Raw genomic sequence first — 144179 nt, forward strand, 5'->3', positions numbered from 1 at the left:
TACGTGTGGAAATTTGGTTATAGGACATTTGATTTGAGCGCAATCCTCAAACTTAGGTCAAAAAAGCCATTTAAGCCTTTTCACAGTGAGATCTATGCGATATGGCCGAGAAATGTAATTTTGATGTTAACTCCCAAACCGCTGCGCAGAAGTCAACCAAACTTCACCCAATAGTGTATTGTATCACAATCTAGTAGTTACATTTGAAAATTTTGTTCTAGGAAATTTTGTTTGAGCGCAATCATCAAACTTAATTAAAAAAAGTCATTTAAGCCTTTTCACAGTGAGATCTATGCGATATGGCCGAGAAATGTAATTTTGATGTTAACTCCCAAACCGCTGCGCAGAAGTCAACCAAACTTCACCCATTAGTGTATTTTATCACAATCTAGTAGTTACATGTGGAAATTTGGTTCTAGGACATTTGATTTGAGCGCAATCCTCAAACTTAGGTCAAAAAAGCCATTTAAGCCTTTTCACAGTGAGATCTATGCGATATGGCCGAGAAATGTAATTTTGATGTTAACTCCCAAACCGCTGCGCAGAAGTCAACCAAACTTCACCCATTAGTGTATTTTATCACAATCTAGTAGTTACATGTGGAAATTTGGTTCTAGGACATTTGATTTGAGCGCAATCCTCAAACTTAGGTCAAAAAAGCCATTTAAGCCTTTTCACAGTGAGATCTATGCGATATGGCCGAGAAATGTAATTTTGATGTTAACTCCCAAACCGCTGCGCAGAAGTCAACCAAACTTCACCCAATAGTGTATTGTATCACAATCTAGTAGTTACATTTGAAAATTTTGTTCTAGGACATTTTGTTTGAACGCAATCATCAAACTTAATTAAAAAAGTCATTTAAGCCTTTTCACAGTGAGATCTATGCGATATGGCCGAGAAATGTAATTTTGATGTAACTCCCAAACCGCTGCGCAGAAGTCAACCAAACTTCACCCAATAGTGTATTGTATCACAATCTAGTAGTTACATTTGAAAATTTTGTTCTAGGAAATTTTGTTTGAGCGCAATCATCAAACTTAATTAAAAAAGTCATTTAAGCCTTTTCACAGTGAGATCTATGCGATATGGCCGAGAAATGTAATTTTGATGTTAACTCCCAAACCGCTGCGCAGAAGTCAACCAAACTTCACCCATTAGTGTATTTTATCACAATCTAGTAGTTACATGTGGAAATTTGGTTCTAGGACATTTGATTTGAGCGCAATCCTCAAACTTAGGTCAAAAAAGCCATTTAAGCCTTTTCACAGTGAGATCTATGCGATATGGCCGAGAAATGTAATTTTGACGTTAACTCCCAAACCGCTGCGCAGAAGTCAACCAAACTTCACCCAATAGTGTATTGTATCACAATCTAGTAGTTACATTTAAAAATTTTGTTCTAGGACATTTTGTTTGAACGCAATCATCAAACTTAATTAAAAAAGTCATTTAAGCCTTTTCACAGTGAGATCTATGCGATATGGCCGAGAAATGTAATTTTGATGTTAACTCCCAAACCGCTGCGCAGAAGTCAACCAAACTTCACCCATTAGTGTATTGTATCACAATCTAGTAGTTACATGTGGAAATTTGGTTATAGGACATTTGATTTGAGCGCAATCCTCAAACTTAGGTCAAAAAAGCCATTTAAGCCTTTTCACAGTGAGATCTATGCGATATGGCCGAGAAATGTAATTTTGATGTTAACTCCCAAACCGCTGCGCAGAAGTCAACCAAACTTCACCCAATAGTGTATTGTATCACAATCTAGTAGTTACATTTGAAAATTTTGTTCTAGGAAATTTTGTTTGAGCGCAATCATCAAACTTAATTAAAAAAGTCATTTAAGCCTTTTCACAGTGAGATCTATGCGATATGGCCGAGAAATGTAATTTTGATGTTAACTCCCAAACCGCTGCGCAGAAGTCAACCAAACTTCACCCATTAGTGTATTTTATCACAATCTAGTAGTTACATGTGGAAATTTGGATCTAGGACATTTGATTTGAGCGCAATCCTCAAACTTAGGTCAAAAAAGCCATTTAAGCCTTTTCACAGTGAGATCTATGCGATATGGCCGAGAAATGTAATTTTGATGTTAACTCCCAAACCGCTGCGCAGAAGTCAACCAAACTTCACCCAATAGTGTATTGTATCACATTCTAGTAGTTACATTTGAAAATTTTGTTCTAGGACATTTTGTATGAACGCAATCATCAAACTTAATTAAAAAAGTCATTTAAGCCTTTTCACAGTGAGATCTATGCGATATGGCCGAGAAATGTAATTTTGATGTTAACTCCCAAACCGCTGCGCAGAAGTCAACCAAACTTCACCCAATAGTGTATTGTATCACAATCTAGTAGTTACATTTGAAAATTTTGTTCTAGGAAAATTTGTTTGAGCGCAATCATCAAACTTAATTAAAAAAGTCATTTAAGCCTTTTCACAGTGAGATCTATGCGATATGGCCGAGAAATGTAATTTTGATGTTAACTCCCAAACCGCTGCGCAGAAGTCAACCAAACTTCACCCATTAGTGTATTTTATCACAATCTAGTAGTTACATGTGGAAATTTGGTTCTAGGACATTTGATTTGAGCGCAATCCTCAAACTTAGGTCAAAAAAGCCATTTAAGCCTTTTCACAGTGAGATCTATGCGATATGGCCGAGAAATGTAATTTTGATGTTAACTCCCAAACCGCTGCGCAGAAGTCAACCAAACTTCACCCAATAGTGTATTGTATCACAATCTAGTAGTTACATTTAAAAATTTTGTTCTAGGACATTTTGTTTGAACGCAATCATCAAACTTAATTAAAAAAGTCATTTAAGCCTTTTCACAGTGAGATCTATGCGATATGGCCGAGAAATGTAATTTTGATGTTAACTCCCAAACCGCTGCGCAGAAGTCAACCAAACTTCACCCATTAGTGTATTGTATCACAATCTAGTAGTTACGTGTGGAAATTTGGTTATAGGACATTTGATTTGAGCGCAATCCTCAAACTTAGGTCAAAAAAGCCATTTAAGCCTTTTCACAGTGAGATCTATGCGATATGGCCGAGAAATGTAATTTTGATGTTAACTCCCAAACCGCTGCGCAGAAGTCAACCAAACTTCACCCAATAGTGTATTGTATCACAATCTAGTAGTTACATTTGAAAATTTTGTTCTAGGAAATTTTGTTTGAGCGCAATCATCAAACTTAATTAAAAAAGTCATTTAAGCCTTTTCACAGTGAGATCTATGCGATATGGCCGAGAAATGTAATTTTGATGTTAACTCCCAAACCGCTGCGCAGAAGTCAACCAAACTTCACCCATTAGTGTATTTTATCACAATCTAGTAGTTACATGTGGAAATTTGGTTCTAGGACATTTGATTTGAGCGCAATCCTCAAACTTAGGTCAAAAAAGCCATTTAAGCCTTTTCACAGTGAGATCTATGCGATATGGCCGAGAAATGTAATTTTGATGTTAACTCCCAAACCGCTGCGCAGAAGTCAACCAAACTTCACCCAATAGTGTATTGTATCACAATCTAGTAGTTACATTTGAAAATTTTGTTCTAGGACATTTTGTTTGAACGCAATCATCAAACTTAATTAAAAAAGTCATTTAAGCCTTTTCACAGTGAGATCTATGCGATATGGCCGAGAAATGTAATTTTGATGTTAACTCCCAAACCGCTGCGCAGAAGTCAACCAAACTTCACCCATTAGTGTATTGTATCACAATCTAGTAGTTACATGTGGAAATTTGGTTATAGGACATTTGATTTGAGCGCAATCCTCAAACTTAGGTCAAAAAAGCCATTTAAGCCTTTTCACAGTGAGATCTATGCGATATGGCCGAGAAATGTAATTTTGATGTTAACTCCCAAACCGCTGCGCAGAAGTCAACCAAACTTCACCCAATAGTGTATTGTATCACAATCTAGTAGTTACATTTGAAAATTTTGTTCTAGGAAATTTTGTTTGAGCGCAATCATCAAACTTAATTAAAAAAGTCATTTAAGCCTTTTCACAGTGAGATCTATGCGATATGGCCGAGAAATGTAATTTTGATGTTAACTCCCAAACCGCTGCGCAGAAGTCAACCAAACTTCACCCATTAGTGTATTTTATCACAATCTAGTAGTTACATGTGGAAATTTGGTTCTAGGACATTTGATTTGAGCGCAATCCTCAAACTTAGGTCAAAAAAGCCATTTAAGCCTTTTCACAGTGAGATCTATGCGATATGGCCGAGAAATGTAATTTTGATGTTAACTCCCAAACCGCTGCGCAGAAGTCAACCAAACTTCACCCAATAGTGTATTGTATCACATTCTAGTAGTTACATTTGAAAATTTTGTTCTAGGACATTTTGTATGAACGCAATCATCAAACTTAATTAAAAAAGTCATTTAAGCCTTTTCACAGTGAGATCTATGCGATATGGCCGAGAAATGTAATTTTGATGTTAACTCCCAAACCGCTGCGCAGAAGTCAACCAAACTTCACCCAATAGTGTATTGTATCACAATCTAGTAGTTACATTTGAAAATTTTGTTCTAGGAAAATTTGTTTGAGCGCAATCATCAAACTTAATTAAAAAAGTCATTTAAGCCTTTTCACAGTGAGATCTATGCGATATGGCCGAGAAATGTAATTTTGATGTTAACTCCCAAACCGCTGCGCAGAAGTCAACCAAACTTCACCCATTAGTGTATTTTATCACAATCTAGTAGTTACATGTGGAAATTTGGTTCTAGGACATTTGATTTGAGCGCAATCCTCAAACTTAGGTCAAAAAAGCCATTTAAGCCTTTTCACAGTGAGATCTATGCGATATGGCCGAGAAATGTAATTTTGATGTTAACTCCCAAACCGCTGCGCAGAAGTCAACCAAACTTCACCCAATAGTGTATTGTATCACAATCTAGTAGTTACATTTGAAAATTTTGTTCTAGGACATTTTGTTTGAACGCAATCATCAAACTTAATTAAAAAAGTCATTTAAGCCTTTTCACAGTGAGATCTATGCGATATGGCCGAGAAATGTAATTTTGATGTAACTCCCAAACCGCTGCGCAGAAGTCAACCAAACTTCACCCAATAGTGTATTGTATCACAATCTAGTAGTTACATTTGAAAATTTTGTTCTAGGAAATTTTGTTTGAGCGCAATCATCAAACTTAATTAAAAAAGTCATTTAAGCCTTTTCACAGTGAGATCTATGCGATATGGCCGAGAAATGTAATTTTGATGTTAACTCCCAAACCGCTGCGCAGAAGTCAACCAAACTTCACCCATTAGTGTATTTTATCACAATCTAGTAGTTACATGTGGAAATTTGGTTCTAGGACATTTGATTTGAGCGCAATCCTCAAACTTAGGTCAAAAAAGCCATTTAAGCCTTTTCACAGTGAGATCTATGCGATATGGCCGAGAAATGTAATTTTGACGTTAACTCCCAAACCGCTGCGCAGAAGTCAACCAAACTTCACCCAATAGTGTATTGTATCACAATCTAGTAGTTACATTTAAAAATTTTGTTCTAGGACATTTTGTTTGAACGCAATCATCAAACTTAATTAAAAAAGTCATTTAAGCCTTTTCACAGTGAGATCTATGCGATATGGCCGAGAAATGTAATTTTGATGTTAACTCCCAAACCGCTGCGCAGAAGTCAACCAAACTTCACCCATTAGTGTATTGTATCACAATCTAGTAGTTACATGTGGAAATTTGGTTATAGGACATTTGATTTGAGCGCAATCCTCAAACTTAGGTCAAAAAAGCCATTTAAGCCTTTTCACAGTGAGATCTATGCGATATGGCCGAGAAATGTAATTTTGATGTTAACTCCCAAACCGCTGCGCAGAAGTCAACCAAACTTCACCCAATAGTGTATTGTATCACAATCTAGTAGTTACATTTGAAAATTTTGTTCTAGGAAATTTTGTTTGAGCGCAATCATCAAACTTAATTAAAAAAGTCATTTAAGCCTTTTCACAGTGAGATCTATGCGATATGGCCGAGAAATGTAATTTTGATGTTAACTCCCAAACCGCTGCGCAGAAGTCAACCAAACTTCACCCATTAGTGTATTTTATCACAATCTAGTAGTTACATGTGGAAATTTGGATCTAGGACATTTGATTTGAGCGCAATCCTCAAACTTAGGTCAAAAAAGCCATTTAAGCCTTTTCACAGTGAGATCTATGCGATATGGCCGAGAAATGTAATTTTGATGTTAACTCCCAAACCGCTGCGCAGAAGTCAACCAAACTTCACCCAATAGTGTATTGTATCACATTCTAGTAGTTACATTTGAAAATTTTGTTCTAGGACATTTTGTATGAACGCAATCATCAAACTTAATTAAAAAAGTCATTTAAGCCTTTTCACAGTGAGATCTATGCGATATGGCCGAGAAATGTAATTTTGATGTTAACTCCCAAACCGCTGCGCAGAAGTCAACCAAACTTCACCCAATAGTGTATTGTATCACAATCTAGTAGTTACATTTGAAAATTTTGTTCTAGGAAAATTTGTTTGAGCGCAATCATCAAACTTAATTAAAAAAGTCATTTAAGCCTTTTCACAGTGAGATCTATGCGATATGGCCGAGAAATGTAATTTTGATGTTAACTCCCAAACCGCTGCGCAGAAGTCAACCAAACTTCACCCATTAGTGTATTTTATCACAATCTAGTAGTTACATTTGAAAATTTTGTTCTAGGACATTTTGTTTGAACGCAATCATCAAACTTAATTAAAAAAGTCATTTAAGCCTTTTCACAGTGAGATCTATGCGATATGGCCGAGAAATGTAATTTTGATGTTAACTCCCAAACCGCTGCGCAGAAGTCAACCAAACTTCACCCATTAGTGTATTGTATCACAATCTAGTAGTTACGTGTGGAAATTTGGTTATAGGACATTTGATTTGAGCGCAATCCTCAAACTTAGGTCAAAAAAGCCATTTAAGCCTTTTCACAGTGAGATCTATGCGATATGGCCGAGAAATGTAATTTTGATGTTAACTCCCAAACCGCTGCGCAGAAGTCAACCAAACTTCACCCAATAGTGTATTGTATCACAATCTAGTAGTTACATTTGAAAATTTTGTTCTAGGAAATTTTGTTTGAGCGCAATCATCAAACTTAATTAAAAAAGTCATTTAAGCCTTTTCACAGTGAGATCTATGCGATATGGCCGAGAAATGTAATTTTGATGTTAACTCCCAAACCGCTGCGCAGAAGTCAACCAAACTTCACCCATTAGTGTATTTTATCACAATCTAGTAGTTACATGTGGAAATTTGGTTCTAGGACATTTGATTTGAGCGCAATCCTCAAACTTAGGTCAAAAAAGCCATTTAAGCCTTTTCACAGTGAGATCTATGCGATATGGCCGAGAAATGTAATTTTGATGTTAACTCCCAAACCGCTGCGCAGAAGTCAACCAAACTTCACCCAATAGTGTATTGTATCACAATCTAGTAGTTACATTTGAAAATTTTGTTCTAGGACATTTTGTTTGAACGCAATCATCAAACTTAATTAAAAAAGTCATTTAAGCCTTTTCACAGTGAGATCTATGCGATATGGCCGAGAAATGTAATTTTGATGTTAACTCCCAAACCGCTGCGCAGAAGTCAACCAAACTTCACCCATTAGTGTATTGTATCACAATCTAGTAGTTACATGTGGAAATTTGGTTATAGGACATTTGATTTGAGCGCAATCCTCAAACTTAGGTCAAAAAAGCCATTTAAGCCTTTTCACAGTGAGATCTATGCGATATGGCCGAGAAATGTAATTTTGATGTTAACTCCCAAACCGCTGCGCAGAAGTCAACCAAACTTCACCCAATAGTGTATTGTATCACAATCTAGTAGTTACATTTGAAAATTTTGTTCTAGGAAATTTTGTTTGAGCGCAATCATCAAACTTAATTAAAAAAGTCATTTAAGCCTTTTCACAGTGAGATCTATGCGATATGGCCGAGAAATGTAATTTTGATGTTAACTCCCAAACCGCTGCGCAGAAGTCAACCAAACTTCACCCATTAGTGTATTTTATCACAATCTAGTAGTTACATGTGGAAATTTGGTTCTAGGACATTTGATTTGAGCGCAATCCTCAAACTTAGGTCAAAAAAGCCATTTAAGCCTTTTCACAGTGAGATCTATGCGATATGGCCGAGAAATGTAATTTTGATGTTAACTCCCAAACCGCTGCGCAGAAGTCAACCAAACTTCACCCAATAGTGTATTGTATCACATTCTAGTAGTTACATTTGAAAATTTTGTTCTAGGACATTTTGTATGAACGCAATCATCAAACTTAATTAAAAAAGTCATTTAAGCCTTTTCACAGTGAGATCTATGCGATATGGCCGAGAAATGTAATTTTGATGTTAACTCCCAAACCGCTGCGCAGAAGTCAACCAAACTTCACCCAATAGTGTATTGTATCACAATCTAGTAGTTACATTTGAAAATTTTGTTCTAGGAAAATTTGTTTGAGCGCAATCATCAAACTTAATTAAAAAAGTCATTTAAGCCTTTTCACAGTGAGATCTATGCGATATGGCCGAGAAATGTAATTTTGATGTTAACTCCCAAACCGCTGCGCAGAAGTCAACCAAACTTCACCCATTAGTGTATTTTATCACAATCTAGTAGTTACATGTGGAAATTTGGTTCTAGGACATTTGATTTGAGCGCAATCCTCAAACTTAGGTCAAAAAAGCCATTTAAGCCTTTTCACAGTGAGATCTATGCGATATGGCCGAGAAATGTAATTTTGATGTTAACTCCCAAACCGCTGCGCAGAAGTCAACCAAACTTCACCCAATAGTGTATTGTATCACAATCTAGTAGTTACATTTAAAAATTTTGTTCTAGGACATTTTGTTTGAACGCAATCATCAAACTTAATTAAAAAAGTCATTTAAGCCTTTTCACAGTGAGATCTATGCGATATGGCCGAGAAATGTAATTTTGATGTTAACTCCCAAACCGCTGCGCAGAAGTCAACCAAACTTCACCCATTAGTGTATTGTATCACAATCTAGTAGTTACGTGTGGAAATTTGGTTATAGGACATTTGATTTGAGCGCAATCCTCAAACTTAGGTCAAAAAAGCCATTTAAGCCTTTTCACAGTGAGATCTATGCGATATGGCCGAGAAATGTAATTTTGATGTTAACTCCCAAACCGCTGCGCAGAAGTCAACCAAACTTCACCCAATAGTGTATTGTATCACAATCTAGTAGTTACATTTGAAAATTTTGTTCTAGGAAATTTTGTTTGAGCGCAATCATCAAACTTAATTAAAAAAGTCATTTAAGCCTTTTCACAGTGAGATCTATGCGATATGGCCGAGAAATGTAATTTTGATGTTAACTCCCAAACCGCTGCGCAGAAGTCAACCAAACTTCACCCATTAGTGTATTTTATCACAATCTAGTAGTTACATGTGGAAATTTGGTTCTAGGACATTTGATTTGAGCGCAATCCTCAAACTTAGGTCAAAAAAGCCATTTAAGCCTTTTCACAGTGAGATCTATGCGATATGGCCGAGAAATGTAATTTTGATGTTAACTCCCAAACCGCTGCGCAGAAGTCAACCAAACTTCACCCAATAGTGTATTGTATCACAATCTAGTAGTTACATTTGAAAATTTTGTTCTAGGACATTTTGTTTGAACGCAATCATCAAACTTAATTAAAAAAGTCATTTAAGCCTTTTCACAGTGAGATCTATGCGATATGGCCGAGAAATGTAATTTTGATGTAACTCCCAAACCGCTGCGCAGAAGTCAACCAAACTTCACCCAATAGTGTATTGTATCACAATCTAGTAGTTACATTTGAAAATTTGTTCTAGGAAATTTTGTTTGAGCGCAATCATCAAACTTAATTAAAAAAGTCATTTAAGCCTTTTCACAGTGAGATCTATGCGATATGGCCGAGAAATGTAATTTTGATGTTAACTCCCAAACCGCTGCGCAGAAGTCAACCAAACTTCACCCATTAGTGTATTTTATCACAATCTAGTAGTTACATGTGGAAATTTGGTTCTAGGACATTTGATTTGAGCGCAATCCTCAAACTTAGGTCAAAAAAGCCATTTAAGCCTTTTCACAGTGAGATCTATGCGATATGGCCGAGAAATGTAATTTTGATGTTAACTCCCAAACCGCTGCGCAGAAGTCAACCAAACTTCACCCAATAGTGTATTGTATCACAATCTAGTAGTTACATTTAAAAATTTTGTTCTAGGACATTTTGTTTGAACGCAATCATCAAACTTAATTAAAAAAGTCATTTAAGCCTTTTCACAGTGAGATCTATGCGATATGGCCGAGAAATGTAATTTTGATGTTAACTCCCAAACCGCTGCGCAGAAGTCAACCAAACTTCACCCATTAGTGTATTGTATCACAATCTAGTAGTTACATGTGGAAATTTGGTTATAGGACATTTGATTTGAGCGCAATCCTCAAACTTAGGTCAAAAAAGCCATTTAAGCCTTTTCACAGTGAGATCTATGCGATATGGCCGAGAAATGTAATTTTGATGTTAACTCCCAAACCGCTGCGCAGAAGTCAACCAAACTTCACCCAATAGTGTATTGTATCACAATCTAGTAGTTACATTTGAAAATTTTGTTCTAGGAAATTTTGTTTGAGCGCAATCATCAAACTTAATTAAAAAAGTCATTTAAGCCTTTTCACAGTGAGATCTATGCGATATGGCCGAGAAATGTAATTTTGATGTTAACTCCCAAACCGCTGCGCAGAAGTCAACCAAACTTAACCCATTAGTGTATTTTATCACAATCTAGTAGTTACATGTGGAAATTTGGTTCTAGGACATTTGATTTGAGCGCAATCCTCAAACTTAGGTCAAAAAAGCCATTTAAGCCTTTTCACAGTGAGATCTATGCGATATGGCCGAGAAATGTAATTTTGATGTTAACTCCCAAACCGCTGCGCAGAAGTCAACCAAACTTCACCCAATAGTGTATTGTATCACATTCTAGTAGTTACATTTGAAAATTTTGTTCTAGGACATTTTGTATGAACGCAATCATCAAACTTAATTAAAAAAGTCATTTAAGCCTTTTCACAGTGAGATCTATGCGATATGGCCGAGAAATGTAATTTTGATGTTAACTCCCAAACCGCTGCGCAGAAGTCAACCAAACTTCACCCAATAGTGTATTGTATCACAATCTAGTAGTTACATTTGAAAATTTTGTTCTAGGAAATTTTGTTTGAGCGCAATCATCAAACTTAATTAAAAAAGTCATTTAAGCCTTTTCACAGTGAGATCTATGCGATATGGCCGAGAAATGTAATTTTGATGTTAACTCCCAAACCGCTGCGCAGAAGTCAACCAAACTTCACCCATTAGTGTATTTTATCACAATCTAGTAGTTACATGTGGAAATTTGGTTCTAGGACATTTGATTTGAGCGCAATCCTCAAACTTAGGTCAAAAAAGCCATTTAAGCCTTTTCACAGTGAGATCTATGCGATATGGCCGAGAAATGTAATTTTGATGTTAACTCCCAAACCGCTGCGCAGAAGTCAACCAAACTTCACCCAATAGTGTATTGTATCACAATCTAGTAGTTACATTTAAAAATTTTGTTCTAGGACATTTTGTTTGAACGCAATCATCAAACTTAATTAAAAAAGTCATTTAAGCCTTTTCACAGTGAGATCTATGCGATATGGCCGAGAAATGTAATTTTGATGTTAACTCCCAAACCGCTGCGCAGAAGTCAACCAAACTTCACCCATTAGTGTATTGTATCACAATCTAGTAGTTACGTGTGGAAATTTGGTTATAGGACATTTGATTTGAGCGCAATCCTCAAACTTAGGTCAAAAAAGCCATTTAAGCCTTTTCACAGTGAGATCTATGCGATATGGCCGAGAAATGTAATTTTGATGTTAACTCCCAAACCGCTGCGCAGAAGTCAACCAAACTTCACCCAATAGTGTATTGTATCACAATCTAGTAGTTACATTTGAAAATTTTGTTCTAGGAAATTTTGTTTGAGCGCAATCATCAAACTTAATTAAAAAAGTCATTTAAGCCTTTTCACAGTGAGATCTATGCGATATGGCCGAGAAATGTAATTTTGATGTTAACTCCCAAACCGCTGCGCAGAAGTCAACCAAACTTCACCCATTAGTGTATTTTATCACAATCTAGTAGTTACATGTGGAAATTTGGTTCTAGGACATTTGATTTGAGCGCAATCCTCAAACTTAGGTCAAAAAAGCCATTTAAGCCTTTTCACAGTGAGATCTATGCGATATGGCCGAGAAATGTAATTTTGATGTTAACTCCCAAACCGCTGCGCAGAAGTCAACCAAACTTCACCCAATAGTGTATTGTATCACAATCTAGTAGTTACATTTGAAAATTTTGTTCTAGGACATTTTGTTTGAACGCAATCATCAAACTTAATTAAAAAAGTCATTTAAGCCTTTTCACAGTGAGATCTATGCGATATGGCCGAGAAATGTAATTTTGATGTTAACTCCCAAACCGCTGCGCAGAAGTCAACCAAACTTCACCCATTAGTGTATTGTATCACAATCTAGTAGTTACATGTGGAAATTTGGTTATAGGACATTTGATTTGAGCGCAATCCTCAAACTTAGGTCAAAAAAGCCATTTAAGCCTTTTCACAGTGAGATCTATGCGATATGGCCGAGAAATGTAATTTTGATGTTAACTCCCAAACCGCTGCGCAGAAGTCAACCAAACTTCACCCAATAGTGTATTGTATCACAATCTAGTAGTTACATTTGAAAATTTTGTTCTAGGAAATTTTGTTTGAGCGCAATCATCAAACTTAATTAAAAAAGTCATTTAAGCCTTTTCACAGTGAGATCTATGCGATATGGCCGAGAAATGTAATTTTGATGTTAACTCCCAAACCGCTGCGCAGAAGTCAACCAAACTTCACCCATTAGTGTATTTTATCACAATCTAGTAGTTACATGTGGAAATTTGGTTCTAGGACATTTGATTTGAGCGCAATCCTCAAACTTAGGTCAAAAAAGCCATTTAAGCCTTTTCACAGTGAGATCTATGCGATATGGCCGAGAAATGTAATTTTGATGTTAACTCCCAAACCGCTGCGCAGAAGTCAACCAAACTTCACCCAATAGTGTATTGTATCACATTCTAGTAGTTACATTTGAAAATTTTGTTCTAGGACATTTTGTATGAACGCAATCATCAAACTTAATTAAAAAAGTCATTTAAGCCTTTTCACAGTGAGATCTATGCGATATGGCCGAGAAATGTAATTTTGATGTTAACTCCCAAACCGCTGCGCAGAAGTCAACCAAACTTCACCCAATAGTGTATTGTATCACAATCTAGTAGTTACATTTGAAAATTTTGTTCTAGGAAAATTTGTTTGAGCGCAATCATCAAACTTAATTAAAAAAGTCATTTAAGCCTTTTCACAGTGAGATCTATGCGATATGGCCGAGAAATGTAATTTTGATGTTAACTCCCAAACCGCTGCGCAGAAGTCAACCAAACTTCACCCATTAGTGTATTTTATCACAATCTAGTAGTTACATGTGGAAATTTGGTTCTAGGACATTTGATTTGAGCGCAATCCTCAAACTTAGGTCAAAAAAGCCATTTAAGCCTTTTCACAGTGAGATCTATGCGATATGGCCGAGAAATGTAATTTTGATGTTAACTCCCAAACCGCTGCGCAGAAGTCAACCAAACTTCACCCAATAGTGTATTGTATCACAATCTAGTAGTTACATTTGAAAATTTTGTTCTAGGACATTTTGTTTGAACGCAATCATCAAACTTAATTAAAAAAGTCATTTAAGCCTTTTCACAGTGAGATCTATGCGATATGGCCGAGAAATGTAATTTTGATGTAACTCCCAAACCGCTGCGCAGAAGTCAACCAAACTTCACCCAATAGTGTATTGTATCACAATCTAGTAGTTACATTTGAAAATTTTGTTCTAGGAAATTTTGTTTGAGCGCAATCATCAAACTTAATTAAAAAAGTCATTTAAGCCTTTTCACAGTGAGATCTATGCGATATGGCCGAGAAATGTAATTTTGATGTTAACTCCCAAACCGCTGCGCAGAAGTCAACCAAACTTCACCCATTAGTGTATTTTATCACAATCTAGTAGTTACATGTGGAAATTTGGTTCTAGGACATTTGATTTGAGCGCAATCCTCAAACTTAGGTCAAAAAAGCCATTTAAGCCTTTTCACAGTGAGATCTATGCGATATGGCCGAGAAATGTAATTTTGACGTTAACTCCCAAACCGCTGCGCAGAAGTCAACCAAACTTCACCCAATAGTGTATTGTATCACAATCTAGTAGTTACATTTAAAAATTTTGTTCTAGGACATTTTGTTTGAACGCAATCATCAAACTTAATTAAAAAAGTCATTTAAGCCTTTTCACAGTGAGATCTATGCGATATGGCCGAGAAATGTAATTTTGATGTTAACTCCCAAACCGCTGCGCAGAAGTCAACCAAACTTCACCCATTAGTGTATTGTATCACAATCTAGTAGTTACATGTGGAAATTTGGTTATAGGACATTTGATTTGAGCGCAATCCTCAAACTTAGGTCAAAAAAGCCATTTAAGCCTTTTCACAGTGAGATCTATGCGATATGGCCGAGAAATGTAATTTTGATGTTAACTCCCAAACCGCTGCGCAGAAGTCAACCAAACTTCACCCAATAGTGTATTGTATCACAATCTAGTAGTTACATTTGAAAATTTTGTTCTAGGAAATTTTGTTTGAGCGCAATCATCAAACTTAATTAAAAAAGTCATTTAAGCCTTTTCACAGTGAGATCTATGCGATATGGCCGAGAAATGTAATTTTGATGTTAACTCCCAAACCGCTGCGCAGAAGTCAACCAAACTTCACCCATTAGTGTATTTTATCACAATCTAGTAGTTACATGTGGAAATTTGGATCTAGGACATTTGATTTGAGCGCAATCCTCAAACTTAGGTCAAAAAAGCCATTTAAGCCTTTTCACAGTGAGATCTATGCGATATGGCCGAGAAATGTAATTTTGATGTTAACTCCCAAACCGCTGCGCAGAAGTCAACCAAACTTCACCCAATAGTGTATTGTATCACATTCTAGTAGTTACATTTGAAAATTTTGTTCTAGGACATTTTGTATGAACGCAATCATCAAACTTAATTAAAAAAGTCATTTAAGCCTTTTCACAGTGAGATCTATGCGATATGGCCGAGAAATGTAATTTTGATGTTAACTCCCAAACCGCTGCGCAGAAGTCAACCAAACTTCACCCAATAGTGTATTGTATCACAATCTAGTAGTTACATTTGAAAATTTTGTTCTAGGAAAATTTGTTTGAGCGCAATCATCAAACTTAATTAAAAAAGTCATTTAAGCCTTTTCACAGTGAGATCTATGCGATATGGCCGAGAAATGTAATTTTGATGTTAACTCCCAAACCGCTGCGCAGAAGTCAACCAAACTTCACCCATTAGTGTATTTTATCACAATCTAGTAGTTACATTTGAAAATTTTGTTCTAGGACATTTTGTTTGAACGCAATCATCAAACTTAATTAAAAAAGTCATTTAAGCCTTTTCACAGTGAGATCTATGCGATATGGCCGAGAAATGTAATTTTGATGTTAACTCCCAAACCGCTGCGCAGAAGTCAACCAAACTTCACCCATTAGTGTATTGTATCACAATCTAGTAGTTACGTGTGGAAATTTGGTTATAGGACATTTGATTTGAGCGCAATCCTCAAACTTAGGTCAAAAAAGCCATTTAAGCCTTTTCACAGTGAGATCTATGCGATATGGCCGAGAAATGTAATTTTGATGTTAACTCCCAAACCGCTGCGCAGAAGTCAACCAAACTTCACCCAATAGTGTATTGTATCACAATCTAGTAGTTACATTTGAAAATTTTGTTCTAGGAAATTTTGTTTGAGCGCAATCATCAAACTTAATTAAAAAAGTCATTTAAGCCTTTTCACAGTGAGATCTATGCGATATGGCCGAGAAATGTAATTTTGATGTTAACTCCCAAACCGCTGCGCAGAAGTCAACCAAACTTCACCCATTAGTGTATTTTATCACAATCTAGTAGTTACATGTGGAAATTTGGTTCTAGGACATTTGATTTGAGCGCAATCCTCAAACTTAGGTCAAAAAAGCCATTTAAGCCTTTTCACAGTGAGATCTATGCGATATGGCCGAGAAATGTAATTTTGATGTTAACTCCCAAACCGCTGCGCAGAAGTCAACCAAACTTCACCCAATAGTGTATTGTATCACAATCTAGTAGTTACATTTGAAAATTTTGTTCTAGGACATTTTGTTTGAACGCAATCATCAAACTTAATTAAAAAAGTCATTTAAGCCTTTTCACAGTGAGATCTATGCGATATGGCCGAGAAATGTAATTTTGATGTTAACTCCCAAACCGCTGCGCAGAAGTCAACCAAACTTCACCCATTAGTGTATTGTATCACAATCTAGTAGTTACATGTGGAAATTTGGTTATAGGACATTTGATTTGAGCGCAATCCTCAAACTTAGGTCAAAAAAGCCATTTAAGCCTTTTCACAGTGAGATCTATGCGATATGGCCGAGAAATGTAATTTTGATGTTAACTCCCAAACCGCTGCGCAGAAGTCAACCAAACTTCACCCAATAGTGTATTGTATCACAATCTAGTAGTTACATTTGAAAATTTTGTTCTAGGAAATTTTGTTTGAGCGCAATCATCAAACTTAATTAAAAAAGTCATTTAAGCCTTTTCACAGTGAGATCTATGCGATATGGCCGAGAAATGTAATTTTGATGTTAACTCCCAAACCGCTGCGCAGAAGTCAACCAAACTTCACCCATTAGTGTATTTTATCACAATCTAGTAGTTACATGTGGAAATTTGGTTCTAGGACATTTGATTTGAGCGCAATCCTCAAACTTAGGTCAAAAAAGCCATTTAAGCCTTTTCACAGTGAGATCTATGCGATATGGCCGAGAAATGTAATTTTGATGTTAACTCCCAAACCGCTGCGCAGAAGTCAACCAAACTTCACCCATTAGTGTATTGTATCACAATCTAGTAGTTACATTTGAAAATTTTGTTCTAGGACATTTTGTTTGAACGCAATCATCAAACTTAATTAAAAAAGTCATTTAAGCCTTTTCACAGTGAGATCTATGCGATATGGCCGAGAAATGTAATTTTGATGTAACTCCCAAACCGCTGCGCAGAAGTCAACCAAACTTCACCCAATAGTGTATTGTATCACAATCTAGTAGTTACATTTGAAAATTTGTTCTAGGAAATTTTGTTTGAGCGCAATCATCAAACTTAATTAAAAAAGTCATTTAAGCCTTTTCACAGTGAGATCTATGCGATATGGCCGAGAAATGTAATTTTGATGTTAACTCCCAAACCGCTGCGCAGAAGTCAACCAAACTTCACCCATTAGTGTATTTTATCACAATCTAGTAGTTACATGTGGAAATTTGGTTCTAGGACATTTGATTTGAGCGCAATCCTCAAACTTAGGTCAAAAAAGCCATTTAAGCCTTTTCACAGTGAGATCTATGCGATATGGCCGAGAAATGTAATTTTGATGTTAACTCCCAAACCGCTGCGCAGAAGTCAACCAAACTTCACCCAATAGTGTATTGTATCACAATCTAGTAGTTACATTTAAAAATTTTGTTCTAGGACATTTTGTTTGAACGCAATCATCAAACTTAATTAAAAAAGTCATTTAAGCCTTTTCACAGTGAGATCTATGCGATATGGCCGAGAAATGTAATTTTGATGTTAACTCCCAAACCGCTGCGCAGAAGTCAACCAAACTTCACCCATTAGTGTATTGTATCACAATCTAGTAGTTACATGTGGAAATTTGGTTATAGGACATTTGATTTGAGCGCAATCCTCAAACTTAGGTCAAAAAAGCCATTTAAGCCTTTTCACAGTGAGATCTATGCGATATGGCCGAGAAATGTAATTTTGATGTTAACTCCCAAACCGCTGCGCAGAAGTCAACCAAACTTCACCCAATAGTGTATTGTATCACAATCTAGTAGTTACATTTGAAAATTTTGTTCTAGGAAATTTTGTTTGAGCGCAATCATCAAACTTAATTAAAAAAGTCATTTAAGCCTTTTCACAGTGAGATCTATGCGATATGGCCGAGAAATGTAATTTTGATGTTAACTCCCAAACCGCTGCGCAGAAGTCAACCAAACTTAACCCATTAGTGTATTTTATCACAATCTAGTAGTTACATGTGGAAATTTGGTTCTAGGACATTTGATTTGAGCGCAATCCTCAAACTTAGGTCAAAAAAGCCATTTAAGCCTTTTCACAGTGAGATCTATGCGATATGGCCGAGAAATGTAATTTTGATGTTAACTCCCAAACCGCTGCGCAGAAGTCAACCAAACTTCACCCAATAGTGTATTGTATCACATTCTAGTAGTTACATTTGAAAATTTTGTTCTAGGACATTTTGTATGAACGCAATCATCAAACTTAATTAAAAAAGTCATTTAAGCCTTTTCACAGTGAGATCTATGCGATATGGCCGAGAAATGTAATTTTGATGTTAACTCCCAAACCGCTGCGCAGAAGTCAACCAAACTTCACCCAATAGTGTATTGTATCACAATCTAGTAGTTACATTTGAAAATTTTGTTCTAGGAAATTTTGTTTGAGCGCAATCATCAAACTTAATTAAAAAAGTCATTTAAGCCTTTTCACAGTGAGATCTATGCGATATGGCCGAGAAATGTAATTTTGATGTTAACTCCCAAACCGCTGCGCAGAAGTCAACCAAACTTCACCCATTAGTGTATTTTATCACAATCTAGTAGTTACATGTGGAAATTTGGTTCTAGGACATTTGATTTGAGCGCAATCCTCAAACTTAGGTCAAAAAAGCCATTTAAGCCTTTTCACAGTGAGATCTATGCGATATGGCCGAGAAATGTAATTTTGATGTTAACTCCCAAACCGCTGCGCAGAAGTCAACCAAACTTCACCCAATAGTGTATTGTATCACAATCTAGTAGTTAAATTTAAAAATTTTGTTCTAGGACATTTTGTTTGAACGCAATCATCAAACTTAATTAAAAAAGTCATTTAAGCCTTTTCACAGTGAGATCTATGCGATATGGCCGAGAAATGTAATTTTGATGTTAACTCACAAACCGCTGCGCAGAAGTCAACCAAACTTCACCCATTAGTGTATTGTATCACAATCTAGTAGTTACGTGTGGAAATTTGGTTATAGGACATTTGATTTGAGCGCAATCCTCAAACTTAGGTCAAAAAAGCCATTTAAGCCTTTTCACAGTGAGATCTATGCGATATGGCCGAGAAATGTAATTTTGATGTTAACTCCCAAACCGCTGCGCAGAAGTCAACCAAACTTCACCCAATAGTGTATTGTATCACAATCTAGTAGTTACATTTGAAAATTTTGTTCTAGGAAATTTTGTTTGAGCGCAATCATCAAACTTAATTAAAAAAGTCATTTAAGCCTTTTCACAGTGAGATCTATGCGATATGGCCGAGAAATGTAATTTTGATGTTAACTCCCAAACCGCTGCGCAGAAGTCAACCAAACTTCACCCATTAGTGTATTTTATCACAATCTAGTAGTTACATGTGGAAATTTGGTTCTAGGACATTTGATTTGAGCGCAATCCTCAAACTTAGGTCAAAAAAGCCATTTAAGCCTTTTCACAGTGAGATCTATGCGATATGGCCGAGAAATGTAATTTTGATGTTAACTCCCAAACCGCTGCGCAGAAGTCAACCAAACTTCACCCATTAGTGTATTTTATCACAATCTAGTAGTTACATGTGGAAATTTGGTTCTAGGACATTTGATTTGAGCGCAATCCTCAAACTTAGGTCAAAAAAGCCATTTAAGCCTTTTCACAGTGAGATCTATGCGATATGGCCGAGAAATGTAATTTTGATGTTAACTCCCAAACCGCTGCGCAGAAGTCAACCAAACTTCACCCAATAGTGTATTGTATCACATTCTAGTAGTTACATTTGAAAATTTTGTTCTAGGACATTTTGTTTGAACGCAATCATCAAACTTAATTAAAAAAGTCATTTAAGCCTTTTCACAGTGAGATCTATGCGATATGGCCGAGAAATGTAATTTTGATGTTAACTCCCAAACCGCTGCGCAGAAGTCAACCAAACTTCACCCAATAGTGTATTGTATCACAATCTAGTAGTTACATTTGAAAATTTTGTTCTAGGAAATTTTGTTTGAGCGCAATCATCAAACTTAATTAAAAAAGTCATTTAAGCCTTTTCACAGTGAGATCTATGCGATATGGCCGAGAAATGTAATTTTGATGTTAACTCCCAAACCGCTGCGCAGAAGTCAACCAAACTTCACCCATTAGTGTATTTTATCACAATCTAGTAGTTACATGTGGAAATTTGGTTCTAGGACATTTGATTTGAGCGCAATCCTCAAACTTAGGTCAAAAAAGCCATTTAAGCCTTTTCATAGTGAGATCTATGCGATATGGCCGAGAAATGTAATTTTGATGTTAACTCCCAAACCGCTGCGCAGAAGTCAACCAAACTTCACCCAATAGTGTATTGTATCACAATCTAGTAGTTACATTGAAAAATTTTGTTCTAGGACATTTTGTTTGAACGCAATCATCAAACTTAATTAAAAAAGTCATTTAAGCCTTTTCACAGTGAGATCTATGCGATATGGCCGAGAAATGTAATTTTGATGTTAACTCCCAAACCGCTGCGCAGAAGTCAACCAAACTTCACCCATTAGTGTATTTTATCACAATCTAGTAGTTACATGTGGAAATTTGGTTCTAGGACATTTGATTTGAGCGCAATCCTCAAACTTAGGTCAAAAAAGCCATTTAAGCCTTTTCACAGTGAGATCTATGCGATATGGCCGAGAAATGTAATTTTGATGTTAACTCCCAAACCGCTGCGCAGAAGTCAACCAAACTTCACCCATTAGTGTATTTTATCACAATCTAGTAGTTACATGTGGAAATTTGGTTCTAGGACATTTGATTTGAGCGCAATCCTCAAACTTAGGTCAAAAAAGCCATTTAAGCCTTTTCACAGTGAGATCTATGCGATATGGCCGAGAAATGTAATTTTGATGTTAACTCCCAAACCGCTGCGCAGAAGTCAACCAAACTTCACCCAATAGTGTATTGTATCACATTCTAGTAGTTACATTTGAAAATTTTGTTCTAGGACATTTTGTTTGAACGCAATCATCAAACTTAATTAAAAAAGTCATTTAAGCCTTTTCACAGTGAGATCTATGCGATATGGCCGAGAAATGTAATTTTGATGTTAACTCCCAAACCGCTGCGCAGAAGTCAACCAAACTTCACCCAATAGTGTATTGTATCACAATCTAGTAGTTACATTTGAAAATTTTGTTCTAGGAAATTTTGTTTGAGCGCAATCATCAAACTTAATTAAAAAAGTCATTTAAGCCTTTTCACAGTGAGATCTATGCGATATGGCCGAGAAATGTAATTTTGATGTTAACTCCCAAACCGCTGCGCAGAAGTCAACCAAACTTCACCCATTAGTGTATTTTATCACAATCTAGTAGTTACATGTGGAAATTTGGTTCTAGGACATTTGATTTGAGCGCAATCCTCAAACTTAGGTCAAAAAAGCCATTTAAGCCTTTTCACAGTGAGATCTATGCGATATGGCCGAGAAATGTAATTTTGATGTTAACTCCCAAACCGCTGCGCAGAAGTCAACCAAACTTCACCCAATAGTGTATTGTATCACAATCTAGTAGTTACATTGAAAAATTTTGTTCTAGGACATTTTGTTTGAACGCAATCATCAAACTTAATTAAAAAAGTCATTTAAGCCTTTTCACAGTGAGATCTATGCGATATGGCCGAGAAATGTAATTTTGATGTTAACTCCCAAACCGCTGCGCAGAAGTCAACCAAACTTCACCCATTAGTGTATTGTATCACAATCTAGTAGTTACGTGTGGAAATTTGGTTATAGGACATTTGATTTGAGCGCAATCCTCAAACTTAGGTCAAAAAAGCCATTTAAGCCTTTTCACAGTGAGATCTATGCGATATGGCCGAGAAATGTAATTTTGATGTTAACTCCCAAACCGCTGCGCAGAAGTAAACCAAACTTCACCCATTAGTGTATTGTATCACAATCTAGTAGTTACATGTGGAAATTTGGTTCTAGGACATTTGATTTGAGCGCAATCCTCAAACTTAGGTCAAAAAAGCCATTTAAGCCTTTTCACAGTGAGATCTATGCGATATGGCCGAGAAATGTAATTTTGATGTTAACTCCCAAACCGCTGCGCAGAAGTCAACCAAACTTCACCCAATAGTGTATTGTATCACATTCTAGTAGTTACATTTTAAAATTTCGTTCTAGGACATTTGGTTTGAACGCAATTATTAAACTTAGGTCAAAAAAGCCATTTAAGCCTTTTCACAGTGAGATCTATGCGATATGGCCGAGAAATGTAATTTTGATGTTAACTCCCAAACCGCTGCGCAGAAGTAAACCAAACTTCACCCATTAGTGTATTGTATCACAATCTAGTAGTTACATGTGGAAATTTGGTTCTAGGACATTTGATTTGAGCGCAATCCTCAAACTTAGGTCAAAAAAGCCATTTAAGCCTTTTCACAGTGAGATCTATGCGATATGGCCGAGAAATGTAATTTTGATGTTAACTCCCAAACCGCTGCGCAGAAGTCAACCAAACTTCACCCATTAGTGTATTGTATCACAATCTAGTAGTTACATGTGGAAATTTGGTTATAGGACATTTGATTTGAGCGCAATCCTCAAACTTAGGTCAAAAAAGCCATTTAAGCCTTTTCACAGTGAGATCTATGCGATATGGCCGAGAAATGTAATTTTGATGTTAACTCCCAAACCGCTGCGCAGAAGTCAACCAAACTTCACCCAATAGTGTATTGTATCACAATCTAGTAGTTACATTTGAAAATTTTGTTCTAGGAAATTTTGTTTGAGCGCAATCATCAAACTTAATTAAAAAAGTCATTTAAGCCTTTTCACAGTGAGATCTATGCGATATGGCCGAGAAATGTAATTTTGATGTTAACTCCCAAACCGCTGCGCAGAAGTCAACCAAACTTCACCCATTAGTGTATTTTATCACAATCTAGTAGTTACATGTGGAAATTCGGTTCTAGGACATTTGATTTGAGCGCAATCCTCAAACTTAGGTCAAAAAAGCCATTTAAGCCTTTTCACAGTGAGATCTATGCGATATGGCCGAGAAATGTAATTTTGATGTTAACTCCCAAACCGCTGCGCAGAAGTCAACCAAACTTCACCCAATAGTGTATTGTATCACATTCTAGTAGTTACATTTGAAAATTTTGTTCTAGGACATTTTGTATGAACGCAATCATCAAACTTAATTAAAAAAGTCATTTAAGCCTTTTCACAGTGAGATCTATGCGATATGGCCGAGAAATGTAATTTTGATGTTAACTCCCAAACCGCTGCGCAGAAGTCAACCAAACTTCACCCAATAGTGTATTGTATCACAATCTAGTAGTTACATTTGAAAATTTTGTTCTAGGAAAATTTGTTTGAGCGCAATCATCAAACTTAATTAAAAAAGTCATTTAAGCCTTTTCACAGTGAGATCTATGCGATATGGCCGAGAAATGTAATTTTGATGTTAACTCCCAAACCGCTGCGCAGAAGTCAACCAAACTTCACCCATTAGTGTATTTTATCACAATCTAGTAGTTACATGTGGAAATTTGGTTCTAGGACATTTGATTTGAGCGCAATCCTCAAACTTAGGTCAAAAAAGCCATTTAAGCCTTTTCACAGTGAGATCTATGCGATATGGCCGAGAAATGTAATTTTGATGTTAACTCCCAAACCGCTGCGCAGAAGTCAACCAAACTTCACCCAATAGTGTATTGTATCACAATCTAGTAGTTACATTTAAAAATTTTGTTCTAGGACATTTTGTTTGAACGCAATCATCAAACTTAATTAAAAAAGTCATTTAAGCCTTTTCACAGTGAGATCTATGCGATATGGCCGAGAAATGTAATTTTGATGTTAACTCCCAAACCGCTGCGCAGAAGTCAACCAAACTTCACCCATTAGTGTATTGTATCACAATCTAGTAGTTACGTGTGGAAATTTGGTTATAGGACATTTGATTTGAGCGCAATCCTCAAACTTAGGTCAAAAAAGCCATTTAAGCCTTTTCACAGTGAGATCTATGCGATATGGCCGAGAAATGTAATTTTGATGTTAACTCCCAAACCGCTGCGCAGAAGTCAACCAAACTTCACCCAATAGTGTATTGTATCACAATCTAGTAGTTACATTTGAAAATTTTGTTCTAGGAAATTTTGTTTGAGCGCAATCATCAAACTTAATTAAAAAAGTCATTTAAGCCTTTTCACAGTGAGATCTATGCGATATGGCCGAGAAATGTAATTTTGATGTTAACTCCCAAACCGCTGCGCAGAAGTCAACCAAACTTCACCCATTAGTGTATTTTATCACAATCTAGTAGTTACATGTGGAAATTTGGTTCTAGGACATTTGATTTGAGCGCAATCCTCAAACTTAGGTCAAAAAAGCCATTTAAGCCTTTTCACAGTGAGATCTATGGATATGGCCGAGAAATGTAATTTTGATGTTAACTCCCAAACCGCTGCGCAGAAGTCAACCAAACTTCACCCAATAGTGTATTGTATCACAATCTAGTAGTTACATTTGAAAATTTTGTTCTAGGACATTTTGTTTGAACGCAATCATCAAACTTAATTAAAAAAGTCATTTAAGCCTTTTCACAGTGAGATCTATGCGATATGGCCGAGAAATGTAATTTTGATGTAACTCCCAAACCGCTGCGCAGAAGTCAACCAAACTTCACCCAATAGTGTATTGTATCACAATCTAGTAGTTACATTTGAAAATTTTGTTCTAGGAAATTTTGTTTGAGCGCAATCATCAAACTTAATTAAAAAAGTCATTTAAGCCTTTTCACAGTGAGATCTATGCGATATGGCCGAGAAATGTAATTTTGATGTTAACTCCCAAACCGCTGCGCAGAAGTCAACCAAACTTCACCCATTAGTGTATTTTATCACAATCTAGTAGTTACATGTGGAAATTTGGTTCTAGGACATTTGATTTGAGCGCAATCCTCAAACTTAGGTCAAAAAAGCCATTTAAGCCTTTTCACAGTGAGATCTATGCGATATGGCCGAGAAATGTAATTTTGATGTTAACTCCCAAACCGCTGCGCAGAAGTCAACCAAACTTCACCCAATAGTGTATTGTATCACAATCTAGTAGTTACATTTAAAAATTTTGTTCTAGGAAATTTTGTTTGAACGCAATCATCAAACTTAATTAAAAAAGTCATTTAAGCCTTTTCACAGTGAGATCTATGCGATATGGCCGAGAAATGTAATTTTGATGTTAACTCCCAAACCGCTGCGCAGAAGTCAACCAAACTTCACCCATTAGTGTATTGTATCACAATCTAGTAGTTACATGTGGAAATTTGGTTATAGGACATTTGATTTGAGCGCAATCCTCAAACTTAGGTCAAAAAAGCCATTTAAGCCTTTTCACAGTGAGATCTATGCGATATGGCCGAGAAATGTAATTTTGATGTTAACTCCCAAACCGCTGCGCAGAAGTCAACCAAACTTCACCCAATAGTGTATTGTATCACAATCTAGTAGTTACATTTGAAAATTTTGTTCTAGGAAATTTTGTTTGAGCGCAATCATCAAACTTAATTAAAAAAGTCATTTAAGCCTTTTCACAGTGAGATCTATGCGATATGGCCGAGAAATGTAATTTTGATGTTAACTCCCAAACCGCTGCGCAGAAGTCAACCAAACTTCACCCATTAGTGTATTTTATCACAATCTAGTAGTTACATGTGGAAATTTGGTTCTAGGACATTTGATTTGAGCGCAATCCTCAAACTTAGGTCAAAAAAGCCATTTAAGCCTTTTCACAGTGAGATCTATGCGATATGGCCGAGAAATGTAATTTTGATGTTAACTCCCAAACCGCTGCGCAGAAGTCAACCAAACTTCACCCAATAGTGTATTGTATCACATTCTAGTAGTTACATTTGAAAATTTTGTTCTAGGACATTTTGTATGAACGCAATCATCAAACTTAATTAAAAAAGTCATTTAAGCCTTTTCACAGTGAGATCTATGCGATATGGCCGAGAAATGTAATTTTGATGTTAACTCCCAAACCGCTGCGCAGAAGTCAACCAAACTTCACCCAATAGTGTATTGTATCACAATCTAGTAGTTACATTTGAAAATTTTGTTCTAGGAAATTTTGTTTGAGCGCAATCATCAAACTTAATTAAAAAAGTCATTTAAGCCTTTTCACAGTGAGATCTATGCGATATGGCCGAGAAATGTAATTTTGATGTTAACTCCCAAACCGCTGCGCAGAAGTCAACCAAACTTCACCCATTAGTGTATTTTATCACAATCTAGTAGTTACATGTGGAAATTTGGTTCTAGGACATTTGATTTGAGCGCAATCCTCAAACTTAGGTCAAAAAAGCCATTTAAGCCTTTTCACAGTGAGATCTATGCGATATGGCCGAGAAATGTAATTTTGATGTTAACTCCCAAACCGCTGCGCAGAAGTCAACCAAACTTCACCCAATAGTGTATTGTATCACAATCTAGTAGTTAAATTTAAAAATTTTGTTCTAGGACATTTTGTTTGAACGCAATCATCAAACTTAATTAAAAAAGTCATTTAAGCCTTTTCACAGTGAGATCTATGCGATATGGCCGAGAAATGTAATTTTGATGTTAACTCCCAAACCGCTGCGCAGAAGTCAACCAAACTTCACCCATTAGTGTATTGTATCACAATCTAGTAGTTACGTGTGGAAATTTGGTTATAGGACATTTGATTTGAGCGCAATCCTCAAACTTAGGTCAAAAAAGCCATTTAAGCCTTTTCACAGTGAGATCTATGCGATATGGCCGAGAAATGTAATTTTGATGTTAACTCCCAAACCGCTGCGCAGAAGTCAACCAAACTTCACCCAATAGTGTATTGTATCACAATCTAGTAGTTACATTTGAAAATTTTGTTCTAGGAAATTTTGTTTGAGCGCAATCATCAAACTTAATTAAAAAAGTCATTTAAGCCTTTTCACAGTGAGATCTATGCGATATGGCCGAGAAATGTAATTTTGATGTTAACTCCCAAACCGCTGCGCAGAAGTCAACCAAACTTCACCCATTAGTGTATTTTATCACAATCTAGTAGTTACATGTGGAAATTTGGTTCTAGGACATTTGATTTGAGCGCAATCCTCAAACTTAGGTCAAAAAAGCCATTTAAGCCTTTTCACAGTGAGATCTATGCGATATGGCCGAGAAATGTAATTTTGATGTTAACTCCCAAACCGCTGCGCAGAAGTCAACCAAACTTCACCCATTAGTGTATTTTATCACAATCTAGTAGTTACATGTGGAAATTTGGTTCTAGGACATTTGATTTGAGCGCAATCCTCAAACTTAGGTCAAAAAAGCCATTTAAGCCTTTTCACAGTGAGATCTATGCGATATGGCCGAGAAATGTAATTTTGATGTTAACTCCCAAACCGCTGCGCAGAAGTCAACCAAACTTCACCCAATAGTGTATTGTATCACAATCTAGTAGTTACATTTGAAAATTTTGTTCTAGGACATTTTGTTTGAACGCAATCATCAAACTTAATTAAAAAAGTCATTTAAGCCTTTTCACAGTGAGATCTATGCGATATGGCCGAGAAATGTAATTTTGATGTAACTCCCAAACCGCTGCGCAGAAGTCAACCAAACTTCACCCAATAGTGTATTGTATCACAATCTAGTAGTTACATTTGAAAATTTTGTTCTAGGAAATTTTGTTTGAGCGCAATCATCAAACTTAATTAAAAAAGTCATTTAAGCCTTTTCACAGTGAGATCTATGCGATATGGCCGAGAAATGTAATTTTGATGTTAACTCCCAAACCGCTGCGCAGAAGTCAACCAAACTTCACCCATTAGTGTATTTTATCACAATCTAGTAGTTACATGTGGAAATTTGGTTCTAGGACATTTGATTTGAGCGCAATCCTCAAACTTAGGTCAAAAAAGCCATTTAAGCCTTTTCACAGTGAGATCTATGCGATATGGCCGAGAAATGTAATTTTGACGTTAACTCCCAAACCGCTGCGCAGAAGTCAACCAAACTTCACCCAATAGTGTATTGTATCACAATCTAGTAGTTACATTTAAAAATTTTGTTCTAGGACATTTTGTTTGAACGCAATCATCAAACTTAATTAAAAAAGTCATTTAAGCCTTTTCACAGTGAGATCTATGCGATATGGCCGAGAAATGTAATTTTGATGTTAACTCCCAAACCGCTGCGCAGAAGTCAACCAAACTTCACCCATTAGTGTATTGTATCACAATCTAGTAGTTACATGTGGAAATTTGGTTATAGGACATTTGATTTGAGCGCAATCCTCAAACTTAGGTCAAAAAAGCCATTTAAGCCTTTTCACAGTGAGATCTATGCGATATGGCCGAGAAATGTAATTTTGATGTTAACTCCCAAACCGCTGCGCAGAAGTCAACCAAACTTCACCCAATAGTGTATTGTATCACAATCTAGTAGTTACATTTGAAAATTTTGTTCTAGGAAATTTTGTTTGAGCGCAATCATCAAACTTAATTAAAAAAGTCATTTAAGCCTTTTCACAGTGAGATCTATGCGATATGGCCGAGAAATGTAATTTTGATGTTAACTCCCAAACCGCTGCGCAGAAGTCAACCAAACTTCACCCATTAGTGTATTTTATCACAATCTAGTAGTTACATGTGGAAATTTGGTTCTAGGACATTTGATTTGAGCGCAATCCTCAAACTTAGGTCAAAAAAGCCATTTAAGCCTTTTCACAGTGAGATCTATGCGATATGGCCGAGAAATGTAATTTTGATGTTAACTCCCAAACCGCTGCGCAGAAGTCAACCAAACTTCACCCAATAGTGTATTGTATCACATTCTAGTAGTTACATTTGAAAATTTTGTTCTAGGACATTTTGTATGAACGCAATCATCAAACTTAATTAAAAAAGTCATTTAAGCCTTTTCACAGTGAGATCTATGCGATATGGCCGAGAAATGTAATTTTGATGTTAACTCCCAAACCGCTGCGCAGAAGTCAACCAAACTTCACCCATTAGTGTATTGTATCACAATCTAGTAGTTACATGTGGAAATTTGGTTATTGGACATTTGATTTGAGCGCAATCCTCAAACTTAGGTCAAAAAAGCCATTTAAGCCTTTTCACAGTGAGATCTATGCGATATGGCCGAGAAATGTAATTTTGATGTTAACTCCCAAACCGCTGCGCAGAAGTCAACCAAACTTCACCCAATAGTGTATTGTATCACAATCTAGTAGTTACATTTAAAAATTTTGTTCTAGGACATTTTGTTTGAACGCAATCATCAAACTTAATTAAAAAAGTCATTTAAGCCTTTTCACAGTGAGATCTATGCGATATGGCCGAGAAATGTAATTTTGATGTTAACTCCCAAACCGCTGCGCAGAAGTCAACCAAACTTCACCCATTAGTGTATTGTATCACAATCTAGTAGTTACGTGTGGAAATTTGGTTATAGGACATTTGATTTGAGCGCAATCCTCAAACTTAGGTCAAAAAAGCCATTTAAGCCTTTTCACAGTGAGATCTATGCGATATGGCCGAGAAATGTAATTTTGATGTTAACTCCCAAACCGCTGCGCAGAAGTCAACCAAACTTCACCCAATAGTGTATTGTATCACAATCTAGTAGTTACATTTGAAAATTTTGTTCTAGGAAATTTTGTTTGAGCGCAATCATCAAACTTAATTAAAAAAGTCATTTAAGCCTTTTCACAGTGAGATCTATGCGATATGGCCGAGAAATGTAATTTTGATGTTAACTCCCAAACCGCTGCGCAGAAGTCAACCAAACTTCACCCATTAGTGTATTTTATCACAATCTAGTAGTTACATGTGGAAATTTGGTTCTAGGACATTTGATTTGAGCGCAATCCTCAAACTTAGGTCAAAAAAGCCATTTAAGCCTTTTCACAGTGAGATCTATGCGATATGGCCGAGAAATGTAATTTTGATGTTAACTCCCAAACCGCTGCGCAGAAGTCAACCAAACTTCACCCAATAGTGTATTGTATCACAATCTAGTAGTTACATTTGAAAATTTTGTTCTAGGACATTTTGTTTGAACGCAATCATCAAACTTAATTAAAAAAGTCATTTAAGCCTTTTCACAGTGAGATCTATGCGATATGGCCGAGAAATGTAATTTTGATGTAACTCCCAAACCGCTGCGCAGAAGTCAACCAAACTTCACCCAATAGTGTATTGTATCACAATCTAGTAGTTACATTTGAAAATTTGTTCTAGGAAATTTTGTTTGAGCGCAATCATCAAACTTAATTAAAAAAGTCATTTAAGCCTTTTCACAGTGAGATCTATGCGATATGGCCGAGAAATGTAATTTTGATGTTAACTCCCAAACCGCTGCGCAGAAGTCAACCAAACTTCACCCATTAGTGTATTTTATCACAATCTAGTAGTTACATGTGGAAATTTGGTTCTAGGACATTTGATTTGAGCGCAATCCTCAAACTTAGGTCAAAAAAGCCATTTAAGCCTTTTCACAGTGAGATCTATGCGATATGGCCGAGAAATGTAATTTTGATGTTAACTCCCAAACCGCTGCGCAGAAGTCAACCAAACTTCACCCAATAGTGTATTGTATCACAATCTAGTAGTTACATTTAAAAATTTTGTTCTAGGACATTTTGTTTGAACGCAATCATCAAACTTAATTAAAAAAGTCATTTAAGCCTTTTCACAGTGAGATCTATGCGATATGGCCGAGAAATGTAATTTTGATGTTAACTCCCAAACCGCTGCGCAGAAGTCAACCAAACTTCACCCATTAGTGTATTGTATCACAATCTAGTAGTTACATGTGGAAATTTGGTTATAGGACATTTGATTTGAGCGCAATCCTCAAACTTAGGTCAAAAAAGCCATTTAAGCCTTTTCACAGTGAGATCTATGCGATATGGCCGAGAAATGTAATTTTGATGTTAACTCCCAAACCGCTGCGCAGAAGTCAACCAAACTTCACCCAATAGTGTATTGTATCACAATCTAGTAGTTACATTTGAAAATTTTGTTCTAGGAAATTTTGTTTGAGCGCAATCATCAAACTTAATTAAAAAAGTCATTTAAGCCTTTTCACAGTGAGATCTATGCGATATGGCCGAGAAATGTAATTTTGATGTTAACTCCCAAACCGCTGCGCAGAAGTCAACCAAACTTAACCCATTAGTGTATTTTATCACAATCTAGTAGTTACATGTGGAAATTTGGTTCTAGGACATTTGATTTGAGCGCAATCCTCAAACTTAGGTCAAAAAAGCCATTTAAGCCTTTTCACAGTGAGATCTATGCGATATGGCCGAGAAATGTAATTTTGATGTTAACTCCCAAACCGCTGCGCAGAAGTCAACCAAACTTCACCCAATAGTGTATTGTATCACATTCTAGTAGTTACATTTGAAAATTTTGTTCTAGGACATTTTGTATGAACGCAATCATCAAACTTAATTAAAAAAGTCATTTAAGCCTTTTCACAGTGAGATCTATGCGATATGGCCGAGAAATGTAATTTTGATGTTAACTCCCAAACCGCTGCGCAGAAGTCAACCAAACTTCACCCAATAGTGTATTGTATCACAATCTAGTAGTTACATTTGAAAATTTTGTTCTAGGAAATTTTGTTTGAGCGCAATCATCAAACTTAATTAAAAAAGTCATTTAAGCCTTTTCACAGTGAGATCTATGCGATATGGCCGAGAAATGTAATTTGGATGTTAACTCCCAAACCGCTGCGCAGAAGTCAACCAAACTTCACCCATTAGTGTATTTTATCACAATCTAGTAGTTACATGTGGAAATTTGGTTCTAGGACATTTGATTTGAGCGCAATCCTCAAACTTAGGTCAAAAAAGCCATTTAAGCCTTTTCACAGTGAGATCTATGCGATATGGCCGAGAAATGTAATTTTGATGTTAACTCCCAAACCGCTGCGCAGAAGTCAACCAAACTTCACCCAATAGTGTATTGTATCACAATCTAGTAGTTAAATTTAAAAATTTTGTTCTAGGACATTTTGTTTGAACGCAATCATCAAACTTAATTAAAAAAGTCATTTAAGCCTTTTCACAGTGAGATCTATGCGATATGGCCGAGAAATGTAATTTTGATGTTAACTCCCAAACCGCTGCGCAGAAGTCAACCAAACTTCACCCATTAGTGTATTGTATCACAATCTAGTAGTTACGTGTGGAAATTTGGTTATAGGACATTTGATTTGAGCGCAATCCTCAAACTTAGGTCAAAAAAGCCATTTAAGCCTTTTCACAGTGAGATCTATGCGATATGGCCGAGAAATGTAATTTTGATGTTAACTCCCAAACCGCTGCGCAGAAGTCAACCAAACTTCACCCAATAGTGTATTGTATCACAATCTAGTAGTTACATTTGAAAATTTTGTTCTAGGAAATTTTGTTTGAGCGCAATCATCAAACTTAATTAAAAAAGTCATTTAAGCCTTTTCACAGTGAGATCTATGCGATATGGCCGAGAAATGTAATTTTGATGTTAACTCCCAAACCGCTGCGCAGAAGTCAACCAAACTTCACCCATTAGTGTATTTTATCACAATCTAGTAGTTACATGTGGAAATTTGGTTCTAGGACATTTGATTTGAGCGCAATCCTCAAACTTAGGTCAAAAAAGCCATTTAAGCCTTTTCACAGTGAGATCTATGCGATATGGCCGAGAAATGTAATTTTGATGTTAACTCCCAAACCGCTGCGCAGAAGTCAACCAAACTTCACCCATTAGTGTATTTTATCACAATCTAGTAGTTACATGTGGAAATTTGGTTCTAGGACATTTGATTTGAGCGCAATCCTCAAACTTAGGTCAAAAAAGCCATTTAAGCCTTTTCACAGTGAGATCTATGCGATATGGCCGAGAAATGTAATTTTGATGTTAACTCCCAAACCGCTGCGCAGAAGTCAACCAAACTTCACCCAATAGTGTATTGTATCACAATCTAGTAGTTACATTTGAAAATTTTGTTCTAGGACATTTTGTTTGAACGCAATCATCAAACTTAATTAAAAAAGTCATTTAAGCCTTTTCACAGTGAGATCTATGCGATATGGCCGAGAAATGTAATTTTGATGTAACTCCCAAACCGCTGCGCAGAAGTCAACCAAACTTCACCCAATAGTGTATTGTATCACAATCTAGTAGTTACATTTGAAAATTTGTTCTAGGAAATTTTGTTTGAGCGCAATCATCAAACTTAATTAAAAAAGTCATTTAAGCCTTTTCACAGTGAGATCTATGCGATATGGCCGAGAAATGTAATTTTGATGTTAACTCCCAAACCGCTGCGCAGAAGTCAACCAAACTTCACCCATTAGTGTATTTTATCACAATCTAGTAGTTACATGTGGAAATTTGGTTCTAGGACATTTGATTTGAGCGCAATCCTCAAACTTAGGTCAAAAAAGCCATTTAAGCCTTTTCACAGTGAGATCTATGCGATATGGCCGAGAAATGTAATTTTGATGTTAACTCCCAAACCGCTGCGCAGAAGTCAACCAAACTTCACCCAATAGTGTATTGTATCACAATCTAGTAGTTACATTTAAAAATTTTGTTCTAGGACATTTTGTTTGAACGCAATCATCAAACTTAATTAAAAAAGTCATTTAAGCCTTTTCACAGTGAGATCTATGCGATATGGCCGAGAAATGTAATTTTGATGTTAACTCCCAAACCGCTGCGCAGAAGTCAACCAAACTTCACCCATTAGTGTATTGTATCACAATCTAGTAGTTACATGTGGAAATTTGGTTATAGGACATTTGATTTGAGCGCAATCCTCAAACTTAGGTCAAAAAAGCCATTTAAGCCTTTTCACAGTGAGATCTATGCGATATGGCCGAGAAATGTAATTTTGATGTTAACTCCCAAACCGCTGCGCAGAAGTCAACCAAACTTCACCCAATAGTGTATTGTATCACAATCTAGTAGTTACATTTGAAAATTTTGTTCTAGGAAATTTTGTTTGAGCGCAATCATCAAACTTAATTAAAAAAGTCATTTAAGCCTTTTCACAGTGAGATCTATGCGATATGGCCGAGAAATGTAATTTTGATGTTAACTCCCAAACCGCTGCGCAGAAGTCAACCAAACTTAACCCATTAGTGTATTTTATCACAATCTAGTAGTTACATGTGGAAATTTGGTTCTAGGACATTTGATTTGAGCGCAATCCTCAAACTTAGGTCAAAAAAGCCATTTAAGCCTTTTCACAGTGAGATCTATGCGATATGGCCGAGAAATGTAATTTTGATGTTAACTCCCAAACCGCTGCGCAGAAGTCAACCAAACTTCACCCAATAGTGTATTGTATCACATTCTAGTAGTTACATTTGAAAATTTTGTTCTAGGACATTTTGTATGAACGCAATCATCAAACTTAATTAAAAAAGTCATTTAAGCCTTTTCACAGTGAGATCTATGCGATATGGCCGAGAAATGTAATTTTGATGTTAACTCCCAAACCGCTGCGCAGAAGTCAACCAAACTTCACCCAATAGTGTATTGTATCACAATCTAGTAGTTACATTTGAAAATTTTGTTCTAGGAAATTTTGTTTGAGCGCAATCATCAAACTTAATTAAAAAAGTCATTTAAGCCTTTTCACAGTGAGATCTATGCGATATGGCCGAGAAATGTAATTTTGATGTTAACTCCCAAACCGCTGCGCAGAAGTCAACCAAACTTCACCCATTAGTGTATTTTATCACAATCTAGTAGTTACATGTGGAAATTTGGTTCTAGGACATTTGATTTGAGCGCAATCCTCAAACTTAGGTCAAAAAAGCCATTTAAGCCTTTTCACAGTGAGATCTATGCGATATGGCCGAGAAATGTAATTTTGATGTTAACTCCCAAACCGCTGCGCAGAAGTCAACCAAACTTCACCCAATAGTGTATTGTATCACAATCTAGTAGTTAAATTTAAAAATTTTGTTCTAGGACATTTTGTTTGAACGCAATCATCAAACTTAATTAAAAAAGTCATTTAAGCCTTTTCACAGTGAGATCTATGCGATATGGCCGAGAAATGTAATTTTGATGTTAACTCCCAAACCGCTGCGCAGAAGTCAACCAAACTTCACCCATTAGTGTATTGTATCACAATCTAGTAGTTACGTGTGGAAATTTGGTTATAGGACATTTGATTTGAGCGCAATCCTCAAACTTAGGTCAAAAAAGCCATTTAAGCCTTTTCACAGTGAGATCTATGCGATATGGCCGAGAAATGTAATTTTGATGTTAACTCCCAAACCGCTGCGCAGAAGTCAACCAAACTTCACCCAATAGTGTATTGTATCACAATCTAGTAGTTACATTTGAAAATTTTGTTCTAGGAAATTTTGTTTGAGCGCAATCATCAAACTTAATTAAAAAAGTCATTTAAGCCTTTTCACAGTGAGATCTATGCGATATGGCCGAGAAATGTAATTTTGATGTTAACTCCCAAACCGCTGCGCAGAAGTCAACCAAACTTCACCCATTAGTGTATTTTATCACAATCTAGTAGTTACATGTGGAAATTTGGTTCTAGGACATTTGATTTGAGCGCAATCCTCAAACTTAGGTCAAAAAAGCCATTTAAGCCTTTTCACAGTGAGATCTATGCGATATGGCCGAGAAATGTAATTTTGATGTTAACTCCCAAACCGCTGCGCAGAAGTCAACCAAACTTCACCCATTAGTGTATTTTATCACAATCTAGTAGTTACATGTGGAAATTTGGTTCTAGGACATTTGATTTGAGCGCAATCCTCAAACTTAGGTCAAAAAAGCCATTTAAGCCTTTTCACAGTGAGATCTATGCGATATGGCCGAGAAATGTAATTTTGATGTTAACTCCCAAACCGCTGCGCAGAAGTCAACCAAACTTCACCCAATAGTGTATTGTATCACATTCTAGTAGTTACATTTGAAAATTTTGTTCTAGGACATTTTGTTTGAACGCAATCATCAAACTTAATTAAAAAAGTCATTTAAGCCTTTTCACAGTGAGATCTATGCGATATGGCCGAGAAATGTAATTTTGATGTTAACTCCCAAACCGCTGCGCAGAAGTCAACCAAACTTCACCCAATAGTGTATTGTATCACAATCTAGTAGTTACATTTGAAAATTTTGTTCTAGGAAATTTTGTTTGAGCGCAATCATCAAACTTAATTAAAAAAGTCATTTAAGCCTTTTCACAGTGAGATCTATGCGATATGGCCGAGAAATGTAATTTTGATGTTAACTCCCAAACCGCTGCGCAGAAGTCAACCAAACTTCACCCATTAGTGTATTTTATCACAATCTAGTAGTTACATGTGGAAATTTGGTTCTAGGACATTTGATTTGAGCGCAATCCTCAAACTTAGGTCAAAAAAGCCATTTAAGCCTTTTCACAGTGAGATCTATGCGATATGGCCGAGAAATGTAATTTTGATGTTAACTCCCAAACCGCTGCGCAGAAGTCAACCAAACTTCACCCAATAGTGTATTGTATCACAATCTAGTAGTTACATTGAAAAATTTTGTTCTAGGACATTTTGTTTGAACGCAATCATCAAACTTAATTAAAAAAGTCATTTAAGCCTTTTCACAGTGAGATCTATGCGATATGGCCGAGAAATGTAATTTTGATGTTAACTCCCAAACCGCTGCGCAGAAGTCAACCAAACTTCACCCATTAGTGTATTGTATCACAATCTAGTAGTTACGTGTGGAAATTTGGTTATAGGACATTTGATTTGAGCGCAATCCTCAAACTTAGGTCAAAAAAGCCATTTAAGCCTTTTCACAGTGAGATCTATGCGATATGGCCGAGAAATGTAATTTTGATGTTAACTCCCAAACCGCTGCGCAGAAGTAAACCAAACTTCACCCATTAGTGTATTGTATCACAATCTAGTAGTTACATGTGGAAATTTGGTTCTAGGACATTTGATTTGAGCGCAATCCTCAAACTTAGGTCAAAAAAGCCATTTAAGCCTTTTCACAGTGAGATCTATGCGATATGGCCGAGAAATGTAATTTTGATGTTAACTCCCAAACCGCTGCGCAGAAGTCAACCAAACTTCACCCAATAGTGTATTGTATCACATTCTAGTAGTTACATTTTAAAATTTCGTTCTAGGACATTTGGTTTGAACGCAATTATTAAACTTAATTAAAAAAGTCATTTAAGCCTTTTCACAGTGAGATCTATGCGATATGGCCGAGAAATGTAATTTTGATGTTAACTCCCAAACCGCTGCGCAGAAGTCAACCAAACTTCACCCATTAGTGTATTTTATCACAATCTAGTAGTTACATGTGGAAATTTGGTTCTAGGACATTTGATTTGAGCGCAATCCTCAAACTTAGGTCAAAAAAGCCATTTAAGCCTTTTCACAGTGAGATCTATGCGATATGGCCGAGAAATGTAATTTTGATGTTAACTCCCAAACCGCTGCGCAGAAGTCAACCAAACTTCACCCAATAGTGTATTGTATCACATTCTAGTAGTTACATTTGAAAATTTTGTTCTAGGACATTTTGTTTGAACGCAATCATCAAACTTAATTAAAAAAGTCATTTAAGCCTTTTCACAGTGAGATCTATGCGATATGGCCGAGAAATGTAATTTTGATGTTAACTCCCAAACCGCTGCGCAGAAGTCAACCAAACTTCACCCAATAGTGTATTGTATCACAATCTAGTAGTTACATTTGAAAATTTTGTTCTAGGAAATTTTGTTTGAGCGCAATCATCAAACTTAATTAAAAAAGTCATTTAAGCCTTTTCACAGTGAGATCTATGCGATATGGCTGAGAAATGTAATTTTGATGTTAACTCCCAAACCGCTGCGCAGAAGTCAACCAAACTTCACCCATTAGTGTATTTTATCACAATCTAGTAGTTACATGTGGAAATTTGGTTCTAGGACATTTGATTTGAGCGCAATCCTCAAACTTAGGTCAAAAAAGCCATTTAAGCCTTTTCACAGTGAGATCTATGCGATATGGCCGAGAAATGTAATTTTGATGTTAACTCCCAAACCGCTGCGCAGAAGTCAACCAAACTTCACCCAATAGTGTATTGTATCACAATCTAGTAGTTACATTGAAAAATTTTGTTCTAGGACATTTTGTTTGAACGCAATCATCAAACTTAATTAAAAAAGTCATTTAAGCCTTTTCACAGTGAGATCTATGCGATATGGCCGAGAAATGTAATTTTGATGTTAACTCCCAAACCGCTGCGCAGAAGTCAACCAAACTTCACCCATTAGTGTATTGTATCACAATCTAGTAGTGACGTGTGGAAATTTGGTTCTAGGACATTTGATTTGAGCGCAATCCTCAAACTTAGGTCAAAAAAGCCATTTAAGCCTTTTCACAGTGAGATCTATGCGATATGGCCGAGAAATGTAATTTTGATGTTAACTCCCAAACCGCTGCGCAGAAGTAAACCAAACTTCAGCCATTAGTGTATTGTATCACAATCTAGTAGTTACATGTGGAAATTTGGTTCTAGGACATTTGATTTGAGCGCAATCCTCAAACTTAGGTCAAAAAAGCCATTTAAGCCTTTTCACAGTGAGATCTATGCGATATGGCCGAGAAATGTAATTTTGATGTTAACTCCCAAACCGCTGCGCAGAAGTCAACCAAACTTCACCCAATAGTGTATTGTATCACATTCTAGTAGTTACATTTTAAAATTTCGTTCTAGGACATTTGGTTTGAACGCAATTATTAAACTTAGGTCAAAAAAGCCATTTAAGCCTTTTCACAGTGAGATCTATGCGATATGGCCGAGAAATGTAATTTTGATGTTAACTCCCAAACCGCTGCGCAGAAGTAAACCAAACTTCACCCATTAGTGTATTGTATCACAATCTAGTAGTTACATGTGGAAATTTGGTTCTAGGACATTTGATTTGAGCGCAATCCTCAAACTTAGGTCAAAAAAGCCATTTAAGCCTTTTCACAGTGAGATCTATGCGATATGGCCGAGAAATGTAATTTTGATGTTAACTCCCAAACCGCTGCGCAGAAGTCAACCAAACTTCACCCAATAGTGTATTGTATCACAATCTAGTAGTTACATTTGAAAATTTTGTTCTAGGACATTTTGTTTGAACGCAATCATCAAACTTAATTAAAAAAGTCATTTAAGCCTTTTCACAGTGAGATCTATGCGATATGGCCGAGAAATGTAATTTTGATGTTAACTCCCAAACCGCTGCGCAGAAGTCAACCAAACTTCACCCATTAGTGTATTGTATCACAATCTAGTAGTTACGTGTGGAAATTTGGTTATAGGACATTTGATTTGAGCGCAATCCTCAAACTTAGGTCAAAAAAGCCATTTAAGCCTTTTCACAGTGAGATCTATGCGATATGGCCGAGAAATGTAATTTTGATGTTAACTCCCAAACCGCTGCGCAGAAGTCAACCAAACTTCACCCAATAGTGTATTGTATCACAATCTAGTAGTTACATTTGAAAATTTTGTTCTAGGAAATTTTGTTTGAGCGCAATCATCAAACTTAATTAAAAAAGTCATTTAAGCCTTTTCACAGTGAGATCTATGCGATATGGCCGAGAAATGTAATTTTGATGTTAACTCCCAAACCGCTGCGCAGAAGTCAACCAAACTTAACCCATTAGTGTATTTTATCACAATCTAGTAGTTACATGTGGAAATTTGGTTCTAGGACATTTGATTTGAGCGCAATCCTCAAACTTAGGTCAAAAAAGCCATTTAAGCCTTTTCACAGTGAGATCTATGCGATATGGCCGAGAAATGTAATTTTGATGTTAACTCCCAAACCGCTGCGCAGAAGTCAACCAAACTTCACCCAATAGTGTATTGTATCACATTCTAGTAGTTACATTTGAAAATTTTGTTCTAGGACATTTTGTATGAACGCAATCATCAAACTTAATTAAAAAAGTCATTTAAGCCTTTTCACAGTGAGATCTATGCGATATGGCCGAGAAATGTAATTTTGATGTTAACTCCCAAACCGCTGCGCAGAAGTCAACCAAACTTCACCCAATAGTGTATTGTATCACAATCTAGTAGTTACATTTGAAAATTTTGTTCTAGGAAATTTTGTTTGAGCGCAATCATCAAACTTAATTAAAAAAGTCATTTAAGCCTTTTCACAGTGAGATCTATGCGATATGGCCGAGAAATGTAATTTTGATGTTAACTCCCAAACCGCTGCGCAGAAGTCAACCAAACTTCACCCATTAGTGTATTTTATCACAATCTAGTAGTTACATGTGGAAATTTGGTTCTAGGACATTTGATTTGAGCGCAATCCTCAAACTTAGGTCAAAAAAGCCATTTAAGCCTTTTCACAGTGAGATCTATGCGATATGGCCGAGAAATGTAATTTTGATGTTAACTCCCAAACCGCTGCGCAGAAGTCAACCAAACTTCACCCAATAGTGTATTGTATCACAATCTAGTAGTTAAATTTAAAAATTTTGTTCTAGGACATTTTGTTTGAACGCAATCATCAAACTTAATTAAAAAAGTCATTTAAGCCTTTTCACAGTGAGATCTATGCGATATGGCCGAGAAATGTAATTTTGATGTTAACTCCCAAACCGCTGCGCAGAAGTCAACCAAACTTCACCCATTAGTGTATTGTATCACAATCTAGTAGTTACGTGTGGAAATTTGGTTATAGGACATTTGATTTGAGCGCAATCCTCAAACTTAGGTCAAAAAAGCCATTTAAGCCTTTTCACAGTGAGATCTATGCGATATGGCCGAGAAATGTAATTTTGATGTTAACTCCCAAACCGCTGCGCAGAAGTCAACCAAACTTCACCCAATAGTGTATTGTATCACAATCTAGTAGTTACATTTGAAAATTTTGTTCTAGGAAATTTTGTTTGAGCGCAATCATCAAACTTAATTAAAAAAGTCATTTAAGCCTTTTCACAGTGAGATCTATGCGATATGGCCGAGAAATGTAATTTTGATGTTAACTCCCAAACCGCTGCGCAGAAGTCAACCAAACTTCACCCATTAGTGTATTTTATCACAATCTAGTAGTTACATGTGGAAATTTGGTTCTAGGACATTTGATTTGAGCGCAATCCTCAAACTTAGGTCAAAAAAGCCATTTAAGCCTTTTCACAGTGAGATCTATGCGATATGGCCGAGAAATGTAATTTTGATGTTAACTCCCAAACCGCTGCGCAGAAGTCAACCAAACTTCACCCATTAGTGTATTTTATCACAATCTAGTAGTTACATGTGGAAATTTGGTTCTAGGACATTTGATTTGAGCGCAATCCTCAAACTTAGGTCAAAAAAGCCATTTAAGCCTTTTCACAGTGAGATCTATGCGATATGGCCGAGAAATGTAATTTTGATGTTAACTCCCAAACCGCTGCGCAGAAGTCAACCAAACTTCACCCAATAGTGTATTGTATCACATTCTAGTAGTTACATTTGAAAATTTTGTTCTAGGACATTTTGTTTGAACGCAATCATCAAACTTAATTAAAAAAGTCATTTAAGCCTTTTCACAGTGAGATCTATGCGATATGGCCGAGAAATGTAATTTTGATGTTAACTCCCAAACCGCTGCGCAGAAGTCAACCAAACTTCACCCAATAGTGTATTGTATCACAATCTAGTAGTTACATTTGAAAATTTTGTTCTAGGAAATTTTGTTTGAGCGCAATCATCAAACTTAATTAAAAAAGTCATTTAAGCCTTTTCACAGTGAGATCTATGCGATATGGCCGAGAAATGTAATTTTGATGTTAACTCCCAAACCGCTGCGCAGAAGTCAACCAAACTTCACCCATTAGTGTATTTTATCACAATCTAGTAGTTACATGTGGAAATTTGGTTCTAGGACATTTGATTTGAGCGCAATCCTCAAACTTAGGTCAAAAAAGCCATTTAAGCCTTTTCACAGTGAGATCTATGCGATATGGCCGAGAAATGTAATTTTGATGTTAACTCCCAAACCGCTGCGCAGAAGTCAACCAAACTTCACCCAATAGTGTATTGTATCACAATCTAGTAGTTACATTGAAAAATTTTGTTCTAGGACATTTTGTTTGAACGCAATCATCAAACTTAATTAAAAAAGTCATTTAAGCCTTTTCACAGTGAGATCTATGCGATATGGCCGAGAAATGTAATTTTGATGTTAACTCCCAAACCGCTGCGCAGAAGTCAACCAAACTTCACCCATTAGTGTATTTTATCACAATCTAGTAGTTACATGTGGAAATTTGGTTCTAGGACATTTGATTTGAGCGCAATCCTCAAACTTAGGTCAAAAAAGCCATTTAAGCCTTTTCACAGTGAGATCTATGCGATATGGCCGAGAAATGTAATTTTGATGTTAACTCCCAAACCGCTGCGCAGAAGTCAACCAAACTTCACCCATTAGTGTATTTTATCACAATCTAGTAGTTACATGTGGAAATTTGGTTCTAGGACATTTGATTTGAGCGCAATCCTCAAACTTAGGTCAAAAAAGCCATTTAAGCCTTTTCACAGTGAGATCTATGCGATATGGCCGAGAAATGTAATTTTGATGTTAACTCCCAAACCGCTGCGCAGAAGTCAACCAAACTTCACCCAATAGTGTATTGTATCACATTCTAGTAGTTACATTTGAAAATTTTGTTCTAGGACATTTTGTTTGAACGCAATCATCAAACTTAATTAAAAAAGTCATTTAAGCCTTTTCACAGTGAGATCTATGCGATATGGCCGAGAAATGTAATTTTGATGTTAACTCCCAAACCGCTGCGCAGAAGTCAACCAAACTTCACCCAATAGTGTATTGTATCACAATCTAGTAGTTACATTTGAAAATTTTGTTCTAGGAAATTTTGTTTGAGCGCAATCATCAAACTTAATTAAAAAAGTCATTTAAGCCTTTTCACAGTGAGATCTATGCGATATGGCCGAGAAATGTAATTTTGATGTTAACTCCCAAACCGCTGCGCAGAAGTCAACCAAACTTCACCCATTAGTGTATTTTATCACAATCTAGTAGTTACATGTGGAAATTTGGTTCTAGGACATTTGATTTGAGCGCAATCCTCAAACTTAGGTCAAAAAAGCCATTTAAGCCTTTTCACAGTGAGATCTATGCGATATGGCCGAGAAATGTAATTTTGATGTTAACTCCCAAACCGCTGCGCAGAAGTCAACCAAACTTCACCCAATAGTGTATTGTATCACAATCTAGTAGTTACATTGAAAAATTTTGTTCTAGGACATTTTGTTTGAACGCAATCATCAAACTTAATTAAAAAAGTCATTTAAGCCTTTTCACAGTGAGATCTATGCGATATGGCCGAGAAATGTAATTTTGATGTTAACTCCCAAACCGCTGCGCAGAAGTCAACCAAACTTCACCCATTAGTGTATTGTATCACAATCTAGTAGTTACGTGTGGAAATTTGGTTATAGGACATTTGATTTGAGCGCAATCCTCAAACTTAGGTCAAAAAAGCCATTTAAGCCTTTTCACAGTGAGATCTATGCGATATGGCCGAGAAATGTAATTTTGATGTTAACTCCCAAACCGCTGCGCAGAAGTAAACCAAACTTCACCCATTAGTGTATTGTATCACAATCTAGTAGTTACATGTGGAAATTTGGTTCTAGGACATTTGATTTGAGCGCAATCCTCAAACTTAGGTCAAAAAAGCCATTTAAGCCTTTTCACAGTGAGATCTATGCGATATGGCCGAGAAATGTAATTTTGATGTTAACTCCCAAACCGCTGCGCAGAAGTCAACCAAACTTCACCCAATAGTGTATTGTATCACATTCTAGTAGTTACATTTTAAAATTTCGTTCTAGGACATTTGGTTTGAACGCAATTATTAAACTTAATTAAAAAAGTCATTTAAGCCTTTTCACAGTGAGATCTATGCGATATGGCCGAGAAATGTAATTTTGATGTTAACTCCCAAACCGCTGCGCAGAAGTCAACCAAACTTCACCCATTAGTGTATTTTATCACAATCTAGTAGTTACATGTGGAAATTTGGTTCTAGGACATTTGATTTGAGCGCAATCCTCAAACTTAGGTCAAAAAAGCCATTTAAGCCTTTTCACAGTGAGATCTATGCGATATGGCCGAGAAATGTAATTTTGATGTTAACTCCCAAACCGCTGCGCAGAAGTCAACCAAACTTCACCCAATAGTGTATTGTATCACATTCTAGTAGTTACATTTGAAAATTTTGTTCTAGGACATTTTGTTTGAACGCAATCATCAAACTTAATTAAAAAAGTCATTTAAGCCTTTTCACAGTGAGATCTATGCGATATGGCCGAGAAATGTAATTTTGATGTTAACTCCCAAACCGCTGCGCAGAAGTCAACCAAACTTCACCCAATAGTGTATTGTATCACAATCTAGTAGTTACATTTGAAAATTTTGTTCTAGGAAATTTTGTTTGAGCGCAATCATCAAACTTAATTAAAAAAGTCATTTAAGCCTTTTCACAGTGAGATCTATGCGATATGGCTGAGAAATGTAATTTTGATGTTAACTCCCAAACCGCTGCGCAGAAGTCAACCAAACTTCACCCATTAGTGTATTTTATCACAATCTAGTAGTTACATGTGGAAATTTGGTTCTAGGACATTTGATTTGAGCGCAATCCTCAAACTTAGGTCAAAAAAGCCATTTAAGCCTTTTCACAGTGAGATCTATGCGATATGGCCGAGAAATGTAATTTTGATGTTAACTCCCAAACCGCTGCGCAGAAGTCAACCAAACTTCACCCAATAGTGTATTGTATCACAATCTAGTAGTTACATTGAAAAATTTTGTTCTAGGACATTTTGTTTGAACGCAATCATCAAACTTAATTAAAAAAGTCATTTAAGCCTTTTCACAGTGAGATCTATGCGATATGGCCGAGAAATGTAATTTTGATGTTAACTCCCAAACCGCTGCGCAGAAGTCAACCAAACTTCACCCATTAGTGTATTGTATCACAATCTAGTAGTGACGTGTGGAAATTTGGTTCTAGGACATTTGATTTGAGCGCAATCCTCAAACTTAGGTCAAAAAAGCCATTTAAGCCTTTTCACAGTGAGATCTATGCGATATGGCCGAGAAATGTAATTTTGATGTTAACTCCCAAACCGCTGCGCAGAAGTAAACCAAACTTCAGCCATTAGTGTATTGTATCACAATCTAGTAGTTACATGTGGAAATTTGGTTCTAGGACATTTGATTTGAGCGCAATCCTCAAACTTAGGTCAAAAAAGCCATTTAAGCCTTTTCACAGTGAGATCTATGCGATATGGCCGAGAAATGTAATTTTGATGTTAACTCCCAAACCGCTGCGCAGAAGTCAACCAAACTTCACCCAATAGTGTATTGTATCACATTCTAGTAGTTACATTTTAAAATTTCGTTCTAGGACATTTGGTTTGAACGCAATTATTAAACTTAGGTCAAAAAAGCCATTTAAGCCTTTTCACAGTGAGATCTATGCGATATGGCCGAGAAATGTAATTTTGATGTTAACTCCCAAACCGCTGCGCAGAAGTAAACCAAACTTCACCCATTAGTGTATTGTATCACAATCTAGTAGTTACATGTGGAAATTTGGTTCTAGGACATTTGATTTGAGCGCAATCCTCAAACTTAGGTCAAAAAAGCCATTTAAGCCTTTTCACAGTGAGATCTATGCGATATGGCCGAGAAATGTAATTTTGATGTTAACTCCCAAACCGCTGCGCAGAAGTCAACCAAACTTCACCCAATAGTGTATTGTATCACAATCTAGTAGTTACATTTGAAAATTTTGTTCTAGGACATTTTGTTTGAACGCAATCATCAAACTTAATTAAAAAAGTCATTTAAGCCTTTTCACAGTGAGATCTATGCGATATGGCCGAGAAATGTAATTTTGATGTTAACTCCCAAACCGCTGCGCAGAAGTCAACCAAACTTCACCCATTAGTGTATTGTATCACAATCTAGTAGTTACGTGTGGAAATTTGGTTATAGGACATTTGATTTGAGCGCAATCCTCAAACTTAGGTCAAAAAAGCCATTTAAGCCTTTTCACAGTGAGATCTATGCGATATGGCCGAGAAATGTAATTTTGATGTTAACTCCCAAACCGCTGCGCAGAAGTCAACCAAACTTCACCCAATAGTGTATTGTATCACAATCTAGTAGTTACATTTGAAAATTTTGTTCTAGGAAATTTTGTTTGAGCGCAATCATCAAACTTAATTAAAAAAGTCATTTAAGCCTTTTCACAGTGAGATCTATGCGATATGGCCGAGAAATGTAATTTTGATGTTAACTCCCAAACCGCTGCGCAGAAGTCAACAAAACTTCACCCATTAGTGTATTTTATCACAATCTAGTAGTTACATGTGGAAATTTGGTTCTAGGACATTTGATTTGAGCGCAATCCTCAAACTTAGGTCAAAAAAGCCATTTAAGCCTTTTCACAGTGAGATCTATGCGATATGGCCGAGAAATGTAATTTTGATGTTAACTCCCAAACCGCTGCGCAGAAGTCAACCAAACTTCACCCAATAGTGTATTTTATCACAATCTAGTAGTTACATGTGGAAATTTGGTTCTAGGACATTTGATTTGAGCGCAATCCTCAAACTTAGGTCAAAAAAGCCATTTAAGCCTTTTCACAGTGAGATCTATGCGATATGGCCGAGAAATGTAATTTTGATGTTAACTCCCAAACCGCTGCGCAGAAGTCAACCAAACTTCACCCAATAGTGTATTGTATCACAATCTAGTAGTTACATTTAAAAATTTTGTTCTAGGACATTTTGTTTGAACGCAATCATCAAACTTAATTAAAAAAGTCATTTAAGCCTTTTCACAGTGAGATCTATGCGATATGGCCGAGAAATGTAATTTTGATGTTAACTCCCAAACCGCTGCGCAGAAGTCAACCAAACTTCACCCATTAGTGTATTGTATCACAATCTAGTAGTTACGTGTGGAAATTTGGTTATAGGACATTTGATTTGAGCGCAATCCTCAAACTTAGGTCAAAAAAGCCATTTAAGCCTTTTCACAGTGAGATCTATGCGATATGGCCGAGAAATGTAATTTTGATGTTAACTCCCAAACCGCTGCGCAGAAGTCAACCAAACTTCACCCAATAGTGTATTGTATCACAATCTAGTAGTTACATTTGAAAATTTTGTTCTAGGAAATTTTGTTTGAGCGCAATCATCAAACTTAATTAAAAAAGTCATTTAAGCCTTTTCACAGTGAGATCTATGCGATATGGCCGAGAAATGTAATTTTGATGTTAACTCCCAAACCGCTGCGCAGAAGTCAACCAAACTTCACCCATTAGTGTATTTTATCACAATCTAGTAGTTACATGTGGAAATTTGGTTCTAGGACATTTGATTTGAGCGCAATCCTCAAACTTAGGTCAAAAAAGCCATTTAAGCCTTTTCACAGTGAGATCTATGCGATATGGCCGAGAAATGTAATTTTGATGTTAACTCCCAAACCGCTGCGCAGAAGTCAACCAAACTTCACCCAATAGTGTATTGTATCACATTCTAGTAGTTACATTTGAAAATTTTGTTCTAGGACATTTTGTTTGAACGCAATCATCAAACTTAATTAAAAAAGTCATTTAAGCCTTTTCACAGTGAGATCTATGCGATATGGCCGAGAAATGTAATTTTGATGTTAACTCCCAAACCGCTGCGCAGAAGTCAACCAAACTTCACCCAATAGTGTATTGTATCACAATCTAGTAGTTACATTTGAAAATTTTGTTCTAGGAAATTTTGTTTGAGCGCAATCATCAAACTTAATTAAAAAAGTCATTTAAGCCTTTTCACAGTGAGATCTATGCGATATGGCCGAGAAATGTAATTTTGATGTTAACTCCCAAACCGCTGCGCAGAAGTCAACCAAACTTCACCCAATAGTGTATTGTATCACATTCTAGTAGTTACATTTTAAAATTTCGTTCTAGGACATTTGGTTTGAACGCAATTATTAAACTTAGGTCAAAAAAGCCATTTAAGCCTTTTCACAGTGAGATCTATGCGATATGGCCGAGAAATGTAATTTTGATGTTAACTCCCAAACCGCTGCGCAGAAGTAAACCAAACTTCAGCCATTAGTGTATTGTATCACAATCTAGTAGTTACATGTGGAAATTTGGTTCTAGGACATTTGATTTGAGCGCAATCCTCAAACTTAGGTCAAAAAAGCCATTTAAGCCTTTTCACAGTGAGATCTATGCGATATGGCCGAGAAATGTAATTTTGATGTTAACTCCCAAACCGCTGCGCAGAAGTCAACCAAACTTCACCCAATAGTGTATTGTATCACAATCTAGTAGTTACATTTGAAAATTTTGTTCTAGGACATTTTGTTTGAACGCAATCATCAAACTTAATTAAAAAAGTCATTTAAGCCTTTTCACAGTGAGATCTATGCGATATGGCCGAGAAATGTAATTTTGATGTTAACTCCCAAACCGCTGCGCAGAAGTCAAGCAAACTTCACCCATTAGTGTATTGTATCACAAACTAGTAGTTACATGTGGAAATTTGGTTATAGGACATTTGATTTGAGCGCAATCCTCAAACTTAGGTCAAAAAAGCCATTTAAGCCTTTTCACAGTGAGATCTATGCGATATGGCCGAGAAATGTAATTTTGATGTTAACTCCCAAACCGCTGCGCAGAAGTCAACCAAACTTCACCCAATAGTGTATTGTATCACAATCTAGTAGTTACATTTGAAAATTTTGTTCTAGGAAATTTTGTTTGAGCGCAATCATCAAACTTAATTAAAAAAGTCATTTAAGCCTTTTCACAGTGAGATCTATGCGATATGGCCGAGAAATGTAATTTTGATGTTAACTCCCAAACCGCTGCGCAGAAGTCAACCAAACTTCACCCATTAGTGTATTTTATCACAATCTAGTAGTTACATGTGGAAATTTGGTTCTAGGACATTTGATTTGAGCGCAATCCTCAAACTTAGGTCAAAAAAGCCATTTAAGCCTTTTCACAGTGAGATCTATGCGATATGGCCGAGAAATGTAATTTTGATGTTCACTCCCAAACCGCTGCGCAGAAGTCAACCAAACTTCACCCATTAGTGTATTGTATCACAATCTAGTAGTTACATGTGGAAATTTGGTTATAGGACATTTGATTTGAGCGCAATCCTCAAACTTAGGTCAAAAAAGCCATTTAAGCCTTTTCACAGTGAGATCTATGCGATATGGCCGAGAAATGTAATTTTGATGTTAACTCCCAAACCGCTGCGCAGAAGTCAACCAAACTTCACCCAATAGTGTATTGTATCACAATATAGTAGTTACATTTGAAAATTTTGTTCTAGGAAATTTTGTTTGAGCGCAATCATCAAACTTAATTAAAAAAGTCATTTAAGCCTTTTCACAGTGAGATCTATGCGATATGGCCGAGAAATGTAATTTTGATGTTAACTCCCAAACCGCTGCGCAGAAGTCAACCAAACTTCACCCATTAGTGTATTTTATCACAATCTAGTAGTTACATGTGGAAATTTGGTTCTAGGACATTTGATTTGAGCGCAATCCTCAAACTTAGGTCAAAAAAGCCATTTAAGCCTTTTCACAGTGAGATCTATGCGATATGGCCGAGAAATGTAATTTTGATGTTCACTCCCAAACCGCTGCGCAGAAGTCAACCAAACTTCACCCATTAGTGTATTGTATCACAATCTAGTAGTTACATGTGGAAATTTGGTTATAGGACATTTGATTTGAGCGCAATCCTCAAACTTAGGTCAAAAAAGCCATTTAAGCCTTTTCACAGTGAGATCTATGCGATATGGCCGAGAAATGTAATTTTGATGTTAACTCCCAAACCGCTGCGCAGAAGTCAACCAAACTTCACCCATTAGTGTATTGTATCACAATCTAGTAGTTACGTGTGGAAATTTGGTTATAGGACATTTGATTTGAGCGCAATCCTCAAACTTAGGTCAAAAAAGCCATTTAAGCCTTTTCACAGTGAGATCTATGCGATATGGCCGAGAAATGTAATTTTGATGTTAACTCCCAAACCGCTGCGCAGAAGTAAACCAAACTTCACCCATTAGTGTATTGTATCACAATCTAGTAGTTACATGTGGAAATTTGGTTCTAGGACATTTGATTTGAGCGCAATCCTCAAACTTAGGTCAAAAAAGCCATTTAAGCCTTTTCACAGTGAGATCTATGCGATATGGCCGAGAAATGTAATTTTGATGTTAACTCCCAAACCGCTGCGCAGAAGTCAACCAAACTTCACCCAATAGTGTATTGTATCACATTCTAGTAGTTACATTTTAAAATTTCGTTCTAGGACATTTGGTTTGAACGCAATTATTAAACTTAATTAAAAAAGTCATTTAAGCCTTTTCACAGTGAGATCTATGCGATATGGCCGAGAAATGTAATTTTGATGTTAACTCCCAAACCGCTGCGCAGAAGTCAACCAAACTTCACCCATTAGTGTATTTTATCACAATCTAGTAGTTACATGTGGAAATTTGGTTCTAGGACATTTGATTTGAGCGCAATCCTCAAACTTAGGTCAAAAAAGCCATTTAAGCCTTTTCACAGTGAGATCTATGCGATATGGCCGAGAAATGTAATTTTGATGTTCACTCCCAAACCGCTGCGCAGAAGTCAACCAAACTTCACCCATTAGTGTATTGTATCACAATCTAGTAGTTACATGTGGAAATTTGGTTATAGGACATTTGATTTGAGCGCAATCCTCAAACTTAGGTCAAAAAAGCCATTTAAGCCTTTTCACAGTGAGATCTATGCGATATGGCCGAGAAATGTAATTTTGATGTTAACTCCCAAACCGCTGCGCAGAAGTCAACCAAACTTCACCCATTAGTGTATTGTATCACAATCTAGTAGTTACGTGTGGAAATTTGGTTATAGGACATTTGATTTGAGCGCAATCCTCAAACTTAGGTCAAAAAAGCCATTTAAGCCTTTTCACAGTGAGATCTATGCGATATGGCCGAGAAATGTAATTTTGATGTTAACTCCCAAACCGCTGCGCAGAAGTAAACCAAACTTCACCCATTAGTGTATTGTATCACAATCTAGTAGTTACATGTGGAAATTTGGTTCTAGGACATTTGATTTGAGCGCAATCCTCAAACTTAGGTCAAAAAAGCCATTTAAGCCTTTTCACAGTGAGATCTATGCGATATGGCCGAGAAATGTAATTTTGATGTTAACTCCCAAACCGCTGCGCAGAAGTCAACCAAACTTCACCCAATAGTGTATTGTATCACATTCTAGTAGTTACATTTTAAAATTTCGTTCTAGGACATTTGGTTTGAACGCAATTATTAAACTTAGGTCAAAAAAGCCATTTAAGCCTTTTCACAGTGAGATCTATGCGATATGGCCGAGAAATGTAATTTTGATGTTAACTCCCAAACCGCTGCGCAGAAGTAAACCAAACTTCACCCATTAGTGTATTGTATCACAATCTAGTAGTTACATGTGGAAATTTGGTTCTAGGACATTTGATTTGAGCGCAATCCTCAAACTTAGGTCAAAAAAGCCATTTAAGCCTTTTCACAGTGAGATCTATGCGATATGGCCGAGAAATGTAATTTTGATGTTAACTCCCAAACCGCTGCGCAGAAGTCAACCAAACTTCACCCAATAGTGTATTGTATCACAATCTAGTAGTTACATTTGAAAATGTTGTTCTAGGACATTTTGTTTGAACGCAATCATCAAACTTAATTAAAAAAGTCATTTAAGCCTTTTCACAGTGAGATCTATGCGATATGGCCGAGAAATGTAATTTTGATGTTAACTCCCAAACCGCTGCGCAGAAGTCAACCAAACTTCACCCATTAGTGTATTTTATCACAATCTAGTAGTTACATGTGGAAATTTGGTTCTAGGACATTTGATTTGAGCGCAATCCTCAAACTTAGGTCAAAAAAGCCATTTAAGCCTTTTCACAGTGAGATCTATGCGATATGGCCGAGAAATGTAATTTTGATGTTCACTCCCAAACCGCTGCGCAGAAGTCAACCAAACTTCACCCATTAGTGTATTGTATCACAATCTAGTAGTTACATGTGGAAATTTGGTTATAGGACATTTGATTTGAGCGCAATCCTCAAACTTAGGTCAAAAAAGCCATTTAAGCCTTTTCACAGTGAGATCTATGCGATATGGCCGAGAAATGTAATTTTGATGTTAACTCCCAAACCGCTGCGCAGAAGTCAACCAAACTTCACCCAATAGTGTATTGTATCACAATCTAGTAGTTACATTTGAAAATTTTGTTCTAGGAAATTTTGTTTGAGCGCAATCATCAAACTTAATTAAAAAAGTCATTTAAGCCTTTTCACAGTGAGATCTATGCGATATGGCCGAGAAATGTAATTTTGATATTAACTCCCAAACCGCTGCGCAGAAGTCAACCAAACTTCACCCATTAGTGTATTTTATCACAATCTAGTAGTTACATGTGGAAATTTGGTTCTAGGACATTTGATTTGAGCGCAATCCTCAAACTTAGGTCAAAAAAGCCATTTAAGCCTTTTCACAGTGAGATCTATGCGATATGGCCGAGAAATGTAATTTTGATGTTCACTCCCAAACCGCTGCGCAGAAGTCAACCAAACTTCACCCATTAGTGTATTGTATCACAATCTAGTAGTTACATGTGGAAATTTGGTTATAGGACATTTGATTTGAGCGCAATCCTCAAACTTAGGTCAAAAAAGCCATTTAAGCCTTTTCACAGTGAGATCTATGCGATATGGCCGAGAAATGTAATTTTGATGTTAACTCCCAAACCGCTGCGCAGAAGTCAACCAAACTTCACCCATTAGTGTATTGTATCACAATCTAGTAGTTACATTTGAAAATTTCGTTCTAGGACATTTGGTTTGAGCGCAATCTTTAAACTTAGGTCAAAAAAGCCATTTAAGCCTTTTCACAGTGAGATCTATGCGATATGGCCGAGAAATGTAATTTTGATGTTAACTCCCAAACCGCTGCGCAAAAGTCAACCAAACTTCACCCAATAGTGTATTGTATCACAATCTAGTAGTTACATGTGGAAATTTGGTTCTAGGACATTTGATTTGAGCGCAATCCTCAAACTTAGGTCAAAAAAGCCATTTAAGCCTTTTCACAGTGAGATCTATGCGATATGGCCGAGAAATGTAATTTTGATGTTAACTCCCAAACCGCTGCGCAGAAGTCAACCAAACTTCACCCAATAGTGTATTGTATCACATTCTAGTAGTTACATTTTAAAATTTCGTTCTAGGACATTTGGTTTGAGCGCAATTATTAAACTTAGGTCAAAAAAGCCATTTAAGCCTTTTCACAGTGAGATCTATGCGATATGGCCGAGAAATGTAATTTTGATGTTAACTCCCAAACCGCTGCGCAGAATTTAACCAAACTTCACCCATTAGTGTATTGTATCACAATCTAGTAGTTACATGTGGAAATTTGGTTCTAGGACATTTGATTTGAGCGCAATCCTCAAACTTAGGTCAAAAAAGCCATTTAAGCCTTTTCACAGTGAGATCTATGCGATATGGCCGAGAAATGTAATTTTGATGTTAACTCCCAAACCGCTGCGCAGAAGTCAACCAAACTTCACCCAATAGTGTATTGTATCACATTCTAGTAGTTACATTTGAAAATTTTGTTCTAGGACATTTTGTATGAACGCAATCATCAAACTTAATTAAAAAAGTCATTTAAGCCTTTTCACAGTGAGATCTATGCGATATGGCCGAGAAATGTAATTTTGATGTTAACTCCCAAACCGCTGCGCAGAAGTCAACCAAACTTCACCCAATAGTGTATTGTATCACAATCTAGTAGTTACATTTGAAAATTTTGTTCTAGGAAATTTTGTTTGAGCGCAATCATCAAACTTAATTAAAAAAGTCATTTAAGCCTTTTCACAGTGAGATCTATGCGATATGGCCGAGAAATGTAATTTTGATGTTAACTCCCAAACCGCTGCGCAGAAGTCAACCAAACTTCACCCATTAGTGTATTTTATCACAATCTAGTAGTTACATGTGGAAATTTGGTTCTAGGACATTTGATTTGAGCGCAATCCTCAAACTTAGGTCAAAAAAGCCATTTAAGCCTTTTCACAGTGAGATCTATGCGATATGGCCGAGAAATGTAATTTTGATGTTAACTCCCAAACCGCTGCGCAGAAGTCAACCAAACTTCACCCAATAGTGTATTGTATCACAATCTAGTAGTTACATTTAAAAATTTTGTTCTAGGACATTTTGTTTGAACGCAATCATCAAACTTAATTAAAAAAGTCATTTAAGCCTTTTCACAGTGAGATCTATGCGATATGGCCGAGAAATGTAATTTTGATGTTAACTCCCAAACCGCTGCGCAGAAGTCAACCAAACTTCACCCATTAGTGTATTGTATCACAATCTAGTAGTTACATGTGGAAATTTGGTTATAGGACATTTGATTTGAGCGCAATCCTCAAACTTAGGTCAAAAAAGCCATTTAAGCCTTTTCACAGTGAGATCTATGCGATATGGCCGAGAAATGTAATTTTGATGTTAACTCCCAAACCGCTGCGCAGAAGTCAACCAAACTTCACCCAATAGTGTATTGTATCACAATCTAGTAGTTACATTTGAAAATTTTGTTCTAGGAAATTTTGTTTGAGCGCAATCATCAAACTTAATTAAAAAAGTCATTTAAGCCTTTTCACAGTGAGATCTATGCGATATGGCCGAGAAATGTAATTTTGATGTTAACTCCCAAACCGCTGCGCAGAAGTCAACCAAACTTCACCCATTAGTGTATTTTATCACAATCTAGTAGTTACATGTGGAAATTTGGTTCTAGGACATTTGATTTGAGCGCAATCCTCAAACTTAGGTCAAAAAAGCCATTTAAGCCTTTTCACAGTGAGATCTATGCGATATGGCCGAGAAATGTAATTTTGATGTTAACTCCCAAACCGCTGCGCAGAAGTCAACCAAACTTCACCCAATAGTGTATTGTATCACAATCTAGTAGTTACATTTGAAAATTTTGTTCTAGGAAATTTTGTTTGAGCGCAATCATCAAACTTAATTAAAAAAGTCATTTAAGCCTTTTCACAGTGAAATCTATGCGATATGGCCGAGAAATGTAATTTTGATGTTAACTCCCAAACCGCTGCGCAGAAGTCAACCAAACTTCACCCATTAGTGTATTTTATCACAATCTAGTAGTTACATGTGGAAATTTGGTTATAGGACATTTGATTTGAGCGCAATCCTCAAACTTAGGTCAAAAAAGCCATTTAAGCCTTTTCACAGTGAGATCTATGCGATATGGCCGAGAAATGTAATTTTGATGTTAACTCCCAAACCGCTGCGCAGAAGTCAACCAAACTTCACCCATTAGTGTATTGTATCACAATCTAGTAGTTACATTTGAAAATTTCGTTCTAGGACATTTGGTTTGAGCGCAATCTTTAAACTTAGGTCAAAAAAGCCATTTAAGCCTTTTCACAGTGAGATCTATGCGATATGGCCGAGAAATGTAATTTTGATGTTAACTCCCAAACCGCTGCGCAGAAGTCAACCAAACTTCACCCAATAGTGTATTGTATCACAATCTAGTAGTTACATGTGGAAATTTGGTTCTAGGACATTTGATTTGAGCGCAATCCTCAAACTTAGGTCAAAAAAGCCATTTAAGCCTTTTCACAGTGAGATCTATGCGATATGGCCGAGAAATGTAATTTTGATGTTAACTCCCAAACCGCTGCGCAGAAGTCAACCAAACTTCACCCAATAGTGTATTGTATCACATTCTAGTAGTTACATTTTAAAATTTCGTTCTAGGACATTTGGTTTGAGCGCAATTATTAAACTTAGGTCAAAAAAGCCATTTAAGCCTTTTCACAGTGAGATCTATGCGATATGGCCGAGAAATGTAATTTTGATGTTAACTCCCAAACCGCTGCGCAGAAGTAAACCAAACTTCACCCATTAGTGTATTGTATCACAATCTAGTAAAATACATGTGGAAATTTGGTTCTAGGACATTTGATTTGAGCGCAATCCTCAAACTTAGGTCAAAAAAGCCATTTAAGCCTTTTCACAGTGAGATCTATGCGATATGGCCGAGAAATGTAATTTTGATGTTAACTCCCAAACCGCTGCGCAGAAGTCAACCAAACTTCACCCAATAGTGTATTGTATCACATTCTAGTAGTTACATTTTAAAATTTCGTTCTAGGACATTTGGTTTGAGCGCAATTATTAAACTTAGGTCAAAAAAGCCATTTAAGCCTTTTCACAGTGAGATCTATGCGATATGGCCGAGAAATGTAATTTTGATGTTAACTCCCAAACCGCTGCGCAGAAGTAAACCAAACTTCACCCATTAGTGTATTGTATCACAATCTAGTAAAATACATGTGGAAATTTGGTTCTAGGACATTTGATTTGAGCGCAATCCTCAAACTTAGGTCAAAAAAGCCATTTAAGCCTTTTCACAGTGAGATCTATGCGATATGGCCGAGAAATGTAATTTTGATGTTAACTCCCAAACCGCTGCGCAGAAGTCAACCAAACTTCACCCAATAGTGTATTGTATCACATTCTAGTAGTTACATTTGAAAATTTTGTTCTAGGACATTTTGTATGAACGCAATCATCAAACTTAATTAAAAAAGTCATTTAAGCCTTTTCACAGTGAGATCTATGCGATATGGCCGAGAAATGTAATTTTGATGTTAACTCCCAAACCGCTGCGCAGAAGTCAACCAAACTTCACCCAATAGTGTATTGTATCACAATCTAGTAGTTACATTTGAAAATTTGATCTAGGAAATTTTGTTTGAGCGCAATCATCAAACTTAATTAAAAAAGTCATTTAAGCCTTTTCACAGTGAGATCTATGCGATATGGCCGAGAAATGTAATTTTGATGTTAACTCCCAAACCGCTGCGCAGAAGTCAACCAAACTTCACCCATTAGTGTATTTTATCACAATCTAGTAGTTACATGTGGAAATTTGGTTCTAGGACATTTGATTTGAGCGCAATCCTCAAACTTAGGTCAAAAAAGCCATTTAAGCCTTTTCACAGTGAGATCTATGCGATATGGCCGAGAAATGTAATTTTGATGTTAACTCCCAAACCGCTGCGCAGAAGTCAACCAAACTTCACCCAATAGTGTATTGTATCACAATCTAGTAGTTACATTTAAAAATTTTGTTCTAGGACATTTTGTTTGAACGCAATCATCAAACTTAATTAAAAAAGTCATTTAAGCCTTTTCACAGTGAGATCTATGCGATATGGCCGAGAAATGTAATTTTGATGTTAACTCCCAAACCGCTGCGCAGAAGTCAACCAAACTTCACCCATTAGTGTATTGTATCACAATCTAGTAGTTACATGTGGAAATTTGGTTATAGGACATTTGATTTGAGCGCAATCCTCAAACTTAGGTCAAAAAAGCCATTTAAGCCTTTTCACAGTGAGATCTATGCGATATGGCCGAGAAATGTAATTTTGATGTTAACTCCCAAACCGCTGCGCATAAGTCAACCAAACTTCACCCAATAGTGTATTGTATCACAATCTAGTAGTTACATTTGAAAATTTTGTTCTAGGAAATTTTGTTTGAGCGCAATCATCAAACTTAATTAAAAAAGTCATTTAAGCCTTTTCACAGTGAGATCTATGCGATATGGCCGAGAAATGTAATTTTGATGTTAACTCCCAAACCGCTGCGCAGAAGTCAACCAAACTTCACCCATTAGTGTATTTTATCACAATCTAGTAGTTACATGTGGAAATTTGGTTCTAGGACATTTGATTTGAGCGCAATCCTCAAACTTAGGTCAAAAAAGCCATTTAAGCCTTTTCACAGTGAGATCTATGCGATATGGCCGAGAAATGTAATTTTGATGTTAACTCCCAAACCGCTGCGCAGAAGTCAACCAAACTTCACCCAATAGTGTATTGTATCACATTCTAGTAGTTACATTTGAAAATTTTGTTCTAGGACATTTTGTTTGAACGCAATCATCAAACTTAATTAAAAAAGTCATTTAAGCCTTTTCACAGTGAGATCTATGCGATATGGCCGAGAAATGTAATTTTGATGTTAACTCCCAAACCGCTGCGCAGAAGTCAACCAAACTTCACCCAATAGTGTATTGTATCACAATCTAGTAGTTACATTTGAAAATTTTGTTCTAGGAAATTTTGTTTGAGCGCAATCATCAAACTTAATTAAAAAAGTCATTTAAGCCTTTTCACAGTGAGATCTATGCGATATGGCCGAGAAATGTAATTTTGATGTTAACTCCCAAACCGCTGCGCAGAAGTCAACCAAACTTCACCCAATAGTGTATTGTATCACATTCTAGTAGTTACATTTTAAAATTTCGTTCTAGGACATTTGGTTTGAACGCAATTATTAAACTTAGGTCAAAAAAGCCATTTAAGCCTTTTCACAGTGAGATCTATGCGATATGGCCGAGAAATGTAATTTTGATGTTAACTCCCAAACCGCTGCGCAGAAGTAAACCAAACTTCACCCATTAGTGTATTGTATCACAATCTAGTAGTTACATGTGGAAATTTGGTTCTAGGACATTTGATTTGAGCGCAATCCTCAAACTTAGGTCAAAAAAGCCATTTAAGCCTTTTCACAGTGAGATCTATGCGATATGGCCGAGAAATGTAATTTTGATGTTAACTCCCAAACCGCTGCGCAGAAGTAAACCAAACTTCACCCAATAGTGTATTGTATCACAATCTAGTAGTTACATTTGAAAATTTTGTTCTAGGACATTTTGTTTGAACGCAATCATCAAACTTAATTAAAAAAGTCATTTAAGCCTTTTCACAGTGAGATCTATGCGATGTGGCCGAGAAATGTAATTTTGATGTTAACTCCCAAACCGCTGCGCAGAAGTCAACCAAACTTCACCCATTAGTGTATTGTATCACAAACTAGTAGTTACATGTGGAAATTTGGTTATAGGACATTTGATTTGAGCGCAATCCTCAAACTTAGGTCAAAAAAGCCATTTAAGCCTTTTCACAGTGAGATCTATGCGATATGGCCGAGAAATGTAATTTTGATGTTAACTCCCAAACCGCTGCGCAGAAGTCAACCAAACTTCACCCAATAGTGTATTGTATCACAATCTAGTAGTTACATTTGAAAATTTTGTTCTAGGAAATTTTGTTTGAGCGCAATCATCAAACTTAATTAAAAAAGTCATTTAAGCCTTTTCACAGTGAGATCTATGCGATATGGCCGAGAAATGTAATTTTGATGTTAACTCCCAAACCGCTGCGCAGAAGTCAACCAAACTTCACCCATTAGTGTATTTTATCACAATCTAGTAGTTACATGTGGAAATTTGGTTCTAGGACATTTGATTTGAGCGCAATCCTCAAACTTAGGTCAAAAAAGCCATTTAAGCCTTTTCACAGTGAGATCTATGCGATATGGCCGAGAAATGTAATTTTGATGTTCACTCCCAAACCGCTGCGCAGAAGTCAACCAAACTTCACCCATTAGTGTATTGTATCACAATCTAGTAGTTACATGTGGAAATTTGGTTATAGGACATTTGATTTGAGCGCAATCCTCAAACTTAGGTCAAAAAAGCCATTTAAGCCTTTTCACAGTGAGATCTATGCGATATGGCCGAGAAATGTAATTTTGATGTTAACTCCCAAACCGCTGCGCAGAAGTCAACCAAACTTCACCCAATAGTGTATTGTATCACAATCTAGTAGTTACATTTGAAAATTTTGTTCTAGGAAATTTTGTTTGAGCGCAATCATCAAACTTAATTAAAAAAGTCATTTAAGCCTTTTCACAGTGAGATCTATGCGATATGGCCGAGAAATGTAATTTTGATGTTAACTCCCAAACCGCTGCGCAGAAGTCAACCAAACTTCACCCATTAGTGTATTGTATCACAATCTAGTAGTTACATGTGGAAATTTGGTTATAGGACATTTGATTTGAGCGCAATCCTCAAACTTAGGTCAAAAAAGCCATTTAAGCCTTTTCACAGTGAGATCTATGCGATATGGCCGAGAAATGTAATTTTGATGTTAACTCCCAAACCGCTGCGCAGAAGTCAACCAAACTTCACCCATTAGTGTATTGTATCACAATCTAGTAGTTACGTGTGGAAATTTGGTTATAGGACATTTGATTTGAGCGCAATCCTCAAACTTAGGTCAAAAAAGCCATTTAAGCCTTTTCACAGTGAGATCTATGCGATATGGCCGAGAAATGTAATTTTGATGTTAACTCCCAAACCGCTGCGCAGAAGTAAACCAAACTTCACCCATTAGTGTATTGTATCACAATCTAGTAGTTACATGTGGAAATTTGGTTCTAGGACATTTGATTTGAGCGCAATCCTCAAACTTAGGTCAAAAAAGCCATTTAAGCCTTTTCACAGTGAGATCTATGCGATATGGCCGAGAAATGTAATTTTGATGTTAACTCCCAAACCGCTGCGCAGAAGTCAACCAAACTTCACCCAATAGTGTATTGTATCACATTCTAGTAGTTACATTTTAAAATTTCGTTCTAGGACATTTGGTTTGAACGCAATTATTAAACTTAGGTCAAAAAAGCCATTTAAGCCTTTTCACAGTGAGATCTATGCGATATGGCCGAGAAATGTAATTTTGATGTTAACTCCCAAACCGCTGCGCAGAAGTAAACCAAACTTCACCCATTAGTGTATTGTATCACAATCTAGTAGTTACATGTGGAAATTTGGTTCTAGGACATTTGATTTGAGCGCAATCCTCAAACTTAGGTCAAAAAAGCCATTTAAGCCTTTTCACAGTGAGATCTATGCGATATGGCCGAGAAATGTAATTTTGATGTTAACTCCCAAACCGCTGCGCAGAAGTCAACCAAACTTCACCCAATAGTGTATTGTATCACAATCTAGTAGTTACATTTGAAAATTTTGTTCTAGGACATTTTGTTTGAACGCAATCATCAAACTTAATTAAAAAAGTCATTTAAGCCTTTTCACAGTGAGATCTATGCGATATGGCCGAGAAATGTAATTTTGATGTTAACTCCCAAACCGCTGCGCAGAAGTCAACCAAACTTCACCCATTAGTGTATTGTATCACAAACTAGTAGTTACATGTGGAAATTTGGTTATAGGACATTTGATTTGAGCGCAATCCTCAAACTTAGGTCAAAAAAGCCATTTAAGCCTTTTCACAGTGAGATCTATGCGATATGGCCGAGAAATGTAATTTTGATGTTAACTCCCAAACCGCTGCGCAGAAGTCAACCAAACTTCACCCAATAGTGTATTGTATCACAATCTAGTAGTTACATTTGAAAATTTTGTTCTAGGAAATTTTGTTTGAGCGCAATCATCAAACTTAATTAAAAAAGTCATTTAAGCCTTTTCACAGTGAGATCTATGCGATATGGCCGAGAAATGTAATTTTGATGTTAACTCCCAAACCGCTGCGCAGAAGTCAACCAAACTTCACCCATTAGTGTATTTTATCACAATCTAGTAGTTACATGTGGAAATTTGGTTCTAGGACATTTGATTTGAGCGCAATCCTCAAACTTAGGTCAAAAAAGCCATTTAAGCCTTTTCACAGTGAGATCTATGCGATATGGCCGAGAAATGTAATTTTGATGTTCACTCCCAAACCGCTGCGCAGAAGTCAACCAAACTTCACCCATTAGTGTATTGTATCACAATCTAGTAGTTACATGTGGAAATTTGGTTATAGGACATTTGATTTGAGCGCAATCCTCAAACTTAGGTCAAAAAAGCCATTTAAGCCTTTTCACAGTGAGATCTATGCGATATGGCCGAGAAATGTAATTTTGATGTTAACTCCCAAACCGCTGCGCAGAAGTCAACCAAACTTCACCCAATAGTGTATTGTATCACAATCTAGTAGTTACATTTGAAAATTTTGTTCTAGGAAATTTTGTTTGAGCGCAATCATCAAACTTAATTAAAAGAGTCATTTAAGCCTTTTCACAGTGAGATCTATGCGATATGGCCGAGAAATGTAATTTTGATATTAACTCCCAAACCGCTGCGCAGAAGTCAACCAAACTTCACCCATTAGTGTATTTTATCACAATCTAGTAGTTACATGTGGAAATTTGGTTCTAGGACATTTGATTTGAGCGCAATCCTCAAACTTAGGTCAAAAAAGCCATTTAAGCCTTTTCACAGTGAGATCTATGCGATATGGCCGAGAAATGTAATTTTGATGTTCACTCCCAAACCGCTGCGCAGAAGTCAACCAAACTTCACCCATTAGTGTATTGTATCACAATCTAGTAGTTACATGTGGAAATTTGGTTATAGGACATTTGATTTGAGCGCAATCCTCAAACTTAGGTCAAAAAAGCCATTTAAGCCTTTTCACAGTGAGATCTATGCGATATGGCCGAGAAATGTAATTTTGATGTTAACTCCCAAACCGCTGCGCAGAAGTCAACCAAACTTCACCCAATAGTGTATTGTATCACATTCTAGTAGTTACATTTGAAAATTTTGTTCTAGGACATTTTGTATGAACGCAATCATCAAACTTAATTAAAAAAGTCATTTAAGCCTTTTCACAGTGAGATCTATGCGATATGGCCGAGAAATGTAATTTTGATGTTAACTCCCAAACCGCTGCGCAGAAGTCAACCAAACTTCACCCAATAGTGTATTGTATCACAATCTAGTAGTTACATTTGAAAATTTTGTTCTAGGAAATTTTGTTTGAGCGCAATCATCAAACTTAATTAAAAAAGTCATTTAAGCCTTTTCACAGTGAGATCTATGCGATATGGCCGAGAAATGTAATTTTGATGTTAACTCCCAAACCGCTGCGCAGAAGTCAACCAAACTTCACCCATTAGTGTATTTTATCACAATCTAGTAGTTACATGTGGAAATTTGGTTCTAGGACATTTGATTTGAGCGCAATCCTCAAACTTAGGTCAAAAAAGCCATTTAAGCCTTTTCACAGTGAGATCTATGCGATATGGCCGAGAAATGTAATTTTGATGTTAACTCCCAAACCGCTGCGCAGAAGTCAACCAAACTTCACCCAATAGTGTATTGTATCACAATCTAGTAGTTACATTTAAAAATTTTGTTCTAGGACATTTTGTTTGAACGCAATCATCAAACTTAATTAAAAAAGTCATTTAAGCCTTTTCACAGTGAGATCTATGCGATATGGCCGAGAAATGTAATTTTGATGTTAACTCCCAAACCGCTGCGCAGAAGTCAACCAAACTTCACCCATTAGTGTATTGTATCACAATCTAGTAGTTACATGTGGAAATTTGGTTATAGGACATTTGATTTGAGCGCAATCCTCAAACTTAGGTCAAAAAAGCCATTTAAGCCTTTTCACAGTGAGATCTATGCGATATGGCCGAGAAATGTAATTTTGATGTTAACTCCCAAACCGCTGCGCAGAAGTCAACCAAACTTCACCCAATAGTGTATTGTATCACAATCTAGTAGTTACATTTGAAAATTTTGTTCTAGGAAATTTTGTTTGAGCGCAATCATCAAACTTAATTAAAAAAGTCATTTAAGCCTTTTCACAGTGAGATCTATGCGATATGGCCGAGAAATGTAATTTTGATGTTAACTCCCAAACCGCTGCGCAGAAGTCAACCAAACTTCACCCATTAGTGTATTTTATCACAATCTAGTAGTTACATGTGGAAATTTGGTTCTAGGACATTTGATTTGAGCGCAATCCTCAAACTTAGGTCAAAAAAGCCATTTAAGCCTTTTCACAGTGAGATCTATGCGATATGGCCGAGAAATGTAATTTTGATGTTAACTCCCAAACCGCTGCGCAGAAGTCAACCAAACTTCACCCAATAGTGTATTGTATCACAATCTAGTAGTTACATTTGAAAATTTTGTTCTAGGAAATTTTGTTTGAGCGCAATCATCAAACTTAATTAAAAAAGTCATTTAAGCCTTTTCACAGTGAGATCTATGCGATATGGCCGAGAAATGTAATTTTGATGTTAACTCCCAAACCGCTGCGCAGAAGTCAACCAAACTTCACCCATTAGTGTATTTTATCACAATCTAGTAGTTACATGTGGAAATTTGGTTCTAGGACATTTGATTTGAGCGCAATCCTCAAACTTAGGTCAAAAAAGCCATTTAAGCCTTTTCACAGTGAGATCTATGCGATATGGCCGAGAAATGTAATTTTTATGTTAACTCCCAAACCGCTGCGCAGAAGTCAACCAAACTTCACCCAATAGTGTATTGTATCACAATCTAGTAGTTACATTTAAAAATTTTGTTCTAGGACATTTTGTTTGAACGCAATCATCAAACTTAATTAAAAAAGTCATTTAAGCCTTTTCACAGTGAGATCTATGCGATATGGCCGAGAAATGTAATTTTGATGTTAACTCCCAAACCGCTGCGCAGAAGTCAACCAAACTTCACCCATTAGTGTATTGTATCACAATCTAGTAGTTACATGTGGAAATTTGGTTATAGGACATTTGATTTGAGCGCAATCCTCAAACTTAGGTCAAAAAAGCCATTTAAGCCTTTTCACAGTGAGATCTATGCGATATGGCCGAGAAATGTAATTTTGATGTTAACTCCCAAACCGCTGCGCATAAGTCAACCAAACTTCACCCAATAGTGTATTGTATCACAATCTAGTAGTTACATTTGAAAATTTTGTTCTAGGAAATTTTGTTTGAGCGCAATCATCAAACTTAATTAAAAAAGTCATTTAAGCCTTTTCACAGTGAGATCTATGCGATATGGCCGAGAAATGTAATTTTGATGTTAACTCCCAAACCGCTGCGCAGAAGTCAACCAAACTTCACCCATTAGTGTATTTTATCACAATCTAGTAGTTACATGTGGAAATTTGGTTCTAGGACATTTGATTTGAGCGCAATCCTCAAACTTAGGTCAAAAAAGCCATTTAAGCCTTTTCACAGTGAGATCTATGCGATATGGCCGAGAAATGTAATTTTGATGTTAACTCCCAAACCGCTGCGCAGAAGTCAACCAAACTTCACCCAATAGTGTATTGTATCACATTCTAGTAGTTACATTTGAAAATTTTGTTCTAGGACATTTTGTATGAACGCAATCATCAAACTTAATTAAAAAAGTCATTTAAGCCTTTTCACAGTGAGATCTATGCGATATGGCCGAGAAATGTAATTTTGATGTTAACTCCCAAACCGCTGCGCAGAAGTCAACCAAACTTCACCCAATAGTGTATTGTATCACAATCTAGTAGTTACATTTGAAAATTTTGTTCTAGGAAATTTTGTTTGAGCGCAATCATCAAACTTAATTAAAAAAGTCATTTAAGCCTTTTCACAGTGAGATCTATGCGATATGGCCGAGAAATGTAATTTTGATGTTAACTCCCAAACCGCTGCGCAGAAGTCAACCAAACTTCACCCATTAGTGTATTTTATCACAATCTAGTAGTTACATGTGGAAATTTGGTTCTAGGACATTTGATTTGAGCGCAATCCTCAAACTTAGGTCAAAAAAGCCATTTAAGCCTTTTCACAGTGAGATCTATGCGATATGGCCGAGAAATGTAATTTTGATGTTAACTCCCAAACCGCTGCGCAGAAGTCAACCAAACTTCACCCAATAGTGTATTGTATCACAATCTAGTAGTTACATTTAAAAATTTTTTTCTAGGACATTTTGTTTGAACGCAATCATCAAACTTAATTAAAAAAGTCATTTAAGCCTTTTCACAGTGAGATCTATGCGATATGGCCGAGAAATGTAATTTTGATGTTAACTCCCAAACCGCTGCGCAGAAGTCAACCAAACTTCACCCATTAGTGTATTGTATCACAATCTAGTAGTTACGTGTGGAAATTTGGTTATAGGACATTTGATTTGAGCGCAATCCTCAAACTTAGGTCAAAAAAGCCATTTAAGCCTTTTCACAGTGAGATCTATGCGATATGGCCGAGAAATGTAATTTTGATGTTAACTCCCAAACCGCTGCGCAGAAGTCAACCAAACTTCACCCAATAGTGTATTGTATCACAATCTAGTAGTTACATTTGAAAATTTTGTTCTAGGAAATTTTGTTTGAGCGCAATCATCAAACTTAATTAAAAAAGTCATTTAAGCCTTTTCACAGTGAGATCTATGCGATATGGCCGAGAAATGTAATTTTGATGTTAACTCCCAAACCGCTGCGCAGAAGTCAACCAAACTTCACCCATTAGTGTATTGTATCACAATCTAGTAGTTACATTTGAAAATTTCGTTCTAGGACATTTGGTTTGAGCGCAATCTTTAAACTTAGGTCAAAAAAGCCATTTAAGCCTTTTCACAGTGAGATCTATGCGATATGGCCGAGAAATGTAATTTTGATGTTAACTCCCAAACCGCTGCGCAGAAGTCAACCAAACTTCACCCAATAGTGTATTGTATCACAATCTAGTAGTTACATGTGGAAATTTGGTTCTAGGACATTTGATTTGAGCGCAATCCTCAAACTTAGGTCAAAAAAGCCATTTAAGCCTTTTCACAGTGAGATCTATGCGATATGGCCGAGAAATGTAATTTTGATGTTAACTCCCAAACCGCTGCGCAGAAGTCAACCAAACTTCACCCAATAGTGTATTGTATCACATTCTAGTAGTTACATTTTAAAATTTCGTTCTAGGACATTTGGTTTGAGCGCAATTATTAAACTTAGGTCAAAAAAGCCATTTAAGCCTTTTCACAGTGAGATCTATGCGATATGGCCGAGAAATGTAATTTTGATGTTAACTCCCAAACCGCTGCGCAGAAGTAAACCAAACTTCACCCATTAGTGTATTGTATCACAATCTAGTAGTTACATGTGGAAATTTGGTTCTAGGACATTTGATTTGAGCGCAATCCTCAAACTTAGGTCAAAAAAGCCATTTAAGCCTTTTCACAGTGAGATCTATGCGATATGGCCGAGAAATGTAATTTTGATGTTAACTCCCAAACCGCTGCGCAGAAGTCAACCAAACTTCACCCAATAGTGTATTGTATCACATTCTAGTAGTTACATTTGAAAATTTTGTTCTAGGACATTTTGTATGAACGCAATCATCAAACTTAATTAAAAAAGTCATTTAAGCCTTTTCACAGTGAGATCTATGCGATATGGCCGAGAAATGTAATTTTGATGTTAACTCCCAAACCGCTGCGCAGAAGTCAACCAAACTTCACCCAATAGTGTATTGTATCACAATCTAGTAGTTACATTTGAAAATTTTGTTCTAGGAAATTTTGTTTGAGCGCAATCATCAAACTTAATTAAAAAAGTCATTTAAGCCTTTTCACAGTGAGATCTATGCGATATGGCCGAGAAATGTAATTTTGATGTTAACTCCCAAACCGCTGCGCAGAAGTCAACCAAACTTCACCCATTAGTGTATTTTATCACAATCTAGTAGTTACATGTGGAAATTTGGTTCTAGGACATTTGATTTGAGCGCAATCCTCAAACTTAGGTCAAAAAAGCCATTTAAGCCTTTTCACAGTGAGATCTATGCGATATGGCCGAGAAATGTAATTTTGATGTTAACTCCCAAACCGCTGCGCAGAAGTCAACCAAACTTCACCCAATAGTGTATTGTATCACAATCTAGTAGTTACATTTAAAAATTTTGTTCTAGGACATTTTGTTTGAACGCAATCATCAAACTTAATTAAAAAAGTCATTTAAGCCTTTTCACAGTGAGATCTATGCGATATGGCCGAGAAATGTAATTTTGATGTTAACTCCCAAACCGCTGCGCAGAAGTCAACCAAACTTCACCCATTAGTGTATTGTATCACAATCTAGTAGTTACATGTGGAAATTTGGTTATAGGACATTTGATTTGAGCGCAATCCTCAAACTTAGGTCAAAAAAGCCATTTAAGCCTTTTCACAGTGAGATCTATGCGATATGGCCGAGAAATGTAATTTTGATGTTAACTCCCAAACCGCTGCGCAGAAGTCAACCAAACTTCACCCAATAGTGTATTGTATCACAATCTAGTAGTTACATTTGAAAATTTTGTTCTAGGAAATTTTGTTTGAGCGCAATCATCAAACTTAATTAAAAAAGTCATTTAAGCCTTTTCACAGTGAGATCTATGCGATATGGCCGAGAAATGTAATTTTGATGTTAACTCCCAAACCGCTGCGCAGAAGTCAACCAAACTTCACCCATTAGTGTATTTTATCACAATCTAGTAGTTACATGTGGAAATTTGGTTCTAGGACATTTGATTTGAGCGCAATCCTCAAACTTAGGTCAAAAAAGCCATTTAAGCCTTTTCACAGTGAGATCTATGCGATATGGCCGAGAAATGTAATTTTGATGTTAACTCCCAAACCGCTGCGCAGAAGTCAACCAAACTTCACCCAATAGTGTATTGTATCACAATCTAGTAGTTACATTTGAAAATTTTGTTCTAGGAAATTTTGTTTGAGCGCAATCATCAAACTTAATTAAAAAAGTCATTTAAGCCTTTTCACAGTGAGATCTATGCGATATGGCCGAGAAATGTAATTTTGATGTTAACTCCCAAACCGCTGCGCAGAAGTCAACCAAACTTCACCCATTAGTGTATTTTATCACAATCTAGTAGTTACATGTGGAAATTTGGTTCTAGGACATTTGATTTGAGCGCAATCCTCAAACTTAGGTCAAAAAAGCCATTTAAGCCTTTTCACAGTGAGATCTATGCGATATGGCCGAGAAATGTAATTTTGATGTTAACTCCCAAACCGCTGCGCAGAAGTCAACCAAACTTCACCCAATAGTGTATTGTATCACAATCTAGTAGTTACATTTAAAAATTTTGTTCTAGGACATTTTGTTTGAACGCAATCATCAAACTTAATTAAAAAAGTCATTTAAGCCTTTTCACAGTGAGATCTATGCGATATGGCCGAGAAATGTAATTTTGATGTTAACTCCCAAACCGCTGCGCAGAAGTCAACCAAACTTCACCCATTAGTGTATTGTATCACAATCTAGTAGTTACATGTGGAAATTTGGTTATAGGACATTTGATTTGAGCGCAATCCTCAAACTTAGGTCAAAAAAGCCATTTAAGCCTTTTCACAGTGAGATCTATGCGATATGGCCGAGAAATGTAATTTTGATGTTAACTCCCAAACCGCTGCGCATAAGTCAACCAAACTTCACCCAATAGTGTATTGTATCACAATCTAGTAGTTACATTTGAAAATTTTGTTCTAGGAAATTTTGTTTGAGCGCAATCATCAAACTTAATTAAAAAAGTCATTTAAGCCTTTTCACAGTGAGATCTATGCGATATGGCCGAGAAATGTAATTTTGATGTTAACTCCCAAACCGCTGCGCAGAAGTCAACCAAACTTCACCCATTAGTGTATTTTATCACAATCTAGTAGTTACATGTGGAAATTTGGTTCTAGGACATTTGATTTGAGCGCAATCCTCAAACTTAGGTCAAAAAAGCCATTTAAGCCTTTTCACAGTGAGATCTATGCGATATGGCCGAGAAATGTAATTTTGATGTTAACTCCCAAACCGCTGCGCAGAAGTCAACCAAACTTCACCCAATAGTGTATTGTATCACATTCTAGTAGTTACATTTGAAAATTTTGTTCTAGGACATTTTGTATGAACGCAATCATCAAACTTAATTAAAAAAGTCATTTAAGCCTTTTCACAGTGAGATCTATGCGATATGGCCGAGAAATGTAATTTTGATGTTAACTCCCAAACCGCTGCGCAGAAGTCAACCAAACTTCACCCAATAGTGTATTGTATCACAATCTAGTAGTTACATTTGAAAATTTTGTTCTAGGAAATTTTGTTTGAGCGCAATCATCAAACTTAATTAAAAAAGTCATTTAAGCCTTTTCACAGTGAGATCTATGCGATATGGCCGAGAAATGTAATTTTGATGTTAACTCCCAAACCGCTGCGCAGAAGTCAACCAAACTTCACCCATTAGTGTATTTTATCACAATCTAGTAGTTACATGTGGAAATTTGGTTCTAGGACATTTGATTTGAGCGCAATCCTCAAACTTAGGTCAAAAAAGCCATTTAAGCCTTTTCACAGTGAGATCTATGCGATATGGCCGAGAAATGTAATTTTGATGTTAACTCCCAAACCGCTGCGCAGAAGTCAACCAAACTTCACCCAATAGTGTATTGTATCACAATCTAGTAGTTACATTTAAAAATTTTGTTCTAGGACATTTTGTTTGAACGCAATCATCAAACTTAATTAAAAAAGTCATTTAAGCCTTTTCACAGTGAGATCTATGCGATATGGCCGAGAAATGTAATTTTGATGTTAACTCCCAAACCGCTGCGCAGAAGTCAACCAAACTTCACCCATTAGTGTATTGTATCACAATCTAGTAGTTACGTGTGGAAATTTGGTTATAGGACATTTGATTTGAGCGCAATCCTCAAACTTAGGTCAAAAAAGCCATTTAAGCCTTTTCACAGTGAGATCTATGCGATATGGCCGAGAAATGTAATTTTGATGTTAACTCCCAAACCGCTGCGCAGAAGTCAACCAAACTTCACCCAATAGTGTATTGTATCACAATCTAGTAGTTACATTTGAAAATTTTGTTCTAGGAAATTTTGTTTGAGCGCAATCATCAAACTTAATTAAAAAAGTCATTTAAGCCTTTTCACAGTGAGATCTATGCGATATGGCCGAGAAATGTAATTTTTATGTTAACTCCCAAACCGCTGCGCAGAAGTCAACCAAACTTCACCCATTAGTGTATTTTATCACAATCTAGTAGTTACATGTGGAAATTTGGTTCTAGGACATTTGATTTGAGCGCAATCCTCAAACTTAGGTCAAAAAAGCCATTTAAGCCTTTTCACAGTGAGATCTATGCGATATGGCCGAGAAATGTAATTTTGATGTTAACTCCCAAACCGCTGCGCAGAAGTCAACCAAACTTCACCCAATAGTGTATTGTATCACAATCTAGTAGTTACATTTGAAAATTTTGTTCTAGGACATTTTGTTTGAACGCAATCATCAAACTTAATTAAAAAAGTCATTTAAGCCTTTTCACAGTGAGATCTATGCGATATGGCCGAGAAATGTAATTTTGATGTTAACTCCCAAACCGCTGCGCAGAAGTCAACCAAACTTCACCCAATAGTGTATTGTATCACAATCTAGTAGTTACATTTGAAAATTTTGTTCTAGGAAATTTTGTTTGAGCGCAATCATCAAACTTAATTAAAAAAGTCATTTAAGCCTTTTCACAGTGAGATCTATGCGATATGGCCGAGAAATGTAATTTTGATGTTAACTCCCAAACCGCTGCGCAGAAGTCAACCAAACTTCACCCATTAGTGTATTTTATCACAATCTAGTAGTTACATGTGGAAATTTGGTTCTAGGACATTTGATTTGAGCGCAATCCTCAAACTTAGGTCAAAAAAGCCATTTAAGCCTTTTCACAGTGAGATCTATGCGATATGGCCGAGAAATGTAATTTTGATGTTAACTCCAAAACCGCTGCGCAGAAGTCAACCAAACTTCACCCAATAGTGTATTGTATCACAATCTAGTAGTTACATTGAAAAATTTTGTTCTAGGACATTTTGTTTGAACGCAATCATCAAACTTAATTAAAAAAGTCATTTAAGCCTTTTCACAGTGAGATCTATGCGATATGGCCGAGAAATGTAATTTTGATGTTAACTCCCAAACCGCTGCGCAGAAGTCAACCAAACTTCACCCATTAGTGTATTGTATCACAATCTAGTAGTTACATGTGGAAATTTGGTTATAGGACATTTGATTTGAGCGCAATCCTCAAACTTAGGTCAAAAAAGCCATTTAAGCCTTTTCACAGTGAGATCTATGCGATATGGCCGAGAAATGTAATTTTGATGTTAACTCCCAAACCGCTGCGCAGAAGTCAACCAAACTTCACCCAATAGTGTATTGTATCACAATCTAGTAGTTACATTTGAAAATTTTGTTCTAGGAAATTTTGTTTGAGCGCAATCATCAAACTTAATTAAAAAAGTCATTTAAGCCTTTTCACAGTGAGATCTATGCGATATGGCCGAGAAATGTAATTTTGATGTTAACTCCCAAACCGCTGCGCAGAAGTCAACCAAACTTCACCCATTAGTGTATTTTATCACAATCTAGTAGTTACATGTGGAAATTTGGTTCTAGGACATTTGATTTGAGCGCAATCCTCAAACTTAGGTCAAAAAAGCCATTTAAGCCTTTTCACAGTGAGATCTATGCGATATGGCCGAGAAATGTAATTTTGATGTTAACTCCCAAACCGCTGCGCAGAAGTCAACCAAACTTCATCCAATAGTGTATTGTATCACATTCTAGTAGTTACATTTGAAAATTTTGTTCTAGGACATTTTGTTTGAACGCAATCATCAAACTTAATTAAAAAAGTCATTTAAGCCTTTTCACAGTGAGATCTATGCGATATGGCCGAGAAATGTAATTTTGATGTTAACTCCCAAACCGCTGCGCAGAAGTCAACCAAACTTCACCCAATAGTGTATTGTATCACAATCTAGTAGTTACATTTGAAAATTTTGTTCTAGGAAATTTTGTTTGAGCGCAATCATCAAACTTAATAAAAAAAGTCATTTAAGCCTTTTCACAGTGAGATCTATGCGATATGGCCGAGAAATGTAATTTTGATGTTAACTCCCAAACCGCTGCGCAGAAGTCAACCAAACTTCACCCATTAGTGTATTTTATCACAGTCTAGTAGTTACATGTGGAAATTTGGTTCTAGGACATTTGATTTGAGCGCAATCCTCAAACTTAGGTCAAAAAAGCCATTTAAGCCTTTTCACAGTGAGATCTATGCGATATGGCCGAGAAATGTAATTTTGATGTTAACTCCCAAACCGCTGCGCAGAAGTCAACCAAACTTCACCCAATAGTGTATTGTATCACAATCTAGTAGTTACATTTAAAAATTTTGTTCTAGGACATTTTGTTTGAACGCAATCATCAAACTTAATTAAAAAAGTCATTTAAGCCTTTTCACAGTGAGATCTATGCGATATGGCCGAGAAATGTAATTTTGATGTTAACTCCCAAACCGCTGCGCAGAAGTCAACCAAACTTCACCCATTAGTGTATTGTATCACAATCTAGTAGTTACGTGTTGAAATTTGGTTATAGGACATTTGATTTGAGCGCAATCCTCAAATTTAGGTCAAAAAAGCCATTTAAGCCTTTTCACAGTGAGATCTATGCGATATGGCCGAGAAATGTAATTTTGATGTTAACTCCCAAACCGCTGCGCAGAAGTAAACCAAACTTCACCCATTAGTGTATTGTATCACAATCTAGTAGTTACATGTGGAAATTTGGTTCTAGGACATTTGATTTGAGCGCAATCCTCAAACTTAGGTCAAAAAAGCCATTTAAGCCTTTTCACAGTGAGATCTATGCGATATGGCCGAGAAATGTAATTTTGATGTTAACTCCCAAACCGCTGCGCAGAAGTCAACCAAACTTCACCCAATAGTGTATTGTATCACATTCTAGTAGTTACATTTTAAAATTTCGTTCTAGGACATTTGGTTTGAGCGCAATTATTAAACTTAGGTCAAAAAAGCCATTTAAGCCTTTTCACAGTGAGATCTATGCGATATGGCCGAGAAATGTAATTTTGATGTTAACTCCCAAACCGCTGCGCAGAAGTAAACCAAACTTCACCCATTAGTGTATTGTATCACAATCTAGTAGTTACATGTGGAAATTTGGTTATAGGACATTTGATTTGAGCGCAATCCTCAAACTTAGGTCAAAAAAGCCATTTAAGCCTTTTCACAGTGAGATCTATGCGATATGGCCGAGAAATGTAATTTTGATGTTAACTCCCAAACCGCTGCGCAGAAGTCAACCAAACTTCACCCATTAGTGTATTGTATCACAATCTAGTAGTTACATTTGAAAATTTCGTTCTAGGACATTTGGTTTGAGCGCAATCTTTAAACTTAGGTCAAAAAAGCCATTTAAGCCTTTTCACAGTGAGATCTATGCGATATGGCCGAGAAATGTAATTTTGATGTTAACTCCCAAACCGCTGCGCAGAAGTCAACCAAACTTCACCCAATAGTGTATTGTATCACAATCTAGTAGTTACATGTGGAAATTTGGTTCTAGGACATTTGATTTGAGCGCAATCCTCAAACTTAGGTCAAAAAAGCCATTTAAGCCTTTTCACAGTGAGATCTATGCGATATGGCCGAGAAATGTAATTTTGATGTTAACTCCCAAACCGCTGCGCAGAAGTCAACCAAACTTCACCCAATAGTGTATTGTATCACATTCTAGTAGTTACATTTTAAAATTTCGTTCTAGGACATTTGGTTTGAGCGCAATTATTAAACTTAGGTCAAAAAAGCCATTTAAGCCTTTTCACAGTGAGATCTATGCGATATGGCCGAGAAATGTAATTTTGATGTTAACTCCCAAACCGCTGCGCAGAAGTAAACCAAACTTCACCCATTAGTGTATTGTATCACAATCTAGTAGTTACATGTGGAAATTTGTTTCTAGGACATTTGATTTGAGCGCAATCCTCAAACTTAGGTCAAAAAAGCCATTTAAGCCTTTTCACAGTGAGATCTATGCGATATGGCCGAGAAATGTAATTTTGATGTTAACTCTCAAACCGCTGCGCAGAAGTCAACCAAACTTCACCCAATAGTGTATTGTATCACATTCTAGTAGTTACATTTGAAAATTTTGTTCTAGGACATTTTGTATGAACGCAATCATCAAACTTAATTAAAAAAGTCATTTAAGCCTTTTCACAGTGAGATCTATGCGATATGGCCGAGAAATGTAATTTTGATGTTAACTCCCAAACCGCTGCGCAGAAGTCAACCAAACTTCACCCAATAGTGTATTGTATCACAATCTAGTAGTTACATTTGAAAATTTTGTTCTAGGAAATTTTGTTTGAGCGCAATCATCAAACTTAATTAAAAAAGTCATTTAAGCCTTTTCACAGTGAGATCTATGCGATATGGCCGAGAAATGTAATTTTGATGTTAACTCCCAAACCGCTGCGCAGAAGTCAACCAAACTTCACCCATTAGTGTATTTTATCACAATCTAGTAGTTACATGTGGAAATTTGGTTCTAGGACATATGATTTGAGCGCAATCCTCAAACTTAGGTCAAAAAAGCCATTTAAGCCTTTTCACAGTGAGATCTATGCGATATGGCCGAGAAATGTAATTTTGATGTTAACTCCCAAACCGCTGCGCAGAAGTCAACCAAACTTCACCCAATAGTGTATTGTATCACAATCTAGTAGTTACATTTAAAAATTTTGTTCTAGGACATTTTGTTTGAACGCAATCATCAAACTTAATTAAAAAAGTCATTTAAGCCTTTTCACAGTGAGATCTATGCGATATGGCCGAGAAATGTAATTTTGATGTTAACTCCCAAACCGCTGCGCAGAAGTCAACCAAACTTCACCCATTAGTGTATTGTATCACAATCTAGTAGTTACATGTGGAAATTTGGTTATAGGACATTTGATTTGAGCGCAATCCTCAAACTTAGGTCAAAAAAGCCATTTAAGCCTTTTCACAGTGAGATCTATGCGATATGGCCGAGAAATGTAATTTTGATGTTAACTCCCAAACCGCTGCGCAGAAGTCAACCAAACTTCACCCAATAGTGTATTGTATCACAATCTAGTAGTTACATTTGAAAATTTTGTTCTAGGAAATTTTGTTTGAGCGCAATCATCAAACTTAATTAAAAAAGTCATTTAAGCCTTTTCACAGTGAGATCTATGCGATATGGCCGAGAAATGTAATTTTGATGTTAACTCCCAAACCGCTGCGCAGAAGTCAACCAAACTTCACCCATTAGTGTATTTTATCACAATCTAGTAGTTACATGTGGAAATTTGGTTCTAGGACATTTGATTTGAGCGCAATCCTCAAACTTAGGTCAAAAAAGCCATTTAAGCCTTTTCACAGTGAGATCTATGCGATATGGCCGAGAAATGTAATTTTGATGTTAACTCCCAAACCGCTGCGCAGAAGTCAACCAAACTTCACCCAATAGTGTATTGTATCACATTCTAGTAGTTACATTTGAAAATTTCGTTCTAGGACATTTGGTTTGAGCGCAATCCTCAAACTTAGGTCAAAAAAGCCATTTAAGCCTTTTCACAGTGAGATCTATGCGATATGGCCGAGAAATGTAATTTTGATGTTAACTCCCAAACCGCTGCGCAGAAGTCTACCAAACTTCACCCAATAGTGTATTGTATCACAATCTAGTAGTTACATTTGAAATTTTTGTTCTAGGACATTTTGTTTGAACGCAATCATCAAACTTAATTAAAAAAGTCATTTAAGCCTTTTCACAGTGAGATCTATGCGATATGGCCGAGAAATGTAATTTTGATGTTAACTCCCAAACCGCTGCGCAGAAGTCAACCAAACTTCACCCAATAGTGTATTGTATCACAATCTAGTAGTTACATTTGAAAATTTTGTTCTAGGAAATTTTGTTTGAGCGCAATCATCAAACTTAATTAAAAAAGTCATTTAAGCCTTTTCACAGTGAGATCTATGCGATATGGCCGAGAAATGTAATTTTGATGTTAACTCCCAAACCGCTGCGCAGAAGTCAACCAAACTTCACCCATTAGTGTATTTTATCACAATCTAGTAGTTACATGTGGAAATTTGGTTCTAGGACATTTGATTTGAGCGCAATCCTCAAACTTAGGTCAAAAAAGCCATTTAAGCCTTTTCACAGTGAGATCTATGCGATATGGCCGAGAAATGTAATTTTGATGTTAACTCCCAAACCGCTGCGCAGAAGTCAACCAAACTTCACCCAATAGTGTATTGTATCACAATCTAGTAGTTACATTGAAAAATTTTGTTCTAGGACATTTTGTTTGAACGCAATCATCAAACTTAATTAAAAAAGTCATTTAAGCCTTTTCACAGTGAGATCTATGCGATATGGCCGAGAAATGTAATTTTGATGTTAACTCCCAAACCGCTGCGCAGAAGTCAACCAAACTTCACCCATTAGTGTATTGTATCACAATCTAGTAGTTACATGTGGAAATTTGGTTATAGGACATTTGATTTGAGCGCAATCCTCAAACTTAGGTCAAAAAAGCCATTTAAGCCTTTTCACAGTGAGATCTATGCGATATGGCCGAGAAATGTAATTTTTATGTTAACTCCCAAACCGCTGCGCAGAAGTCAACCAAACTTCACCCAATAGTGTATTGTATCACAATCTAGTAGTTACATTTGAAAATTTTGTTCTAGGAAATTTTGTTTGAGCGCAATCATCAAACTTAATTAAAAAAGTCATTTAAGCCTTTTCACAGTGAGATCTATGCGATATGGCCGAGAAATGTAATTTTGATGTTAACTCCCAAACCGCTGCGCAGAAGTCAACCAAACTTCACCCATTAGTGTATTTTATCACAATCTAGTAGTTACATGTGGAAATTTGGTTCTAGGACATTTGATTTGAGCGCAATCCTCAAACTTAGGTCAAAAAAGCCATTTAAGCCTTTTCACAGTGAGATCTATGCGATATGGCCGAGAAATGTAATTTTGATGTTAACTCCCAAACCGCTGCGCAGAAGTCTACCAAACTTCACCCAATAGTGTATTGTATCACATTCTAGTAGTTACATTTGAAAATTTTGTTCTAGGACATTTTGTTTGAACGCAATCATCAAACTTAATTAAAAAAGTCATTTAAGCCTTTTCACAGTGAGATCTATGCGATATGGCCGAGAAATGTAATTTTGATGTTAACTCCCAAACCGCTGCGCAGAAGTCAACCAAACTTCACCCAATAGTGTATTGTATCACAATCTAGTAGTTACATTTGAAAATTTTGTTCTAGGAAATTTTGTTTGAGCGCAATCATCAAACTTAATAAAAAAAGTCATTTAAGCCTTTTCACAGTGAGATCTATGCGATATGGCCGAGAAATGTAATTTTGATGTTAACTCCCAAACCGCTGCGCAGAAGTCAACCAAACTTCACCCATTAGTGTATTTTATCACAATCTAGTAGTTACATGTGGAAATTTGGTTCTAGGACATTTGATTTGAGCGCAATCCTCAAACTTAGGTCAAAAAAGCCATTTAAGCCTTTTCACAGTGAGATCTATGCGATATGGCCGAGAAATGTAATTTTGATGTTAACTCCCAAACCGCTGCGCAGAAGTCAACCAAACTTCACCCAATAGTGTATTGTATCACAATCTAGTAGTTACATTGAAAAATTTTGTTCTAGGACATTTTGTTTGAACGCAATCATCAAACTTAATTAAAAAAGTCATTTAAGCCTTTTCACAGTGAGATCTATGCGATATGGCCGAGAAATGTAATTTTGATGTTAACTCCCAAACCGCTGCGCAGAAGTCAACCAAACTTCACCCATTAGTGTATTGTATCACAATCTAGTAGTTACATGTGGAAATTTGGTTATAGGACATTTGATTTGAGCGCAATCCTCAAACTTAGGTCAAAAAAGCCATTTAAGCCTTTTCACAGTGAGATCTATGCGATATGGCCGAGAAATGTAATTTTTATGTTAACTCCCAAACCGCTGCGCAGAAGTCAACCAAACTTCACCCAATAGTGTATTGTATCACAATCTAGTAGTTACATTTGAAAATTTTGTTCTAGGAAATTTTGTTTGAGCGCAATCATCAAACTTAATTAAAAAAGTCATTTAAGCCTTTTCACAGTGAGATCTATGCGATATGGCCGAGAAATGTAATTTTGATGTTAACTCCCAAACCGCTGCGCAGAAGTCAACCAAACTTCACCCATTAGTGTATTTTATCACAATCTAGTAGTTACATGTGGAAATTTGGTTCTAGGACATTTGATTTGAGCGCAATCCTCAAACTTAGGTCAAAAAAGCCATTTAAGCCTTTTCACAGTGAGATCTATGCGATATGGCCGAGAAATGTAATTTTGATGTTAACTCCCAAACCGCTGCGCAGAAGTCAACCAAACTTCACCCAATAGTGTATTGTATCACATTCTAGTAGTTACATTTGAAAATTTTGTTCTAGGACATTTTGTTTGAACGCAATCATCAAACTTAATTAAAAAAGTCATTTAAGCCTTTTCACAGTGAGATCTATGCGATATGGCCGAGAAATGTAATTTTGATGTTAACTCCCAAACCGCTGCGCAGAAGTCAACCAAACTTCACCCAATAGTGTATTGTATCACAATCTAGTAGTTACATTTGAAAATTTTGTTCTAGGAAATTTTGTTTGAGCGCAATCATCAAACTTAATAAAAAAAGTCATTTAAGCCTTTTCACAGTGAGATCTATGCGATATGGCCGAGAAATGTAATTTTGATGTTAACTCCCAAACCGCTGCGCAGAAGTCAACCAAACTTCACCCATTAGTGTATTTTATCACAATCTAGTAGTTACATGTGGAAATTTGGTTCTAGGACATTTGATTTGAGCGCAATCCTCAAACTTAGGTCAAAAAAGCCATTTAAGCCTTTTCACAGTGAGATCTATGCGATATGGCCGAGAAATGTAATTTTGATGTTAACTCCCAAACCGCTGCGCAGAAGTCAACCAAACTTCACCCAATAGTGTATTGTATCACAATCTAGTAGTTACATTTAAAAATTTTGTTCTAGGACATTTTGTTTGAACGCAATCATCAAACTTAATTAAAAAAGTCATTTAAGCCTTTTCACAGTGAGATCTATGCGATATGGCCGAGAAATGTAATTTTGATGTTAACTCCCAAACCGCTGCGCAGAAGTCAACCAAACTTCACCCATTAGTGTATTGTATCACAATCTAGTAGTTACGTGTGGAAATTTGGTTATAGGACATTTGATTTGAGCGCAATCCTCAAATTTAGGTCAAAAAAGCCATTTAAGCCTTTCCACAGTGAGATCTATGCGATATGGCCGAGAAATGTAATTTTGATGTTAACTCCCAAACCGCTGCGCAGAAGTAAACCAAACTTCACCCATTAGTGTATTGTATCACAATCTAGTAGTTACATGTGGAAATTTGGTTCTAGGACATTTGATTTGAGCGCAATCCTCAAACTTAGGTCAAAAAAGCCATTTAAGCCTTTTCACTGTGAGATCTATGCGATATGGCCGAGAAATGTAATTTTGATGTTAACTCCCAAACCGCTGCGCAGAAGTCAACCAAACTTCACCCAATAGTGTATTGTATCACATTCTAGTAGTTACATTTTAAAATTTCGTTCTAGGACATTTGGTTTGAGCGCAATTATTAAACTTAGGTCAAAAAAGCCATTTAAGCCTTTTCACAGTGAGATCTATGCGATATGGCCGAGAAATGTAATTTTGATGTTAACTCCCAAACCGCTGCGCAGAAGTAAACCAAACTTCACCCATTAGTGTATTGTATCACAATCTAGTAGTTACATGTGGAAATTTGGTTATAGGACATTTGATTTGAGCGCAATCCTCAAACTTAGGTCAAAAAAGCCATTTAAGCCTTTTCACAGTGAGATCTATGCGATATGGCCGAGAAATGTAATTTTGATGTTAACTCCCAAACCGCTGCGCAGAAGTCAACCAAACTTCACCCATTAGTGTATTGTATCACAATCTAGTAGTTACATTTGAAAATTTCGTTCTAGGACATTTGGTTTGAGCGCAATCTTTAAACTTAGGTCAAAAAAGCCATTTAAGCCTTTTCACAGTGAGATCTATGCGATATGGCCGAGAAATGTAATTTTGATGTTAACTCCCAAACCGCTGCGCAGAAGTCAACCAAACTTCACCCAATAGTGTATTGTATCACAATCTAGTAGTTACATGTGGAAATTTGGTTCTAGGACATTTGATTTGAGCGCAATCCTCAAACTTAGGTCAAAAAAGCCATTTAAGCCTTTTCACAGTGAGATCTATGCGATATGGCCGAGAAATGTAATTTTGATGTTAACTCCCAAACCGCTGCGCAGAAGTCAACCAAACTTCACCCAATAGTGTATTGTATCACATTCTAGTAGTTACATTTTAAAATTTCGTTCTAGGACATTTGGTTTGAGCGCAATTATTAAACTTAGGTCAAAAAAGCCATTTAAGCCTTTTCACAGTGAGATCTATGCGATATGGCCGAGAAATGTAATTTTGATGTTAACTCCCAAACCGCTGCGCAGAAGTAAACCAAACTTCACCCATTAGTGTATTGTATCACAATCTAGTAGTTACATGTGGAAATTTGGTTCTAGGACATTTGATTTGAGCGCAATCCTCAAACTTAGGTCAAAAAAGCCATTTAAGCCTTTTCACAGTGAGATCTATGCGATATGGCCGAGAAATGTAATTTTGATGTTAACTCTCAAACCGCTGCGCAGAAGTCAACCAAACTTCACCCAATAGTGTATTGTATCACATTCTAGTAGTTACATTTGAAAATTTTGTTCTAGGACATTTTGTATGAACGCAATCATCAAACTTAATTAAAAAAGTCATTTAAGCCTTTTCACAGTGAGATCTATGCGATATGGCCGAGAAATGTAATTTTGATGTTAACTCCCAAACCGCTGCGCAGAAGTCAACCAAACTTCACCCAATAGTGTATTGTATCACAATCTAGTAGTTACATTTGAAAATTTTGTTCTAGGAAATTTTGTTTGAGCGCAATCATCAAACTTAATTAAAAAAGTCATTTAAGCCTTTTCACAGTGAGATCTATGCGATATGGCCGAGAAATGTAATTTTGATGTTAACTCCCAAACCGCTGCGCAGAAGTCAACCAAACTTCACCCATTAGTGTATTTTATCACAATCTAGTAGTTACATGTGGAAATTTGGTTCTAGGACATATGATTTGAGCGCAATCCTCAAACTTAGGTCAAAAAAGCCATTTAAGCCTTTTCACAGTGAGATCTATGCGATATGGCCGAGAAATGTAATTTTGATGTTAACTCCCAAACCGCTGCGCAGAAGTCAACCAAACTTCACCCAATAGTGTATTGTATCACAATCTAGTAGTTACATTTAAAAATTTTGTTCTAGGACATTTTGTTTGAGCGCAATCATCAAACTTAATTAAAAAAGTCATTTAAGCCTTTTCACAGTGAGATCTATGCGATATGGCCGAGAAATGTAATTTTGATGTTAACTCCCAAACCGCTGCGCAGAAGTCAACCAAACTTCACCCATTAGTGTATTGTATCACAATCTAGTAGTTACATGTGGAAATTTGGTTATAGGACATTTGATTTGAGCGCAATCCTCAAACTTAGGTCAAAAAAGCCATTTAAGCCTTTTCACAGTGAGATCTATGCGATATGGCCGAGAAATGTAATTTTGATGTTAACTCCCAAACCGCTGCGCAGAAGTCAACCAAACTTCACCCAATAGTGTATTGTATCACAATCTAGTAGTTACATTTGAAAATTTTGTTCTAGGACATTTGGTTTGAGCGCAATCCTCAAACTTAGGTCAAAAAAGCCATTTAAGCCTTTTCACAGTGAGATCTATGCGATATGGCCGAGAAATGTAATTTTGATGTTAACTCCCAAACCGCTGCGCAGAAGTCTACCAAACTTCACCCAATAGTGTATTGTATCACAATCTAGTAGTTACATTTGAAATTTTTGTTCTAGGACATTTTGTTTGAACGCAATCATCAAACTTAATTAAAAAAGTCATTTAAGCCTTTTCACAGTGAGATCTATGCGATATGGCCGAGAAATGTAATTTTGATGTTAACTCCCAAACCGCTGCGCAGAAGTCAACCAAACTTCACCCAATAGTGTATTGTATCACAATCTAGTAGTTACATTTGAAAATTTTGTTCTAGGAAATTTTGTTTGAGCGCAATCATCAAACTTAGGTCAAAAAAGCCATTTAAGCCTTTTCACAGTGAGATCTATGCGATATGGCCGAGAAATGTAATTTTGATGTTAACTCCCAAACCGCTGTGCAGAAGTCAACCAAACTTCACCCAATAGTGTATTGTATCACAATCTAGTAGTTACATTTGAAAATTTTGTTCTAGGACATTTTGTTTGAACGCAATCATCAAACTTAATTAAAAAAGTCATTTAAGCCTTTTCACAGTGAGATCTATGCGATATGGCCGAGAAATGTAATTTTGATGTTAACTCCCAAACCGCTGCGCAGAAGTCAACCAAACTTCACCCAATAGTGTATTGTATCACAATCTAGTAGTTACATTTGAAAATTTTGTTCTAGGAAATTTTGTTTGAGCGCAATCATCAAACTTAATTAAAAAAGTCATTTAAGCCTTTTCACAGTGAGATCTATGCGATATGGCCGAGAAATGTAATTTTGATGTTAACTCCCAAACCGCTGCGCAGAAGTCAACCAAACTTCACCCATTAGTGTATTTTATCACAATCTAGTAGTTACATGTGGAAATTTGGTTCTAGGACATTTGATTTGAGCGCAATCCTCAAACTTAGGTCAAAAAAGCCATTTAAGCCTTTTCACAGTGAGATCTATGCGATATGGCCGAGAAATGTAATTTTGATGTTAACTCCCAAACCGCTGCGCAGAAGTCAACCAAACTTCACCCAATAGTGTATTGTATCACAATCTAGTAGTTACATTTAAAAATTTTGTTCTAGGACATTTTGTTTGAACGCAATCATCAAACTTAATTAAAAAAGTCATTTAAGCCTTTTCACAGTGAGATCTATGCGATATGGCCGAGAAATGTAATTTTGATGTTAACTCCCAAACCGCTGCGCAGAAGTCAACCAAACTTCACCCATTAGTGTATTTTATCACAATCTAGTAGTTACATGTGGAAATTTGGTTCTAGGACATTTGATTTGAGCGCAATCCTCAAACTTAGGTCAAAAAAGCCATTTAAGCCTTTTCACAGTGAGATCTATGCGATATGGCCGAGAAATGTAATTTTGATGTTAACTCCCAAACCGCTGCGCAGAAGTCAACCAAACTTCACCCATTAGTGTATTTTATCACAATCTAGTAGTTACATGTGGAAATTTGGTTCTAGGACATTTGATTTGAGCGCATTCCTCAAACTTAGGTCAAAAAAGCCATTTAAGCCTTTTCACAGTGAGATCTATGCGATATGGCCGAGAAATGTAATTTTGATGTTAACTCCCAAACCGCTGCGCAGAAGTCAACCAAACTTCACCCAATAGTGTATTGTATCACAATCTAGTAGTTACATTTAAAAATTTTGTTCTAGGACATTTTGTTTGAACGCAATCATCAATCTTAATTAAAAAAGTCATTTAAGCCTTTTCACAGTGAGATCTATGCGATATGGCCGAGAAATGTAATTTTGATGTTAACTCCCAAACCGCTGCGCAGAAGTCAACCAAACTTCACCCATTAGTGTATTGTATCACAATCTAGTAGTTACGTGTGGAAATTTGGTTATAGGACATTTGATTTGAGCGCAATCCTCAAACTTAAGTCAAAAAAGCCATTTAAGCCTTTTCACAGTGAGATCTATGCGATATGGCCGAGAAATGTAATTTTGATGTTAACTCCCAAACCGCTGCGCAGAAGTCAACCAAACTTCACCCAATAGTGTATTGTATCACAATCTAGTAGTTACATTTGAAAATTTTGTTCTAGGAAATTTTGTTTGAGCGCAATCATCAAACTTAATTAAAAAAGTCATTTAAGCCTTTTCACAGTGAGATCTATGCGATATGGCCGAGAAATGTAATTTTTATGTTAACTCCCAAACCGCTGCGCAGAAGTCAACCAAACTTCACCCATTAGTGTATTTTATCACAATCTAGTAGTTACATGTGGAAATTTGGTTCTAGGACATTTGATTTGAGCGCAATCCTCAAACTTAGGTCAAAAAAGCCATTTAAGCCTTTTCACAGTGAGATCTATGCGATATGGCCGAGAAATGTAATTTTGATGTTAACTCCCAAACCGCTGCGCAGAAGTCAACCAAACTTCACCCAATAGTGTATTGTATCACATTCTAGTAGTTACATTTGAAAATTTCGTTCTAGGACATTTGGTTTGAGCGCAATCCTCAAACTTAGGTCAAAAAAGCCATTTAAGCCTTTTCACAGTGAGATCTATGCGATATGGCCGAGAAATGTAATTTTGATGTTAACTCCCAAACCGCTACGCAGAAGTCAACCAAACTTCACCCAATAGTGTATTGTATCACAATCTAGTAGTTACATTTGAAAATTTTGTTCTAGGACATTTTGTTTGAACGCAATCATCAAACTTAATTAAAAAAGTCATTTAAGCCTTTTCACAGTGAGATCTATGCGATATGGCCGAGAAATGTAATTTTGATGTTAACTCCCAAACCGCTGCGCAGAAGTCAACCAAACTTCACCCAATAGTGTATTGTATCACAATCTAGTAGTTACATTTGAAAATTTTGTTCTAGGAAATTTTGTTTGAGCGCAATCATCAAACTTAATTAAAAAAGTCATTTAAGCCTTTTCACAGTGAGATCTATGCGATATGGCCGAGAAATATAATTTTGATTTTAACTCCCAAACCGCTGCGCAGAAGTCAACCAAACTTCACCCATTAGTGTATTTTATCACAATCTAGTAGTTACATGTGGAAATTTGGTTCTAGGACATTTGATTTGAGCGCAATCCTCAAACTTAGGTCAAAAAAGCCATTTAAGCCTTTTCACAGTGAGATCTATGCGATATGGCCGAGAAATGTAATTTTGATGTTAACTCCCAAACCGCTGCTCAGAAGTCAACCAAACTTCACCCAATAGTGTATTGTATCACAATCTAGTAGTTACATTTAAAAATTTTGTTCTAGGACATTTTGTTTGAACGCAATCATCAAACTTAATTAAAAAAGTCATTTAAGCCTTTTCACAGTGAGATCTATGCGATATGGCCGAGAAATGTAATTTTGATGTTAACTCCCAAACCGCTGCGCAGAAGTCAACCAAACTTCACCCATTAGTGTATTGTATCACAATCTAGTAGTTACATGTGGAAATTTGGTTATAGGACATTTGATTTGAGCGCAATCCTCAAACTTAGGTCAAAAAAGCCATTTAAGCCTTTTCACAGTGAGATCTATGCGATATGGCCGAGAAATGTAATTTTGATGTTAACTCCCAAACCGCTGCGCAGAAGTCAACCAAACTTCACCCAATAGTGTATTGTATCACAATCTAGTAGTTACATTTGAAAATTTTGTTCTAGGAAATTTTGTTTGAGCGCAATCATCAAACTTAATTAAAAAAGCCATTTAAGCCTTTTCACAGTGAGATCTATGCGATATGGCCGAGAAATGTAATTTTGATGTTAACTCCCAAACCGCTGCGCAGAAGTCAACCAAACTTCACCCAATAGTGTATTGTATCACAATCTAGTAGTTACATTTGAAAATTTTGTTCTAGGACATTTTGTTTGAACGCAATCATCAAACTTAATTAAAAAAGTCATTTAAGCCTTTTCACAGTGAGATCTATGCGATATGGCCGAGAAATGTAATTTTGATGTTAACTCCCAAACCGCTGCGCAGAAGTCAACCAAACTTCACCCAATAGTGTATTGTATCACAATCTAGTAGTTACATTTGAAAATTTTGTTCTAGGACATTTTGTTTGAGCGCAAACCTCAAACTTAGGTCAAAAAAGCCATTTAAGCCTTTTCACAGTGAGATCTATGCGATATGGCCGAGAAATGTAATTTTGATGTTAACTCCCAAACCGCTGCGCAGAAGTCAACCAAACTTCACCCATTAGTGTATTGTATCACAATCTAGTAGTTACATGTGGAAATTTGGTTCTAGGACATTTGATTTGAGCGCAATCATCAAACTTAGGTCAAAAAAGCCATTTAAGCCTTTTCACAGTGAGATCTATGCGATATGGCCGAGAAATGTAATTTTGATGTTAACTCCCAAACCGCTGCGCAGAAGTCAACCAAATTTCACCCAATAGTGTATTGTATCACATTCTAGTAGTTACATTTGAAAATTTCGTTCTAGGACATTTGGTTTGAGCGCAATTATTAAACTTAGGTCAAAAAAGCCATTTAAGCCTTTTCACAGTGAGATCTATGCGATATGGCCGAGAAATGTAATTTTGATGTTAACTCCCAAACCGCTGCGCAGAAGTAAACCAAACTTCACCCATTAGTGTATTGTATCACAATCTAGTAGTTACATGTGGAAATTTGGTTCTAGGACATTTGATTTTAGCGCAATCCTCAAACTTAGGTCAAAAAAGCCATTTAAGCCTTTTAACAGTGAGATCTATGCGATATGGCCGAGAAATGTAATTTTGATGTTAACTCCCAAACCGCTGCGCAGAAGTCAACCAAACTTCACCCAATAGTGTATTGTATCACAATCTAGTAGTTACATTTGAAAATTTTGTTCTAGGAAATTTTGTTTGAGCGCAATCATCAAACTTAATTAAAAAAGTCATTTAAGCCTTTTCACAGTGAGATCTATGCGATATGGCCGAGAAATGTAATTTTGATGTTAACTCCCAAACCGCTGCGCAGAAGTCAACCAAACTTCACCCATTAGTGTATTGTATCACAATCTAGTAGTTACATGTGGAAATTTGGTTCTAGGACATTTGATTTGAGCGCAATCCTCAAACTTAGGTCAAAAAAGCCATTTAAGCCTTTTCACAGTGAGATCTATGCGATATGGCCGAGAAATGTAATTTTGATGTTAACTCCCAAACCGCTGCGCAGAAGTCAACCAAACTTCACCCAATAGTGTATTGTATCACAATCTAGTAGTTACATTTGAAAATTTTGTTCTAGGACATTTTGTTTGAATGCAATCATCAAACTTAATTAAAAAAGTCATTTAAGCCTTTTCACAGTGAGATCTATGCGATATGGCCGAGAAATGTAATTTTGATGTTAACTCCCAAACCGCTGCGCAGAAGTCAACCAAACTTCACCCATTAGTGTATTGTATCACAATCTAGTAGTTACATGTGGAAATTTGGTTATAGGACATTTGATTTGAGCGCAATCCTCAAACTTAGGTCAAAAAAGCCATTTAAGCCTTTTCACAGTGAGATCTATGCGATATGGCCGAGAAATGTAATTTTGATGTTAACTCCCAAACCGCTGCGCAGAAGTCACATAAACTTCACCCAATTGTGTATTTTATCACAATCTAGTAGTTACATTTGGAAATTTAGTTCTAGGACATTTGATTTGAGCGCAATCTTCAAACTTAATTAAAAAAAAGTCATTTAAGCCTTTTCACAGTGAGATCTATGCGATATGGCCGAGAAATGTAATTTTGATGTTCACTCCCAAACCGCTGCGCAGAAGTCAACCAAACTTCACCCATTAGTGTATTGTATCACAATCTAGTAGTTACATGTGGAAATTTGGTTATAGGACATTTGATTTGAGCGCAATCCTCAAACTTAGGTCAAAAAAGCCATTTAAGCCTTTTCACAGTGAGATATATGCGATATGGCCGAGAAATGTAATTTTGATGTTAACTCCCAAACCGCTGCGCAGAAGTCAACCAAACTTCACCCAATAGTGTATTGTATCACATTCTAGTAGTTACATTTTAAAATTTCGTTCAAGGACATTTGGTTTGAGCGCAATTATTAAACTTAGGTCAAAAAAGCCATTTATGCCTTTTCACAGTGAGATCTATGCGATATGGCCGAGAAATGTAATTTTAATGTTAACTCCCAAACCGCTGCGCAGAAGTAAACCAAACTTCACCCATTAGTGTATTGTATCACAATCTAGTAGTTACATGTGGAAATTTGGTTCTAGGACATTTGATTTTAGCGCAATCCTCAAACTTAGGTCAAAAAAGCCATTTAAGCCTTGTCACAGTGAGATCTATGCGATATGGCCGAGAAATGTAATTTTGATGTTAACTCCCAAACCGCTGCGCAGAAGTCAACCAAACTTCACCCAATAGTGTATTGTATCACAATCTAGTAGTTACATTTGAAAATTTTGTTCTAGGAAATTTTGTTTGAGCGCAATCATCAAACTTAATTAAAAAAGTCATTTAAGCCTTTTCACAGTGAGATCTATGCGATATGGCCGAGAAATGTAATTTTGATGTTAACTCCCAAACCGCTGCGCAGAAGTCAACCAAACTTCACCCATTAGTGTATTGTATCACAATCTAGTAGTTACATGTGGAAATTTGGTTCTAGGACATTTGATTTGAGCGCAATCCTCAAACTTAGGTCAAAAAAGCCATTTAAGCCTTTTCACAGTGAGATCTATGCGATATGGCCGAGAAATGTAATTTTGATGTTAACTCCCAAACCGCTGCGCAAAAGTCAACCAAACTTCACCCAATAGTGTATTGTATCACATTCTAGTAGTTACATTTTAAAATTTCGTTCTAGGACATTTGGTTTGGCCGCAATTATTAAACTTAGGTCAAAAAAGCCATTTAAGCCTTTTCACAGTGAGATCTATGCGATATGGCCGAGAAATGTAATTTTGATGTTAACTCCCAAACCGCTGCGCAGAAGTAAACCAAACTTCACCCATTAGTGTATTGTATCACAATCTAGTAGTTACATGTGGAAATTTGGTTCTAGGACATTTGATTTGAGCGCAATCCTCAAACTTAGGTCAAAAAAGCCATTTAAGCCTTTTCACAGTGAGATTTATGCGATATGGCCGAGAAATGTAATTTTGATGTTAACTCCCAAACCGCTGCGCAGAAGTCAACCAAACTTCACCCAATAGTGTATTGTATCACAATCTAGTAGTTACATTTGAAAATTTTGTTCTAGGACATTTTGTTTGAATGCAATCATCAAACTTAATTAAAAAAGTCATTTAAGCCTTTTCACAGTGAGATCTATGCGATATGGCCGAGAAATGTAATTTTGATGTTAACTCCCAAACCGCTGCGCAGAAGTCAACCAAACTTCACCCATTAGTGTATTTTATCACAATCTAGTAGTTACATGTGGAAATTTGGTTCTAGGACATTTGATTTGAGCGCAATCCTCAAACTTAGGTCAAAAAAGCCATTTAAGCCTTTTCACAGTGAGATCTATGCGATATGGCCGAGAAATGTAATTTTGATGTTAACTCCCAAACCGCTGCGCAGAAGTCAACCAAACTTCACCCAATAGTGTATTGTATCACAATCTAGTAGTTACATTTGAAAATTTTGTTCTAGGACATTTTGTTTGAACGCAATCATCAAACTTAATTAAAAAAGTCATTTAAGCCTTTTCACAGTGAGATCTATGCGATATGGCCGAGAAATGTAATTTTGATGTTAACTCCCAAACCGCTGCGCAGAAGTCAACCAAACTTCACCCAATAGTGTATTGTATCACAATCTAGTAGTTACATTTGAAAATTTTGTTCTAGGAAATTTTGTTTGAGCGCAATCATCAAACTTAATTAAAAAAGTCATTTAAGCCTTTTCACAGTGAGATCTATGCGATATGGCCGAGAAATGTAATTTTGATGTTAACTCCCAAACCGCTGCGCAGAAGTCAACCAAACTTCACCCATTAGTGTATTGTATCACAATCTAGTAGTTACATGTGGAAATTTGGTTCTAGGACATTTGATTTGAGCGCAATCCTCAAACTTAGGTCAAAAAAGCCATTTAAGCCTTTTCACATTATACTTTGTATGAGGTGCAAAATGTTTGCAAAAGTGGGTTTATAATTAATCCACTGATTGTTCATTGATACTGAGCATTAACCAAACACTGTTCAGCCTGCCAGGAGCCAGTGTCTCCCATTAAATGCACTTTTGAGCATTTTAAAGTAAATTTTAATTCCACTGAATTAATCCATTGAGTCTTCTCCATTTATTGTGTTTTGGGGGTCATTACTGTTAGAAAATGTGTTTTTAATGAAATTAATATGTGCAGTTGTAATTTCTATTGTGGAATTCTTTTAGGTCAAGAAAATTAAGTTGACCTGTATATGATGGATGAAATGGAAAACTAAAGATAATTAATACACAATTATCACTTGAATACTGCAAAATCAAAATAAACAAGTTACTCCAATCCAATTATTTGAATTAATTTGAGTACTGTACACTCAAAATAAACAAGTTACTGTAATCCAGTTCTTTAAGTTAATTTGAGTACTGCCAACTCACAATAAACAAGTGACTATAATTCATTTTTTTAAGTTAATTTGAGTACTGCCAACTCACAATGATTAAGTTAATCAAATCTAATTCATCTAAGTCAACATAAATTAATTTTTTTAAGGCAGCAAGTTTGCATATATTTTTTTAGTAAAGTCAACTTATAATATTTTACAGTGTATGCGATATGGCCGAGAAATGTAATTTTGATGTTAACTCCCAAACCGCTGCGCAAAAGTCAACCAAACTTCACCCAATAGTGTATTGTATCACATTCTAGTAGTTACATTTTAAAATTTCGTTCTAGGACATTTGGTTTGAGCGCAATTATTAAACTTAGGTCAAAAAAGCCATTTAAGCCTTTTCACAGTGAGATCTATGCGATATGGCCGAGAAATGTAATTTTGATGTTAACTCCCAAACCGCTGCGCAGAAGTAAACCAAACTTCACCCATTAGTGTATTGTATCACAATCTAGTAGTTACATGTGGAAATTTGGTTCTAGGACATTTGATTTGAGCGCAATCCTCAAACTTAGGTCAAAAAAGCCATTTAAGCCTTTTCACAGTGAGATCTATGCGATATGGCCGAGAAATGTAATTTTGATGTTAACTCCCAAACCGCTGCGCAGAAGTCAATTAAACTTCACCCAATAGTGTATTGTATCACAATCTAGTAGTTACATTTGAAAATTTTGTTCTAGGACATTTTGTTTGAATGCAATCATCAAACTTAATTAAAAAAGTCATTTAAGCCTTTTCACAGTGAGATCTATGCGATATGGCCGAGAAATGTAATTTTGATGTTAACTCCCAAACCGCTGCGCAGAAGTCAACCAAACTTCACCCATTAGTGTATTTTATCACAATCTAGTAGTTACATGTGGAAATTTGGTTCTAGGACATTTGATTTGAGCGCAATCCTCAAACTTAGGTCAAAAAAGCCATTTAAGCCTTTTCACAGTGAGATCTATGCGATATGGCCGAGAAATGTAATTTTGATGTTAACTCCCAAACCGCTGCGCAGAAGTCAACCAAACTTCACCCAATAGTGTATTGTATCACAATCTAGTAGTTACATTTGAAAATTTTGTTCTAGGACATTTTGTTTGAACGCAATCATCAAACTTAATTAAAAAAGTCATTTAAGCCTTTTCACAGTGAGATCTATGCGATATGGCCGAGAAATGTAATTTTTATGTTAACTCCCAAACCGCTGCGCAGAAGTCAACCAAACTTCACCCATTAGTGTATTTTATCACAATCTAGTAGTTACATGTGGAAATTTGGTTCTAGGACATTTGATTTGAGCGCAATCCTCAAACTTAGGTCAAAAAAGCCATTTAAGCCTTTTCACAGTGAGATCTATGCGATATGGCCGAGAAATGTAATTTTGATGTTAACTCCCAAACCGCTGCGCAGAAGTCAACCAAACTTCACCCAATAGTGTATTGTATCACATTCTAGTAGTTACATTTGAAAATTTCGTTCTAGGACATTTTGTTTGAGCGCAATCCTCAAACTTAGGTCAAAAAAGCCATTTAAGCCTTTTCACAGTGAGATCTATGCGATATGGCCGAGAAATGTAATTTTGATGTTAACTCCCAAACCGCTGCGCAGAAGTCAACCAAACTTCACCCAATAGTGTATTGTATCACAATCTAGTAGTTACATTTGAAAATTTTGTTCTAGGAAATTTTGTTTGAGCGCAATCATCAAACTTAATTAAAAAAGTCATTTAAGCCTTTTCACAGTGAGATCTATGCGATATGGCCGAGAAATGTAATTTTGATGTTAACTCCCAAACCGCTGCGCAGAAGTCAACCAAACTTCACCCATTAGTGTATTGTATCACAATCTAGTAGTTACATGTGGAAATTTGGTTATAGGACATTTGATTTGAGCGCAATCCTCAAACTTAGGTCAAAAAAGCCATTTAAGCCTTTTCACAGTGAGATCTATGCGATATGGCCGAGAAATGTAATTTTGATGTTAACTCCCAAACCGCTGCGCAGAAGTCAACCAAACTTCACCCAATAGTGTATTGTATCACAATCTAGTAGTTACATTTGAAAATTTTGTTCTAGGAAATTTTGTTTGAGCGCAATCATCAAACTTAATTAAAAAAGTCATTTAAGCCTTTTCACAGTGAGATCTACGCGATATGGCCGAGAAATGTAATTTTTATGTTAACTCCCAAACCGCTGCGCAGAAGTCAACCAAACTTCACCCATTAGTGTATTTTATCACAATCTAGTAGTTACATGTGGAAATTTGGTTCTAGGACATTTGATTTGAGCGCAATCCTCAAACTTAGGTCAAAAAAGCCATTTAAGCCTTTTCACAGTGAGATCTATGCGATATGGCCGAGAAATGTAATTTTGATGTTAACTCCCAAACCGCTGCGCAGAAGTCAACCAAACTTCACCCAATAGTGTATTGTATCACAATCTAGTAGTTACATTTGAAAATTTCGTTCTAGGACATTTGGTTTGAGCGCAATCCTCAAACTTAGGTCAAAAAAGCCATTTAAGCCTTTTCACAGTGAGATCTATGCGATATGGCCGAGAAATGTAATTTTGATGTTAACTCCCAAACCGCTGCGCAGAAGTCAACCAAACTTCACCCAATAGTGTATTGTATCACAATCTAGTAGTTACATTTGAAAATTTTGTTCTAGGACATTTTGTTTGAACGCAATCATCAAACTTAATTAAAAAAGTCATTTAAGCCTTTTCACAGTGAGATCTATGCGATATGGCCGAGAAATGTAATTTTGATGTTAACTCCCAAACCGCTGCGCAGAAGTCAACCAAACTTCACCCAATAGTGTATTGTATCACAATCTAGTAGTTACATTTGAAAATTTTGTTCTAGGACATTTTGTTTGAGCGCAATCCTCAAACTTAGGTCAAAAAAGCCATTTAAGCCTTTTCACAGTGAGATCTATGCGATATGGCCGAGAAATGTAATTTTGATGTTAACTCCCAAACCGCTGCGCAGAAGTCAACCAAACTTCACCCAATAGTGTATTGTATCACAATCTAGTAGTTACATTTGAAAATTTTGTTCTAGGACATTTTGTTTGAATGCAATCATCAAACTTAATTAAAAAAGTCATTTAAGCCTTTTCACAGTGAGATCTATGCGATATGGCCGAGAAATGTAATTTTGATGTTAACTCCCAAACCGCTGCGCAGAAGTCAACCAAACTTCACCCAATAGTGTATTGTATCACAATCTAGTAGTTACATTTGAAAATTTTGTTCTAGGACATTTTGTTTGAACGCAATCATCAAACTTAATTAAAAAAGTCATTTAAGCCTTTTCACAGTGAGATCTATGCGATATGGCCGAGAAATGTAATTTTGATGTTAACTCCCAAACCGCTGCGCAGAAGTCAACCAAACTTCACCCAATAGTGTATTGTATCACAATCTAGTAGTTACATTTGAAAATTTTCTTCTAGGACATTTTGTTTGAGCGCAATCCTGAAACTTAGGTCAAAAAAGCCATTTAAGCCTTTTCACAGTGAGATCTATGCGATATGGCCGAGAAATGTAATTTTGATGTTAACTCCCAAACCGCTGCGCAGAAGTCAACCAAACTTCACCCATTAGTGTATTGTATCACAATCTAGTAGTTACATGTGGAAATTTGGTTATAGGACATTTGATTTGAGCGCAATCCTCAAACTTAGGTCAAAAAAGCCATTTAAGCCTTTTCACAGTGAGATCTATGCGATATGGCCGAGAAATGTAATTTTGATGTTAACTCCCAAACCGCTGCGCAGAAGTCAACCAAACTTCACCCATTAGTGTATTGTATCACAATCTAGTAGTTACATGTGGAAATTTGGTTATAGGACATTTGATTTGAGCGCAATCCTCAAACTTAGGTCAAAAAAGCCATTTAAGCCTTTTCACAGTGAGATCTATGCGATATGGCCGAGAAATGTAATTTTGATGTTAACTCCCAAACCGCTGCGCAGAAGTCAACCAAACTTCACCCATTAGTGTATTGTATCACAATCTAGTAGTTACATGTGGAAATTTGGTTATAGGACATTTGATTTGAGCGCAATCCTCAAACTTAGGTCAAAAAAGCCATTTAAGCCTTTTCACAGTGAGATCTATGCGATATGGCCGAGAAATGTAATTTTGATGTTAACTCCCAAACCGCTGCTCAGAAGTCAACCAAACTTCACCCAATAGTGTATTGTATCACAATCTAGTAGTTACATTTGAAAATTTTGTTCTAGGACATTTTGTTTGAACGCAATCATCAAACTTAATTAAAAAAGTCATTTAAGCCTTTTCACAGTGAGATCTATGCGATATGGCCGAGAAATGTAATTTTGATGTTAACTCCCAAACCGCTGCGCAGAAGTCAACCAAACTTCACCCAATAGTGTATTGTATCACAATCTAGTAGTTACATTTGAAAATTTTGTTCTAGGAAATTTTGTTTGAGCGCAATCATCAAACTTAATTAAAAAAGTCATTTAAGCCTTTTCACAGTGAGATCTATGCGATATGGCCGAGAAATGTAATTTTGATGTTAACTCCCAAACCGCTGCGCAGAAGTCAACCAAACTTCACCCATTAGTGTATTTTATCACAATCTAGTAGTTACATGTGGAAATTTGGTTCTAGGACATTTGATTTGAGCGCAATCCTCAAACTTAGGTCAAAAAAGCCATTTAAGCCTTTTCACAGTGAGATCTATGCGATATGGCCGAGAAATGTAATTTTGATGTTAACTCCCAAACCGCTGCTCAGAAGTCAACCAAACTTCACCCAATAGTGTATTGTATCACAATCTAGTAGTTACATTTAAAAATTTTGTTCTAGGACATTTTGTTTGAACGCAATCATCAAACTTAATTAAAAAAGTCATTTAAGCCTTTTCACAGTGAGATCTATGCGATATGGCCGAGAAATGTAATTTTGATGTTAACTCCCAAACCGCTGCGCAGAAGTCAACCAAACTTCACCCATTAGTGTATTGTATCACAATCTAGTAGTTACATGTGGAAATTTGGTTATAGGACATTTGATCTGAGCGCAATCCTCAAACTTAGGTCAAAAAAGCCATTTAAGCCTTTTCACAGTGAGATCTATGCGATATGGCCGAGAAATGTAATTTTGATGTTAACTCCCAAACCGCTGCGCAGAAGTCAACCAAACTTCACCCAATAGTGTATTGTATCACAATCTAGTAGTTACATTTGAAAATTTTGTTCTAGGAAATTTTGTTTGAGCGCAATCATCAAACTTAATTAAAAAAGCCATTTAAGCCTTTTCACAGTGAGATCTATGCGATATGGCCGAGAAATGTAATTTTGATGTTAACTCCCAAACCGCTGCGCAGAAGTCAACCAAACTTCACCCAATAGTGTATTGTATCACAATCTAGTAGTTACATTTGAAAATTTTGTTCTAGGACATTTTGTTTGAACGCAATCATCAAACTTAATTAAAAAAGTCATTTAAGCCTTTTCACAGTGAGATCTATGCGATATGGCCGAGAAATGTAATTTTGATGTTAACTCCCAAACCGCTGCGCAGAAGTCAACCAAACTTCACCCAATAGTGTATTGTATCACAATCTAGTAGTTACATTTGAAAATTTTGTTCTAGGACATTTTGTTTGAGCGCAATCCTCAAACTTAGGTCAAAAAAGCCATTTAAGCCTTTTCACAGTGAGATCTATGCGATATGGCCGAGAAATGTAATTTTGATGTTAACTCCCAAACCGCTGCGCAGAAGTCAATTAAACTTCACCCAATAGTGTATTGTATCACAATCTAGTAGTTACATTTGAAAATTTTGTTCTAGGACATTTTGTTTGAGCGCAATCCTCAAACTTAGGTCAAAAAAGCCATTTAAGCCTTTTCACAGTGAGATCTATGCGATATGGCCGAGAAATGTAATTTTGATGTTAACTCCCAAACCGCTGCGCAGAAGTCAACCAAACTTCACCCAATAGTGTATTGTATCACAATCTAGTAGTTACATTTGAAAATTTTGTTCTAGGAAATTTTGTTTGAGCGCAATCATCAAACTTAATTAAAAAAGTCATTTAAGCCTTTTCACAGTGAGATCTATGCGATATGGCCGAGAAATGTAATTTTGATGTTAACTCCCAAACCGCTGCGCAGAAGTCAACCAAACTTCACCCATTAGTGTATTGTATCACAATCTAGTAGTTACATGTGGAAATTTGGTTATAGGACATTTGATTTGAGCGCAATCCTCAAACTTAGGTCAAAAAAGCCATTTAAGCCTTTTCACAGTGAGATCTATGCGATATGGCCGAGAAATGTAATTTTGATGTTAACTCCCAAACCGCTGCGCAGAAGTCAACCAAACTTCACCCAATAGTGTATTGTATCACAATCTAGTAGTTACATTTGAAAATTTTGTTCTAGGAAATTTTGTTTGAGCGCAATCATCAAACTTAATTAAAAAAGTCATTTAAGCCTTTTCACAGTGAGATCTACGCGATATGGCCGAGAAATGTAATTTTTATGTTAACTCCCAAACCGCTGCGCAGAAGTCAACCAAACTTCACCCATTAGTGTATTTTATCACAATCTAGTAGTTACATGTGGAAATTTGGTTCTAGGACATTTGATTTGAGCGCAATCCTCAAACTTAGGTCAAAAAAGCCATTTAAGCCTTTTCACAGTGAGATCTATGCGATATGGCCGAGAAATGTAATTTTGATGTTAACTCCCAAACCGCTGCGCAGAAGTCAACCAAACTTCACCCAATAGTGTATTGTATCACAATCTAGTAGTTACATTTGAAAATTTCGTTCTAGGACATTTGGTTTGAGCGCAATCCTCAAACTTAGGTCAAAAAAGCCATTTAAGCCTTTTCACAGTGAGATCTATGCGATATGGCCGAGAAATGTAATTTTGATGTTAACTCCCAAACCGCTGCGCAGAAGTCAACCAAACTTCACCCAATAGTGTATTGTATCACAATCTAGTAGTTACATTTGAAAATTTTGTTCTAGGACATTTTGTTTGAACGCAATCATCAAACTTAATTAAAAAAGTCATTTAAGCCTTTTCACAGTGAGATCTATGCGATATGGCCGAGAAATGTAATTTTGATGTTAACTCCCAAACCGCTGCGCAGAAGTCAACCAAACTTCACCCAATAGTGTATTGTATCACAATCTAGTAGTTACATTTGAAAATTTTGTTCTAGGACATTTTGTTTGAGCGCAATCCTCAAACTTAGGTCAAAAAAGCCATTTAAGCCTTTTCACAGTGAGATCTATGCGATATGGCCGAGAAATGTAATTTTGATGTTAACTCCCAAACCGCTGCGCAGAAGTCAACCAAACTTCACCCAATAGTGTATTGTATCACAATCTAGTAGTTACATTTGAAAATTTTGTTCTAGGACATTTTGTTTGAATGCAATCATCAAACTTAATTAAAAAAGTCATTTAAGCCTTTTCACAGTGAGATCTATGCGATATGGCCGAGAAATGTAATTTTGATGTTAACTCCCAAACCGCTGCGCAGAAGTCAACCAAACTTCACCCAATAGTGTATTGTATCACAATCTAGTAGTTACATTTGAAAATTTTGTTCTAGGACATTTTATTTGAACGCAATCATCAAACTTAATTAAAAAAGTCATTTAAGCCTTTTCACAGTGAGATCTATGCGATATGGCCGAGAAATGTAATTTTGATGTTAACTCCCAAACCGCTGCGCAGAAGTCAACCAAACTTCACCCAATAGTGTATTGTATCACAATCTAGTAGTTACATTTGAAAATTTTGTTCTAGGACATTTTGTTTGAGCGCAATCCTGAAACTTAGGTCAAAAAAGCCATTTAAGCCTTTTCACAGTGAGATCTATGCGATATGGCCGAGAAATGTAATTTTGATGTTAACTCCCAAACCGCTGCGCAGAAGTCAACCAAACTTCACCCATTAGTGTATTGTATCACAATCTAGTAGTTACATGTGGAAATTTGGTTATAGGACATTTGATTTGAGCGCAATCCTCAAACTTAGGTCAAAAAAGCCATTTAAGCCTTTTCACAGTGAGATCTATGCGATATGGCCGAGAAATGTAATTTTGATGTTAACTCCCAAACCGCTGCGCAGAAGTCAACCAAACTTCACCCATTAGTGTATTGTATCACAATCTAGTAGTTACATGTGGAAATTTGGTTATAGGACATTTGATTTGAGCGCAATCCTCAAACTTAGGTCAAAAAAGCCATTTAAGCCTTTTCACAGTGAGATCTATGCGATATGGCCGAGAAATGTAATTTTGATGTTAACTCCCAAACCGCTGCGCAGAAGTCAACCAAACTTCACCCATTAGTGTATTGTATCACAATCTAGTAGTTACATGTGGAAATTTGGTTATAGGACATTTGATTTGAGCGCAATCCTCAAACTTAGGTCAAAAAAGCCATTTAAGCCTTTTCACAGTGAGATCTATGCGATATGGCCGAGAAATGTAATTTTGATGTTAACTCCCAAACCGCTGCTCAGAAGTCAACCAAACTTCACCCAATAGTGTATTGTATCACAATCTAGTAGTTACATTTGAAAATTTTGTTCTAGGACATTTTGTTTGAACGCAATCATCAAACTTAATTAAAAAAGTCATTTAAGCCTTTTCACAGTGAGATCTATGCGATATGGCCGAGAAATGTAATTTTGATGTTAACTCCCAAACCGCTGCGCAGAAGTCAACCAAACTTCACCCAATAGTGTATTGTATCACAATCTAGTAGTTACATTTGAAAATTTTGTTCTAGGAAATTTTGTTTGAGCGCAATCATCAAACTTAATTAAAAAAGTCATTTAAGCCTTTTCACAGTGAGATCTATGCGATATGGCCGAGAAATGTAATTTTGATGTTAACTCCCAAACCGCTGCGCAGAAGTCAACCAAACTTCACCCATTAGTGTATTTTATCACAATCTAGTAGTTACATGTGGAAATTTGGTTCTAGGACATTTGATTTGAGCGCAATCCTCAAACTTAGGTCAAAAAAGCCATTTAAGCCTTTTCACAGTGAGATCTATGCGATATGGCCGAGAAATGTAATTTTGATGTTAACTCCCAAACCGCTGCTCAGAAGTCAACCAAACTTCACCCAATAGTGTATTGTATCACAATCTAGTAGTTACATTTAAAAATTTTGTTCTAGGACATTTTGTTTGAACGCAATCATCAAACTTAATTAAAAAAGTCATTTAAGCCTTTTCACAGTGAGATCTATGCGATATGGCCGAGAAATGTAATTTTGATGTTAACTCCCAAACCGCTGCGCAGAAGTCAACCAAACTTCACCCATTAGTGTATTGTATCACAATCTAGTAGTTACATGTGGAAATTTGGTTATAGGACATTTGATCTGAGCGCAATCCTCAAACTTAGGTCAAAAAAGCCATTTAAGCCTTTTCACAGTGAGATCTATGCGATATGGCCGAGAAATGTAATTTTGATGTTAACTCCCAAACCGCTGCGCAGAAGTCAACCAAACTTCACCCAATAGTGTATTGTATCACAATCTAGTAGTTACATTTGAAAATTTTGTTCTAGGAAATTTTGTTTGAGCGCAATCATCAAACTTAATTAAAAAAGCCATTTAAGCCTTTTCACAGTGAGATCTATGCGATATGGCCGAGAAATGTAATTTTGATGTTAACTCCCAAACCGCTGCGCAGAAGTCAACCAAACTTCACCCAATAGTGTATTGTATCACAATCTAGTAGTTACATTTGAAAATTTTGTTCTAGGACATTTTGTTTGAACGCAATCATCAAACTTAATTAAAAAAGTCATTTAAGCCTTTTCACAGTGAGATCTATGCGATATGGCCGAGAAATGTAATTTTGATGTTAACTCCCAAACCGCTGCGCAGAAGTCAACCAAACTTCACCCAATAGTGTATTGTATCACAATCTAGTAGTTACATTTGAAAATTTTGTTCTAGGACATTTTGTTTGAGCGCAATCCTCAAACTTAGGTCAAAAAAGCCATTTAAGCCTTTTCACAGTGAGATCTATGCGATATGGCCGAGAAATGTAATTTTGATGTTAACTCCCAAACCGCTGCGCAGAAGTCAATTAAACTTCACCCAATAGTGTATTGTATCACAATCTAGTAGTTACATTTGAAAATTTTGTTCTAGGACATTTTGTTTGAATGAAATCATCAAACTTAATTAAAAAAGTCATTTAAGCCTTTTCACAGTGAGATCTATGCGATATGGCCGAGAAATGTAATTTTGATGTTAACTCCCAAACCGCTGCGCAGAAGTCAACCAAACTTCACCCAATAGTGTATTGTATCACAATCTAGTAGTTACATTTGAAAATTTTGTTCTAGGAAATTTTGTTTGAGCGCAATCATCAAACTTAATTAAAAAAGTCATTTAAGCCTTTTCACAGTGAGATCTATGCGATATGGCCGAGAAATGTAATTTTGATGTTAACTCCCAAACCGCTGCGCAGAAGTCAACCAAACTTCACCCATTAGTGTATTTTATCACAATCTAGTAGTTACATGTGGAAATTTGGTTCTAGGACATTTGATTTGAGCGCAATCCTCAAACTTAGGTCAAAAAAGCCATTTAAGCCTTTTCACAGTGAGATCTATGCGATATGGCCGAGAAATGTAATTTTGATGTTAACTCCCAAACCGCTGCTCAGAAGTCAACCAAACTTCACCCAATAGTGTATTGTATCACAATCTAGTAGTTACATTTAAAAATTTTGTTCTAGGACATTTTGTTTGAACGCAATCATCAAACTTAATTAAAAAAGTCATTTAAGCCTTTTCACAGTGAGATCTATGCGATATGGCCGAGAAATGTAATTTTGATGTTAACTCCCAAACCGCTGCGCAGAAGTCAACCAAACTTCACCCATTAGTGTATTGTATCACAATCTAGTAGTTACATGTGGAAATTTGGTTATAGGACATTTGATCTGAGCGCAATCCTCAAACTTAGGTCAAAAAAGCCATTTAAGCCTTTTCACAGTGAGATCTATGCGATATGGCCGAGAAATGTAATTTTGATGTTAACTCCCAAACCGCTGCGCAGAAGTCAACCAAACTTCACCCAATAGTGTATTGTATCACAATCTAGTAGTTACATTTGAAAATTTTGTTCTAGGAAATTTTGTTTGAGCGCAATCATCAAACTTAATTAAAAAAGCCATTTAAGCCTTTTCACAGTGAGATCTATGCGATATGGCCGAGAAATGTAATTTTGATGTTAACTCCCAAACCGCTGCGCAGAAGTCAACCAAACTTCACCCAATAGTGTATTGTATCACAATCTAGTAGTTACATTTGAAAATTTTGTTCTAGGACATTTTGTTTGAACGCAATCATCAAACTTAATTAAAAAAGTCATTTAAGCCTTTTCACAGTGAGATCTATGCGATATGGCCGAGAAATGTAATTTTGATGTTAACTCCCAAACCGCTGCGCAGAAGTCAACCAAACTTCACCCAATAGTGTATTGTATCACAATCTAGTAGTTACATTTGAAAATTTTGTTCTAGGACATTTTGTTTGAGCGCAATCCTCAAACTTAGGTCAAAAAAGCCATTTAAGCCTTTTCACAGTGAGATCTATGCGATATGGCCGAGAAATGTAATTTTGATGTTAACTCCCAAACCGCTGCGCAGAAGTCAATTAAACTTCACCCAATAGTGTATTGTATCACAATCTAGTAGTTACATTTGAAAATTTTGTTCTAGGACATTTTGTTTGAGCGCAATCCTCAAACTTAGGTCAAAAAAGCCATTTAAGCCTTTTCACAGTGAGATCTATGCGATATGGCCGAGAAATGTAATTTTGATGTTAACTCCCAAACCGCTGCGCAGAAGTCAACCAAACTTCACCCAATAGTGTATTGTATCACAATCTAGTAGTTACATTTGAAAATTTTGTTCTAGGAAATTTTGTTTGAGCGCAATCATCAAACTTAATTAAAAAAGTCATTTAAGCCTTTTCACAGTGAGATCTATGCGATATGGCCGAGAAATGTAATTTTGATGTTAACTCCCAAACCGCTGCGCAGAAGTCAACCAAACTTCACCCATTAGTGTATTGTATCACAATCTAGTAGTTACATGTGGAAATTTGGTTATAGGACATTTGATTTGAGCGCAATCCTCAAACTTAGGTCAAAAAAGCCATTTAAGCCTTTTCACAGTGAGATCTATGCGATATGGCCGAGAAATGTAATTTTGATGTTAACTCCCAAACCGCTGCGCAGAAGTCAACCAAACTTCACCCAATAGTGTATTGTATCACAATCTAGTAGTTACATTTGAAAATTTTGTTCTAGGAAATTTTGTTTGAGCGCAATCATCAAACTTAATTAAAAAAGTCATTTAAGCCTTTTCACAGTGAGATCTACGCGATATGGCCGAGAAATGTAATTTTTATGTTAACTCCCAAACCGCTGCGCAGAAGTCAACCAAACTTCACCCATTAGTGTATTTTATCACAATCTAGTAGTTACATGTGGAAATTTGGTTCTAGGACATTTGATTTGAGCGCAATCCTCAAACTTAGGTCAAAAAAGCCATTTAAGCCTTTTCACAGTGAGATCTATGCGATATGGCCGAGAAATGTAATTTTGATGTTAACTCCCAAACCGCTGCGCAGAAGTCAACCAAACTTCACCCAATAGTGTATTGTATCACAATCTAGTAGTTACATTTGAAAATTTCGTTCTAGGACATTTGGTTTGAGCGCAATCCTCAAACTTAGGTCAAAAAAGCCATTTAAGCCTTTTCACAGTGAGATCTATGCGATATGGCCGAGAAATGTAATTTTGATGTTAACTCCCAAACCGCTGCGCAGAAGTCAACCAAACTTCACCCAATAGTGTATTGTATCACAATCTAGTAGTTACATTTGAAAATTTTGTTCTAGGACATTTTGTTTGAACGCAATCATCAAACTTAATTAAAAAAGTCATTTAAGCCTTTTCACAGTGAGATCTATGCGATATGGCCGAGAAATGTAATTTTGATGTTAACTCCCAAACCGCTGCGCAGAAGTCAACCAAACTTCACCCAATAGTGTATTGTATCACAATCTAGTAGTTACATTTGAAAATTTTGTTCTAGGACATTTTGTTTGAGCGCAATCCTCAAACTTAGGTCAAAAAAGCCATTTAAGCCTTTTCACAGTGAGATCTATGCGATATGGCCGAGAAATGTAATTTTGATGTTAACTCCCAAACCGCTGCGCAGAAGTCAACCAAACTTCACCCAATAGTGTATTGTATCACAATCTAGTAGTTACATTTGAAAATTTTGTTCTAGGACATTTTGTTTGAATGCAATCATCAAACTTAATTAAAAAAGTCATTTAAGCCTTTTCACAGTGAGATCTATGCGATATGGCCGAGAAATGTAATTTTGATGTTAACTCCCAAACCGCTGCGCAGAAGTCAACCAAACTTCACCCAATAGTGTATTGTATCACAATCTAGTAGTTACATTTGAAAATTTTGTTCTAGGACATTTTATTTGAACGCAATCATCAAACTTAATTAAAAAAGTCATTTAAGCCTTTTCACAGTGAGATCTATGCGATATGGCCGAGAAATGTAATTTTGATGTTAACTCCCAAACCGCTGCGCAGAAGTCAACCAAACTTCACCCAATAGTGTATTGTATCACAATCTAGTAGTTACATTTGAAAATTTTGTTCTAGGACATTTTGTTTGAGCGCAATCCTGAAACTTAGGTCAAAAAAGCCATTTAAGCCTTTTCACAGTGAGATCTATGCGATATGGCCGAGAAATGTAATTTTGATGTTAACTCCCAAACCGCTGCGCAGAAGTCAACCAAACTTCACCCATTAGTGTATTGTATCACAATCTAGTAGTTACATGTGGAAATTTGGTTATAGGACATTTGATTTGAGCGCAATCCTCAAACTTAGGTCAAAAAAGCCATTTAAGCCTTTTCACAGTGAGATCTATGCGATATGGCCGAGAAATGTAATTTTGATGTTAACTCCCAAACCGCTGCGCAGAAGTCAACCAAACTTCACCCATTAGTGTATTGTATCACAATCTAGTAGTTACATGTGGAAATTTGGTTATAGGACATTTGATTTGAGCGCAATCCTCAAACTTAGGTCAAAAAAGCCATTTAAGCCTTTTCACAGTGAGATCTATGCGATATGGCCGAGAAATGTAATTTTGATGTTAACTCCCAAACCGCTGCGCAGAAGTCAACCAAACTTCACCCATTAGTGTATTGTATCACAATCTAGTAGTTACATGTGGAAATTTGGTTATAGGACATTTGATTTGAGCGCAATCCTCAAACTTAGGTCAAAAAAGCCATTTAAGCCTTTTCACAGTGAGATCTATGCGATATGGCCGAGAAATGTAATTTTGATGTTAACTCCCAAACCGCTGCTCAGAAGTCAACCAAACTTCACCCAATAGTGTATTGTATCACAATCTAGTAGTTACATTTGAAAATTTTGTTCTAGGACATTTTGTTTGAACGCAATCATCAAACTTAATTAAAAAAGTCATTTAAGCCTTTTCACAGTGAGATCTATGCGATATGGCCGAGAAATGTAATTTTGATGTTAACTCCCAAACCGCTGCGCAGAAGTCAACCAAACTTCACCCAATAGTGTATTGTATCACAATCTAGTAGTTACATTTGAAAATTTTGTTCTAGGAAATTTTGTTTGAGCGCAATCATCAAACTTAATTAAAAAAGTCATTTAAGCCTTTTCACAGTGAGATCTATGCGATATGGCCGAGAAATGTAATTTTGATGTTAACTCCCAAACCGCTGCGCAGAAGTCAACCAAACTTCACCCATTAGTGTATTTTATCACAATCTAGTAGTTACATGTGGAAATTTGGTTCTAGGACATTTGATTTGAGCGCAATCCTCAAACTTAGGTCAAAAAAGCCATTTAAGCCTTTTCACAGTGAGATCTATGCGATATGGCCGAGAAATGTAATTTTGATGTTAACTCCCAAACCGCTGCTCAGAAGTCAACCAAACTTCACCCAATAGTGTATTGTATCACAATCTAGTAGTTACATTTAAAAATTTTGTTCTAGGACATTTTGTTTGAACGCAATCATCAAACTTAATTAAAAAAGTCATTTAAGCCTTTTCACAGTGAGATCTATGCGATATGGCCGAGAAATGTAATTTTGATGTTAACTCCCAAACCGCTGCGCAGAAGTCAACCAAACTTCACCCATTAGTGTATTGTATCACAATCTAGTAGTTACATGTGGAAATTTGGTTATAGGACATTTGATCTGAGCGCAATCCTCAAACTTAGGTCAAAAAAGCCATTTAAGCCTTTTCACAGTGAGATCTATGCGATATGGCCGAGAAATGTAATTTTGATGTTAACTCCCAAACCGCTGCGCAGAAGTCAACCAAACTTCACCCAATAGTGTATTGTATCACAATCTAGTAGTTACATTTGAAAATTTTGTTCTAGGAAATTTTGTTTGAGCGCAATCATCAAACTTAATTAAAAAAGCCATTTAAGCCTTTTCACAGTGAGATCTATGCGATATGGCCGAGAAATGTAATTTTGATGTTAACTCCCAAACCGCTGCGCAGAAGTCAACCAAACTTCACCCAATAGTGTATTGTATCACAATCTAGTAGTTACATTTGAAAATTTTGTTCTAGGACATTTTGTTTGAACGCAATCATCAAACTTAATTAAAAAAGTCATTTAAGCCTTTTCACAGTGAGATCTATGCGATATGGCCGAGAAATGTAATTTTGATGTTAACTCCCAAACCGCTGCGCAGAAGTCAACCAAACTTCACCCAATAGTGTATTGTATCACAATCTAGTAGTTACATTTGAAAATTTTGTTCTAGGACATTTTGTTTGAGCGCAATCCTCAAACTTAGGTCAAAAAAGCCATTTAAGCCTTTTCACAGTGAGATCTATGCGATATGGCCGAGAAATGTAATTTTGATGTTAACTCCCAAACCGCTGCGCAGAAGTCAATTAAACTTCACCCAATAGTGTATTGTATCACAATCTAGTAGTTACATTTGAAAATTTTGTTCTAGGACATTTTGTTTGAATGAAATCATCAAACTTAATTAAAAAAGTCATTTAAGCCTTTTCACAGTGAGATCTATGCGATATGGCCGAGAAATGTAATTTTGATGTTAACTCCCAAACCGCTGCGCAGAAGTCAACCAAACTTCACCCATTAGTGTATTTTATCACAATCTAGTAGTTACATGTGGAAATTTGGTTCTAGGACATTTGATTTGAGCGCAATCCTCAAACTTAGGTCAAAAAAGCCATTTAAGCCTTTTCACAGTGAGATCTATGCGATATGGCCGAGAAATGTAATTTTGATGTTAACTCCCAAACCGCTGCGCAGAAGTCAACCAAACTTCACCCAATAGTGTATTGTATCACAATCTAGTAGTTACATTTGAAAATTTTGTTCTAGGACATTTTGTTTGAACGCAATCATCAAACTTAATTAAAAAAGTCATTTAAGCCTTTTCACAGTGAGATCTATGCGATATGGCCGAGAAATGTAATTTTTATGTTAACTCCCAAACCGCTGCGCAGAAGTCAACCAAACTTCACCCATTAGTGTATTTTATCACAATCTAGTAGTTACATGTGGAAATTTGGTTCTAGGACATTTGATTTGAGCGCAATCCTCAAACTTAGGTCAAAAAAGCCATTTAAGCCTTTTCACAGTGAGATCTATGCGATATGGCCGAGAAATGTAATTTTGATGTTAACTCCCAAACCGCTGCGCAGAAGTCAACCAAACTTCACCCAATAGTGTATTGTATCACATTCTAGTAGTTACATTTGAAAATTTCGTTCTAGGACATTTTGTTTGAGCGCAATCCTCAAACTTAGGTCAAAAAAGCCATTTAAGCCTTTTCACAGTGAGATCTATGCGATATGGCCGAGAAATGTAATTTTGATGTTAACTCCCAAACCGCTGCGCAGAAGTCAACCAAACTTCACCCAATAGTGTATTGTATCACAATCTAGTAGTTACATTTGAAAATTTTGTTCTAGGAAATTTTGTTTGAGCGCAATCATCAAACTTAATTAAAAAAGTCATTTAAGCCTTTTCACAGTGAGATCTATGCGATATGGCCGAGAAATGTAATTTTGATGTTAACTCCCAAACCGCTGCGCAGAAGTCAACCAAACTTCACCCATTAGTGTATTGTATCACAATCTAGTAGTTACATGTGGAAATTTGGTTATAGGACATTTGATTTGAGCGCAATCCTCAAACTTAGGTCAAAAAAGCCATTTAAGCCTTTTCACAGTGAGATCTATGCGATATGGCCGAGAAATGTAATTTTGATGTTAACTCCCAAACCGCTGCGCAGAAGTCAACCAAACTTCACCCAATAGTGTATTGTATCACAATCTAGTAGTTACATTTGAAAATTTTGTTCTAGGAAATTTTGTTTGAGCGCAATCATCAAACTTAATTAAAAAAGTCATTTAAGCCTTTTCACAGTGAGATCTACGCGATATGGCCGAGAAATGTAATTTTTATGTTAACTCCCAAACCGCTGCGCAGAAGTCAACCAAACTTCACCCATTAGTGTATTTTATCACAATCTAGTAGTTACATGTGGAAATTTGGTTCTAGGACATTTGATTTGAGCGCAATCCTCAAACTTAGGTCAAAAAAGCCATTTAAGCCTTTTCACAGTGAGATCTATGCGATATGGCCGAGAAATGTAATTTTGATGTTAACTCCCAAACCGCTGCGCAGAAGTCAACCAAACTTCACCCAATAGTGTATTGTATCACAATCTAGTAGTTACATTTGAAAATTTCGTTCTAGGACATTTGGTTTGAGCGCAATCCTCAAACTTAGGTCAAAAAAAGCCATTTAAGCCTTTTCACAGTGAGATCTATGCGATATGGCCGAGAAATGTAATTTTGATGTTAACTCCCAAACCGCTGCGCAGAAGTCAACCAAACTTCACCCAATAGTGTATTGTATCACAATCTAGTAGTTACATTTGAAAATTTTGTTCTAGGACATTTTGTTTGAACGCAATCATCAAACTTAATTAAAAAAGTCATTTAAGCCTTTTCACAGTGAGATCTATGCGATATGGCCGAGAAATGTAATTTTGATGTTAACTCCCAAACCGCTGCGCAGAAGTCAACCAAACTTCACCCAATAGTGTATTGTATCACAATCTAGTAGTTACATTTGAAAATTTTGTTCTAGGACATTTTGTTTGAGCGCAATCCTCAAACTTAGGTCAAAAAAGCCATTTAAGCCTTTTCACAGTGAGATCTATGCGATATGGCCGAGAAATGTAATTTTGATGTTAACTCCCAAACCGCTGCGCAGAAGTCAACCAAACTTCACCCAATAGTGTATTGTATCACAATCTAGTAGTTACATTTGAAAATTTTGTTCTAGGACATTTTGTTTGAATGCAATCATCAAACTTAATTAAAAAAGTCATTTAAGCCTTTTCACAGTGAGATCTATGCGATATGGCCGAGAAATGTAATTTTGATGTTAACTCCCAAACCGCTGCGCAGAAGTCAACCAAACTTCACCCAATAGTGTATTGTATCACAATCTAGTAGTTACATTTGAAAATTTTGTTCTAGGACATTTTGTTTGAACGCAATCATCAAACTTAATTAAAAAAGTCATTTAAGCCTTTTCACAGTGAGATCTATGCGATATGGCCGAGAAATGTAATTTTGATGTTAACTCCCAAACCGCTGCGCAGAAGTTAACCAAACTTCACCCAATAGTGTATTGTATCACAATCTAGTAGTTACATTTGAAAATTTTGTTCTAGGACATTTTGTTTGAGCGCAATCCTGAAACTTAGGTCAAAAAAGCCATTTAAGCCTTTTCACAGTGAGATCTATGCGATATGGCCGAGAAATGTAATTTTGATGTTAACTCCCAAACCGCTGCGCAGAAGTCAACCAAACTTCACCCATTAGTGTATTGTATCACAATCTAGTAGTTACATGTGGAAATTTGGTTATAGGACATTTGATTTGAGCGCAATCCTCAAACTTAGGTCAAAAAAGCCATTTAAGCCTTTTCACAGTGAGATCTATGCGATATGGCCGAGAAATGTAATTTTGATGTTAACTCCCAAACCGCTGCGCAGAAGTCAACCAAACTTCACCCATTAGTGTATTGTATCACAATCTAGTAGTTACATGTGGAAATTTGGTTATAGGACATTTGATTTGAGCGCAATCCTCAAACTTAGGTCAAAAAAGCCATTTAAGCCTTTTCACAGTGAGATCTATGCGATATGGCCGAGAAATGTAATTTTGATGTTAACTCCCAAACCGCTGCGCAGAAGTCAACCAAACTTCACCCATTAGTGTATTGTATCACAATCTAGTAGTTACATGTGGAAATTTGGTTATAGGACATTTGATTTGAGCGCAATCCTCAAACTTAGGTCAAAAAAGCCATTTAAGCCTTTTCACAGTGAGATCTATGCGATATGGCCGAGAAATGTAATTTTGATGTTAACTCCCAAACCGCTGCTCAGAAGTCAACCAAACTTCACCCAATAGTGTATTGTATCACAATCTAGTAGTTACATTTGAAAATTTTGTTCTAGGACATTTTGTTTGAACGCAATCATCAAACTTAATTAAAAAAGTCATTTAAGCCTTTTCACAGTGAGATCTATGCGATATGGCCGAGAAATGTAATTTTGATGTTAACTCCCAAACCGCTGCGCAGAAGTCAACCAAACTTCACCCAATAGTGTATTGTATCACAATCTAGTAGTTACATTTGAAAATTTTGTTCTAGGAAATTTTGTTTGAGCGCAATCATCAAACTTAATTAAAAAAGTCATTTAAGCCTTTTCACAGTGAGATCTATGCGATATGGCCGAGAAATGTAATTTTGATGTTAACTCCCAAACCGCTGCGCAGAAGTCAACCAAACTTCACCCATTAGTGTATTTTATCACAATCTAGTAGTTACATGTGGAAATTTGGTTCTAGGACATTTGATTTGAGCGCAATCCTCAAACTTAGGTCAAAAAAGCCATTTAAGCCTTTTCACAGTGAGATCTATGCGATATGGCCGAGAAATGTAATTTTGATGTTAACTCCCAAACCGCTGCTCAGAAGTTAACCAAACTTCACCCAATAGTGTATTGTATCACAATCTAGTAGTTACATTTAAAAATTTTGTTCTAGGACATTTTGTTTGAACGCAATCATCAAACTTAATTAAAAAAGTCATTTAAGCCTTTTCACAGTGAGATCTATGCGATATGGCCGAGAAATGTAATTTTGATGTTAACTCCCAAACCGCTGCGCAGAAGTCAACCAAACTTCACCCATTAGTGTATTGTATCACAATCTAGTAGTTACATGTGGAAATTTGGTTATAGGACATTTGATCTGAGCGCAATCCTCAAACTTAGGTCAAAAAAGCCATTTAAGCCTTTTCACAGTGAGATCTATGCGATATGGCCGAGAAATGTAATTTTGATGTTAACTCCCAAACCGCTGCGCAGAAGTCAACCAAACTTCACCCAATAGTGTATTGTATCACAATCTAGTAGTTACATTTGAAAATTTTGTTCTAGGAAATTTTGTTTGAGCGCAATCATCAAACTTAATTAAAAAAGCCATTTAAGCCTTTTCACAGTGAGATCTATGCGATATGGCCGAGAAATGTAATTTTGATGTTAACTCCCAAACCGCTGCGCAGAAGTCAACCAAACTTCACCCAATAGTGTATTGTATCACAATCTAGTAGTTACATTTGAAAATTTTGTTCTAGGACATTTTGTTTGAACGCAATCATCAAACTTAATTAAAAAAGTCATTTAAGCCTTTTCACAGTGAGATCTATGCGATATGGCCGAGAAATGTAATTTTGATGTTAACTCCCAAACCGCTGCGCAGAAGTCAACTAAACTTCACCCAATAGTGTATTGTATCACAATCTAGTAGTTACATTTGAAAATTTTGTTCTAGGACATTTTGTTTGAGCGCAATCCTCAAACTTAGGTCAAAAAAGCCATTTAAGCCTTTTCACAGTGAGATCTATGCGATATGGCCGAGAAATGTAATTTTGATGTTAACTCCCAAACCGCTGCGCAGAAGTAAACCAAACTTCACCCATTAGTGTATTGTATCACAATCTAGTAGTTACATGTGGAAATTTGGTTCTAGGACATTTGATTTTAGCGCAATCCTCAAACTTAGGTCAAAAAAGCCATTTAAGCCTTTTCACAGTGAGATCTATGCGATATGGCCGAGAAATGTAATTTTGATGTTAACTCCCAAACCGCTGCGCAGAAGTCAACCAAACTTCACCCAATAGTGTATTGTATCACAATCTAGTAGTTACATTTGAAAATTTTGTTCTAGGAAATTTTGTTTGAGCGCAATCATCAAACTTAATTAAAAAAGTCATTTAAGCCTTTTCACAGTGAGATCTATGCGATATGGCCGAGAAATGTAATTTTGATGTTAACTCCCAAACCGCTGCGCAGAAGTCAACCAAACTTCACCCATTAGTGTATTGTATCACAATCTAGTAGTTACATGTGGAAATTTTGTTCTAGGACATTTGATTTGAGCGCAATCCTCAAACTTAGGTCAAAAAAGCCATTTAAGCCTTTTCACAGTGAGATCTATGCGATATGGCCGAGAAATGTAATTTTGATGTTAACTCCCAAACCGCTGCGCAAAAGTCAACCAAACTTCACCCAATAGTGTATTGTATCACATTCTAGTAGTTACATTTTAAAATTTAGTTCTAGGACATTTGGTTTGAGCGCAATTATTAAACTTAGGTCAAAAAAGCCATTTAAGCCTTTTCACAGTGAGATCTATGCGATATGGCCGAGAAATGTAATTTTGATGTTAACTCCCAAACCGCTGCGCAGAAGTAAACCAAACTTCACCCATTAGTGTATTGTATCACAATCTAGTAGTTACATGTGGAAATTTGGTTCTAGGACATTTGATTTGAGCGCAATCCTCAAACTTAGGTCAAAAAAGCCATTTAAGCCTTTTCACAGTGAGATCTATGCGATATGGCCGAGAAATGTAATTTTGATGTTAACTCCCAAACCGCTGCGCAGAAGTCAACCAAACTTCACCCAATAGTGTATTGTATCACAATCTAGTAGTTACATTTGAAAATTTTGTTCTAGGACATTTTGTTTGAATGCAATCATCAAACTTAATTAAAAAAGTCATTTAAGCCTTTTCACAGTGAGATCTATGCGATATGGCCGAGAAATGTAATTTTGATGTTAACTCCCAAACCGCTGCGCGGAAGTCACATAAACTTCACCCAATAGTGTATTTTATCACAATCTAGTAGTTACATTTGGAAATTTAGTTCTAGGACATTTGATTTGAGCGCAATCTTCAAACTTAATTAAAAAAAGTCATTTAAGCCTTTTCACAGTGAGATCTATGCGATATGGCCGAGAAATGTAATTTTGATGTTCACTCCCAAACCGCTGCGCAGAAGTCAACCAAACTTCAACCAATAGTGTATTGTATCACAATCTAGTAGTTACATTTGAAAATTTTGTTCTAGGAAATTTTGTTTGAGCGCAATCATCAAACTTAATTAAAAAAGTCATTTAAGCCTTTTCACAGTGAGATCTATGCGATATGGCCGAGAAATGTAATTTTGATGTTAACTCCCAAACCGCTGCGCAGAAGTCAACCAAACTTCACCCATTAGTGTATTGTATCACAATCTAGTAGTTACATGTGGAAATTTGGTTCTAGGACATTTGATTTGAGCGCAATCCTCAAACTTAGGTCAAAAAAGCCATTTAAGCCTTTTCACAGTGAGATCTATGCGATATGGCCGAGAAATGTAATTTTGATGTTAACTCCCAAACCGCTGCGCAAAAGTCAACCAAACTTCACCCAATAGTGTATTGTATCACATTCTAGTAGTTAAATTTTAAAATTTCGTTCTAGGACATTTGGTTTGAGCGCAATTATTAAACTTAGGTCAAAAAAGCCATTTAAGCCTTTTCACAGTGAGATCTATGCGATATGGCCGAGAAATGTAATTTTGATGTTAACTCCCAAACCGCTGCGCAGAAGTAAACCAAACTTCACCCATTAGTGTATTGTATCACAATCTAGTAGTTACATGTGGAAATTTGGTTCTAGGACATTTGATTTGAGCGCAATCCTCAAACTTAGGTCAAAAAAGCCATTTAAGCCTTTTCACAGTGAGATCTATGCGATATGGCCGAGAAATGTAATTTTGATGTTAACTCCCAAACCGCTGCGCAGAAGTCAACCAAACTTCACCCAATAGTGTATTGTATCACATTCTAGTAGTTACATTTGAAAATTTCGTTCTAGGACATTTGGTTTGAGCGCAATCCTCAAACTTAGGTCAAAAAAGCCATTTAAGCCTTTTCACAGTGAGATCTATGCGATATGGCCGAGAAATGTAATTTTGATGTTAACTCCCAAACCGCTGCGCAGAAGTCAACCAAACTTCACCCAATAGTGTATTGTATCACAATCTAGTAGTTACATTTGAAAATTTTGTTCTAGGACATTTTGTTTGAACGCAATCATCAAACTTAATTAAAAAAGTCATTTAAGCCTTTTCACAGTGAGATCTATGCGATATGGCCGAGAAATGTAATTTTGATGTTAACTCCCAAACCGCTGCGCAGAAGTCAACCAAACTTCACCCAATAGTGTATTGTATCACAATCTAGTAGTTACATTTGAAAATTTTGTTCTAGGACATTTTGTTTGAGCGCAATCCTCAAACTTAGGTCAAAAAAGCCATTTAAGCCTTTTCACAGTGAGATCTATGCGATATGGCCGAGAAATGTAATTTTGATGTTAACTCCCAAACCGCTGCGCAGAAGTCAACCAAACTTCACCCAATAGTGTATTGTATCACAATCTAGTAGTTACATTTGAAAATTTTGTTCTAGGACATTTTGTTTGAACGCAATCATCAAACTTAATTAAAAAAGTCATTTAAGCCTTTTCACAGTGAGATCTATGCGATATGGCCGAGAAATGTAATTTTGATGTTAACTCCCAAACCGCTGCGCAGAAGTCAACCAAACTTCACCCAATAGTGTATTGTATCACAACCTAGTAGTTACATTTGAAAATTTTGTTCTAGGAAATTTTGTTTGAGCGCAATCATCAAACTTAATTAAAAAAGTCATTTAAGCCTTTTCACAGTGAGATCTATGCGATATGGCCGAGAAATGTAATTTTGATGTTAACTCCCAAACCGCTGCGCAGAAGTCAACCAAACTTCACCCATTAGTGTATTGTATCACAATCTAGTACTTACATGTGGAAATTTGGTTATAGGACATTTGATTTGAGCGCAATCCTCAAACTTAGGTCAAAAAAGCCATTTAAGCCTTTTCACAGTGAGATCTATGCGATATGGCCGAGAAATGTAATTTTGATGTTAACTCCCAAACCGCTGCGCAGAAGTCAACCAAACTTCACCCAATAGTGTATTGTATCACAATCTAGTAGTTACATTTGAAAATTTTGTTCTAGGAAATTTTGTTTGAGCGCAATCATCAAACTTAATTAAAAAAGTCATTTAAGCCTTTTCACAGTGAGATCTATGCGATATGGCCGAGAAATGTAATTTTTATGTTAACTCCCAAACCGCTGCGCAGAAGTCAACCAAACTTCACCCATTAGTGTATTTTATCACAATCTAGTAGTTACATGTGGAAATTTGGTTCTAGGACATTTGATTTGAGCGCAATCCTCAAACTTAGGTCAAAAAAGCCATTTAAGCCTTTTCACAGTGAGATCTATGCGATATGGCCGAGAAATGTAATTTTGATGTTAACTCCCAAACCGCTGCGCAGAAGTCAACCAAACTTCACCCAATAGTGTATTGTATCACAATCTAGTAGTTACATTTGAAAATTTCGTTCTAGGACATTTGGTTTGAGCGCAATCCTCAAACTTAGGTCAAAAAAGCCATTTAAGCCTTTTCACAGTGAGATCTATGCGATATGGCCGAGAAATGTAATTTTGATGTTAACTCCCAAACCGCTGCGCAGAAGTCAACCAAACTTCACCCAATAGTGTATTGTATCACAATCTAGTAGTTACATTTGAAAATTTTGTTCTAGGACATTTTGTTTGAACGCAATCATCAAACTTAATTAAAAAAGTCATTTAAGCCTTTTCACAGTGAGATCTATGCGATATGGCCGAGAAATGTAATTTTGATGTTAACTCCCAAACCGCTGCGCAGAAGTCAACCAAACTTCACCCAATAGTGTATTGTATCACAATCTAGTAGTTACATTTGAAAATTTTGTTCTAGGACATTTTGTTTGAGCGCAATCCTCAAACTTAGGTCAAAAAAGCCATTTAAGCCTTTTCACAGTGAGATCTATGCGATATGGCCGAGAAATGTAATTTTGATGTTAACTCCCAAACCGCTGCGCAGAAGTCAACCAAACTTCACCCAATAGTGTATTGTATCACAATCTAGTAGTTACATTTGAAAATTTTGTTCTAGGACATTTTGTTTGAGCGCAATCCTGAAACTTAGGTCAAAAAAGCCATTTAAGCCTTTTCACAGTGAGATCTATGCGATATGGCCGAGAAATGTAATTTTGATGTTAACTCCCAAACCGCTGCGCAGAAGTCAACCAAACTTCACCCAATAGTGTATTGTATCACAATCTAGTAGTTACATTTGAAAATTTTGTTCTAGGACATTTTGTTTGAGCGCAATCCTCAAACTTAGGTCAAAAAAGCCATTTAAGCCTTTTCACAGTGAGATCTATGCGATATGGCCGAGAAATGTAATTTTGATGTTAACTCCCAAACCGCTGCGCAGAAGTCAACCAAACTTCACCCAATAGTGTATTGTATCACATTCTAGTAGTTACATTTTAAAATTTCGTTCAAGGACATTTGGTTTGAGCGCAATTATTAAACTTAGGTCAAAAAAGCCATTTAAGCCTTTTCACAGTGAGATCTATGCGATATGGCCGAGAAATGTAATTTTGATGTTAACTCCCAAACCGCTGCGCAGAAGTAAACCAAACTTCACCCATTAGTGTATTGTATCACAATCTAGTAGTTACATGTGGAAATTTGGTTCTAGGACATTTGATTTGAGCGCAATCCTCAAACTTAGGTCAAAAAAGCCATTTAAGCCTTTTCACAGTGAGATCTATGCGATATGGCCGAGAAATGTAATTTTGATGTTAACTCCCAAACCGCTGCGCAGAAGTCAACCAAACTTCACCCAATAGTGTATTGTATCACAATCTAGTAGTTACATTTGAAAATTTTGTTCTAGGACATTTTGTTTGAATGCAATCATCAAACTTAATTAAAAAAGTCATTTAAGCCTTTTCACAGTGAGATCTATGCGATATGGCCGAGAAATGTAATTTTGATGTTAACTCCCAAACCGCTGCGCGGAAGTCACATAAACTTCACCCAATAGTGTATTTTATCACAATCTAGTAGTTACATTTGGAAATTTAGTTCTAGGACATTTGATTTGAGCGCAATCTTCAAACTTAATTAAAAAAAGTCATTTAAGCCTTTTCACAGTGAGATCTATGCGATATGGCCGAGAAATGTAATTTTGATGTTCACTCCCAAACCGCTGCGCAGAAGTCAACCAAACTTCACCCAATAGTGTATTGTATCACAATCTAGTAGTTACATTTGAAAATTTTGTTCTAGGAAATTTTGTTTGAGCGCAATCATCAAACTTAATTAAAAAAGTCATTTAAGCCTTTTCACAGTGAGATCTATGCGATATGGCCGAGAAATGTAATTTTGATGTTAACTCCCAAACCGCTGCGCAGAAGTCAACCAAACTTCACCCATTAGTGTATTGTATCACAATCTAGTAGTTACATGTGGAAATTTGGTTCTAGGACATTTGATTTGAGCGCAATCCTCAAACTTAGGTCAAAAAAGCCATTTAAGCCTTTTCACAGTGAGATCTATGCGATATGGCCGAGAAATGTAATTTTGATGTTAACTCCCAAACCGCTGCGCAAAAGTCAACCAAACTTCACCCAATAGTGTATTGTATCACATTCTAGTAGTTAAATTTTAAAATTTCGTTCTAGGACATTTGGTTTGAGCGCAATTATTAAACTTAGGTCAAAAAAGCCATTTAAGCCTTTTCACAGTGAGATCTATGCGATATGGCCGAGAAATGTAATTTTGATGTTAACTCCCAAACCGCTGCGCAGAAGTAAACCAAACTTCACCCATTAGTGTATTGTATCACAATCTAGTAGTTACATGTGGAAATTTGGTTCTAGGACATTTGATTTGAGCGCAATCCTCAAACTTAGGTCAAAAAAGCCATTTAAGCCTTTTCACAGTGAGATCTATGCGATATGGCCGAGAAATGTAATTTTGATGTTAACTCCCAAACCGCTGCGCAGAAGTCAACCAAACTTCACCCAATAGTGTATTGTATCACATTCTAGTAGTTACATTTGAAAATTTCGTTCTAGGACATTTGGTTTGAGCGCAATCCTCAAACTTAGGTCAAAAAAGCCATTTAAGCCTTTTCACAGTGAGATCTATGCGATATGGCCGAGAAATGTAATTTTGATGTTAACTCCCAAACCGCTGCGCAGAAGTCAACCAAACTTCACCCAATAGTGTATTGTATCACAATCTAGTAGTTACATTTGAAAATTTTGTTCTAGGACATTTTGTTTGAACGCAATCATCAAACTTAATTAAAAAAGTCATTTAAGCCTTTTCACAGTGAGATCTATGCGATATGGCCGAGAAATGTAATTTTGATGTTAACTCCCAAACCGCTGCGCAGAAGTCAACCAAACTTCACCCAATAGTGTATTGTATCACAATCTAGTAGTTACATTTGAAAATTTTGTTCTAGGACATTTTGTTTGAGCGCAATCCTCAAACTTAGGTCAAAAAAGCCATTTAAGCCTTTTCACAGTGAGATCTATGCGATATGGCCGAGAAATGTAATTTTGATGTTAACTCCCAAACCGCTGCGCAGAAGTCAACCAAACTTCACCCAATAGTGTATTGTATCACAATCTAGTAGTTACATTTGAAAATTTTGTTCTAGGACATTTTGTTTGAACGCAATCATCAAACTTAATTAAAAAAGTCATTTAAGCCTTTTCACAGTGAGATCTATGCGATATGGCCGAGAAATGTAATTTTGATGTTAACTCCCAAACCGCTGCGCAGAAGTCAACCAAACTTCACCCAATAGTGTATTGTATCACAACCTAGTAGTTACATTTGAAAATTTTGTTCTAGGAAATTTTGTTTGAGCGCAATCATCAAACTTAATTAAAAAAGTCATTTAAGCCTTTTCACAGTGAGATCTATGCGATATGGCCGAGAAATGTAATTTTGATGTTAACTCCCAAACCGCTGCGCAGAAGTCAACCAAACTTCACCCATTAGTGTATTGTATCACAATCTAGTACTTACATGTGGAAATTTGGTTATAGGACATTTGATTTGAGCGCAATCCTCAAACTTAGGTCAAAAAAGCCATTTAAGCCTTTTCACAGTGAGATCTATGCGATATGGCCGAGAAATGTAATTTTGATGTTAACTCCCAAACCGCTGCGCAGAAGTCAACCAAACTTCACCCAATAGTGTATTGTATCACAATCTAGTAGTTACATTTGAAAATTTTGTTCTAGGAAATTTTGTTTGAGCGCAATCATCAAACTTAATTAAAAAAGTCATTTAAGCCTTTTCACAGTGAGATCTATGCGATATGGCCGAGAAATGTAATTTTTATGTTAACTCCCAAACCGCTGCGCAGAAGTCAACCAAACTTCACCCATTAGTGTATTTTATCACAATCTAGTAGTTACATGTGGAAATTTGGTTCTAGGACATTTGATTTGAGCGCAATCCTCAAACTTAGGTCAAAAAAGCCATTTAAGCCTTTTCACAGTGAGATCTATGCGATATGGCCGAGAAATGTAATTTTGATGTTAACTCCCAAACCGCTGCGCAGAAGTCAACCAAACTTCACCCAATAGTGTATTGTATCACAATCTAGTAGTTACATTTGAAAATTTCGTTCTAGGACATTTGGTTTGAGCGCAATCCTCAAACTTAGGTCAAAAAAGCCATTTAAGCCTTTTCACAGTGAGATCTATGCGATATGGCCGAGAAATGTAATTTTGATGTTAACTCCCAAACCGCTGCGCAGAAGTCAACCAAACTTCACCCAATAGTGTATTGTATCACAATCTAGTAGTTACATTTGAAAATTTTGTTCTAGGACATTTTGTTTGAACGCAATCATCAAACTTAATTAAAAAAGTCATTTAAGCCTTTTCACAGTGAGATCTATGCGATATGGCCGAGAAATGTAATTTTGATGTTAACTCCCAAACCGCTGCGCAGAAGTCAACCAAACTTCACCCAATAGTGTATTGTATCACAATCTAGTAGTTACATTTGAAAATTTTGTTCTAGGACATTTTGTTTGAGCGCAATCCTCAAACTTAGGTCAAAAAAGCCATTTAAGCCTTTTCACAGTGAGATCTATGCGATATGGCCGAGAAATGTAATTTTGATGTTAACTCCCAAACCGCTGCGCAGAAGTCAACCAAACTTCACCCAATAGTGTATTGTATCACAATCTAGTAGTTACATTTGAAAATTTTGTTCTAGGACATTTTGTTTGAGCGCAATCCTGAAACTTAGGTCAAAAAAGCCATTTAAGCCTTTTCACAGTGAGATCTATGCGATATGGCCGAGAAATGTAATTTTGATGTTAACTCCCAAACCGCTGCGCAGAAGTCAACCAAACTTCACCCAATAGTGTATTGTATCACAATCTAGTAGTTACATTTGAAAATTTTGTTCTAGGACATTTTGTTTGAGCGCAATCCTCAAACTTAGGTCAAAAAAGCCATTTAAGCCTTTTCACAGTGAGATCTATGCGATATGGCCGAGAAATGTAATTTTGATGTTAACTCCCAAACCGCTGCGCAGAAGTCAACCAAACTTCACCCAATAGTGTATTGTATCACATTCTAGTAGTTACATTTTAAAATTTCGTTCAAGGACATTTGGTTTGAGCGCAATTATTAAACTTAGGTCAAAAAAGCCATTTAAGCCTTTTCACAGTGAGATCTATGCGATATGGCCGAGAAATGTAATTTTGATGTTAACTCCCAAACCGCTGCGCAGAAGTAAACCAAACTTCACCCATTAGTGTATTGTATCACAATCTAGTAGTTACATGTGGAAATTTGGTTATAGGACATTTGATTTGAGCGCAATCCTCAAACTTAGGTCAAAAAAGCCATTTAAGCCTTTTCACAGTGAGATCTATGCGATATGGCCGAGAAATGTAATTTTGATGTTAACTCCCAAACCGCTGCTCAGAAGTCAACCAAACTTCACCCAATAGTGTATTGTATCACAATCTAGTAGTTACATTTAAAAATTTTGTTCTAGGACATTTTGTTTGAACGCAATCATCAAACTTAATTAAAAAAGTCATTTAAGCCTTTTCACAGTGAGATCTATGCGATATGGCCGAGAAATGTAATTTTGATGTTAACTCCCAAACCGCTGCGCAGAAGTCAACCAAACTTCACCCATTAGTGTATTGTATCACAATCTAGTAGTTACATGTGGAAATTTGGTTATAGGACATTTGATTTGAGCGCAATCCTCAAACTTAGGTCAAAAAAGCCATTTAAGCCTTTTCACAGTGAGATCTATGCGATATGGCCGAGAAATGTAATTTTGATGTTAACTCCCAAACCGCTGCGCAGAAGTCAACCAAACTTCACAAATTAGTGTATTGTATCACAATCTAGTAGTTACATGTGGAAATTTGGTTATAGGACATTTGATTTGAGCGCAATCCTCAAACTTAGGTCAAAAAAGCCATTTAAGCCTTTTCACAGTGAGATCTATGCGATATGGCCGAGAAATGTAATTTTGATGTTAACTCCCAAACCGCTGCGCAGAAGTCAACCAAACTTCACCCATTAGTGTATTGTATCACAATCTAGTAGTTACATGTGGAAATTTGGTTATAGGACATTTGATTTGAGCGCAATCCTCAAACTTAGGTCAAAAAAGCCATTTAAGCCTTTTCACAGTGAGATCTATGCGATATGGCCGAGAAATGTAATTTTGATGTTAACTCCCAAACCGCTGCTCAGAAGTCAACCAAACTTCACCCAATAGTGTATTGTATCACAATCTAGTAGTTACATTTGAAAATTTTGTTCTAGGACATTTTGTTTGAACGCAATCATCAAACTTAATTAAAAAAGTCATTTAAGCCTTTTCACAGTGAGATCTATGCGATATGGCCGAGAAATGTAATTTTGATGTTAACTCCCAAACCGCTGCGCAGAAGTCAACCAAACTTCACCCAATAGTGTATTGTATCACAATCTAGTAGTTACATTTGAAAATTTTGTTCTAGGAAATTTTGTTTGAGCGCAATCATCAAACTTAATTAAAAAAGTCATTTAAGCCTTTTCACAGTGAGATCTATGCGATATGGCCGAGAAATGTAATTTTGATGTTAACTCCCAAACCGCTGCGCAGAAGTCAACCAAACTTCACCCATTAGTGTATTTTATCACAATCTAGTAGTTACATGTGGAAATTTGGTTCTAGGACATTTGATTTGAGCGCAATCCTCAAACTTAGGTCAAAAAAGCCATTTAAGCCTTTTCACAGTGAGATCTATGCGATATGGCCGAGAAATGTAATTTTGATGTTAACTCCCAAACCGCTGCTCAGAAGTCAACCAAACTTCACCCAATAGTGTATTGTATCACAATCTAGTAGTTACATTTAAAAATTTTGTTCTAGGACATTTTGTTTGAACGCAATCATCAAACTTAATTAAAAAAGTCATTTAAGCCTTTTCACAGTGAGATCTATGCGATATGGCCGAGAAATGTAATTTTGATGTTAACTCCCAAACCGCTGCGCAGAAGTCAACCAAACTTCACCCAATAGTGTATTGTATCACAATCTAGTAGTTACATTTGAAAATTTTGTTCTAGGACATTTTGTTTGAGCGCAATCCTCAAACTTAGGTCAAAAAAGCCATTTAAGCCTTTTCACAGTGAGATCTATGCGATATGGCCGAGAAATGTAATTTTGATGTTAACTCCCAAACCGCTGCGCAGAAGTCAACCAAACTTCACCCATTAGTGTATTGTATCACAATCTAGTAGTTACATGTGGAAATTTGGTTCTAGGACATTTGATTTGAGCGCAATCATCAAACTTAGGTCAAAAAAGCCATTTAAGCCTTTTCACAGTGAGATCTATGCGATATGGCCGAGAAATGTAATTTTGATGTTAACTCCCAAACCGCTGCGCAGAAGTCAACCAAATTTCACCCAATAGTGTATTGTATCACATTCTAGTAGTTACATTTGAAAATTTCGTTCTAGGACATTTGGTTTGAGCGCAATTATTAAACTTAGGTCAAAAAAGCCATTTAAGCCTTTTCACAGTGAGATCTATGCGATATGGCCGAGAAATGTAATTTTGATGTTAACTCCCAAACCGCTGCGCAGAAGTAAACCAAACTTCACCCATTAGTGTATTGTATCACAATCTAGTAGTTACATGTGGAAATTTGGTTCTAGGACATTTGATTTTAGCGCAATCCTCAAACTTAGGTCAAAAAAGCCATTTAAGCCTTTTCACAGTGAGATCTATGCGATATGGCCGAGAAATGTAATTTTGATGTTAACTCCCAAACCGCTGCGCAGAAGTCAACCAAACTTCACCCAATAGTGTATTGTATCACAATCTAGTAGTTACATTTGAAAATTTTGTTCTAGGAAATTTTGTTTGAGCGCAATCATCAAACTTAATTAAAAAAGTCATTTAAGCCTTTTCACAGTGAGATCTATGCGATATGGCCGAGAAATGTAATTTTGATGTTAACTCCCAAACCGCTGCGCAGAAGTCAACCAAACTTCACCCATTAGTGTATTGTATCACAATCTAGTAGTTACATGTGGAAATTTGGTTCTAGGACATTTGATTTGAGCGCAATCCTCAAACTTAGGTCAAAAAAGCCATTTAAGCCTTTTCACAGTGAGATCTATGCGATATGGCCGAGAAATGTAATTTTGATGTTAACTCCCAAACCGCTGCGCAGAAGTCAACCAAACTTCACCCAATAGTGTATTGTATCACAATCTAGTAGTTACATTTGAAAATTTTGTTCTAGGACATTTTGTTTGAATGCAATCATCAAACTTAATTAAAAAAGTCATTTAAGCCTTTTCACAGTGAGATCTATGCGATATGGCCGAGAAATGTAATTTTGATGTTAACTCCCAAACCGCTGCGCAGAAGTCAACCAAACTTCACCCATTAGTGTATTGTATCACAATCTAGTAGTTACATGTGGAAATTTGGTTATAGGACATTTGATTTGAGCGCAATCCTCAAACTTAGGTCAAAAAAGCCATTTAAGCCTTTTCACAGTGAGATCTATGCGATATGGCCGAGAAATGTAATTTTGATGTTAACTCCCAAACCGCTGCGCAGAAGTCACATAAACTTCACCCAATAGTGTATTTTATCACAATCTAGTAGTTACATTTGGAAATTTAGTTCTAGGACATTTGATTTGAGCGCAATCTTCAAACTTAATTAAAAAAAGTCATTTAAGCCTTTTCACAGTGAGATCTATGCGATATGGCCGAGAAATGTAATTTTGATGTTCACTCCCAAACCGCTGCGCAGAAGTCAACCAAACTTCACCCATTAGTGTATTGTATCACAATCTAGTAGTTACATGTGGAAATTTGGTTATAGGACATTTGATTTGAGCGCAATCCTCAAACTTAGGTCAAAAAAGCCATTTAAGCCTTTTCACAGTGAGATCTATGCGATATGGCCGAGAAATGTAATTTTGATGTTAACTCCCAAACCGCTGCGCAGAAGTCAACCAAACTTCACCCAATAGTGTATTGTATCACATTCTAGTAGTTACATTTTAAAATTTCGTTCAAGGACATTTGGTTTGAGCGCAATTATTAAACTTAGGTCAAAAAAGCCATTTATGCCTTTTCACAGTGAGATCTATGCGATATGGCCGAGAAATGTAATTTTGATGTTAACTCCCAAACCGCTGCGCAGAAGTAAACCAAACTTCACCCATTAGTGTATTGTATCACAATCTAGTAGTTACATGTGGAAATTTGGTTCTAGGACATTTGATTTTAGCGCAATCCTCAAACTTAGGTCAAAAAAGCCATTTAAGCCTTTTCACAGTGAGATCTATGCGATATGGCCGAGAAATGTAATTTTGATGTTAACTCCCAAACCGCTGCGCAGAAGTCAACCAAACTTCACCCAATAGTGTATTGTATCACAATCTAGTAGTTACATTTGAAAATTTTGTTCTAGGAAATTTTGTTTGAGCGCAATCATCAAACTTAATTAAAAAAGTCATTTAAGCCTTTTCACAGTGAGATCTATGCGATATGGCCGAGAAATGTAATTTTGATGTTAACTCCCAAACCGCTGCGCAGAAGTCAACCAAACTTCACCCATTAGTGTATTGTATCACAATCTAGTAGTTACATGTGGAAATTTGGTCCTAGGACATTTGATTTGAGCGCAATCCTCAAGCCATTTAAGCCTTTTCACAGTGAGATCTATGCGATATGGCCGAGAAATGTAATTTTGATGTTAACTCCCAAACCGCTGCGCAAAAGTCAACCAAACTTCACCCAATAGTGTATTGTATCACATTCTAGTAGTTACATTTTAAAATTTCGTTCTAGGACATTTGGTTTGAGCGCAATTATTAAACTTAGGTCAAAAAAGCCATTTAAGCCTTTTCACAGTGAGATCTATGCGATATGGCCGAGAAATGTAATTTTGATGTTAACTCCCAAACCGCTGCGCAGAAGTCAACCAAACTTCACCCATTAGTGTATTTTATCACAATCTAGTAGTTACATGTGGAAATTTGGTTCTAGGACATTTGATTTGAGCGCAATCCTCAAACTTAGGTCAAAAAAGCCATTTAAGCCTTTTCACAGTGAGATCTATGCGATATGGCCGAGAAATGTAATTTTGATGTTAACTCCCAAACCGCTGCGCAGAAGTCAACTAAACTTCACCCAATAGTGTATTGTATCACAATCTAGTAGTTACATTTGAAAATTTTGTTCTAGGACATTTTGTTTGAACGCAATCATCAAACTTAATTAAAAAAGTCATTTAAGCCTTTTCACAGTGAGATCTATGCGATATGGCCGAGAAATGTAATTTTGATGTTAACTCCCAAACCGCTGCGCAGAAGTCAACCAAACTTCACCCAATAGTGTATTGTATCACAATCTAGTAGTTACATTTGAAAATTTTGTTCTAGGAAATTTTGTTTGAGCGCAATCATCAAACTTAATTAAAAAAGTCATTTAAGCCTTTTCACAGTGAGATCTATGCGATATGGCCGAGAAATGTAATTTTGATGTTAACTCCCAAACCGCTGCGCAGAAGTCAACCAAACTTCACCCAATAGTGTATTGTATCACAATCTAGTAGTTACATTTGAAAATTTTGTTCTAGGACATTTTGTTTGAACGCAATCATCAAACTTAATTAAAAAAGTCATTTAAGCCTTTTCACAGTGAGATCTATGCGATATGGCCGAGAAATGTAATTTTGATGTTAACTCCCAAACCGCTGCGCAGAAGTCAACCAAACTTCACCCAATAGTGTATTGTATCACAATCTAGTAGTTACATTTGAAAATTTTGTTCTAGGACATTTTGTTTGAGCGCAATCCTCAAACTTAGGTCAAAAAAGCCATTTAAGCCTTTTCACAGTGAGATCTATGCGATATGGCCGAGAAATGTAATTTTGATGTTAACTCCCAAACCGCTGCGCAGAAGTCAACCAAACTTCACCCAATAGTGTATTGTATCACAATCTAGTAGTTACATTTGAAAATTTTGTTCTAGGACATTTTGTTTGAGCGCAATCCTGAAACTTAGGTCAAAAAAGCCATTTAAGCCTTTTCACAGTGAGATCTATGCGATATGGCCGAGAAATGTAATTTTGATGTTAACTCCCAAACCGCTGCGCAGAAGTCAACCAAACTTCACCCAATAGTGTATTGTATCACAATCTAGTAGTTACATTTGAAAATTTTGTTCTAGGACATTTTGTTTGAGCGCAATCCTCAAACTTAGGTCAAAAAAGCCATTTAAGCCTTTTCACAGTGAGATCTATGCGATATGGCCGAGAAATGTAATTTTGATGTTAACTCCCAAACCGCTGCGCAGAAGTCAACCAAACTTCACCCAATAGTGTATTGTATCACATTCTAGTAGTTACATTTTAAAATTTCGTTCAAGGACATTTGGTTTGAGCGCAATTATTAAACTTAGGTCAAAAAAGCCATTTAAGCCTTTTCACAGTGAGATCTATGCGATATGGCCGAGAAATGTAATTTTGATGTTAACTCCCAAACCGCTGCGCAGAAGTAAACCAAACTTCACCCATTAGTGTATTGTATCACAATCTAGTAGTTACATGTGGAAATTTGGTTATAGGACATTTGATTTGAGCGCAATCCTCAAACTTAGGTCAAAAAAGCCATTTAAGCCTTTTCACAGTGAGATCTATGCGATATGGCCGAGAAATGTAATTTTGATGTTAACTCCCAAACCGCTGCTCAGAAGTCAACCAAACTTCACCCAATAGTGTATTGTATCACAATCTAGTAGTTACATTTAAAAATTTTGTTCTAGGACATTTTGTTTGAACGCAATCATCAAACTTAATTAAAAAAGTCATTTAAGCCTTTTCACAGTGAGATCTATGCGATATGGCCGAGAAATGTAATTTTGATGTTAACTCCCAAACCGCTGCGCAGAAGTCAACCAAACTTCACCCATTAGTGTATTGTATCACAATCTAGTAGTTACATGTGGAAATTTGGTTATAGGACATTTGATTTGAGCGCAATCCTCAAACTTAGGTCAAAAAAGCCATTTAAGCCTTTTCACAGTGAGATCTATGCGATATGGCCGAGAAATGTAATTTTGATGTTAACTCCCAAACCGCTGCGCAGAAGTCAACCAAACTTCACAAATTAGTGTATTGTATCACAATCTAGTAGTTACATGTGGAAATTTGGTTATAGGACATTTGATTTGAGCGCAATCCTCAAACTTAGGTCAAAAAAGCCATTTAAGCCTTTTCACAGTGAGATCTATGCGATATGGCCGAGAAATGTAATTTTGATGTTAACTCCCAAACCGCTGCGCAGAAGTCAACCAAACTTCACCCATTAGTGTATTGTATCACAATCTAGTAGTTACATGTGGAAATTTGGTTATAGGACATTTGATTTGAGCGCAATCCTCAAACTTAGGTCAAAAAAGCCATTTAAGCCTTTTCACAGTGAGATCTATGCGATATGGCCGAGAAATGTAATTTTGATGTTAACTCCCAAACCGCTGCTCAGAAGTCAACCAAACTTCAACCAATAGTGTATTGTATCACAATCTAGTAGTTACATTTGAAAATTTTGTTCTAGGACATTTTGTTTGAACGCAATCATCAAACTTAATTAAAAAAGTCATTTAAGCCTTTTCACAGTGAGATCTATGCGATATGGCCGAGAAATGTAATTTTGATGTTAACTCCCAAACCGCTGCGCAGAAGTCAACCAAACTTCACCCAATAGTGTATTGTATCACAATCTAGTAGTTACATTTGAAAATTTTGTTCTAGGAAATTTTGTTTGAGCGCAATCATCAAACTTAATTAAAAAAGTCATTTAAGCCTTTTCACAGTGAGATCTATGCGATATGGCCGAGAAATGTAATTTTGATGTTAACTCCCAAACCGCTGCGCAGAAGTCAACCAAACTTCACCCATTAGTGTATTTTATCACAATCTAGTAGTTACATGTGGAAATTTGGTTCTAGGACATTTGATTTGAGCGCAATCCTCAAACTTAGGTCAAAAAAGCCATTTAAGCCTTTTCACAGTGAGATCTATGCGATATGGCCGAGAAATGTAATTTTGATGTTAACTCCCAAACCGCTGCTCAGAAGTCAACCACACTTCACCCAATAGTGTATTGTATCACAATCTAGTAGTTACATTTAAAAATTTTGTTCTAGGACATTTTGTTTGAACGCAATCATCAAACTTAATTAAAAAAGTCATTTAAGCCTTTTCACAGTGAGATCTATGCGATATGGCCGAGAAATGTAATTTTGATGTTAACTCCCAAACCGCTGCGCAGAAGTCAACCAAACTTCACCCAATAGTGTATTGTATCACAATCTAGTAGTTACATTTGAAAATTTTGTTCTAGGACATTTTGTTTGAGCGCAATCCTCAAACTTAGGTCAAAAAAGCCATTTAAGCCTTTTCACAGTGAGATCTATGCGATATGGCCGAGAAATGTAATTTTGATGTTAACTCCCAAACCGCTGCGCAGAAGTCAACCAAACTTCACCCATTAGTGTATTGTATCACAATCTAGTAGTTACATGTGGAAATTTGGTTCTAGGACATTTGATTTGAGCGCAATCATCAAACTTAGGTCAAAAAAGCCATTTAAGCCTTTTCACAGTGAGATCTATGCGATATGGCCGAGAAATGTAATTTTGATGTTAACTCCCAAACCGCTGCGCAGAAGTCAACCAAATTTCACCCAATAGTGTATTGTATCACATTCTAGTAGTTACATTTGAAAATTTCGTTCTAGGACATTTGGTTTGAGCGCAATTATTAAACTTAGGTCAAAAAAGCCATTTAAGCCTTTTCACAGTGAGATCTATGCGATATGGCCGAGAAATGTAATTTTGATGTTAACTCCCAAACCGCTGCGCAGAAGTAAACCAAACTTCACCCATTAGTGTATTGTATCACAATCTAGTAGTTACATGTGGAAATTTGGTTCTAGGACATTTGATTTTAGCGCAATCCTCAAACTTAGGTCAAAAAAGCCATTTAAGCCTTTTCACAGTGAGATCTATGCGATATGGCCGAGAAATGTAATTTTGATGTTAACTCCCAAACCGCTGCGCAGAAGTCAACCAAACTTCACCCAATAGTGTATTGTATCACAATCTAGTAGTTACATTTGAAAATTTTGTTCTAGGAAATTTTGTTTGAGCGCAATCATCAAACTTAATTAAAAAAGTCATTTAAGCCTTTTCACAGTGAGATCTATGCGATATGGCCGAGAAATGTAATTTTGATGTTAACTCCCAAACCGCTGCGCAGAAGTCAACCAAACTTCACCCATTAGTGTATTGTATCACAATCTAGTAGTTACATGTGGAAATTTGGTTCTAGGACATTTGATTTGAGCGCAATCCTCAAACTTAGGTCAAAAAAGCCATTTAAGCCTTTTCACAGTGAGATCTATGCGATATGGCCGAGAAATGTAATTTTGATGTTAACTCCCAAACCGCTGCGCAGAAGTCAACCAAACTTCACCCAATAGTGTATTGTATCACAATCTAGTAGTTACATTTGAAAATTTTGTTCTAGGACATTTTGTTTGAACGCAATCATCAAACTTAATTAAAAAAGTCATTTAAGCCTTTTCACAGTGAGATCTATGCGATATGGCCGAGAAATGTAATTTTGATGTTAACTCCCAAACCGCTGCGCAGAAGTCAACCAAACTTCACCCATTAGTGTATTGTATCACAATCTAGTAGTTACATGTGGAAATTTGGTTATAGGACATTTGATTTGAGCGCAATCCTCAAACTTAGGTCAAAAAAGCCATTTAAGCCTTTTCACAGTGAGATCTATGCGATATGGCCGAGAAATGTAATTTTGATGTTAACTCCCAAACCGCTGCGCAGAAGTCACATAAACTTCACCCAATAGTGTATTTTATCACAATCTAGTAGTTACATTTGGAAATTTAGTTCTAGGACATTTGATTTGAGCGCAATCTTCAAACTTAATTAAAAAAAGTCATTTAAGCCTTTTCACAGTGAGATCTATGCGATATGGCCGAGAAATGTAATTTTGATGTTCACTCCCAAACCGCTGCGCAGAAGTCAACCAAACTTCACCCATTAGTGTATTGTATCACAATCTAGTAGTTACATGTGGAAATTTGGTTATAGGACATTTGATTTGAGCGCAATCCTCAAACTTAGGTCAAAAAAGCCATTTAAGCCTTTTCACAGTGAGATCTATGCGATATGGCCGAGAAATGTAATTTTGATGTTAACTCCCAAACCGCTGCGCAGAAGTCAACCAAACTTCACCCAATAGTGTATTGTATCACATTCTAGTAGTTACATTTTAAAATTTCGTTCAAGGACATTTGGTTTGAGCGCAATTATTAAACTTAGGTCAAAAAAGCCATTTATGCCTTTTCACAGTGAGATCTATGCGATATGGCCGAGAAATGTAATTTTGATGTTAACTCCCAAACCGCTGCGCAGAAGTAAACCAAACTTCACCCATTAGTGTATTGTATCACAATCTAGTAGTTACATGTGGAAATTTGGTTCTAGGACATTTGATTTTAGCGCAATCCTCAAACTTAGGTCAAAAAAGCCATTTAAGCCTTTTCACAGTGAGATCTATGCGATATGGCCGAGAAATGTAATTTTGATGTTAACTCCCAAACCGCTGCGCAGAAGTCAACCAAACTTCACCCAATAGTGTATTGTATCACAATCTAGTAGTTACATTTGAAAATTTTGTTCTAGGAAATTTTGTTTGAGCGCAATCATCAAACTTAATTAAAAAAGTCATTTAAGCCTTTTCACAGTGAGATCTATGCGATATGGCCGAGAAATGTAATTTTGATGTTAACTCCCAAACCGCTGCGCAGAAGTCAACCAAACTTCACCCATTAGTGTATTGTATCACAATCTAGTAGTTACATGTGGAAATTTGGTCCTAGGACATTTGATTTGAGCGCAATCCTCAAGCCATTTAAGCCTTTTCACAGTGAGATCTATGCGATATGGCCGAGAAATGTAATTTTGATGTTAACTCCCAAACCGCTGCGCAAAAGTCAACCAAACTTCACCCAATAGTGTATTGTATCACATTCTAGTAGTTACATTTTAAAATTTCGTTCTAGGACATTTGGTTTGAGCGCAATTATTAAACTTAGGTCAAAAAAGCCATTTAAGCCTTTTCACAGTGAGATCTATGCGATATGGCCGAGAAATGTAATTTTGATGTTAACTCCCAAACCGCTGCGCAGAAGTAAACCAAACTTCACCCATTAGTGTATTGTATCACAATCTAGTAGTTACATGTGGAAATTTGGTTCTAGGACATTTGATTTGAGCGCAATCCTCAAACTTAGGTCAAAAAAGCCATTTAAGCCTTTTCACAGTGAGATCTATGCGATATGGCCGAGAAATGTAATTTTGATGTTAACTCCCAAACCGCTGCGCAGAAGTCAACCAAACTTCACCCAATAGTGTATTGTATCACAATCTAGTAGTTACATTTGAAAATTTTGTTCTAGGACATTTTGTTTGAATGCAATCATCAAACTTAATTAAAAAAGTCATTTAAGCCTTTTCACAGTGAGATCTATGCGATATGGCCGAGAAATGTAATTTTGATGTTAACTCCCAAACCGCTGCGCAGAAGTCAACCAAACTTCACCCATTAGTGTATTTTATCACAATCTAGTAGTTACATGTGGAAATTTGGTTCTAGGACATTTGATTTGAGCGCAATCCTCAAACTTAGGTCAAAAAAGCCATTTAAGCCTTTTCACAGTGAGATCTATGCGATATGGCCGAGAAATGTAATTTTGATGTTAACTCCCAAACCGCTGCGCAGAAGTCAACCAAACTTCACCCAATAGTGTATTGTATCACAATCTAGTAGTTACATTTGAAAATTTTGTTCTAGGACATTTTGTTTGAACGCAATCATCAAACTTAATTAAAAAAGTCATTTAAGCCTTTTCACAGTGAGATCTATGCGATATGGCCGAGAAATGTAATTTTGATGTTAACTCCCAAACCGCTGCGCAGAAGTCAACCAAACTTCACCCAATAGTGTATTGTATCACAATCTAGTAGTTACATTTGAAAATTTTGTTCTAGGACATTTTGTTTGAACGCAATCATCAAACTTAATTAAAAAAGTCATTTAAGCCTTTTCACAGTGAGATCTATGCGATATGGCCGAGAAATGTAATTTTGATGTTAACTCCCAAACCGCTGCGCAGAAGTCAACCAAACTTCACCCAATAGTGTATTGTATCACAATCTAGTAGTTACATTTGAAAATTTTGTTCTAGGACATTTTGTTTGAGCGCAATCCTCAAACTTAGGTCAAAAAAGCCATTTAAGCCTTTTCACAGTGAGATCTATGCGATATGGCCGAGAAATGTAATTTTGATGTTAACTCCCAAACCGCTGCGCAGAAGTCAACCAAACTTCACCCAATAGTGTATTGTATCACATTCTAGTAGTTACATTTTAAAATTTCGTTCAAGGACATTTGGTTTGAGCGCAATTATTAAACTTAGGTCAAAAAAGCCATTTAAGCCTTTTCACAGTGAGATCTATGCGATATGGCCGAGAAATGTAATTTTGATGTTAACTCCCAAACCGCTGCGCAGAAGTAAACCAAACTTCACCCATTAGTGTATTGTATCACAATCTAGTAGTTACATGTGGAAATTTGGTTCTAGGACATTTGATTTGAGCGCAATCCTCAAACTTAGGTCAAAAAAGCCATTTAAGCCTTTTCACAGTGAGATCTATGCGATATGGCCGAGAAATGTAATTTTGATGTTAACTCCCAAACCGCTGCGCAGAAGTCAACCAAATTTCACCCAATAGTGTATTGTATCACAATCTAGTAGTTACATTTGAAAATTTTGTTCTAGGACATTTTGTTTGAATGCAATCATCAAACTTAATTAAAAAAGTCATTTAAGCCTTTTCACAGTGAGATCTATGCGATATGGCCGAGAAATGTAATTTTGATGTTAACTCCCAAACCGCTGCGCAGAAGTCAACCAAACTTCACCCATTAGTGTATTGTATCACAATCTAGTAGTTACATGTGGAAATTTGGTTATAGGACATTTGATTTGAGCGCAATCCTCAAACTTAGGTCAAAAAAGCCATTTAAGCCTTTTCACAGTGAGATCTATGCGATATGGCCGAGAAATGTAATTTTGATGTTAACTCCCAAACCGCTGCGCAGAAGTCACATAAACTTCACCCAATAGTGTATTTTATCACAATCTAGTAGTTACATTTGGAAATTTAGTTCTAGGACATTTGATTTGAGCGCAATCTTCAAACTTAATTAAAAAAAGTCATTTAAGCCTTTTCACAGTGAGATCTATGCGATATGGCCGAGAAATGTAATTTTGATGTTCACTCCCAAACCGCTGCGCAGAAGTCAACCAAACTTCACCCATTAGTGTATTGTATCACAATCTAGTAGTTACATGTGGAAATTTGGTTATAGGACATTTGATTTGAGCGCAATCCTCAAACTTAGGTCAAAAAAGCCATTTAAGCCTTTTCACAGTGAGATCTATGCGATATGGCCGAGAAATGTAATTTTGATGTTAACTCCCAAACCGCTGCGCAGAAGTCAACCAAACTTCACCCAATAGTGTATTGTATCACATTCTAGTAGTTACATTTTAAAATTTCGTTCAAGGACATTTGGTTTGAGCGCAATTATTAAACTTAGGTCAAAAAAGCCATTTAAGCCTTTTCACAGTGAGATCTATGCGATATGGCCGAGAAATGTAATTTTGATGTTAACTCCCAAACCGCTGCGCAGAAGTAAACCAAACTTCACCCATTAGTGTATTGTATCACAATCTAGTAGTTACATGTGGAAATTTGGTTCTAGGACATTTGATTTGAGCGCAATCCTCAAACTTAGGTCAAAAAAGCCATTTAAGCCTTTTCACAGTGAGATCTATGCGATATGGCCGAGAAATGTAATTTTGATGTTAACTCCCAAACCGCTGCGCAGAAGTCAACCAAACTTCACCCAATAGTGTATTGTATCACATTCTAGTAGTTACATTTGAAAATTTCGTTCTAGGACATTTGGTTTGAGCGCAATTATTAAACTTAGGTAAAAAAAGCCATTTATGCCTTTTCACAGTGAGATCTATGCGATATGGCCGAGAAATGTAATTTTGATGTTAACTCCCAAACCGCTGCGCAGAAGTAAACCAAACTTCACCCATTAGTGTATTGTATCACAATCTAGTAGTTACATGTGGAAATTTGGTTCTAGGACATTTGATTTTAGCGCAATCCTCAAACTTAGGTCAAAAAAGCCATTTAAGCCTTTTCACAGTGAGATCTATGCGATATGGCCGAGAAATGTAATTTTGATGTTAACTCCCAAACCGCTGCGCAGAAGTCAACCAAACTTCACCCAATAGTGTATTGTATCACAATCTAGTAGTTACATTTGAAAATTTTGTTCTAGGAAATTTTGTTTGAGCGCAATCATCAAACTTAATTAAAAAAGTCATTTAAGCCTTTTCAAAGTGATATCTATGCGATATGGCCGAGAAATGTAATTTTGATGTTAACTCCCAAACCGCTGCGCAGAAGTAAACCAAACTTCACCCATTAGTGTATTGTATCACAATCTAGTAGTTACATGTGGAAATTTGGTTCTAGGACATTTGATTTTAGCGCAATCCTCAAACTTAGGTCAAAAAAGCCATTTAAGCCTTTTCACAGTGAGATCTATGCGATATGGCCGAGAAATGTAATTTTGATGTTAACTCCCAAACCGCTGCGCAGAAGTCAACCAAACTTCACCCAATAGTGTATTGTATCACAATCTAGTAGTTACATTTGAAAATTTTGTTCTAGGAAATTTTGTTTGAGCGCAATCATCAAACTTAATTAAAAAAGTCATTTAAGCCTTTTCACAGTGAGATTTATGCGATATGGCCGAGAAATGTAATTTTGATGTTAACTCCCAAACCGCTGCGCAGAAGTCAACCAAACTTCACCCATTAGTGTATTGTATCACAATCTAGTAGTTACATGTGGAAATTTGGTTCTAGGACATTTGATTTGAGCGCAATCCTCAAACTTAGGTCAAAAAAGCCATTTAAGCCTTTTCACAGTGAGATCTATGCGATATGGCCGAGAAATGTAATTTTGATGTTAACTCCCAAACCGCTGCGCAGAAGTCAACCAAACTTCACCCAATAGTGTATTGTATCACATTCTAGTAGTTACATTTGAAAATTTCGTTCTAGGACATTTGGTTTGAGCGCAATTATTAAACTTAGGTCAAAAAAGCCATTTAAGCCTTTTCACAGTGAGATCTATGCGATATGGCCGAGAAATGTAATTTTGATGTTAACTCCCAAACCGCTGCGCAGAAGTCAACCAAACTTCACCCAATAGTGTATTGTATCACAATCTAGTAGTTACATTTGAAAATTTTGTTCTAGGACATTTTGTTTGAATGCAATCATCAAACTTAATTAAAAAAGTCATTTAAGCCTTTTCACAGTGAGATCTATGCGATATGGCCGAGAAATGTAATTTTGATGTTAACTCCCAAACCGCTGCGCAGAAGTCAACCAAACTTCACCCATTAGTGTATTGTATCACAATCTAGTAGTTAAATGTGGAAATTTGGTTATAGGACATTTGATTTGAGCGCAATCCTCAAACTTAGGTCAAAAAAGCCATTTAAGCCTTTTCACAGTGAGATCTATGCGATATGGCCGAGAAATGTAATTTTGATGTTAACTCCCAAACCGCTGCGCAGAAGTCAACCAAACTTCACCCAATAGTGTATTGTATCACATTCTAGTAGTTACATTTGAAAATTTCGTTCTAGGACATTTGGTTTGAGCGCAATTATTAAACTTAGGTCAAAAAAGCCATTTAAGCCTTTTCACAGTGAGATCTATGCGATATGGCCGAGAAATGTAATTTTGATGTTAACTCCCAAACCGCTGCGCAGAAGTCAACCAAACTTCACCCATTAGTGTATTGTATCACAATCTAGTAGTTACATGTGGAAATTTGGTTCTAGGACATTTGATTTGAGCGCAATCCTCAAACTTAGGTCAAAAAAGCCATTTAAGCCTTTTCACAGTGAGATCTATGCGATATGGCCGAGAAATGTAATTTTGATGTTAACTCCCAAACCGCTGCGCAGAAGTCAACCAAACTTCACCCAATAGTGTATTGTATCACAATCTAGTAGTTACATTTGAAAATTTTGTTCTAGGACATTTTGTTTGAATGCAATCATCAAACTTAATTAAAAAAGTCATTTAAGCCTTTTCACAGTGAGATCTATGCGATATGGCCGAGAAATGTAATTTTGATGTTAACTCCCAAACCGCTGCGCAGAAGTCAACCAATCTTCACCCATTAGTGTATTGTATCACAATCTAGTAGTTACATGTGGAAATTTGGTTATAGGACATTTGATTTGAGCGCAATCCTCAAACTTAGGTCAAAAAAGCCATTTAAGCCTTTTCACAGTGAGATCTATGCGATATGGCCGAGAAATGTAATTTTGATGTTAACTCCCAAACCGCTGCGCAGAAGTCACATAAACTTCACCCAATAGTGTATTTTATCACAATCTAGTAGTTACATTTGGAAATTTAGTTCTAGGACATTTGATTTGAGCGCAATCTTCAAACTTAATTAAAAAAAGTCATTTAAGCCTTTTCACAGTGAGATCTATGCGATATGGCCGAGAAATGTAATTTTGATGTTCACTCCCAAACCGCTGCGCAGAAGTCAACCAAACTTCACCCATTAGTGTATTGTATCACAATCTAGTAGTTACATGTGGAAATTTGGTTATAGGACATTTGATTTGAGCGCAATCCTCAAACTTAGGTCAAAAAAGCCATTTAAGCCTTTTCACAGTGAGATCTATGCGATATGGCCGAGAAATGTAATTTTGATGTTAACTCCCAAACCGCTGCGCAGAAGTCAACCAAACTTCACCCAATAGTGTATTGTATCACAATCTAGTAGTTACATTTGAAAATTTTGTTCTAGGACATTTTGTTTGAACGCAATCATCAAACTTAATTAAAAAAGTCATTTAAGCCTTTTCACAGTGAGATCTATGCGATATGGCCGAGAAATGTAATTTTGATGTTAACTCCCAAACCGCTGCGCAGAAGTCAACCAAACTTCACCCAATAGTGTATTGTATCACAATCTAGTAGTTACATTTGAAAATTTTGTTCTAGGACATTTTGTTTGAGCGCAATCCTCAAACTTAGGTCAAAAAAGCCATTTAAGCCTTTTCACAGTGAGATCTATGCGATATGGCCGAGAAATGTAATTTTGATGTTAACTCCCAAACCGCTGCGCAGAAGTCAACCAAACTTCACCCAATAGTGTATTGTATCACATTCTAGTAGTTACATTTTAAAATTTCGTTCAAGGACATTTGGTTTGAGCGCAATTATTAAACTTAGGTCAAAAAAGCCATTTAAGCCTTTTCACAGTGAGATCTATGCGATATGGCCGAGAAATGTAATTTTGATGTTAACTCCCAAACCGCTGCGCAGAAGTAAACCAAACTTCACCCATTAGTGTATTGTATCACAATCTAGTAGTTACATGTGGAAATTTGGTTCTAGGACATTTGATTTGAGCGCAATCCTCAAACTTAGGTCAAAAAAGCCATTTAAGCCTTTTCACAGTGAGATCTATGCGATATGGCCGAGAAATGTAATTTTGATGTTAACTCCCAAACCGCTGCGCAGAAGTCAACCAAATTTCACCCAATAGTGTATTGTATCACAATCTAGTAGTTACATTTGAAAATTTTGTTCTAGGACATTTTGTTTGAATGCAATCATCAAACTTAATTAAAAAAGTCATTTAAGCCTTTTCACAGTGAGATCTATGCGATATGGCCGAGAAATGTAATTTTGATGTTAACTCCCAAACCGCTGCGCAGAAGTCAACCAAACTTCACCCATTAGTGTATTGTATCACAATCTAGTAGTTACATGTGGAAATTTGGTTATAGGACATTTGATTTGAGCGCAATCCTCAAACTTAGGTCAAAAAAGCCATTTAAGCCTTTTCACAGTGAGATCTATGCGATATGGCCGAGAAATGTAATTTTGATGTTAACTCCCAAACCGCTGCGCAGAAGTCAACCAAACTTCACCCAATAGTGTATTGTATCACATTCTAGTAGTTACATTTTAAAATTTCGTTCAAGGACATTTGGTTTGAGCGCAATTATTAAACTTAGGTCAAAAAAGCCATTTAAGCCTTTTCACAGTGAGATCTATGCGATATGGCCGAGAAATGTAATTTTGATGTTAACTCCCAAACCGCTGCGCAGAAGTAAACCAAACTTCACCCATTAGTGTATTGTATCACAATCTAGTAGTTACATGTGGAAATTTGGTTCTAGGACATTTGATTTGAGCGCAATCCTCAAACTTAGGTCAAAAAAGCCATTTAAGCCTTTTCACAGTGAGATCTATGCGATATGGCCGAGAAATGTAATTTTGATGTTAACTCCCAAACCGCTGCGCAGAAGTCAACCAAACTTCACCCAATAGTGTATTGTATCACATTCTAGTAGTTACATTTGAAAATTTCGTTCTAGGACATTTGGTTTGAGCGCAATTATTAAACTTAGGTAAAAAAAGCCATTTATGCCTTTTCACAGTGAGATCTATGCGATATGGCCGAGAAATGTAATTTTGATGTTAACTCCCAAACCGCTGCGCAGAAGTAAACCAAACTTCACCCATTAGTGTATTGTATCACAATCTAGTAGTTACATGTGGAAATTTGGTTCTAGGACATTTGATTTTAGCGCAATCCTCAAACTTAGGTCAAAAAAGCCATTTAAGCCTTTTCACAGTGAGATCTATGCGATATGGCCGAGAAATGTAATTTTGATGTTAACTCCCAAACCGCTGCGCAGAAGTCAACCAAACTTCACCCAATAGTGTATTGTATCACAATCTAGTAGTTACATTTGAAAATTTTGTTCTAGGAAATTTTGTTTGAGCGCAATCATCAAACTTAATTAAAAAAGTCATTTAAGCCTTTTCAAAGTGATATCTATGCGATATGGCCGAGAAATGTAATTTTGATGTTAACTCCCAAACCGCTGCGCAGAAGTCAACCAAACTTCACCCATTAGTGTATTGTATCACAATCTAGTAGTTACATGTGGAAATTTGGTTCTAGGACATTTGATTTGAGCGCAATCCTCAAACTTAGGTCAAAAAAGCCATTTAAGCCTTTTCACAGTGAGATCTATGCGATATGGCCGAGAAATGTAATTTTGATGTTAACTCCCAAACCGCTGCGCAGAAGTCAACCAAACTTCACCCAATAGTGTATTGTATCACATTCTAGTAGTTACATTTGAAAATTTCGTTCTAGGACATTTGGTTTGAGCGCAATTATTAAACTTAGGTCAAAAAAGCCATTTAAGCCTTTTCACAGTGAGATCTATGCGATATGGCCGAGAAATGTAATTTTGATGTTAACTCCCAAACCGCTGCGCAGAAGTCAACCAAACTTCACCCATTAGTGTATTGTATCACAATCTAGTAGTTACATGTGGAAATTTGGTTCTAGGACATTTGATTTGAGCGCAATCCTCAAACTTAGGTCAAAAAAGCCATTTAAGCCTTTTCACAGTGAGATCTATGCGATATGGCCGAGAAATGTAATTTTGATGTTAACTCCCAAACCGCTGCGCAGAAGTCAACCAAACTTCACCCAATAGTGTATTGTATCACAATCTAGTAGTTACATTTGAAAATTTTGTTCTAGGACATTTTGTTTGAATGCAATCATCAAACTTAATTAAAAAAGTCATTTAAGCCTTTTCACAGTGAGATCTATGCGATATGGCCGAGAAATGTAATTTTGATGTTAACTCCCAAACCGCTGCGCAGAAGTCAACCAAACTTCACCCATTAGTGTATTGTATCACAATCTAGTAGTTACATGTGGAAATTTGGTTATAGGACATTTGATTTGAGCGCAATCCTCAAACTTAGGTCAAAAAAGCCATTTAAGCCTTTTCACAGTGAGATCTATGCGATATGGCCGAGAAATGTAATTTTGATGTTAACTCCCAAACCGCTGCGCAGAAGTCAACCAAACTTCACCCAATAGTGTATTGTATCACATTCTAGTAGTTACATTTGAAAATTTCGTTCTAGGACATTTGGTTTGAGCGCAATTATTAAACTTAGGTCAAAAAAGCCATTTAAGCCTTTTCACAGTGAGATCTATGCGATATGGCCGAGAAATGTAATTTTGATGTTAACTCCCAAACCGCTGCGCAGAAGTCAACCAAACTTCACCCATTAGTGTATTGTATCACAATCTAGTAGTTACATGTGGAAATTTGGTTCTAGGACATTTGATTTGAGCGCAATCCTCAAACTTAGGTCAAAAAAGCCATTTAAGCCTTTTCACAGTGAGATCTATGCGATATGGCCGAGAAATGTAATTTTGATGTTAACTCCCAAACTGCTGCGCAGAAGTCAACCAAACTTCACCCAATAGTGTATTGTATCACAATCTAGTAGTTACATGTGGAAATTTGGTTCTAGGACATTTGATTTGAGCGCAATCCTCAAACTTAGGTCAAAAAAGCCATTTAAGCCTTTTCACAGTGAGATCTATGCGATATGGCCGAGAAATGTAATTTTGATGTTAACTCCCAAACCGCTGCGCAGAAGTCAACCAAACTTCACCCAATAGTGTATTGTATCACATTCTAGTAGTTACATTTGAAAATTTCGTTCTAGGACATTTGGTTTGAGCGCAATTATTAAACTTAGGTCAAAAAAGCCATTTAAGCCTTTTCACAGTGAGATCTATGCGATATGGCCGAGAAATGTAATTTTGATGTTAACTCCCAAACCGCTGCGCAGAAGTCAACCAAACTTCACCCATTAGTGTATTGTATCACAATCTAGTAGTTACATGTGGAAATTTGGTTCTAGGACATTTGATTTGAGCGCAATCCTCAAACTTAGGTCAAAAAAGCCATTTAAGCCTTTTCACAGTGAGATCTATGCGATATGGCCGAGAAATGTAATTTTGATGTTAACTCCCAAACCGCTGCGCAGAAGTCAACCAAACTTCACCCAATAGTGTATTGTATCACAATCTAGTAGTTACATGTGGAAATTTGGTTATAGGACATTTGATTTGAGCGCAATCCTCAAACTTAGGTCAAAAAAGCCATTTAAGCCTTTTCACAGTGAGATCTATGCGATATGGCCGAGAAATGTAATTTTGATGTTAACTCCCAAACCGCTGCGCAGAAGTCACATAAACTTCACCCAATAGTGTATTTTATCACAATCTAGTAGTTACATTTGGAAATTTAGTTCTAGGACATTTGATTTGAGCGCAATCTTCAAACTTAATTAAAAAAAGTCATTTAAGCCTTTTCACAGTGAGATCTATGCGATATGGCCGAGAAATGTAATTTTGATGTTCACTCCCAAACCGCTGCGCAGAAGTCAACCAAACTTCACCCATTAGTGTATTGTATCACAATCTAGTAGTTACATGTGGAAATTTGGTTATAGGACATTTGATTTGAGCGCAATCCTCAAACTTAGGTCAAAAAAGCCATTTAAGCCTTTTCACAGTGAGATCTATGCGATATGGCCGAGAAATGTAATTTTGATGTTAACTCCCATACCGCTGCGCAGAAGTCAACCAAACTTCACCCAATAGTGTATTGTATCACAATCTAGTAGTTACATTTGAAAATTTTGTTCTAGGAAATTTTGTTTGAGCGCAATCATCAAACTTAATTAAAAAAGTCATTTAAGCCTTTTCACAGTGAGATCTATGCGATATGGCCGAGAAATGTAATTTTGATGTTAACTCCCAAACCGCTGCGCAGAAGTCAACCAAACTTCACCCAATAGTGTATTGTATCACATTCTAGTAGTTACATTTGAAAATTTCGTTCTAGGACATTTGGTTTGAGCGCAATCCTCAAACTTAGGTCAAAAAAGCCATTTAAGCCTTTTCACAGTGAGATCTATGCGATATGGCCGAGAAATGTAATTTTGATGTTAACTCCCAAACCGCTGCGCAGAAGTCAACCAAACTTCACCCAATAGTGTATTGTATCACAATCTAGTAGTTACATTTGAAAATTTTGTTCTAGGACATTTTGTTTGAACGCAATCATCAAACTTAATTAAAAAAGTCATTTAAGCCTTTTCACAGTGAGATCTATGCGATATGGCCGAGAAATGTAATTTTGATGTTAACTCCCAAACCGCTGCGCAGAAGTCAACCAAACTTCACCCAATAGTGTATTGTATCACAATCTAGTAGTTACATTTGAAAATTTTGTTCTAGGACATTTTGTTTGAGCGCAATCCTCCAACTTAGGTCAAAAAAGCCATTTAAGCCTTTTCACAGTGAGATCTATGCGATATGGCCGAGAAATGTAATTTTGATGTT

This window comes from Corythoichthys intestinalis, chromosome 11 (genome assembly GCF_030265065.1).
Source record: "Corythoichthys intestinalis isolate RoL2023-P3 chromosome 11, ASM3026506v1, whole genome shotgun sequence".
Lineage (NCBI taxonomy): Eukaryota > Metazoa > Chordata > Actinopteri > Syngnathiformes > Syngnathidae > Corythoichthys > Corythoichthys intestinalis.